The 133,607-nt window shown below is 35.3% G+C and overlaps 14 protein-coding genes and 1 pseudogene across 23 annotated transcripts; 4 read left to right on the top strand and 11 right to left on the bottom strand.

Annotated features, from left to right (window-relative positions):
- Positions 1 to 2,024: 2,024 nt before the first annotated feature.
- On the bottom strand, positions 2,025 to 3,695 carry LOC110266963 (uncharacterized). The gene is made up of 4 exons (XM_088499348.1): positions 3,540 to 3,695; positions 3,344 to 3,436; positions 3,114 to 3,215; positions 2,025 to 2,402 (listed from the first exon to the last, which is right to left on the bottom strand). Exons 1-4 carry the CDS (start codon positions 3,693 to 3,695, stop codon positions 2,025 to 2,027), a joined length of 729 nt encoding a protein of 242 aa, XP_088355474.1.
- Positions 3,696 to 25,068: 21,373 nt separating this feature from the next.
- On the top strand, positions 25,069 to 28,026 carry LOC107618923 (ubiquitin-conjugating enzyme E2-17 kDa). The gene is made up of 5 exons (XM_016321107.3): positions 25,069 to 25,317; positions 26,121 to 26,235; positions 26,748 to 26,875; positions 27,466 to 27,570; positions 27,689 to 28,026. Exons 2-5 carry the CDS (start codon positions 26,166 to 26,168, stop codon positions 27,830 to 27,832), a joined length of 447 nt encoding a protein of 148 aa, XP_016176593.1. The 5' UTR covers positions 25,069 to 25,317; positions 26,121 to 26,165; the 3' UTR covers positions 27,833 to 28,026.
- Positions 28,027 to 29,480: 1,454 nt separating this feature from the next.
- On the bottom strand, positions 29,481 to 30,294 carry LOC107616360 (putative long-chain-alcohol O-fatty-acyltransferase 5; annotated as a pseudogene).
- A 13,576-nt stretch (positions 30,295 to 43,870) lies between these two features.
- LOC148546772 (gibberellin-regulated protein 2-like) lies at positions 43,871 to 44,357 on the bottom strand. Of its 3 annotated transcripts, none has more exons than XM_088500141.1 (3): positions 44,295 to 44,357; positions 44,136 to 44,202; positions 43,871 to 44,052 (listed from the first exon to the last, which is right to left on the bottom strand). In XM_088500141.1, exons 1-3 carry the CDS (start codon positions 44,355 to 44,357, stop codon positions 43,871 to 43,873), a joined length of 312 nt encoding a protein of 103 aa, XP_088356267.1. The 3 variants fall into 3 exon arrangements, with proteins under 3 accessions (XP_088356267.1, XP_088356269.1, XP_088356268.1); XM_088500143.1 differs by having other exon boundaries at positions 43,871 to 44,073; positions 44,175 to 44,202; XM_088500142.1 differs by having other exon boundaries at positions 44,136 to 44,196.
- A 7,823-nt stretch (positions 44,358 to 52,180) lies between these two features.
- Positions 52,181 to 52,682, bottom strand: LOC110267268 (gibberellin-regulated protein 2-like). 2 transcript variants are annotated; one of them, XM_021112450.2, is made up of 3 exons: positions 52,620 to 52,682; positions 52,461 to 52,527; positions 52,181 to 52,362 (listed from the first exon to the last, which is right to left on the bottom strand). In XM_021112450.2, the coding sequence occupies exons 1-3, from the start codon at positions 52,680 to 52,682 to the stop codon at positions 52,181 to 52,183; spliced, it is 312 nt and encodes a 103-aa protein (XP_020968109.2). The 2 variants fall into 2 exon arrangements, with proteins under 2 accessions (XP_020968109.2, XP_088356061.1); XM_088499935.1 differs by having other exon boundaries at positions 52,461 to 52,521.
- A 5,730-nt stretch (positions 52,683 to 58,412) lies between these two features.
- LOC148546771 (protein DJ-1 homolog D-like) lies at positions 58,413 to 59,641 on the top strand. The gene is made up of 3 exons (XM_088499934.1): positions 58,413 to 58,596; positions 58,704 to 58,770; positions 59,398 to 59,641. The coding sequence occupies exons 1-3, from the start codon at positions 58,542 to 58,544 to the stop codon at positions 59,639 to 59,641; spliced, it is 366 nt and encodes a 121-aa protein (XP_088356060.1). The 5' UTR covers positions 58,413 to 58,541.
- Positions 59,642 to 80,809: 21,168 nt separating this feature from the next.
- On the bottom strand, positions 80,810 to 81,311 carry LOC107617071 (gibberellin-regulated protein 2-like). Of its 2 annotated transcripts, none has more exons than XM_016318891.3 (3): positions 81,249 to 81,311; positions 81,090 to 81,156; positions 80,810 to 80,991 (listed from the first exon to the last, which is right to left on the bottom strand). In XM_016318891.3, the coding sequence occupies exons 1-3, from the start codon at positions 81,309 to 81,311 to the stop codon at positions 80,810 to 80,812; spliced, it is 312 nt and encodes a 103-aa protein (XP_016174377.1). The 2 variants fall into 2 exon arrangements, with proteins under 2 accessions (XP_016174377.1, XP_088356270.1); XM_088500144.1 differs by having other exon boundaries at positions 81,090 to 81,150.
- A 13,775-nt stretch (positions 81,312 to 95,086) lies between these two features.
- On the bottom strand, positions 95,087 to 95,590 carry LOC107616363 (cypmaclein-like). 2 transcript variants are annotated; one of them, XM_016318327.3, is made up of 3 exons: positions 95,528 to 95,590; positions 95,370 to 95,436; positions 95,087 to 95,268 (listed from the first exon to the last, which is right to left on the bottom strand). In XM_016318327.3, the coding sequence occupies exons 1-3, from the start codon at positions 95,588 to 95,590 to the stop codon at positions 95,087 to 95,089; spliced, it is 312 nt and encodes a 103-aa protein (XP_016173813.1). The 2 variants fall into 2 exon arrangements, with proteins under 2 accessions (XP_016173813.1, XP_088356313.1); XM_088500187.1 differs by having other exon boundaries at positions 95,370 to 95,430.
- Positions 95,591 to 100,689: 5,099 nt separating this feature from the next.
- On the bottom strand, positions 100,690 to 101,550 carry LOC107616364 (gibberellin-regulated protein 2-like). The gene is made up of 3 exons (XM_016318328.3): positions 101,448 to 101,550; positions 101,289 to 101,355; positions 100,690 to 101,190 (listed from the first exon to the last, which is right to left on the bottom strand). The coding sequence occupies exons 1-3, from the start codon at positions 101,508 to 101,510 to the stop codon at positions 101,009 to 101,011; spliced, it is 312 nt and encodes a 103-aa protein (XP_016173814.1). The 5' UTR covers positions 101,511 to 101,550; the 3' UTR covers positions 100,690 to 101,008.
- A 3,642-nt stretch (positions 101,551 to 105,192) lies between these two features.
- LOC148546770 (gibberellin-regulated protein 2-like) lies at positions 105,193 to 105,954 on the bottom strand. The gene is made up of 3 exons (XM_088500078.1): positions 105,842 to 105,954; positions 105,682 to 105,751; positions 105,193 to 105,583 (listed from the first exon to the last, which is right to left on the bottom strand). The coding sequence occupies exons 1-3, from the start codon at positions 105,902 to 105,904 to the stop codon at positions 105,402 to 105,404; spliced, it is 315 nt and encodes a 104-aa protein (XP_088356204.1). The 5' UTR covers positions 105,905 to 105,954; the 3' UTR covers positions 105,193 to 105,401.
- A 1,924-nt stretch (positions 105,955 to 107,878) lies between these two features.
- On the bottom strand, positions 107,879 to 110,315 carry LOC107619032 (Mitochondrial transcription termination factor family protein). 2 transcript variants are annotated; one of them, XM_016321238.3, is made up of 3 exons: positions 110,158 to 110,315; positions 109,742 to 109,812; positions 107,879 to 108,644 (listed from the first exon to the last, which is right to left on the bottom strand). In XM_016321238.3, the coding sequence occupies exons 1-3, from the start codon at positions 110,303 to 110,305 to the stop codon at positions 108,099 to 108,101; spliced, it is 765 nt and encodes a 254-aa protein (XP_016176724.2). In that variant the 5' UTR covers positions 110,306 to 110,315; the 3' UTR covers positions 107,879 to 108,098. The 2 variants fall into 2 exon arrangements, with proteins under 2 accessions (XP_016176724.2, XP_016176725.1); XM_016321239.3 differs by having other exon boundaries at positions 109,742 to 109,817; positions 110,158 to 110,310.
- A 3,756-nt stretch (positions 110,316 to 114,071) lies between these two features.
- EMB2756 (transmembrane protein (DUF616)) lies at positions 114,072 to 119,507 on the top strand. Of its 4 annotated transcripts, none has more exons than XM_016320319.3 (8): positions 114,072 to 114,446; positions 114,558 to 114,807; positions 115,334 to 116,065; positions 116,637 to 116,989; positions 117,976 to 118,187; positions 118,301 to 118,557; positions 118,640 to 118,818; positions 118,928 to 119,507. In XM_016320319.3, the coding sequence occupies exons 2-8, from the start codon at positions 114,573 to 114,575 to the stop codon at positions 119,009 to 119,011; spliced, it is 2,052 nt and encodes a 683-aa protein (XP_016175805.1). In that variant the 5' UTR covers positions 114,072 to 114,446; positions 114,558 to 114,572; the 3' UTR covers positions 119,012 to 119,507. The 4 variants fall into 4 exon arrangements, with proteins under 4 accessions (XP_016175805.1, XP_088356576.1, XP_016175804.1 ...); XM_088500450.1 differs by having other exon boundaries at positions 114,248 to 114,446; positions 115,334 to 116,053; XM_016320318.3 differs by having other exon boundaries at positions 114,265 to 114,807; positions 115,334 to 116,053.
- Positions 119,508 to 120,084: 577 nt separating this feature from the next.
- LOC107617159 (uncharacterized) lies at positions 120,085 to 120,733 on the bottom strand. The gene has a single exon (XM_016318939.3). It carries the CDS (start codon positions 120,588 to 120,590, stop codon positions 120,147 to 120,149), a length of 444 nt encoding a protein of 147 aa, XP_016174425.1. The 5' UTR covers positions 120,591 to 120,733; the 3' UTR covers positions 120,085 to 120,146.
- A 553-nt stretch (positions 120,734 to 121,286) lies between these two features.
- Positions 121,287 to 124,908, bottom strand: EMB3003 (2-oxoacid dehydrogenases acyltransferase family protein). The gene is made up of 6 exons (XM_016320964.3): positions 123,806 to 124,908; positions 122,970 to 123,161; positions 122,786 to 122,873; positions 122,011 to 122,081; positions 121,837 to 121,920; positions 121,287 to 121,711 (listed from the first exon to the last, which is right to left on the bottom strand). The coding sequence occupies exons 1-6, from the start codon at positions 124,679 to 124,681 to the stop codon at positions 121,607 to 121,609; spliced, it is 1,416 nt and encodes a 471-aa protein (XP_016176450.3). The 5' UTR covers positions 124,682 to 124,908; the 3' UTR covers positions 121,287 to 121,606.
- Positions 124,909 to 124,978: 70 nt separating this feature from the next.
- On the top strand, positions 124,979 to 128,071 carry LOC107619124 (Tetratricopeptide repeat (TPR)-like superfamily protein). Its single transcript, XM_016321348.3, has 6 exons — positions 124,979 to 125,178; positions 125,438 to 125,528; positions 125,714 to 125,774; positions 126,678 to 126,961; positions 127,188 to 127,334; positions 127,499 to 128,071. Exons 1-6 carry the CDS (start codon positions 124,979 to 124,981, stop codon positions 127,778 to 127,780), a joined length of 1,065 nt encoding a protein of 354 aa, XP_016176834.2. The 3' UTR covers positions 127,781 to 128,071.
- Positions 128,072 to 133,607: the final 5,536 nt, after the last annotated feature.

The raw sequence follows: 133,607 nt of genomic DNA, 5'->3' as shown, positions 1-133,607 counted from the left end.
TTAGATAATTTTTAACAGAGTCAACTAAAATTTAGCATTCGATTAAATTTTCAGACGATACTCATTTTTTATAGATACAAAATTAGTTTTGTTCTTTTATGAATAATTTTAGGCCATAATTTTAACAGCGTATGCAACTTTTATGGTATAGATAGTTATTTTTTTTAATAAGTAACTTCAAGAGTAGGTAAGAATGAAGTAAGAAATTCAATTTTAAATTGTGGAAAATTAAAAAACAAACAAATTCAAATTGATCAAGTGCATCTTACTCTAAATTTAAAATTTAAAACAGTTCAACTAGGTATCCTTTATAAATGGTACACTATTCAGCCTTTTATTACAATAATTTAAAAAAAATAAAACAAACACATCTAAAAATTATGAAAATATTTAGTATCTTTTTTAAAATTAAATACTCATTAAAAATACAAACTAAATAAAACTGAAATTTAAAATTTAAATTTCTATTTCAGATTTAATATATTTAGTTATTAATATATTATAATTTAAATACACATCTAAAAATCAAATTATTCAAAATTCAAAATTTTATTTTAAAATTCTAAAATAAACTTTAAACCATCTAATTATTAACTAAACCCATACAAAACACTCATAGAAGTAGAGAAGTCACATTTTTCCCACATCCAAATCCCAGAGGCTCACATCGAAAACTCAGCGGCGCACATTGAAAACTCACATTTAACTTAATTATTGATTTTAATAATTTTAAAAACATTAATGTTCAAATAAGTAACGAATAAATCTAACTAATAATAAAATAATATTACAATCATAAAAGAGATTAATTGTATTTTTAGCGTTTATATTTAAATGCTAGAATTTATGATTTTGGATGTGTTTCAAAAATAATTTATATATAACACCATATTTTTAGATGTGTTATAATTAAAAAAAAATTAATGAACATACCATCTATATCTTCTTATTTAAACTTTTAAATTTTGGATGTGTTTCAAAAATAATTTATATATAACATCATATTTTTAGATGTGTTATAATTGGAAAAAAAAACAATTTTTATGAACATAGCATCTACATCTTCTTACTTAAACTTTTAATTTTTTGTGCATCTTTAATCAAACTAATTAAGTATGAATTACTTTTTTTGTACCAACTCTATTATTAAAATCAAATAAGATCAGCGTAGTTCTAATTAAATAAAATAGATTATTATGTTTATTTTTAAACATAATTAAACAATGGGACAAAGAATAAGAATAATCACAATAAAATATAAATTTAAATTAGTATATTTACTGAAAGAAATGGAGCCACTACAGCAGAGGCGGAGCTTAGCGGCGCTTTTTTCTCCTTTTAGCGGCAGTTTTAAACCGCCGCAAAATATGTTGCCGGCGGCTATGGTGACCGCCCTCGTTATGAGCGCTGGGAGTGAGTTCAGCGGCGGTTACCAGCAACCGCTGGTATAACCGCCACTAAATATGCATTTCGCGGAATAGGTTAAAAAAACCGCCGCAAAATTTAAATTCTACGATTGTCTTCTTGGTTACCAGCGGTTTTAAAACTGCCGCCAATCAATTAAGTTTTTGCAAGTTTGAATGAATTTTGCGGCTATGTTACAACCGCCGCAGTTAAGGACTGGTTTGTGTATATCTTTACAGGCAGTTTCGAACCGCCGCAATCCCCGATACAACTGTCCTATTTTTTTAGTCATTTTGGTGGTTTAGAACCGCCGCCAAGTTCAGAAAAAAATTAAAAAAAAAAGAGATGCAAAATTTGGGTTTTTATTTATGAAATCACATAAAATTTAAAAATAATATCATCAAGTTTTGTTCCTTGGATTTCTAATTATTTTAGGAGTGATTGTATTCATGGATAGAATCTAAACTTGTGACAAAACCAGAAAAATATCTGCAAACCACAATGTATTTATCAAAATATCAACAAAATAGATCTCTTGCTAAGAGTTGCATAGTCTACCTAAAAAAAAGTATGCATCAATCCAAAATAATTTCAATCCTAAAGTACTATTTTCTACTATATCATTCCATTGAAAGCATCCCTGCAGCAATCTCTGGTGGCAGCTCCTCACCCTGTCGTTGAAAAAGATAAATTAAAGCACTATCCATTACCTTTATCCTTTTCTTGTTTGTTGCTGCTTCATCTTCCATCGCCTTCCTTTTCAACTTCTTGGCTTCCAGTTCTGTCTGTAGTTCATTCAGCTTCCTTTGCGTCTCCTCTACTTGTACTCTGTTTACTGACGGTTGCAAATTTGTACCAAAGAGTTGACTAGGAGTCGGTCCAAAACCCACTCCACGCACTCTACCCGATTTCTCTCTTCCGAAAACCTGAGCAATGGAATCATTTTGGGACAATACTCTAGATGACTCATCCTGTTGCTCAATCTCCAGAAGTCTTTCCTACAGACATAAAATAACAATATGGATCCGATTCAAGAACATTCAACTTAATTAAAACTTAAACTGAGTTTATATTTGAGGCACACGATAAGCATAAGCATGCATAGGGATATACATCTGAAGTGAGAGTAGAGAATACTTTTGAATGGATTGGATTCCAGTTCTATCACAAAATCAATTTGAGCAACCACAAGACACCCAAGTACGCTATAGTTTTCATCATTCAGAATTCCCTGGATTCCAAGACTTATACTGTTCGTCCTCTATTACTAAACTTGGATTCCAAACTTCTATTGTTCTCGCTCTATTATTAAACTTAATACCTATTACAAGCTCTCTGAATATCGCTCATTTAAGTAAATGTATAAATACATAAATAAATAAATAAATAAAATGGGCAAAGAAATAATTCAATACTAGTATTATAGTAATTTTGACTAATTGCTCCTAATCATGTGTTACATATATATATTTTGAAACAAATAATTAGAGCTATTAAAACATCATTATTCATAAAGCAATTAACAAAATTTCTGCCCAAATAAAGAACCTTTTCGGTCATACAGATATTTTGTAGACATTGAATGAAAAGAAACCCACAACTTATTTTCAGCTCAGCACATAAGGAATGGGCAACTAAAAAGCAGCAATGAACTATGGATGCATTAGATATCATAATTTTGATGACTAATCATATTAAGTTGTACTTACACCAATTTCTCTTGCCTCATCATTAATATAAGAGCCATCCCTTCTTTTGTGAACCTTGATCCATAACTCCCCTCTACTGACTATCCTTCCTTCTTGTTCTGACTGAAATAACAAAGTTTAATCCATCACCGAAATCGACTAATCAGGGAGAATGTAGACACAGAGATAGTCCAAGGATTGAATTATGCAAAGCAGTACAAAAACGAAGAGTGAATAAAAAAGTACACTACCTCTTCTTCCCTCCGCCGAGCTAGGCTTTTCGAACCACCAGTGTGGGTATACAGCTGTTTTGATCGATTTATCGCGTTTTTCCTGCACTTCTCCTATTGGTCCATCAGAGATAAACGGGGATTAGAAACTGTTTTAAAAAAGACACAATGCAAAGGTGATTGTACTATATTATACCAATATAAATACTATTTTTACCTTCGTCTCAGGTTTGGCACGATAATCAAGGTACCATCTCCAGTGATCTCGATCAATTCCCGGCGGACGGTTCTCGATATTTTCTTCAGTCGACAATGTTGGCTCGTAGTAATCATCATACAACCTCAGCCTTGTATCTTTCCAGGACTTCCTCATACTTTTCAAAATATTTTTTTTATAATCCCGTCACTATCTTCATCAAACTCAAAGATTTGCTGCATAAATGACACGATTTGTTAAAAATATTTGCTGGAATACTCCCTGGTCAAGGAGCAGGTCAAAGGTAGCCATCCATTACAAAAACATCTTTTAGCAATAAATAATAAATCGAAGAAGCTGCACCAACCGACGTGAACCCAAAAAAATGGAGTAAAAGATGTCTATTGACTCAAATATAATACTGATTAAAAAAATGCACAAAGGATTGAAAATTGTATAATATCATTAACAGCAATCCATAAGCCAACAAATCAAAAAGAAAAAATGCCAACTCATATCTTAAGATACACAGAAGTTTGTGAATAAAATTGGTGCATTCATGAACACTTCATATACAAACACTTTGTGTTATATTTAAGTTATTTTTAATTTAAGAATAAATTACTATTCCTAAAATAATCAATTCTAATCATGAATAAGCAGATGTAACTTAGATCGGATATAAACTCTTACCTTGACACATTCGAAATAAACTTTGTCTTTAGTGGTAACGTGACGCCAACTTTCCTCACAGATAGAAAATTTTCCGTAGTCAGATCCAAGCATACCAAGAACGCCACTCAACAGGCCAGCTTCGTCTCCAACTGGCTGCTTTTCATTATTGAACCTAAGCATGATCCTTCTACCATTGGGCCGTTCCATAGCCTCCCTCACACTCAGTTTAGCCGGTTTGATTGTGCCATCGAAATCTACAAGCCAATTATAAACCTTTATATATGTCTCCGTTGTAGACCGTTTGCACGAAGAAAATTAAATAACACATACTCTAGCGTAAATTGAAGAGGGTAAATCTAATAGATAGTTACCGATGGTCTTAACCGTCCAATACCTTGTGGTCTTCCGTCCTTTGCGACTCTGAGCTCTAGAAGCAACAAAGCGGTCGTCAACTTCTTGATCAATAGAATCCACTTCATGAGCATTGGCGTCCAAGTGTACGTGTCCCAGCTCCGAGTTCTGACTGCTATAAGTGCGCGTCTGTAGAGAAGGCCTTGGTTCACTGCACGGTGGACGGAACGGGTGTACGGTTGTATGGACACTACCACAGCTTGCTTGGGGAATTTCAGAGTCATCTTGGTGGAGAGCCGAAGTTGGAGATGGAGCCGGAGCCGGTCCCTTTTGAGACTGCTGGCATGCTGGTCCTGATTTAGCCTTTTTTGTAAACCGGCCTTTCCTAGCCATCTTAAATTCATAATAACATGATGTAGGCAAAAAATCATCACATTAACTCCAACAACATATAATGCGGGTAAATTTTGTTTATATATACTAAAACCCAAAAAATTAACTTGTATACAATGCGAGGAGTTACTCAGCACAAGACATGGTTATGAGCATAAATACTCTACTTGTTCTTTATAAGCGAGATTCATCATTACAAAAGCAAATCATGAATCTTTAAGGCCAAAAACAAGTTATAACACCAACTGAAACCAAAATAAACAAATCGTAACGTGTTCACTTGGGGGAAGTTACAACACATAACACGCCTACTGTGCTAACTAAGTAACTATGTATATACCATGATATGAATATATCAAATGCACATGGAAGGATCACAGCCGTTGGTGCTTCGTGAGTGCTGTTTCTCTTTATGTAATAATGAAGAACCTTGTTTTAGCATTTTTCCTTATAAAGTTATGATAATTTTATTACTATAAGAAATTAAGTTTGGTTAGTTTAATAATTAGTTCATTAATTTATCTAAAAAAATGTTAGAATTTGATTTTTATTTTGTGTATATAATAATTGGTTAATAACAAAATTTCGAACTATAGCTGTGTGTTCTTAATCCCCCAAATCCCTACCCTTCATCCTTTCTTTCCAATTAGATTAAACTCCCAAGCATACCCTAAGAGAATATTGACACAGTAAGGAAAAGCCATCTCAATATCAACACATAGATGGAATAATGATATGAAGAACTCCTAAACTCTAGCACTACTCATGAAAACATCAGCAATATAAAAGGCTTTAAGATTTAAAATACACTCATGAGAATCAAATTCATTCAATGCCCTCCAGAACACCTACTGCAATCACATTAGAACATCACAAATGTTATTGAAAGAAATAGGGGTGGTTACCAGAATAGAGAGGGCGGGCCTAACAGCAATCCCAAACCCACGACTACCAAAATAATAGAGAGAGCGACGTGACCGGTGGGTTCTGGAAGCTGAAAATCAAGGATACAGATGAGCAGTTCTCCCCGGCAACAACAAAGATAGGCCAGATTAGTGAGCTAGGGCTGTGTGGGTTATAAAGTATTTAAGGAGTAAGGAGAAGAGGTAGAGCGCAGCAGCTGGAGATTTTGAAATTGGGTAGAAACAGATCCACTATTTGTTATAATGAGTAACTATTGCCGAAAAAAAAGAAATTGAGACGCGGGAAGGATTATAGTGGGAGGAAACTGAAATATTAAAAATTGAATAGAATATAAATTTATTACTGATTCTTTAATTTTGAAAAAACAACAACAACAACAACAACAACAATGATGATGATGATGATGATGATGATGATGATGATGATGATGATGAAATCTTATAAAGAGGGGACCGAAAATATAAAATTGAAAGTATCATATTAAAATTCAAATTAAAAAATAATATTGCTTTTTTTAATATTATTTTAAACTAAAATTAATTTTAAAAAAATCATTTGTATCAAAGTTTTTTTCATAAAATTCTAATTTTTATCCAAATTATAAAAGATATAAGTCATATAACGTAAATAATATAAATTTGTTTCTCTAATACTTTTAATATATGTATTTAAAATAAATTAATAAATATAATATATAAGATATATTTATATTAATAAATAATTCACTTAATATATTTTGATTTTAATATTATAAAAATAAATTTTAATCTGTACGGTAGGTCGGGTATCGGACGGTTCAGGTTGGTACTTCGGTTGATGAGAGGGGGAATCGCCTGGTTTCGGGTCGCTGGGTTGGAGGGGGTGCAGCCGACGTCCCGAGCTCTTCGTGTGGAGGGGGGTGTCACCTGCAAAGACACTCCGATGCTCTAGTCAGTCAAGTGTGCAGGCGAAAAGTGAGAGAATGGTATGTGACGTACCTTGGGGGAGGGGTAGGACCCTCCCCATATATACCGTGTAAGAGGCGGGTCCCACAAGGACAGAATCCACCTTCCTCGAAGCTTCCCCCTACAGCTGTAGTAGAGAGCTGTCTAGGACGCGTGTCCGAGTCGGTACTTAAACGCCTCGCACCTGACCGTTCGGGTCGGGCCGGCCCATGTGATGTTTGGGCCAGGCCGTAACAGTGCCCCCAACGCGCCAGCAATGATCGTGAGGGTCGTTGGTGGCGTGTTGTCTCTTCTTTCGTGCGTTGTCGCCAGGTCGGCCGCTCGTGGAGAGGACGTGCCTCTTGCGCGCGTGTCTGTTCATTGCTGGGGATAACCGTTCGTCGCCTCGTTCCTCGCACTAAGCATTAAATGCTCATAATGGGTTATTTCAAAATCCCGCTCGCAAAGACTATTTTGCCCCTTGGCCTTTCGCGCTTCTTGAGTCTGGCAGTTTTAACCAGTTTTGCCTTTTGTTTTCATCTCATTTTTTCACTCCTTCCATCTCCATCTTCTTCTCTCTCGAGTTTTCCAGAGCATTATTTCCGTATCCCTGTGCATTCGTTTCCTTTCATTCCCTTTCAAATCTTCGCAATTGATCCAGGTAAGCATTCGTTTCCTCACTCTCTGCTTCATGTTCATCTTTGCTTTGTTATCAGTGTTTCTATGTGCATGTTGCTTTTCTGGTTCGATTTGAACACTAGATGACCTTAGTAAGTGCGTAAGGGGGGTTACCATTCCAGGGCATTTAGCTTTTTAGGCTTTTACTTGGAATCTGCTTCAGCCATGCTTAATTTTAGTTATTGAGTAGGCTAAATGTAGTTTCTGGGCCTTTTTCGAGCTCCCGACCTCGTAGACTAACCGAGTGGTGCCCCACTGTAGGTATGCCTCGCATCGTCTCACGAGCTTCCACCTCCAACACGGGTTACGACCCGTACGCTTGGGTGACCTCCGACGTGAAAGAGTCCCTGAACCAGATGGGCGTGGAAGAGCTTACCAAGTTCCGCCAAGCCAAGTACTTGTGCGGCGGGACTGACGAGGAGGCCAACTACGACGTTTTCATTCCCGCCCCCAACAAACGGCTATACGAACTCAACTTCCATTCTCCCCGGGTTGCCGATTGGATTTGGTTGTACAAGTCAATGTTCACCCAAGTGGGGGTTTGTATTCCTTTTTCTTATTTTCAAATGGCGCTCCTTAACCGGATCTCCGTGGCGCCGTCGCAGCTGCATCCGAACAGTTGGGCTTCCATCCGCTGTTTCAAGATGGTATGTGAATATTTAGAGCTGCCGGTGTCCGTCGATGTTTTCCTTTATTTCTTCAACCTTACGAATCCTTCCAAGGAAGGGAAAGCGAGGAAAGGTTTCATGTCCTTCCGATCTGCCCAGGGTCGAAGGATTTTTGGCTTGTTCGAGGACTCTTACCATGGATATAAGGACAAGTATTTTAAGGTGCGTCCAGCCAAAGGTCGCCACCCCTTCTGGCTGTCGTTAGAAGGGGAACGCCTCATCCTGACGTATTGGAGTTTCAGGGCGGGGTCCAATACCTTTATTAAGGTGACTTACAAGGGGATGTCCGCCGTGGACAAAAAGATTGCCGACGTGTTGTTGGCCGTTTTTGGGAGAAACCATGTGAATTTCCACCTTCTTCAGGTCGCCAAAACTTATATTTGTGAGTAGCTTTGACTTGTATTTCTTGCATTATTGCTGCTTTGATTGGTTATGCGAATTTCACGACTAACTTGCTTATTTATTTGTTGCAGTGGGAATGTCTGCCGAAGTGACAGGCTTTGAGAGTTTATACAAGACCTTTCTGGAGGAAAGCGATGAGGAGAATGCTGACGGGAAACCGGAGGCCCCTCCTGAGAATAAGGAGGATCAGGCGGTGCCTTCGCCTCGTGATACCGAGATGTCGGACAAACATTCTGATGGGGTGTGCGTCTCTCCCCTTCACGAGGAGGCGGCCGGTACTGGGCATTCGACCTCCGCTCAACAAGTCGATGATGATGACTCGAAGGTTATCCCCACCCCAAGAGGCAGAGGTCATTCTCCAGCCCTGAAGGAGCCCTCACCGTGATGGAGAGGAACTTTGACGCCGGGACCTTCATAGACTCCCAACTGCTTTCCAGCACGGAGGAACACTTCCATGGCTCCGACCTTGTGGGGCAGGCGAGGTGGATGTATCGGTAGGTCGGTAGGTCGGGTACCGCGCCAAATGTACGGTAGGTCGGGTACCGGATGGTTCGGGTTGGTACTTCGGTTGATGAGAGGGGGAATCGCCTGGTTCCGGGTCGCTGGGTTGGAGGGGAATGCAACCGACGTCCCGAGCTCTTCGTGTGGAGAGGGGGGTGTCACCTGCAAAGACACTCTGACGCTCTAGTCAGTCAAGTGTGCAGGCGAAAAGTGAGAGAATGGTATGTGGCGTACCTTGGGGGAGGGATAGGACCCTCCCCATATATACCGTGTCAGAGGCGGGTCCCACAAGGGCAGAACACACCTTCCTCGAAGCTTCCCCCTACAGCTGTAATAGAGAGCTGTCTAGGATGCGTGTCCGGGTCGGTACTATTGAACGCCTCGCACCCGACCGTTCGGGTCGGGTGGTTTGTGGGTCGGGCCGGCCCATGTGATGTTTGGGCCAGGTCGTAACATAATCTAATATATTATGTATATATTTTCTTACATTCATTTAGAAATTATTATAAAAACTACAATATTTTTTTATAATAATAAATAGAAGAATTACAAAAAAGAAAAAAAATTGAAAGAACAAAAGCAAATAAATTTAAAATGCATGAAATGGGGTTTGAACATATACCTTATAGTATAAAATGTCTTCTTTTAACCATTGAATTAGAAAGTATAGTATAAAAATTCTAGACATTATATTGATAATATTTTAAGTTTTGAAAATTTATGGGGGCCATGGCCCATACTGGTCCCTTCCTAATTTCGCCTCTAATAATAATAATAATAGGGTAAAAGGAACAATAATAACAGTAAGCATATCAGACACTTTTCATTCAAAACTGAAACATATTATCATATTAAAGTTCATATATATCTTATATATATCATATTATAGTTAATCTATTATACAACGTTTGGCAATTGACCTCACAAATGAGAAGCTACATGTCCTAATATAAGATTACTTGATACTTTGGATTTCTGTTGGGGTTAAAAAACCAAAATTGCTTTCGATTTCAACAGGGCCTTTAAGAACTTCATCAAACATGGCAAACAAATAAATTCAAATTCGACTCTTGCCTTTCCTCTGTTGATAATTTATGTTAGAGGCTTGCAATTTTTATTATTAAGCGCAAATTCTGTTGATGCTTCAAAGCAACAGATTTTTGTAAAAGGTATGCAAATATTCTATATTTGTATATTCTATGCGGAACAGAGCAGGAATCATAGCAAAATAGGTCACTGATTGTCCCAAAAAATTTATATTAATCAGCATCTTGAAGTAGTCAAGATAAAAAACTGCAAAAATAGGTAAAACAGTAGACCAAGGGCATTCAATGCAGCATATTAACAATCCCTAAAAGCAATATGAAGAGTTATAAAGTCACGACAACTTCAACACACAAGTCTTGGGCATCCTATAAATCTAAAACCAAATTATTCAATTAAACTATTGCAATATCTTCAAGGGTTCAGGTATCGTGTCGCCTACATAGCTAGGTGCCATGCATTCTTCTTATCAGGAGACATTCCACTATATGGATATTCATTCTTGTCTGGCGTTTTATTGAGGTCATATGACAGCATCGAGGCCTTTTGTCTAGCAGAATCAACCTCTTCAGAGCTTTCGGAGGAGACAACGGCCTCTTTCTCCACTGAATCCGGTACCACCTCCCCCGTTTCTTCGGATGCCTCCTGAATCTGGGATCGAGATTACCTTGACAGGTACATCATAAACAAATATAGGCGTAGGATATTAGGAATTAGTGTATGAACATAATTATATTAATTCAACAACCAAAAAGTTGATAATCTTACGTTCCCATAGTCGTTCAAGTCCATGTTCTATGAGTTTGAATTCCTCTCGTGCTGCAATATCCAGTTCAACAACAAGAGTATTTTCATAGCGTACCTGCACAACACACCACCCAAATAATGTAGAAACACTTTTTGTAAAAACCTGGAACAATGTAATCCCGTACAATATATGATATATATAATTATTCACATCATTCCGAACCTAAAAATTAGAATACTGGTGACTCGTCAGTTTATTACTATACATTTTTTTATATAGCAAACAGATTAGATCGCAAAAAGGATATGGCATCAAAAAAAGAGTACATAAGTAACAGCAACAAAATAAGGAATCTTTGGGGTCGCTCCTACTCAAGTCAGAATTAAAAAATTTGCCTCAAGCACACAATTTAGTGTACGAAGTAAAATTAAAAGATATACCACCTTCAGCAATATCCGTTAATGATATATATAAAGAAGCAAAGGTTAATCGCATGCATTCGAGCCCTTCTAGAAGACTCAACCATTTGTACTTTATAAGAGAAATTACTATTAAATAGGATAAGGATAATAAGCCTAAGTAATCCCAGAATTTAGCTTCATAACAGGGTTGAGAATTTCCCATTATATATATATAACAGTTATCATCATGACTTTATCTTCAGGTAGTTTTAGAATTTCCTTTAATTTATTACACCCGCATATATTAGAAAAGGTTTTTGGGTGCAGTTTGACAATTTCTTAAAAAGAAAGACTTAAGAGAATGTAATATCATAACCATCTAGCTAAACATAGCTTCTCCTGTAACATGGCAAACTGAAACCACAAAAGGGTCAATATTATATGCTTGAGTACGACAAAAAGGTTTATACTATATGCTATTAAGTTTCTTCTAGTCCACATATCTCATCAAGTTTACCTTTCTATATAAATTACAATTAAACTCCCCAGCCTCAATAGTGATTCGGCTTAATGAACCAAATTTAATTATAATCTTAGAAAGCAAATAATATGGTTTAGATATCTAGATAGAGAACTATTATATACGTTAGATAAATAGCAAGGAAAAACACCACTATTTTACCTTCACCTCGTCAAGTATTTTCTGTGACTCCAACGTTTCTGTACTTGTTATAAACTCAAACCCAAATTGGGCCCGGTACTTTCGATCCTAATGAAGCAATTCCTAGCATTTAAACATAACCATGTGAATATGGGTTTCATTCAAAAATAAGAAAAGGATTTACAAAATTAAATTGGGCAGCAGCAAACAAACCCTCATCATTGAAGCTGGGGCATAACGAATGGCTCGATAGAGGTGACCGTGTCTAGAGAAGGCATCCAACCATGATTGTATACGGGACTCTTTGAACCACAACTGCCTTGCAAATGAGGTTGCGACCTTCAACAAAGAGAAAGGAGATGCATCTATCATCTTCTCTGCGAACCAACGGCTTCTGGAAATGAGAAAGAAGTCTCTGCTCTCTAATTTCCCTGAAAGTCAACGAAGATAGAAAGAATGTCCAAGGACAGTATAAAAATGTGATTATAGGATGACTTGAAGGAGAGGTTACAGCATTGTGAAGACCTAATTAAATAACAAAGGTTTTATATGAGAGGATAAGTTTTAAAAAATCTAAGAAGTCTCAATCAATTTGACCTATTGTCTAACGATATGACTAACATACAATCTACTAAATACAACCCAGTCTTTTAGGAATCGGCTGCCTCATCACAATCTTCAATCCTGTCAGTAATGGACTCCTCTAAATCGCCGTCTCTTGTCAACCGCAGGCCTTCGACATCAAATTCAGGCAAGCTAGTCATACAGGACTGTGGATGAAGGTCGACCTCGCAATGTTCATAGTCTTTGCCCATGTGAAACAAATCTCTTGGTTTCACATGGACTACTACACTCCACCCGCTCTCCACCTCATCCTCCACGTAGAACACAAGACGCGCCTCAGATGCCAAGATGTACGGCTCATCGTCTTCTCGATCACCGGTGTGAATTGGTGTGACAAAATTGACACAGGTGTGGCCGAAAACATCCTGTCGGATGCCTCTCCCCGACGTGGTATCTGCCCAAAGACACTTGAACAAGACTACATTGAATTGACCACTGTAATTTAGCTCGATGATGTCTACTAATCTCCCGTAATACGAGACATCGCCAACAGCAACATTGGCATCTCGTTTACTTGCATAACTTCTAGTATCCGAAGTGACATAAATCCCGCTATTCTGTGTTTTCATTCCTTCCTCCCTCGACATGGTCCTAAATTTAAATCCGTTAACGTTGTACGCTTGATAGCGTTTGGCCTGAGCAATCAGACCGCAGGCGAGCCACTGCAACTCGTTCGAATGATTAGTGCTTCCAAATGTGACCTGGCATTGAACCATTAGAGGTAAGAAAGCATCAAATGGTAGTAGGATCCTGGGATATTAAGATTACCGTATGTTTGAGCTAGTTCGAAAATTCTCTGTGCACAACATTATCTACGTGAGACTGGGACCTTGTTTTACTTCGCAATTTTCTCTTTGTGATGGCTCTGTACTCACTGTGCACATAAAAAGATACTTCATGTTCAGTACTATCAATAACAAATTGGCTCACGGTATAATTTTAGACTTCAGGCTCTGTACGTACTCCAATAATTTCTCTACAGCAATGCAATTGACCAGTACATGACGATGTGCTTCAAGCTTTTTGGTTGGTGTTAGTGTGAAAAATGAAGCTGCCCCAGCCGCCTTTCCAACCTCTGGGAACATGTTGGCAATCTCGCTCGGCGGAGCATCGCTCGGCCGGTTGTCAACGCACGTCGGTCGGTTGATCCTAGTCTCGACGTTATTTAGGTATCTTGAACAGAATGTGAGAATTTCCTCGGATAGGTAGCCCTCTGCTATCGATCCTTCCAGTTGTGCCCTGTTACGCACGTACTGCTTGAGATGACATAGGTACCTTCGAGAATGTAACATATAAATTACTAGGTGACAGCTATCCTAATAAAACAGGCCGAGAAAGCTTAAGTAGATCTTTACCTCTCGATTGGGTACATCCACCGGTAGTGCACTGGACCACCGAGACGTACCTCCTCGACCAAATGCACCGTTAGATGAACCATGACTGTGAAGAAGGAAGGTGGAAATATCATCTCCATGTGGCACAGAGTATGGACCACACGATCCTAAAGGAGAGGAAGTTGTTGAGGATCTATGGATTTACTACATATTAGTCGAAAAAATGTTGATAAATCAGCCAAGACGGTGGACACTGGGGTGGGCAATGCGTGTTTTGACACAATTGGCAATAGATGTTCCATTAGAACATGGCAGTCATGACTCTTCAAACCAAATAACTTGTGATGTTTTAAGTCAACACAGCGAGAGATGTTGCTAGAGTACCCGTCTGGAAAGACCACATTTTTGATGGTCCTAAGAAAGACATCCTTCTGTGAGTTCGACATGGTAAAGACTGCAGCGGGATACTTTCCACCTTCAAGTGGCCACATATCATGCGTGATTCCCATCAACTGGAGATCTTTACGAGCTTTCAGGTGGTCTTTGGATTTACCGCTCTCGTTCAACATGGTGAATACAATGTTATCGCACACATTCTTCTCTATGTGCATGACGTCAAGGTTGTGACGTAATTCGTTGTTCTTCCAGTATGGCAGATCAAAGAATACACTCCTCTTCTTCCAAGGTGACTCGTCTTGCACCATGGTCTCCTGGCCACGTCTTCTTTTACCGCTCACCGCTTGCACCTTGCCCTGTGAGACGGGCACACCCTCCAATTGTCTCAGGACATCTCTGCCAGTCAATATGGTAGGTAGGGATCTATCCTCTACTTTACCATTAAATCTAATCCGGTCTTGTCTATATCTGTGATCGCGATTCAAGAAGCACCGATGACCCATATAACACCATTTCTGACTGAAGGTGAGTCACATAGTCTCGGCGTCCAAATTACACGTGGGGCAGGCTCTCCCGCCGTACGTATTCCAACCAGATAAATTGCCCAAGCCAGGAAAATCGTTGATAGTCCACATCAACGCAGCACGCATCTTGAATGTTTTCTTCTCACTGGCGTCGTAGGTATCAACACCGGCCCACAACTGCTTCAACTCATCGATCAGGGGCTGTAGGTATATATCTATGTCATTGCCAGGCATTTTAGGACCGGGAATGATCATAGAGAGTATAAAGTTGGTTTGTTTCATGCAAATCCATGGGGGTAAGTTGTATGGAATAAGAATCACTGGCCATATTGAGTACTTTGAACTGAGGTTTCCATAAGGATTGAAGTCATCACTGGCCAAGGCTAAGCGAACACTGTGCGGATCGCCAGAAAAGTCAGTATATCTCATGTCAAATGCTTTCCAACCCTCGCCATCTCTGGGATGCCTCAAGAAACCATCAGAGTTGGTGCCTCTCTTGTGCCACAACATGTCCACAGCTGTCTTGCTGGACATGAATAACCGCTGCAACCGTGGAATCAAAGGAAAATAAAGAAGAACTTTCGCTGCCTGAGGTTTACCATTCTTCTTGACAACGGCGTTGATCCTTACTACAGAATTCTTCCTGGTCTTCTGCTTCCACCTGGATGCTCCACATCGTTTGCATCTAGACAGGTCGTGGTCAGAACCCTGGTATAGCATGCAGTCATTCGGACATGCATCTATCTTCTTGTACTCAATACCCAGCTTCCTTATGATCTTCTTGGCATCGTGCAAGGTCTTCGAAATCTGTGCATGTTCAAAGGCATCCCCCAATAGCTCTAGAATCAATCCAAAAGCCTTGTTGCTCACTCCGCACATGCACTTTATATGGTACAGCCTCACCAGGAAAGACAGCTTTGAGAATCTTGAACATCCCAGATATAATTCCTGCTCGCCATCCTTAAGCAAGTCTCAAAAGGCACGAGCCTCGTGACTAGGTTCATCAGATAAGTACGGCAACCCATCCGCAACGTCTCCAGCATGCCCATCCATGGGACCTTCATCCTCACTCTGCAGTCCCAGCAAATTGAATGCGTCATGGATCATGTCACGCATTTGATCTCCTGAATTTATAGTGGGATCTAGTTCTTCCCTACTGCTGGGCCTCTCGTCTACGATCCTCTCACCATGATGTAACCAAAAGGTATAGTTAGGGGGAAATGGTTTCATCAGAAGATGATCGTATGCATCTTCTCTAGTCTGGAAAAACCGGAACCCACACATAGGGCATGTACAATGTATCATCCCATCGGATGATGCATTGGCAAATGCGAAGTCTAGGAATATATTCAGTCCATTCCTATATTCTACACTACCTCGTGGCTTTGTAATTCAGCTCTTATCAATGTCTAAGTAAATGAAATAGCACATACAAATAGATAATTACTAAAAAAATACATAGAACTAAAAAAACCAAATAAAAAATGGGGTGTGTGTCAGGTGAACCAATAACAGTCTATCACAATTATGATATGGAAGAGTACCATACGTAATAAACTCGACAATATATTACAAGCAAAACCATGTAGGGAGCAACACAATAACTCAAAATAGAAACAGAAACAAAGTTAAGTGCATCCTAGATAACATGAAGAACATGAAAGGTATTGGGAAGGAGGCTTACTCATGTTTAAAATTCTGTGCTTTCTTAAAAGAATACTGGTAGAAAGAAGTGCTGGTTCCAAGTCCAAAAAATGAAAAGATAAATGGATGCAATATTAATAAATCAAATTTATCATTGTGGATTCAAATTTCCAAGCTTAGAGGCAGACCATAGATGCAGGATAGAATGCAAAGAGCATAATGGAGATCATTATGAAAACTGTAGCGTTTGTATGTCGCATAGTTCTGTACACACACCTAAAAGGAATGATGACAACCACTTTGCATCTATATATCAGGATTAGTCCAGAACCTTGTAACTAAATTAGTCTATTTTAATTTCACACTTTAAAAGCAACATACACAGGGAGGGGGTTCAGTGATGGTTCAAAGGCTAATGGGATTTTCTTTTCTCTGATCCAAAATATTGCTTGATTCAATCCAACTCACACGATTACCCTTCAAGTTCAACTAACTATAGCAGGTTTAAGAAGGCAATATAAATTTGATGATCCATCATAAGAAAAAGGGGAGGAAAAAAGTAACAATGAACAATCGATTGAGCATCAAAGAATCTGTAAAATTAAATCAATCCAATGGTATCAACATGCTTTTTTGTTCACTCAAACCACTCAACCTTGTTTCTCAGCTCCACACTCATCACACAAAGCTAAAAGTACTCTATCTGTCTACACAATAAGAGATTCACTCAAGGGTGAGAGATAGACGATATTAACGTGAACCAATCAAGTCTCAATACTGAATATAAAATTAACAGAGCAATTCATCCTTGATGATCATGGACAGATGTATTATACTCTAATTTTTGTGATCTTTTGGAAGATAAACTTGCAATCTGCTAATTAATCGTACTGAATGAAATCCCTAACTCAAAACAGCTTCAATTAACCACAATTTATAGAACATATAGACAAATACATGTTCAGAACTCTGAACCAATAATGAAAACCAGAAGAAAAGCTCAATGTGGAAGAACAAACCAGTGAAAGGGGGAGGCAGCGATAGCTAGGATTCACGCACGGTGGAGGACGGTGTCGCGGTTTCACGCACTACCGATGAGATGCTCAACTTCGTCGCTGGTGATAGAACCACGGTTGGCCGCTGCGCGATTCGACAGCCAAGATGGAAGCGCCGGGTGGAGCAGATGGTACGCGGCTCTGCTCCCGCTCGTGTTTGGCGCGCTACCAAAATCAAGTGACGGGTTTCTGCAAAATTGGGGGGAGGGGGGGTTTCAATTAATGGCAGTAAGGTAAAAGGGGGAAATGAATTAAGGAATTGAAACTCACCTAGCGGCGTTTCTGGGTGTACTCGCGGGTAGGTTGCGCCAGATTTAGGTTGGGTGCTCTTCGTGCCTCTGCTCGTGCTTTCGTTCGCGCCAAGAGGTTAGGTAAAATCAGGAGGGTTGAAGATATATACACCAAATTCGCAGCGGTTCGGACTGCACGGCCGCTATCCAGGGGCGTTTAGCGGTACCTGCCAGACCGCCGCTGACCTCTGCCGGGATCTTCTCAACTAGCGGCGTTTTTGGCTAGGGCAGCTGTTTCTCCGCCGCTAGGCTCCGCCTCTGCTGTAGTGAGCACCTTTGTCTTTGAATTGACTTGAAGAGACTTTCATCGCATCGACCTCATCTTTCTTATGCTAGAGAAGCTTGAGGAGGAGAAGAGCTCGAGAAGTGGACTACGAGTTTTAGGCTAACTAGATTGGCTAAGGGTAGCATGATGAATATCTAATTGTTGGTGATAATAGGAACGTAAAAGAATGAATTAATTCTGAAGTGGGTAGAAAGTTAGAGATTTAAAATTTAAATTAATCTTAATTATCAATGTATATCTAAAAAATAGGAATATGTTTTAATTAAAAAATAATTAAATATTGTTACTAAAGGCTGAGTTTTATTGTACAAGTAGTATTTTTTAATTTAAAACTATTTAATCACAAAAAAGCAAAATTATTCGGTTATTGAAGAAAATCCTTATATTTGTTGATGTATATATAAATAGGAGGAAATCAACTAAGAGTGAACTTATTCTATTAAATAATTATATTTCTTAATCTTTTTATTCTTTTACATAAAGAGATAGCAATGTCGTACTTGAATATAGATAGAAAGATTTTAAGAGAAAGGATTCTAACTTCAAAAATAAATCGTAAGAAACAACACTTCAAAATAAGGATTTTTTTATATCTTGTTTTATAAATGTGTCTTTTTTGATTTCTCATATTCTCATGTTTTAGAATTCTATGTACATGAAAAAATTCAGTGAATGATTCTTTAATAAAATAAAATGACTTCAAAAACAAAATAATCGAATTTTTCGGTAAAAAAAAAATGTGACTTACAAACTTTTGGAATAAAAGCTCTCAGTATAAAAATAAAATTTTCGTTAAATTTATTCTCTTCAGTTTGAGCTCAATACCAAAAGTTTGTAGGTCATATTCTCTTATCAAAAGAATAGGAGAGTCTCTCGATTTTCCTCCATAACTATATATGGAGTTCTAAAACATGACAATATGAGAAGTTAAGAGACACATTTATAAAATGGAGCACATATAGAACTCCTACTTAAAAGTGTTGCCTTCTATTATCCTATTTATTCTTTCTTTGAAAGTCTCTGGATGTTGTTGTCTATTGTCTGCTTGCACACAGAATTTTGTAAAAGAATAAAAAGATCAAGAAATTAGCTATGTGAGAGAATCTTTTGTTGACCTTCTTCTATTTATATACACATGTTAGCAAACAGCACATATCTATTTTCTTAATAATCAAGCAATTCTAGTTTTTTAGAGAGTTGGGTAGTTTTAAATTTGGATAAAGTTTAATTTTTGTCTTTAAAAATTGTTAAAAATTTTAAAAATATTCTTAAATTTTATTTTATTTTAATTTTATCTCAAAATTTTTTTATTTACATCAACTATACTCTTGACAGTTAATTATTTCTTAAAAAAGTTAGGACCAATTTAAAAACAGTTTTACAAAAATAATCATCAATACAAATAAATCAAAGATAGTTATCATACATTATTGCTGGATTAATTCTAAATATTTTGAAAATTTAATTGTTAAGGGTATATTTTATGCAAATAAAAAAAATTTGGGACAAAATTGAAACAAAAAACTTAGAGATATTTTTAAAATTTTTGACAAATTTCAAAAACAGAAAATATACTCTACTCTTTAAATGTTAAGTTTAAACAAGAGTGTTACTTAACTAATATGAGTTTATTTACTATTAGGTTTTCTCTCCATTTAAAATTTGATTCTTGTTTCTTTGTTAACCTATTTTTAAAGATACTTATTATTTGAAATAAAAATTTAAACCTTGATAAGGGGAGTAGATATTGCCTTAATTGTTAAATTATTGATATTAAAATATAAATTTAATTTTGATGTATTGTTAATGTAAATAATTTTATAAAATATTTATATTTTTATTAATTATGTGAATAGTCATTTAAAAGAACGAATATAATTAAAGGGACAAGTTACATAAATAAATTAAATTGGACTCAAATTACACAATTGCAACTTTTTGTAAAGGATTATGTATACGTGAATTCTCTATATATACAAGTGGAAGGCAATTATGAAAAAGTAAAATATCATTTTTACAAGTGTCATTTTCACAATGGATAATGAGGAGAGTTTCATAGTTTTAGTGTATTAGTCTGAAAAAATTTAAAAAAGCAAAAAGCATGATGTTAAGTTTACTGATAGAGAATCACTGAGTGTCTTTATTCGATCATTGAATACCTTGTCAAAGATAAAAATCAGTATATTACAAATGTTTGGGGTTGTGGGATCAAATGGGCGAAGAAGTTGTTTTATAAGATCCTTATTGCTATTGTGTCAACTGGTGTGAAGTGTGATACATTTGTGATAGAGTCCAATGAAGATATGTAGGTTTTGTTTCATTGTCGGCGAAATTTTCTAGAAGTGAGAATACACAAGTTGTATGCCAAGTTGAAAGATAGTGTCAACAGTTCTGGGGCATTAACTCTGAATCCTCAGTCGATCGTGTTGGGGGTGCTTCTACCTCGATGTCTGTGGTTGCACCTTCTAGTCCGTTGGTTGAACCTCCAGTTGGGTGGATAGCAGCATCATGATGTACGCAGTACGTATATGTGAACAATATCATCATTTGCATTGGCGGGTAGCACCCTAAACCTCGCATGGAAGTATGAAACCATATGAATTGGACTGTCATCTGCTTGACCTTAGTCGGCGGAGGTAGCTCGCTGAATAACTCCTGCAACCACTTCCAAGCTGGTCTGCCATCCTCCATAAAGTGTTTGAAGTCAATGAGACACCTACTAACAGTCTTTCCATCAACGGACAACCCCAACTGATATGCCACATTTTGCAGTGTGATGGTGCACTCTCCAAACGACATGTGAAACGTGTACATCTCAGTACGCCACCTCTCAATAAATGCGCTCACCATAGGCATCCAACCAAAACCAATGAGTGTTCAGTCTAGCCAAGTGATACAAACCAACTTTTTCCGAATAAGATATGATTTTCTCATGCAAAGGCATATTTTGTTGCCTCCGAACGCTATAAATACACCTACTTGGCTGCATCATGTGATAAAAATAACCACACCCTAATTAAATTCTAATATATACAAGGCTAAACCATAAATTATTATTAAAAATATCCTAATCCAGTGCAAAAATTACATAGCTATTATCTAACTAATCTTTTAGAAGTGAGAATAAAAAAACATAAAAATTTTAATATATTAAATCCTAATCAATAAATTACTAATAAAAAATTCTAATCAAAGTTCACATACATGAATGTGTGTTATCTGTCCAATCTTTTAGGCTTCGTTTGGTTATTGTCTTCAGAACATATAGACTCAGACACAACTATACCAAAAGACATAGACACAGATAGACATAAATTTTTTTAACGTGTTTGACATTAGTATACAAGACATAATAATTTAATTCAAATGTCCATTTTATCCTTATTAGTTCTCTACTATCATCTTCCACCAACATAAAGGCTGCCGCCACCATAGCTTTCTAGCACCACCCCTGCTATCTGCAATTTTTTAACTTCATCGCAAAATACTATCTTCAACTTTCATTTATTCATCAGTTCAGCAATTCAATTTTCTCATTAAAAAAAAAATTGAAACATGTTGAAATAAATAAATAAAAAAAAAAGAACGAAAATGAGAAGACAGATCTCAAGAATGGTCGACTACTATTTTAGGCTCTCTTGATTTTTTTTCGCCTTTCTTAATGAAATTGATTCAAGTAATAGTGGAGAGGAACAGATCTGAGCAACACCTAATGAATGTAGACGAATAAATCTTACCAAAGATGATGATATGTGCGACTATGTGAAGAGAGAAAGAGAGATGAGGAGGAAGAAAAAAGAAGGGCGTTAATGGTGGCGGCCCGTGGCAGCAGTATAGAGGGGCACAACCATGAAAGAAAAAGCAGAGTGATGGGTGTGGCGATGCGAAGAGAGAAAGAGAGAAGGAGATGAGAAAGAGAGGAGAGGCAATGGCTATGGCGGTGGTGTGAAGGAGGGACACAGCCATGGAAGAGGGAGGATGGAGGAAGGGACGTGGAGGTTGGGAGGATTTTGGGGTTAGAAACACATAATAGAAAAGATAATAAGAGAGAAAAAGGGGAATTAGGGTTAGATTAATTAGGGACATAGTTGGAATTTCAAAAAAAAGAAGGGATAAAAATGTAAAATTTTGTCTTATAAGTTGTGTCTCAATATCTCAACTTAATGGAGAGACACTAAAAACATGTATTTTGTGTATACTTATGTAACACCGTGTCTATCATAAATTTGTGTCTCAACTAGGGATGGCAACGGGTCTCCATGGGGGCGGGGACATGCCCCTGCCCCCCGCCCCGTCACCCATAACCCGTCCCCGTCCCCGCTCCATCTCCGCGACGGGTAACGGGGACCCCATATCTGCCGGGAATCGGGGTCTCCACGGATATCCGCGAATTTTTAAAAAATAAAAAAAATTGTAAACATAAACAATCCTCAATTAACATTACAATAATCTCCATCACTAACAACATTAACTCAAAAATTCACAATCCATACCTAAACCAAATCAATTCAAATCATAAAACACCCAAACCATAAAAACTTTCAGATGCATTCATCCAGTTTCAAATCTACTTCTGCCAAACACAACCACATATCAAATTAATCAACCAGATGCATCAAACACCAATTTACATTCATTCAGGCAGCCATCACTAACCTAAGAAAATTAAACCAAACATTAAATAGTAAAACTGTTTACCAAATATCACACTGCCTTGTACAGTTATACAAACCGCATCAACCATCAAAAACCATGAAATCTTTCTGCAAACCCACTTTAAACCTTCATAAAAAACAGAAGCAGGTTTAAAAAAATTAGAACTGTATTTGTTGAGAAAATAAATCAATTTAAAAAGAAGAAAAATAAAATAAAATAAAATAAATTCTGTTTTGAGGGAAAAAATAGAAATACCTTTACCAAAGACAAAGGCGGCAACACGATGGAGATCGGACTGCCTTGCCAAAGACGAAGACGGCGACGACAAAGAACACTTCTTCCGAAGACGACGACGCTTTTGGCTCTCGAAGAAGAAGACGACGACGTGAGCCCGAAGACGAAGACGCTTCAAGCTCCTCGCAACGCTGGCGACGATGGTTCTCCTCGGGGTGCGTCGATGTCAGGCGCGCGATGTCAACTCTACCTTCTGAAGTGACGTTGAGAGTGAGAGGTGGAAGCCGTGAGAGGAAACGAGGGTGGCGGTCTGGCAGATAGTGGTGAGATTAGAGGAGGGTGACGGAGAGAAGAAAAGGGAGAGGGAAAGGCAGAGAGTCTAAGAGGAGTGACGGCAGAGAAACTGAATAAGGGTTAGGAGAGTTAGGGTTTGTCAACAACATATATATATATATATATAAAGGGTATTTTTGACATTTATATATGCGGGTATTATATGGGTCCCAATGGGGCGGAGACCTTGCTCCCTGCCCCCGCTCGTTTATTTCGCGGGTCCCTATCCTCGCCCCCCGCGGGTTAAAAAAGCTCTCCAAATCTGTCCCCCGACGGATAAATTCCCGCGGATACCCTCCCTGTTGGGGAAAATTGCCATACCTAGTCTCAACAAACAAACGGTGGACATGTGCCACCGTGCGTGCCCATGTCTTTAGTGTCCAGGAACACCAACCAAACGCATGCTTAAATACACAAAAACTCCAAAAATGTTACATAACAAAAAATATTTAATTCAACTTACATATTTAAACAATTACAACTCTTATCGTTAAAAGAAAACAAACTAATCTCTTCATTGATACCTCCGACAACGTGAGCAACAATGTTGAGCTAGTATAAGTGATTTTCATCCGCCATGGTCCCACTTGAATATAGTCTCACCAAATTCTCAAAATTGTCTCCCAGCCTCCTCCTCCCTCTCTCAAGTCACAACTTTTTCTCTCAAACTAAATATTTTCTCTCTCTATCAAATGAAGAATCTGCTGCTGGCTATCACGGTTTTATAACCAAGCTACACGTACACCGCAGTACTTTCTAGTAGATTAGGATAGCTGCTGTTTCTTCATAAACCGGTGGACCCTATAGCGGTTTATGCATTGTGGAATTCCTTCAGAAATCGCGACATCCTCTGACAGTTTCTGTATGGCACGATTTCAATGTAATCCGCGCTACCCTTTAGTGGATTACATGCAATTATAAACCGCTATATACACTTTGTAACGATTTACATAGAATTAAAATAGGACAAAGATGTAACATGTTTCAAAAAGTTGTAATTGCGTAAATTTAAAACAAATTTGATTTATTTATGTAACTTGTCCTAATTAAAACATTGTGAAAAATATTTTATACTATCAATACATTAAATTTAAATTCTTAAAATATTTTAATAATAGAATTTCTACCTGATTATTTATTTTTTACTATGACATTATTGAATAGAGTAAACTACCAAAATGGTACTCGAAAGTTTGTAAAACGATTTAACAAAAAAAAAAAGTCTCAAAAGATGCTAACGACAAATAAGTTTCCAAAAGAGTTAAAAAGAGATAAAAAAAACTATATATTAAATATGTATTCTAAAAATAAACTTTAGAGATAAAATTTTAAAACAAATTTTTACGATTATCATTAAAAAAATAAGATATTTTTATCTTTTAAATTTGATAATTTTATGTCAAGTGAATTTTTTAATTTAATATAAAAATATAATATTTATTGATTACTTTTGTTGTATTTTTAAATCATTAAAAGAATATTTTGTCAGCAACATGTTTTAGAAACTTTTATGCCCGCGAATGAATCTTTCGAATTTTGAAATTGGTAGTTAATCCTAATGAATATTTATTATTTTAATCTTAATTAATTTAAAATTTTATAGATCAGTTTGTTTATTTTTATTATAAATTTAATTTTGATATATTACACAACTATTTAATTGAATTTATGCAGTTAGATATTTTTTAAAGTAATGTATTTAAAATTTAATTAAATTACATACATAATTTATTTAATTATATATGAAAAAATAGATTTAAAGCACGTAAGCAAGTAAATTAAAATTAATAGTGATACAGAAAATTGTTGTATGCGAGTGAATGGAATAGGAAGGGAAAGGTCACGTGGCTGCATGGGAAAGGAAGAAAGAATCGAATTGAGAAAAGAGAAGAAGCAGCAGCGAAACCAGAAACACGCTATTTAAGTGCGAATTATAACTTCTAAGCAAACCCACTCACTCAAACCTTCCCAAACGCAACGCAACGCAACGCAACGCAATCACTCCTTCACTCTAATTCTTTCAAACCCTACCCTAGCTACCTAGGGATTTCAAGGTTCTCTCTCTTTTAACTTTCCTTCAATTTTTTTTATCTCAAACTCGTGATTGCTCGGCTGAATTTCTCATATCGCCACCCAAGTTGACTCCTTTTCATCGTATCATCATCATCATCACCTGTTATTTTTGTTTAGATTTGTTTCTAGGGTTTGCTTGGTTTTTACTTGATCATCTTTCTTTCCTTGACTCTGTGTTTGTTTGTGATGTTTCATTTCACGTTATGTGTGTTAAAAGGAAATTCGTTTGCGTTTTTGCGTTGGAGAAATTCTTGGAAACCCTAAACCCTTATATAATTTTCTGAAATTGTAAGGGTTCACGAAACTCAAGTGTTGGCTATGATCGGATCAGAAGACCACTTATGTTTATTAACCAACGAGCAATTCGTACCTTTTTTTTTCCTTTGAATGATTAAATAATTGGTTTAGATTTTTATCCCCCGTAAACCTTGTATGAGCTGTTACTATAGAATTCATAGTTATTATTATTTTGGTTCCTGGCTATTTGTTGTGTTTTGTGCACTGTGTCCTGTTCGAAGTTCCTAATCGTTGCACTTGGAAGTTGGAAGATTCTGTGGAAATGATATAATTTAATATGAAATTGAGTTTGATGATAATCTTCTGTTGCAAATTCTTCTTGACAAAGGCTACTTACTAATTAATTTGGTAATTTGGTGGAAAAATCATAATTTTGTTAATAGATTCTTCATGCTATTTGTTTTATGTCCTGTTTTGGTAAATTGAATAGCAGGTCATGATAAAGGTGCCTTGTCTCTGACAATCATTTTTTTATGTGAAACTTTAGGAGTGATAAGCCTCGGATTGGCATCTTGAACTTTGCATAGTTTTAATGGCTTCCAAACGCATTACTAAGGAGTTGAAGGACCTACAGAAGGATCCTCCTGTTTCCTGCAGTGCTGGTTGGTTTACACACTGATTTCATGTTTCTCTTAATTTTCTCTTCTCATGCAGTATGCTTGTTGTTTTTGTAGCAATGCACATTGTATCTATGTATTATAATGGATATTAAAATTATGCTCTGGCATTTAGCAAAAGAAATTAAAATGCTCTGTTATTGAACTTGCATTGCCATTATTAAACTAATTCAAATTTGTTTGAATTTGAAGTCATGATGGGTGAGAAACAGAGGATTATTTAAGTTTGTCTGGCTTGTGCATGCATGGTTTTGATATACCAGTATAGTTTTGGAAAGTATAAGGGGGCTGTTGGGTGACAAGGACCAGCAGTGGACATGTGGTTGAAAGAGGGCAAGCACCTTGATTCATCATAGAAGAAGCTACTTACTATATATGGATTAGAAATGACTTTAACTTTTGACACATGATGAGATATGAGGATATTTGTGTGGCTGTACCTTTTGAGTTTATCATTGCCATTTCATGATTGGTCTATGTTATGTGTTTCTGTGCAGGCCCTGTTGGTGATGACATGTTTCATTGGCAAGCAACAATTATGGGTCCCGCAGACAGCCCTTATGCTGGTGGTGTATTCCTAGTGAACATTCACTTCCCACCAGACTATCCATTTAAGCCACCAAAGGTGATTATTGATTTGATGCTAAATTTGTTAAAGACAAAGGCCTAAATCAACAAAAACAGAGTACATATTTGCTAAGTTATTATGTATCTTGATTAGTTCTAAACTTCTATTGTAATAACGTGGTCTAAAATATTTCTCTTTTATTCTGCATTTCTTTTCAGTTCTAGTTTAGAGTTCTTATTTGTTTTGTCATGCCATGACACTTAGTCCAATCATTTGTGTTTTAGTTGTGAAGATGATAATTAGTCATAACCTCTTTGTATCCCTTTTCTTCCTTGCTAAATTAGAACTAAGTCCTTGACCCCAAATGTGCCTTACATACTTTTTCTCCGGTTCTTTATTATTCGGAAATTATTTTATTTTGAATTTAATTTTGATGCGCTGTTGGTGATAAATGTAAAGCAGGTTTACATGTGCATTCAATTATGTAATGCCATGTTAGCAAAAATAACTATCTTTTCTATTGACCGCGAGAATGGTCTTCCAAAGAACGGATGTGATTGTACAACTGTGTAAAATGTTTTACACTGTCAACGCATCAAAATTAAATTCTTTTACTTTATTATACCTTTTAAAAAAGTTTTGTGCAGGTTTCTTTTAAAACAAAGGTCTTTCACCCTAATATCAACAACAATGGAAGCATATGTCTTGACATTCTGAAAGAGCAGTGGAGCCCTGCTCTTACAGTATCCAAGGTATAAATGCTTTAGCTTTAATTTGGTTACTTTTTGGCCTTGGATTATGAATATTTTTTTACCTCCTCAATTTTGTGCTTTGGGTTCAGAGTTTGTTTGACACTAAAATCTGGTGCAGGTGTTGCTGTCAATTTGCTCACTGCTCACTGATCCCAATCCAGATGATCCTTTAATGCCCGAGATTGCTCATATGTACAAGTCCGACAGAGCCAAATACGAGAATACTGCCCGTTCTTGGACTCAGAAATATGCCATGAACTAAGGAGACTCATTATTTACATGATGATGGTTATGATACTAATTTGGGGGTAAGATGAAGTGCAAAGGATGTTGTGTGGGATTTACTAAGTCGTTGTTGGTCTTTGATTTTAAAATAATTCAAACTTGGAAACTTTTAGATGTAAAGATTCTGTCATGATGGTCAGTAGTTTTTATATTTGCTATTGTGGTTTCTTATTTCCTTTCTTTTTTTCTTATTCATTTATTCTATTTTCTTTTTTTTTTGGGGGGTCAAATCCTCTTTCCTTTAAATACCAGCTTCTCTATAACTTCAGAATAACACAGATCAAACGGCTTTTTTATTAATATAAATATAAAAAATATTTTAATTTTTTGAAAACGTACTATGCAAAAGTATTGTCAAAGCAGAAAGCACATATGGCTAATTCACATGAAGTCCCTGCGAAATGGAGACGCAGCGCCTGCAAAATGGACTTAGGCGTGTCCATTTTGCAAGGTGAAAGCCTATTTCACATAAAAAAACGTATGGACATTCACTTGTTATTTTCTTAGTAAATGAATAAAAAATAAAAAGTTTTTCTTAGCATTGTTCTTGGAGTTTTTTAAATAAATAATTTAATTATTTTATTTATTGATATATATAATTTGTAGTATATTTATTAATTTAAATCGTTTTATATTTCTCATTTATACCATAGCAAAGAATTTTTCATAACATTTGGACCATTTCATCCGGTAACAAAACATGTTTATTAATTTTTTTTAAATAATTATTAAATAGTTTTATTTAATTTTATTTACAAATTAATTTTTCATTTATTATTTAATTTAAAATTTATTTTTTATTTTATAAATTATTATTTTATTGTCATGTATCTTATTTTTAGAATTCTATCTTAATTTTTTTAATTTTATTTTGATTTAGATATTCTAATTTTATCTTTTTCAATATTAAAATTAATAATTGGTGCATAATCTATGGTTAATTTGTATTTCAATAATCTAATTCTATAATTGTAATCGTTCATCATTTTTGTTCATTGCTTTATTATCCATCTTGTTGATTTTCAATTTGTTCATCATTTATCGAAATTTTCAATTGCAGAAATCGCAATCTGCAGAAATCTAACCGATTTCTTTATTATGGTAATCGATTGATTCGTTCGGTTAGAAAATAATTGATTGTTTTTATTTGAAAATCGATTGATTAGCGAATATTTTTTAATCTAATCGATTCTCGATTGTTTTAAGAAAATAATTGATTTCATGAGTTATTCAATTGATTGGTTGAAAAAAAAATTATATATCCTCAGAAATTTTTTATTATATAAACAACAACCAATTATTTGAGAAGATTTATTTAAACCTTCGTTTCATTTTGTATGAGTTTTATTTGTTTTAGTGTTATATGATCTAGTTTATTGAATAATTTTTTGAGTAAAAGACAAATAGGTTCCTAATCTTTTAAAACGCGGATATTTTTGTCCTTCAAGATTGGAAAATACATTTTGATTCCTCACCATGTAAATTTCGTGACAATTAAGTCCTTTCATGGAATTGGTGCTCGAAACGGTAACTGAGATTGCTGAGGTAGAGGGGGTAGAGAGTGATGTGTCCGTTACCGTTGCTGAAGTGGATGGAGAACAAATTGTTGGAGAATAAATTGGTCTTTAATGGCCAAAACAACACCGTATACATCCCCCACTTTCATGCCCATCATCCCAGACCTCTTCTTCTTCTTCTTCCATGGCACTTTCATCGCACCCTTTCTTCCTCTCTCGTCTCACACACTTCTCACTCCACAACCCTTTCATCCCCATGGTTCTTGCCAGTGCAGCAAAAGTAGCTAACAAAAGCTCTAACATGAAGTAAATATGGAAACAGTACATGCCAAAAATGACTTTTGGATGGATCTGATCACTGTAATCATACAGTTTCACCAAAGAAGCCAAAAGAATAGCCTTTATTGCATATGGTAAAAGTGGCGTGTGACTTTTGCTGGGGTTGGTAGGAGATGTCTTTTCTTTGCTCTGGTTATTGGCTTTTGGTGTTTCTGAAGATGGATTGGTCACAAAATGTGAATTTTTGGAATATTTTGATGGATTTGGAGGTGGTGGGCTTTTGCCATCTTGAGAGGTTTTGGATCTGATGTGTGGTTGATTCTGTTGGATCTTGATAGGAAGGGAAGCAGAAGCTACAAAACGTCCTAAAGAAGTTGATGGATCAGAGAACAAGGAACCTTTATTGAAGGCAAAGAGAATGAGTTTGAAGGTTCCAAGCCATGCAAAGAAGAATCCAGTGTTGCCTCTCAAGTGCACACTTGAGAAGTTGAAAGGGATGAAGAGGAAGAAACATATGATAGGAGCTAAAAAAGAGAAGTCTTCTTGTTCCTGCAAAAATTGATCTACCAATCCAATAACAATAGCATAAAGATATCACAACTGAAATGTTCACCTTGATGACCATGATAATATCACCCTCCATAACCGCTTAAGAATCTAATTCGTGAGAACAATCCTTAAAGATTGGTTAAGACTCGACAATTAATGAGACTTTGGAATTATACCTCAAAATCAAAGGTGGACTTTGAGAAAGCCAATAGTGGCATGGAAGAAAGGGTTGTGGAGTGAGAGGTGTGTGAGACGAGAGAGGGAGAAAGGGCGTGATGAAACTGCCATGGAAGAAGAAGAAGAAGAGGTCTGGGATGATGGGCATGAAACTGGGGGATGCATACAGCGTCGTTTTGGCCATTAAGGACCAATTTGTCCTCCAATAATTTGTTCTCCATCCACTTCAACAACCGTAACGGACACATCACTCTCCATCCCTCCACTTCAGCAATCTCCATTACCGTTTCGAGCACCAATTCTACGGAAGGACTTAATTGTCACGGAATTTACATGGTGAGGGATCGAAATGTATTTTTCAATCTTGAGGGACAAAAATGTCTGCATTTTAAAAGGTCAGGAACCTATTTGTCTTTTTTATTGGATAGTTTTAAGATGTCAGATATATTTATGAATACTGAGATGGATGACTAATACCAGGAGGACGATGACATTAACCAATAAGAAGAACTAGTAAGTGATCAAGATATGATGGATGAACAGTATGAATTCGAACAAAATTTGAAAGATAATTTTATCGAGGGGAGTATTTTTCTGAAACTAATCTGTCAATGAATATCCTTGAAGTTGCATATGCGGTTGACTCTGTGCAAGACATTACAATTTTAAAATTTTAAATTTCACTGAAATTTATGTGAAAGAAATTGGTAGATATCACTTTGCTACTTTGCAACTTGCATTTACTTTTTATCCGAAGTACTCAAAATCTAATGGTTTTAGTGCAAGGAAGAATAATAAAACTTTCATGAATAGTATTGGTGAGATTTACAAACAAAAGTTTGTATGTCATCGGCAAAAATTAGGTAGGAAAAGTATTAAAGGAGCCTAGATTGAAAACAAGAATTGAGTATGAAGCTCAAGTGAATGTTAAATTTATACCTGAAATTCGAGAGTGGCATATTTTTTATTTCTTTGATGAACACAACCATAATCTATTGGATACATAATTCAATTCTATGTTACCTGCTCATAAAAAAAATACCAGAGACAAATATTATGTAAATGATGAGCATGCTGAAGTCTGAGAATTGAGATTAACACTTTACAGATATTTGATCTTCTAATTAGTCAAGTAGTGAATATAAATTTATTGGCTATGGTCCTAAAAATATACTTGTGATTATGATGTCTATCTAATTCTCAGAACGCTTAAAAAAAATTTAACTATATTTTTTAAATATTGTTTAAATTTTATAACCAATATAGTAATTATAATCATAGCGACCAATGTAATAATTTTTTTCTATAAAGGTGTAATATAACTAAACGTTGGAGTAATTTTAGCACCAACACTTTATACATATTTTTTTTCTTGTGGTCCTGAACACTTTATACATGTTCAAAACATCAATCAAGATTCTATATTTCCAAACGTATAAATAGAATGTAAACAAATAAAAAAATTACAATAATTTTTTTAAATAAATTAATTATTATAAATAAAATATAATTGACAATACATAATATTTGTAAGACATATTTGTTAAAATAATAAATGAAAATAACATTACTTCATAATAAAAATGAGTTAAACTAATATATTGCATAAAACTAGAAAAAAATTCTAGGACAAAAAAAGCAGAAAACATCTATTGTAAAAGTCATCCATGAATAATCGAAGTAAAATAATTGGAGAAGTACACCCATCAAACAAATAAATACTCAATAACTAAAGTTTTTTATTATTTTAGATTACTAATATTATTTTTACATCTCATGATTTGTGTGCATATTTCAAAATTTATTGGCCGACACTATAATTTGTGATTTTTTCTAGTTGCAACAACTCCTGAGTAATTGCACAGCAATTATCATGTGAATATCATGATCCTCAAACTACAATTTATGAATAATATATTAGTATCACAAAATAGAGTATAAAAATTAGAGATTTATTTTAGGTGCTCACCTCATTGTTACTCTTTTGTTTAAACTCAAACATCATATATATCCACTTCATTATCCAAGTTGTAGAGTTCCAACTTGAACTACATTAAAATATAGAGGTAATGACCAAATCAGTACCCGAAAGATTCAAACGCTGACATTTTGGTACTTCACTATTGTTATTGACAAAATGGTCCTTAAAAGGTTTTAAAATTTGACAAGCGTACCCACGAGTTCACCGAAGCACATTTCCGGCAAGCACAGTGCTGATGTGGCCACCGTGTTTTGGTGACTTGGCAAACCACCCCCAAAGTTTCCTCCCTAACGCACACTCCCTCCCCTTCCCTCTCCCTCCTTGTCGCAGCCCTCATCCCCAACGCACACTTCTCCCAAATCACAGTCCCCGCCGCATCACAAGCCCCTCCCCAACGTACACTTTCTCTTCCTCCCTCAACACCACCATTCACAACAACAACAACTTTGACATCAACAGCAACAATAACCTCCACCACTCTCTCTCCACCACTCCCCCTTCCCCAACGCACACTTCCCTCTCCCTCCCTCAACACCACCATTCACAGCAACAACAACCTCAACATCAACAGAGTTGTCCCAAATCATAAATTATCCCAAATTTTTAGGTTAAATTATCATTCAAAAAGATTAATCACAATAAAACTCAGAAACAAATTTATATACAATAATCAAAATAAAATAAAATAAAATAAAACTTAATACAAACACCACCAAAGCAAGAATAGAAGAAGAACACCAGACACAGAGGGGGCAGGACACGATAGAGCCAAGATGGAACCCAGACAGAGGAGGCATGGCAACGACTGGGGGCTAGCAGCAAGCAAATACAAGCAGTGAAGGCGACAGCGGTGAAGGCGTGCAGACAACGCAATGCTACGAAGGAGACATTGGCGGATGCAGAAGACCCGACGACGAGATGGCGACAGTGCAGTGTCGATGGGGATTAGAATTCAAAGAGGCAAGGGAAGGGGATTAGGGTTTAGAAAGGGGATTTTGGACTGAGGAGGGGGGAAGTGCATTGGAGATGGGGAATTAGGGTTAGAGAGGGGAGGGAAGAATTAGGGTTGGGGAGGGGGGAGAATGCATTCAGGAAGGGGAAGGGGGGAGTGCGTTGGGGAGGGAGAAGGAGAAGGAGAAGAATTAGGGTTAGAGAGGGGGAGGGAAGGATTAGGGTTGGGGAGGGGGGAGAATGCATTCAGGAAGGGGAAAGGGGGAGTGCGTTGGGGAGGGGGAAAGAGAAGGAGAAGAATTAGGGTGGGGGGGAGGTATTTGCCATGTCATCAAAACACAGTGGCCATGTCAGCATTGTGCTTGCCGGAAATGTGCTCCGGTGAACTCGTGGACGCTTGTCAAATTTTAAAATCTTTTAAGGACTATTTTGTCAATAACAATAGTGAGGTACCAAAATGTCAGCGTTTGAATCTTTCGGGTACTAATTTGGTCATTACCTCTTAAAATATATCTTGTGTCTTTTGATTTTATAGTCATAAAACTGTTTATTATATACTTGAATGCTATCATCTTTATAAAAACTTGATTTGGTAATTTGCTCAAATGATTTTGTCTATTTTCAATTAAATAGTTAAAGATTAAAAACAAAATATTAGCAAATGCAATGGTAAAAAAAATATGTTGTTAGTCTTATTAGTGTATTAATAACATATTTACGATGAAAAAAATTTTCATCATCAAAATGAGTGTCTAAGTAATAGATTATGCGTTCGTCAATGAAAATTACCATCAGGTATCCATAGTCACCTTCTTAATGGAAACATATATCTAAACCATAAAATTTTGACATGAGTGTTATGCATGTTGCTAAGGAAAAACTATATATCCTAAATAGACAAAAAAAAACTTACAAACTTCAAATTAGCAATAAGTTGCATAAATTTATAAGAGAAAGTATGGGGGAGCTAATAGTTTTAGTGTACAATGTGTACAATGGGTTTAAAAATGAAGGTATTTTAAAAATTAAAAATTAGATTTTTAATTAATTATTTAAATTCAGATTTTGAAATTTAAAAAATTAGGATTAGTAGTTAAATTCATTCACATTACATATAGTCCCTACACCCAAACTCTAGTAGAGCCGTCACCCTCCATCTGCTACCTACACTCATTCTGTGCCTCATAGTCCCCTCTCTCCTCATAGTCGGCGGCAACCATCCGGTGACCAGGTAACCCAAACCTCAGCATGGCCGTCCCCATCCCGAAGCAGCTTCATCCCCTTCCGGAGCAGCTCTGTGCCGCCTCCTCTGCTGTTGGAGCCTCACCGCGAATATAACCCCTTCCATCCCCTCACGTAACCGTGCCATCGACGCTGTCACAGACTCCAGCCTATGTCGCCACGAGTTCCCGCATATACCACCAAAAGCTCAACGACGCCGCTGTTCATAGCAATAAAAATCCATAGATCTACGGACAAACAATCACTACCTGTTGATAATGGCATCAACGATGACTTGGATAGGGTTTTGGTCAGTAAGCAAGTGAATGATTTTCATGGCGTGTTTGATGATCCTAACAGCCATAAGCTTCTTACTGTTGTTTCTTCCATGCATCATGAGGGAGTTAGTGAGCCTCTCAACAATCAGGCACTGTGCCTTCCTGAAACGCTTCACCGAGTACCTACCAGCGGTGTGGGGAATGTACGTCGCATGCTTCGACGGCATCACGCATGCTTGAAGATAATATCAAATCAAACACTCAATTGCTTATTTTTTATTCTCACTCGTGTCTCCTCATCTGTTCAAACTTTTTTTTCTATTTTTTGTTTTTTCAGTTTTATGGTTACATCAAATCATAAGAATATGTGTCAAATTATGCATTTTTCTTTTTTTTAATAAAAATTAAATTGTTGGATGATCATAGTTATTTTTTCTGTTTATTCTTCTTCTTCTTCTTCTATTTTAATGGTTAATTTAGGATGGTCATTTTAGTATGTATGTGGATGGTTATTTTAATTTTTATGTAGATGATTATTTTGATTGGATTGGGTTTAGTTATATATAATTAAAATATGTTAGATGTTTAATTCATTAGGTATGCAGATGATTATTTTTATCCTTAAATAGATGGTTATTTTTACTAAGAGAGAGTGGCGTGTGGCAAGTCAAGTAGCAATAGTGAAATGGGATGATTATTGATGAAGGTGGGGTGGCCGCCGATTGAGAAAGAAAAGAGTATTGGACTAAAATATTTTACTAAATTAGGATTTCAGATGATGGATTTTTAAAAATTTGAAATTTAGGGAATTTTAAATTTGAAATTTGATGTGAAATAATTGAATGAGAGTTTTTGAATTTATTATTTATCTCTATTGGACTAAATAACCAATTTATTGTACATATTGTCAAGATTCTTCATTGGCTCCCTAATGAGATTCAACTTATAAACATACGGCTACATCTTCTTGTTTAAATCTACTTCGCTAATATATCTGCCTACAAACATCAATGAATTCATAGAACTGTTAGTATATAATAAAATATAGTACTTTATTAGCATTACATTTACAACTTATAATGAGTAAAATTATTTGGTTAAGTGTTATAGAGCATACCACAAATTTTAATAGAAGTTGCTATATTGTCTTAAAACTTATATTAGATTGCTCATCAATGCACTTTAATGCCACTAATAATTCAAGAATCTGAAACATAATCTAAATATAGTAATAGATTGTCCAAAAAATCAATTACAAGTTAATTAATACATGACTTGTTTACCTTATCAGTAATGGGACTGCCAAGCAATCTCAGTAATGGGTCTTGCACGAAATCAATGGCATACACAGCTTCAAAGATATTTTCTGACGGATCAGTTTTAGAAAAATACTCTCCTTAGTAAAATCATCTCCCAAATCTTGTTTGGATTCATACTGTTCATCCATCTATCATATCTTGATTACATACTAGTTCTTCTTGTTGGTTAATTTCATCGTCCACCTGATACTACTCAATACTTATCCATATAAGTATTCATAAATATATCTGACATCTTAAAACTGTCCAATAAAAAAATTATTCAGTATACTAGATCATATAACACTAAAAAAAAAATAAAACGAAGCTTTAAATAAATCTTTTTAAATAATTGGTTGTTGTTTGTATAACAAAAAAATTTTGAGTGTATATAATAATTTTCTTCAACCAATCAATGGGATAATTTAATCAATCAATTTTTTTCTCAACCAATCAATTGAATAACTCATGAAATCAATTGTTTTCTTAAAACAAACAATTGATTTAAAGAAAACACATATTTCTCCACTGATCAATCGATTGTTTTTAAAAAAAACACGTAATTCTTTACTGATCAATGGATTATTTTAGCAAAACAATTGATTATTTTCTGATCGACGTAAGATGAAAAAGGATTTTCATGAACCAATCGATTTAATAAAACTATAAAAAATAAGAAAAGAAAAGGTGGAAAAATTTTATTATTATGTTATTGTTGTTTCATATGTGAGAACAATGCTACTTATTTATACTAATTACTAAACTAATTTTAAAATAAGGTAAAACAACTAGAATCTCTAGATGATTCTGTTAGAGAAAGATAAGCATAATGATGCGTGAGCTTCTTCTCTATTTTTTCCTAGTGAATTTGCACTTGAATTGCTAAAGTTTGATCAAGATTTAACATATTTTAGCCACTATGGACGCTTCTTTGAGTTGTGTACAATTCTGTTTATTTCAGGTAGCGTTATGGACTAATTTGATAGAGTTGGAGTCAAGGACGGGCAAAGGAAAACTTGCTGCCACCTTCACGTCGAACTTGGAATTTCCAAGTTCAGCGTGGGCATAAAAAGTTCCAAGAATCAACGCTGACACCTCCACTTGGAAATTTCCAAGTTCAGCGTGGGCATAAAAAGTTCCAAGAATCAACGCTGCCTCCTCCACGCCGAACTTGAAGTTCTTCAAGTTTGGCGCCAACTCAAGGCCTCCAAAGAAAAATCGCACTACCATCTTCACGCCGAACTTGAGTTTTCTCAAGTTCGGCGTCAACTCAAGGAAAGCAAGGGGAGTTACGCGCATCAATCCACGCTAAACTTGGATTTTTCCAAGTTCGGCGTCAACTCTTCTAACTCAAGTGATCCCCAATTCATTCCAAAGGCTGCACTAATTGATTAAATTAATTTTGATTTAAAATTTTATTAGTTTTAGAATTAGGAAAAGATATTATTTTAGTTTTAGGAAATATATTCTACATTTATTAGGATTAGATATAAAAAGAAAAAGAATCAGCCCTTCGGGTTTTATCTCTTCTCCTCTACCTCATTCCGCACTTTACATTTTACCTTAATCCTAGTTTTTCTCTCTGAACCATAAGAAACTAAACCTCCACTATTAAGGTTAGGAGCTTTGTCTATTGTATGGATTGATACTATTATTTTTCTATTTTAATTCATGTACTGATTTATATTCCTAGAATTATTTTCGTTCTTTATCTTATGAATTTGGGTGGAACAGAAGTATAACCCTTGTTCTAATTGAGTTCTTGTATAACTTGGAAAATCTCTTTACTTGAACAACAGCTTGAAAACATATTCTCCTAAATCACTAATTATCTGGACTTAATGGGATACGTGACATATAATCCTCTTATATTTGGGTAGTCAGGGTTTTTTGTGGCATATAAACTAGAATTAAACTTCACCCTCTAATTAGAATTAAGTGACCAAGGAATTAACGGTTGATGAATGTTAGAGGAGACTAAAAAGGTTTAAGGAATTAGAGTTTAGTCACATATAGTTTGCCATGAATTAAATCTTGCATGATTGAAATAGTTAGTAAGAAAAGTCAATCTGAAAAATAGATATCTCTGAAGCCTTAACTGTTTCTCCATATAGATTTTACAACTTGTTTACTGCTTGTTTTTCTGATATTTAATTTTGAGTTTACTATTAATGCTTTTGAACCTTCAAACACCACTAATAATAATAGCAGAGGCAGAGGCGGAGCTTATGACACAGACCTCTGTATACCACTGGTCAATTGAAGGTGAGATAACAGTAATATGTTTAACCTTAATACTTTGGCCCTTCTATACTTCCCATGTATGTATATTCTCAGTCAATGTACTTGTAGCTTGTTTGAAAGTTATTGACTAGCATGTTTTTTGGGATAGAATTAGACGCCTAGTATCTAGTTGGTATAATTAATACTGATAACATTGCTGCAAATGTTAGTGTGCCATTTGAGTATCTATCTAGATTCTTAGTTAGTGTGCCATTAATACTGTAATGCAATTCATGAAAAAAGAAAGCACCTTCATCACTCACTCAACAAAATCTCTTCTAACCAAGAGATTTGTTCAAGCCAAAAGAAAATTGACTAATTTATTGATTCATTATATCATAATAATAAAATTGTATAAAGCAAGCAAGTTACTGACCACTAATTAAGGAAAGTTACAAAGACAGTAAATTTATAGGAATCCCTAGCTTAAGGTAAAAGGGGAGGTTGGGTGAGATGATGTTATATATAAAGGTACACAGCAGCCAGCTCTTTTAACTAATTAAGAGCATATATTAACAATTATCAATATATATAATATTATATAGTTGAGGGTAAAGTTACATGGTTAATAGTAGCTTTGTTTACTTTTTACTTCTCTCTCTATTTTGACAGTTAAGGGATGATTTAATGACAATACTTATTGCTAGTCATGAGACAACAGCTACAGTCTTTACTTGGGCAACTTTCCTTCTATCTCAAGAGTGTTAATCTCAAAGTTGATATAATTGCTTGTTCTTGAAAGACTATTCTAGATCTCTGGTTATCGTAGCTTCTCTTCAGATTCTTCTCTTTGGCCAATACCATCTTACTAATTATTGAACTCACTGCAGAACCCGAATAAAATGAGGAAGGCTCAAGTAGAGGTAGATTCAGTGCTGGGTACAGGAACACCAACTTACAAATCACTTAAAAAACTGCAGTAAGTGCTCATTTCATGTCAGATTTTTACTTGCTTCCACCTGTTTGATAGACAATATTTTATTAGGAAATACAAGGTATATAAATTTATCACAAACGGTCAATAATCTTATTTTCTAGGAAAAAAGGGAAAGGAAGAGAGGGGGAGTCGCCATGTGAAGATGAAAAACAGGCTCAAGTACCTTGCGGATCAGAAGGCTGAAGGGATTAACCCATACCCGCACAAGTTCTCTGTGACCATGTCAATTAGTCAATACATTAACAAATATGAATCATTGGAATGCTGTTTTCGTAGTCAATACATTGAAAAATATGCTTGGTTTGTAATCTAATTATTTACATCTTTTAGGCCGTCAATATGGCTATTTTTGCAGAAGGGGCCAAAGCAGAAGAAGCTAGAAATGCTAGAGCTAATATAGTTGGTTGCAAAAAACTTATTGAGGAGATTGCTAGTAATAAACTGATCTCTCTCCCTCTCTCTCTCTCTTTTGTGTGTGTGTGTGTAATGTTCATCATATGAATTGGTATTATAGCTTTTTTCGTTTTTTCCCTTAAGATTCAGATTTTCATAGTTTTTTTTGTGCTTATGTTATTCATATCTAATAGAATTTGTATTTGTATCAATTACTACAGGTGGTAATAATAAATTTAAAGTTGACAAGTGCTTCTCAACTCCTGGAATGGCACCTCATCTTGGAAAGGTATTTTGAATTTGTCATCTGAATGATTGGTTGGTTTTTCTTCTTTTTCAAATTTCAGTCCTTTTAAATTTTGGAATTTGAAAAGTGAGGTAAGCATGAGATTTGATATGATTGCATTGAACATGAACAGGTATTGTTGTTTGGAGTAATGGCTATAGAGATTAAAAGAAAGGCTCCTCATTGTAATAGAAAATTTTAAATACTCTTGTTTTAGCTTTAACAGCTATTACAACAGTTAGTGTAATCATTAGGACTTGTTAACTGCATTGTTAGTTTGTCATTACTTCTGAATGACAAGAAGTAATTATTCAGGATCTATTTATAAGTCTGTATTTTATCATGTTATTTTTAATATTTTGTAGTTGTAATTAATGTGATTGAAAAATGATGGTAGTATACTATATTTTGTTTTAAAGTATTTTTTTATTTTAATTTTCTTCTAATTTTTAATGTCTTGCTTAAATATTTCTTTTTAATAATAAATGATTAGTAGTGTAATAATAATGTATATTAATTTTTAAAAATTCTGTTGACAGGTTTGAAACCTCCACAGAATAGCTATTTTTTTAAAATGAAAAAAAGTCTTTTTGTGGGGGTTTCAAACCATCACAAACATTGACCAAGAACTGCCCCTAAAGTCTAATATAAAACCCCCATTAAACACACACAAAACCTCCACAAAAGACCTCGTGGCACCTCAAATTTTAGGGGTTTTAGAAACCCCCACAAACCATTTGGTTGGGGGGGGGTTGTAAACCTCCACAAATAAGAGAAAAAACTGGCACAAATAAACAAAAACCTTGTAGTGACAGTTTACTTGAATCCTAGTTTTTCTCTCTGAACCATGAGCAACTAAACCTCTACTGTTAAGGTTAGGAGCTCCGTCTATTGTATGGATTGATACTTCTATTTTAATTCATGTACTGATTTATATTCCAAGAATTGTTTTTGTTCTTTATCTTATGAATTTGGGTGGAACGAAAGTATGACCCTTGTTCTAATTGAGTTCTTGTATAACTTGGAAAAGCTCTTTACTTGAACAACAGTTTGAAAATATATTCTCCTAAATCACTAATTATCTGGACTTAACGGGATACGTGACATATAATCCTCTTATATTTGGGTAATTAATTAGGGTTTTTGTGGCATATAAACTAGAATTGAACTTCACCCTCTAATTGGAATTAAGTGACCAAGGAATTGGCGGTTGATGAATGTTAGAGGAGACTAAAATGGTCTAAGGAATTAGGGTTTAGTCACATATAGTTTGCCATGAATTAAATCTTGCATGATTGAAATAGTTAGTAAGAAAAGTTAATCCGAAAAATATATATCTCTGAAGCCTTAACTATTTCTCCATATAGATTTCACAACTTGTTTACTGCTTGCTTTTCTGATATTCTAAGTTTACTGTTAATGCTTTTGAACCTTCAAACACCATTTTCTGTTTGTCTGACTAAGAAAATCACTTGACAATTGTTGCTTGATCCATCAATTCTCGTGGGATCAACCCTCACTCACCTGAGGTATTACTTGGTACGACCCGGTGCACTTGCCGGTTAGTTTGTGGACTTTAAATTCCGCACCAAGTTTTTGGCGCCGTTGCCGGAGATTGACTGTGATTGACAACTACTGGTTGTTTGATCTCTTAGATTAGGCGTTTTTGCTTTAATTTCATTTAACTTATTTCTTTAAATTTAAAAAAAATATTTTGATTTATTTTATTTAAATTTTTTTCTCTTAATTTCTGAAATTATATTTGGTGTCCCCTTAGTTGTTTTTATTCATCCTAGTTATTTTACTCATCGAATTTGAATTTTATACTCTTTTTGCTTATTAGTTATTTTACTTTACGATTATCATAACAAAGAAATTGATAATCAACGAGATGGATAAAAGCGATGAACAAAAACGATGAACAAATTGATAATCAAGGAGATTTGATGGACGATTAGAATTATAAAATTGGGTAATTAAAATACAAATTGATAATAGGTTACGCATCAATTATTAATTTTAGTATTGGAAAAGATAAGATTAGAGTATCTAAATTAAAATAAAATTGAGAAAAAAATTAAGATAAAATTCTAAAGATAAGATAGATGAATAATAAAATAATAATTTATAAAATAAAAAATAAATTTTAAATTAAATAATAGATGAAAGATTAATTTGTAAATAAAATTAAAATAAGAACTATTTAGCAATTATTAGAAAGAGTTAAAAAATATATTTTGTTATTGGACCATTTAATGATTCAAACGTTTTGAGACCATCGAATCCTTTATCAATTGACTTGATTTTTAAAAGCTTGGCTTGTAGCTTATTATAGACTTTTTTTTAAGTATTAAATTAGCTTTTATTTAAGTATTAAATTGGCCAGTTATTCAGATTGGCTTGACTTGAAGTTTGTTAAAAGGTCTAACAATTTTTTTTACGAAAAAAAAATATTTAAAAATATTATTTAAAAAACCCTTTTTAATAAAAATATTTATATATAATGTCATATTTAATTTTTATAAAAAAATTTAAATTTTTAAAATATTTAAAATATACAAAAGTATTTATAATAAAATATAATAAAATTAAAATATCTCATAATTTTGTTAATAAAAAAATTATTTATATATTTAATTATGTTTTAACTTTTAACAGGTTTAGACAGGTCTAACAGGCCAATAAAACTAATTAGTAAGGCTAAACCTAGTCTATTAATATATTAAGGCTTTTACAAAAATATGAGTTTGTGCCTATCTTATAACAGACACCAATCAAATACATGCTAGATTGTAAGCTTCTAACAAACCGCCTGACCTATTTTCATCCCTACTTATTGAGCTATGATTCTCCCATAGACACCAAACATCAAATACACATATTTAGAAAATACGAAATCGAAATACTCAATTTTTCATGGGTACTAACAACTTATAACCAACTTTTTCAACTTGAAAGACATGGCTTTAATATTTATCTGTGTTAATTATGGCAAAAAGCAACACATATATGCAAGCTGTCAAGAAATTAATCCAAATGAAATAGCAACAAGAAATTAATATGTGATCAAGAATGTTCCTGACACAAAGCCAAGCATGGACAAGAATGGTCAGATAATTGCAAGTAATTAACCTCCAAGTTCTTAAATTCTCCTATATATATAGTTAAGTTTTAAATGACAGGATTGAACTTTATATATGTAATTGAAAATGTGATTACAGTCGTAGTTTAAAGCAATGCAACACGACAATACAAGAAAAAACAATACCTGAATACTCTGAGTTGTGATGTTCTGATGGATCAGAAAGAATTATAAAAGTAATAGGTGGTGGTTATTGTGCTGATCAATTAGATAGTTCTGCGTCACTACTATTCATAAGAAGCAAAGACTCATGATGAAAGTTGGTATTCTGCTATTATAGAAGTGGGGTTTTAACGACAAAAGAAGAAAGCAAATTACAAAACAAGGGGGAGAATAATTACGATTATCATTATCAAAAAAGAAGCTTGGCTTCTCATCTCATTACATGGATCCTTCAGGCTTCAATTGTCCCCGTAACCATTCCTCACTCTCATTAATTTTATGATAAAAATCACAAGTCTAAGGTATTTGTTTTTATGATGAATGCAATCACATTATGCGGATCAATCAACATAAAATAAAACTGTAACTTGGGACCAATGTCCTCCTCAATTTCTCACCATATTCTCATACATTTACTTGCCCTGTCATGATTAAGACGATTAACCCACTTAATTTTTCATCAGATCTTAAGAGTAAACTCTGCATTATATTATTGTCTTGATAGCTGCATGCTTGCACTTGCACATGGAAGAATATTGAACTCATGAATGATGATTCACATTAAGGGCACTTCAGTTTTCCTCCATGGGTGGTGAGAGAGGCGTAACAAGGACAGGCGTTTTGGTTGCCAGCGGTGCCAGGTGGCACGCAATTACACCTCTGGCAGCACGTCTTGCATGCCCTCATGCATATTTTTGGCCTTCCTGCCTTACTGCATCTGTACCCACATTTTCCACCACAATCTGCACCAATCATATAATTCACTCTTAATCACTTTTCATACATAGCCATGCATTCATGACACAAGTTTTGCTTAATTACTTACCTATATGTTGGTGAGCTGCTGCCATGTCCTGATTTTCACCATGAATCTCCAACCCATGGATCTCCAACTGATCACACGATGAAAATCAATTCATGTAATGAACAACATAGTGTGAAAGTTAAAGAAATTAAAATTAAAATTGGAACTTAATTAATTCACCTCTTGTATAAAGATCAAGCAGATAATGAACAACACCAGTGTGGTAGTTCTGGTGGATGCCATTGCTTGCCTACTTAGCTTTCTTAGATGACAAGAAAGACAAAGAAGATTAGAGGGAGGTGACACGCAAAATTGCGGGATGAAAAAAGATCGAATCCATGATGAGTTATTTATATGGAGAAGAAGGGTGATTTATTTTAGGATATATGGTTAGCAACATCGTTCAAACAAAGAGCCCTATTCATATGCATCATGTTGTGTTTGTGTGTCTACTCTGAAACTTTTTTAACTGTGATTTTTTTTTTGGTGACATTTTTTTAACTGTGATTGAAATCATTGAGAAGAAGGAGTCAAATATTTGTGAAAACTAATGCTTTCAGATCCTGTTACAGCTGTTTAAAATTTAATAACAAAATAAATGTACGGATATCTCATTTACACCGAGCGTGTAAACAAAATATGTATAGTGCGGCAGCTCTAATGTATTACATGTGCAAACATAATAGGTGCAACCTAAAATATGTTTTATCTTATTTATACCGTAAACTAAATATGTTCAAACTTTATATATGTAATGTAATTTAAATTGATAAATATACTACAAATCACATAAATCGGTAAATAAAATAATTAAAACTTATTTAAAAAATTATACTGTTTTTTAGTTTTCTTAAAATAATAATTTTATATTATAAATAAAATTTATTATTTTTAATTAATATTTGACTAATTTTAAATTTTAAATATTAAAGTATAAATTTTAAATCATAAATTTTAATAAAATATATATTAAAATATAAAATACATATTAAAATTAATTAAATTGCTACACATTCAAATATTTTTTTATTTAAGTTTATTTAAGTAGGTCCAACACCAATAAAAATCATTCTCATTAAAAGAGCGTCATTACTTGCGATTTTTCTTCTTTTTCTTTTTTCAAATACACGTGTTGCATACGTCCTCTTCTTCTTCATGTATACCTCCTCCTCCCCCTTCTTTTTTCAAAAATACACGGATGCATACCTCCTCCTCTTCCTTTTTGGTTATCGTCATCACCAACAACACCAATATTTTGCTAATGGATTATTTTTTCAATCGAATTGAATGAATGCAATTGCTGAATTGAATTGAATTGAATGGACGCAGGTGTTCCGAATTGAATTGAATTAAATTAAATTGAATTGATCATTGTTGTCAAACTCTTGAGTTAACTCGTAAACTCATACGAGTTTACGAGTTTAGATATGGAATCGAGTTGACTCAAACATAGACTCTATCCTGAGTAAACTCGACTAGACTCGGCTAGACTCGGTCAAACTCGGACAAACTCGTGAGTTTAGGACCGAGTTAGCGAGTTTATGTTTTTCTTTATTTTTGCTCAAAAAAGCGTCATTTTGAAACCAAAAAAATACTTTTTTTTATTAGGGTTACGATACCACTCCCAAAGAATGAGAAAAAACTCACTCACAACTCACTCATCTGTGTCGTTTCTCTCAAGTCTCACTTTTTCCATATTCTGCCGCAGTCGCTGTTCCCCATCGAGCTGCCGCTGTTTGCCTGCATCTGCTACCTCTGCTCTGATTTGCGCCATTGTCTTTGTGAATTTTACCTATGTTGCCTTCTGCTTTATATTTCTTCACATCTCCACTATCTACAACTCCATCGTGCTATCACCGTTTACGAGTTCGACTACTTCTCCTACAGTCCTATCTCTACTCTAGTTTGCGCCGTCGTGAAATCCACGACTCTTTGTCACCGTCGTGAAATCCATGAATCTTTGTCGTCGTCGTTTCGTGCTGCTGCTACACCCTCACCACCGCTGCCTGCTGCACCCTTGTCTTCGATCTGCTGTTGCTGGGACTTTGTCCCTTCTTTTCTTCTATATCCTCTATTTTTTGTATGCATTTTGCCCTTTTTTTGAGCCTTTGCTTCTTGATTTAGTTTTTTTCTGCTTTTTAAATTTTGTTGCTTCTAATTTTAGCCTATTGCTTATCGTTTATGTTAGATGGCCAGATGGTTCATCCATTCATGGCTGATTAGTAATTAATTATTTTGATTAGAGTTAATTTGATTATTTGATATTGTTCAATGTTCAATTAAAGATTTAGTATTACAGATTTAGAATTTTTAATTTTGTGTGTTCTATGTTTGTATTTGTGTAAGAATAATTATAGAGGATTTGAATGTGTATTTTAAAATATTTGTTATAATGTATGCTACTATTTTAATTTATTATGTTCTTTAAGATTGATATTATTAATTTTGAAGGGTTAGAATTGAGTATATATATATATATATATATATATATATATATATATAAACTTCATAACAGGTGAACTCGTACGAATCTACGAGTTAACTCGCAAGTCGAGTCTAGGTCAGCGCCACGAGTTTACTTAGATTCGCGAGTTTGACAACCTTGGAATTGATAATCTCTAAATTGTAGACACAAGTGTTTTGAATTTGATTTTATATAATGGATAATATTCCGTTCATTTAGTATTATACAATTGTTTCACCCTAATAACGTGTTCAGTTCATTATGCAGAAAGCTGTTTTGAATTTGATTTTATATAATGGATAATGTTCCGTTCATTTAGTACTATACAATTGTTTCACCTTAATAACGTGTTCGGTTCATTATGCAAAAAGCTGTTCTGAATTTGATTTTATAAAATGGATAATGTTCGTTCATTTATTACTATACAATTGTTTCACCTTATTAATAACATGTTCGGTTCATTATGAATTAAATTGAATTGAATTGAAGTAGGTATTTTAAATTGAATTGAATTAAATTGAATTGATAATCTCTAAATTGTAGATACAGGTGTTTTGAATTTGATTTTATATAATGGATAATATTTCGTTCATTTGGTATAGTATTATACAATTGTTTCACCTTAATAACATGTTCAGTTCATTATGCAGAAAATTGTTTTGAATTTGATTTTACATAATAGATAATATTTCGTTCATTTAGTACTATACAATTGTTTCACATTAATAACATGTTCGGTTCATTATGAATTGAATTGAATGGACACAAGTATTCTGAATTGAATTAATTAAATTGATAATCTCTAAGAGGAGGAGAAGAAAGAGAAAGAAAAGAAGAAGAAAAGAAGAAAAACATCCGTATGCAAATTTGGAAGAAGGAGAAGAAGAAGGAGGAAAAGAAGAAGGGAAAGAAGAAGAACTTGCGCAAATTTAAAAGAAGAAGAAGAAATACGAGAATGAGGAGAAAGAGAAAGAAACGGAGAAAGAGCGCATGATTTGAAAAGTTGTTACAATAATTTGGATGAACTTGGATAAGGATTTTGCTTAAATGTAAAGTTTTTTTCTAAAATTAATTTACACCATATTTTTAGTTTAATAATTTTTTTAGTCTAGCATTTTTAGATACCAGAATGTGTTTGAAAAAATTTTTTAAGAGAAAAGAATTCTAATTTTATTAAAAAAAAATTCAATTCTATTTTTAGTTGAAATCCATAATTTGAAAGGATACATAATTTTGATAGAATTTAATTCTTATTGATTTTAATTTTAATTTTTACTAATTTATCTTAATTAAAAATATTGAATACTTTTGTAAAGATGTTTTGGATTTTTTAAAACTATAACTAGGGGTGGCAAAACGGGTCGAGCCCGTCGGGCCGATTCGCTAAATCCGCTAAAAAAGGCAGGTCGGGCTAGGATTTGGAGCCCGCCAAATTAAAAAAATCCGCCAAATCCGCACCGCCAAATTGGCGGGGCGGGGCGGGACGGTCCACCGGGTTGAAGATTTTTATTTTTCTTTTTTTTTATTAAATAAAAGAGTGATTACTATTATAAAATTAATAATTATAGAATTTTTAAACATTTTTTTTTCATTTTTTGTTTTTATTCTTCTTTTAGTTATTAACTTTATTTATTTTATTTTACAATTTCGTATATATGCTCAAATTATGTGACTTATTTTTTAAAATAAAGATGATTCTATTGACAAATATTATTTTGAACAATTTTATTGAAGTTAAAAATTTTTTAAAAAAATAGTAAAAAAATTATATTATAATTTGACTATTTTTTATTTGTATTTAATTTTTTAATTATTATTTTTTGGTTAATTTTAACGAATTTTATTTAAAAAAAAAAAAGAGTCAAGCGGGCTAACCCGCCAACCCGCCAATCCGCCATAAAGCGGGACAGACTAGTATTTTAAACCTATTTTAGTTGGCGGAACAGGCCTAAGCGGAGCGGAGCGGGAGAGAGCCGACCCGCTTTGCCATCCCTAACTATAACTATGAGAATGGAATTAAAAATGAGACCAAAAGTGATCTAATTGATAAATAGAATAAATGTGAGAATTCTCATTAGAATTGTAATTATTAATTTTTGTTTGTTCCGAAACATGAAAAAAACTCTATTCTTGAACATTGTTAACTAATTGCGAATCAAAAACAATAATTTCTGTTGGTCTTTCCTAATATTTTTTTATTATAAATTATAGTATGATGATTGTATAGTCTATCTTTTATACTTGTTGTAATCCAAAAAAGATGGACATACATATAAGTTACAAGCTCGACTTAAGACTTCTCATTTCGTGGATGACGCATGCATCTAAAATGATAATAAAATTTATTTTAGAAGGGTTTCCTGTGAATTGTCTCTGTATATTTTAGTAATACTTTTATATGATGCGTATTTAAAGAATTAAAATATTTTTTATATTTATATTAATAAAAAACCCAGATGAAGGGGCACATAGTATTTGAAAATTAACAGAACATACACTAAAGATAAATAAAGACAATAGAAAGTACCATTAAGGACCGAAAAGAAAAGAGAAGAAGCTAGCACTTATTGTTCTCAGTTGTTAGAAAAGGTTTGTTTTAGCATTCTTGGCTAATTCTCCCGTTTTGATGAAAAAGAGTGATGAGTAATGGAAAGAAACAGAAAAGAATGGAATGGTCCCATTATTTTGGGATTGAGCATTTAATAAGTGTACAAGAGTAATTAAAAATAAGATAAAAGTCACAAGTCTATGGAATGGAATGGTCCAATGAATGTCTGTAAAGTGAACTGCGATACAAGCATTTTTGAAAATGAGCAATTAGCTGGTTTTGGATGTATTATTAGAGATAACATGGGAATTTGGATAAAAGGTTGTTCTGCCAGTATACTTCTTTTTAGTGTTCTCTGTTGTGAACTTCATGCTATTTGGAGAGGGCTTGTTATGGCTTGGGATTGCGAGTGCAAAGAGGTCATATGTGAAACTGATAATCTTGATGCGTTTTTTCTTATTTCGCGAGGCACAACCAGCATGATTAGGAATGACTCTGATCTGCTTGACAAAATCAAAGAGATGCTCCAACGCAATTGGACAGCTACTTTAGTGTTCATCCAGCGAACAGCAAACAGAGCGGCTGATTTAATGGCTAAGACTGCTGTTTTAAACAAGCAGGTGTATTTTTTGGTGACTGAACATAACACAAAGAAAAAAGACCTAAGAAAAAGAGTAGTACTCCTCTCTAATAATAATGTCTAAATTATTAGGAGGCAGTAACCACTCTAGATACACCTGCTTGTTTAAAACAGCAGTCTTAGCCATTAAATCAGCCGCTCTGTTTGCTGTTCACTGGATGAGCACTAAAGTAGCTGTCCAATTGCGCTGGAGCATCTCTTTGATTTTGTCAAGCAGATCAGAGTCATTCCTAATCATGCTGGTTGTGCCTCGCGAAACAAGAAGAAACGCATCAAGATTATCAGTTTCACATATGACCTCTTTGCACTCGCAATCCCAAGCCATAACAAGCCCTCTCCAAATAGCATGAAGCTCACAACAGAGAACACTAGAAAGAGGTATACTGGCAGAACAACCTTTTATCCAAATTCCCATGCTGTCTCTAATAATACATCCAAAGCCAGCTAATTGCTCATTTTCAAAAACGCTTGCATCGCAGTTCACTTTACAGACATTCATTGGAGGTGGTTCCCAGTTATATTTCAAAGAAGAAGGAATAATATGCTTTTGGTTGATAACAACATTAGAGAAATCTCGAACAGCATATTTAACTAAGTGAACAATTTTCTCCTTACTCTATGGATCATCTTGGTGGAAGATGTCATTGTTTCTATCCCTCCAAATCCACCAAAAGGCCGCTGCAAAGAGAAACTCATTTTTGTTGAGGTTAGAACGAATCCAAGATACAAAATCCAAATTAGAGTCCTCAGCGGTCATTCCCAAATTTAAACAAGCAGGTGTATCTAGAGTGGTTACTGCCTCCTAATAATTTAGACATTATTATTAGAGAGGAGTACTACTCTTTTTCTTAGGTCTTTTTTCTTTGTGTTATGTTCAGTCACCAAAAATTTGTATTTATTTAGGAAAAGTATATGGAACCAAGAGGTTATCAGCCAAAAACTAAATAAAACCACATTATTTTATATTAATAATTAATTAATTTTAAATTTTTTAAATTCAAAATTTAAAAAATTTAAAAGATTAAGTAGACCTAATTAAAACCTATAAAAACGTTCCTCTTTTCTCTCACATTAACCTACCCACCTCCAACAATCACACACACAGACTCCTTTCTCTCACCGTCAGGTCCTCTCCGCCTCCCCACCGCGATCCACTCCTTTTCTATCAGCGAGTCGCTGGAACCAACTCGGTGTCTGCCAGCCTCCGCACTCTCCATCATCGCCGCCACAACCTGCTTGTAACCAAAGAAGAATCTCTTCATCGCCGCCTCTATTCCCCTGCATCGCTTGCAACACCTCCACTGCACTCTCCTTCTCTTCCGCATAAACTCTCATCGCGGCCTCCACTATCCCCGGCCCTCCCTTTGGATCAACCGCCACCTCCAATATCTCCGGCACCATCCTCTTCATCTCCCTACACAACTTCGTCACCTCCACTAGCTCCTTCGACCAGGACTCCACAATCTGGTGCGTCACGCGGAGATTCAAGTTCTCGAAGTTACCCACGTGATCACGATGTTGTTCTCTGCGTTTTGGGATATTAGGTGCCGTTTTGATGATTAAAGAAACTGCAAACTACGATCTTAGTCAAAAAGAGTCTTTGAACAATTACAGAAATATAAAAAAAACATTCATTTAATATGAAAAAAATATCCTAATACTTAACAAAAGAAATATCCAGTTATATTTTAGCAAAAATAATTAAATATCTATAAAATTAAAAAAAAATTATGAAATTCTTAAAGAAATAGAGACATTCACATTTCTAGTACAAAAAAATTCAAAAAATATATAAAAGAACATTCATTTAGTATGAAAAAAAAATATTCTAATACTTAGCAGAAGAAACATCCATATATATTAACTCGTAGAGATTTTAATTTCACCCAAAAGTATTTAGTTGGTTTTTGGCTAATACCCTTTTGGTTCCCTAGCATTGCTCTTGTATTTATGATGAATGCAATCACACTATGCGGATCAATTAACATAAAATAAAGGAAAAATAATTTAGGGGCAGCAACTTTATTAAATTCTAGCCAGCATGTAACTAGCAAAAGAAAAAGTGAATAATCTCATACTATTGAATGAAATTTCACACTATTAATGACTATTTAATTGTTACAAATAACAAAAATTACTTGCTCTTAGCACTCCTCTGAAATAAAACCGTAACTTGGGACCAATGTCCTCCTCAATTTCTCACCATATTCTCATACATTTACTTGCCCTGTGATGATTAACACGATTAACCCACTTAATTTTTCATCAGATCTTAAGAATAATCCACGAGCTATGTGCTTAACTAGTCTTATTTGTTTTTCCCTCCGTAAACTTTGCATTATATTATTGTCTTGATAGCTGCATGCTTGCACTTGCACATGGAAGAATATTGAACTCATGAATGATGATTCACATTAAGGGCACTTCAGTTTTCCTCCATGGGTGGTGAGAGAGGCGTAACAAGCACAGGCGTTTTGGTTGCCGGCGGTGCCAGGTGGCACGCAATTACACCTCTGGCAGCACGTCTTGCATGCCCTCATGCATATTTTTGGCCTTCCTGCCTTACTACATCTGTACCCGCACTTTCCACCACAATCTGCACCAATCATATTACTAATTAATCATTAATTCACTCTTAATCACTTTTCATACATAGCCATGCATTCATGACACAAGTTTTGCTTAATTACTTACCTATATGTTGGTGAGCTGCTGCCATGTCCTGATTTTCACCATGGATCTCCAACCCATGGATCTCCAACTGATCACAAGATGAAAATCAATTCATGTAATGAACAACATAGTGTGAAAGTTAAAGAAATTAAAATTAAAATTGGAACTTAATTAATTCACCTCTTGTATAAAGATCAAGCAGATAATGAACAACACCAGTGTGGTAGTTCTGGTGGATGCCATTGCTTGCCTACTTAGCTTTCTTAGGTGGCAAGAAAGAGAAAGAAGATTAGAGAGATAGGTGACACAGACAATTGTGGGATGAGAAAAGATTGAATCCATGATGAGTTATTTATATGGAAAAGAAGGGTGATTTATTTTAGGATATATGGTTAGCAACATCGTTCAAACAAAGAGCCCTATTCATATGCATCATGTTGTGTTTGTGTGTCTACTTTGAAACTTTTCCAACTGTGATGGAAATCATTGAAAAGAAGGAGTCAAATATTTGTGAAGACTAATGATTTCAGTTCTGTTATAGATGTTTGAAATTTGTCGTACTTTATGCTGTTCATAATAAATTTATACATATCTTATTTATACTATAAACAAATTGAATTCAAAGTTTGTCGTACTTTATGCTGTTCGTAATAAATTTTTACATATCTTATTTATACTATAAACAAATTGAATTCAAAGTGTGGAAATAAGATATGTGTAGTGCGTCAATTTTTATGTATTATTTGTGCAAACATAATACGTATATTAGAAAACGTGTTTTATATCATTTACACGATAAAAGTGATAAGCTTAAACTCAACAAGATATAAAGCGATATAAATTAGTAAATATACTATAAAATACATAGATTGATAAATAAAATAAATTAAAATTTATTGAGAAAATTTTATTCTCCTATCTTGAGAGATGCTAAGATGACACTTCGCTCTCCTCTATTTATAAAATGTACATTTGACTTTCTTATAATTTTTAAAAAATCTTTTCTTTAATCCATTTTAAATTTTGTGTATTAACTAATGTTAACTTTATCCATTTCAAAAAAAAATATTTTTTACAAAAATATCCTTTAGCAAAAATTTTATTTTTTTGTCATTAAATTTTGTTTACAAAAATATCTTTTAAAAAAATCTTACCACGGTTAATATGTATAACAATTAATATATTGATATCGAAAAATAAACTTACCAATATTTTTTTATTTAATGTTAAAATAATATATATTGATATCGAAAAATTAATAGTAAAATATAAAAATAATTGTTAATAAAAATTTTGATAAAATAACAATTTAATAATTAAAAAATTATTGAAAGATATCTTAAAAAAATAATTTAATTATTAATTTTTTAAAAAATATTTTGATAAAAATATAATTTAATTAATAAAAAATATTTTATTAAAGGATATTTTGGTAAGTAAAATTTAGTGACAAAAGATTTTTTTACTAAAGAGTATTTTTGTAAAAAATAATTTATTTTTTCTTGAAAAATGAATAAAATTAACATTAGTTTTAACACAAAAAATTTAAAATAGATTATGTGCTGGTTTGGCCACCGTTATTATGAAAAAAGATATTTTTTATTTTTTAGCGTGTTTGGCATATTTCTAGTAGTAAAAGTAAAAGTACTAGAAAAATAAAAAAAAAACATCTTTTTTGAGAAGCTGTAATTTACATCTTTTTTTTTTAAAAGATATTTTTCCTTAAAAAAAGATTTTTTTTATGTTATAAATAAACAAAAAATACTTTTATACTGTTATATCCAAACATAATTGATAAATAAAAAGATCTTTTTACATGAAATACCCAAACATAAAATTACTTTTACTTTTTCATAAGATGTTTTAAAAAAAATAACTCAAAAAAAGATCTTTTTTTAAAAGCTCACCCAAATAACTCCTAAAGAGGAGATTTTTTTTTAAGTGATAAGGAAAAAAAATGTATATTTTATAAATAGAAGTAAAGAAAGTATCATTGTAGCATCTCTTGAAAGAAGGAAAGAAAATTTTCTCAAACTTATTTAAAAAATCACATTGTTCCATAGTTTTCTTAAAATAACAATTTTATATTATCAATAAAATTTATTATTTTTAATTAATATTTGACTAATTTTAAATTATAAATACTAAATTATAAATTTTAAATTATAAATTTTAATAATATAAAAATAAAAATTTTAAAAAAATATATTAAAATATAAAATACAATTTACAACATATTTTTAGTCTAGTAATTTCTTTAGTGTAGCATTTTTAGCTATTAGAATGTGTTTGAAAAGGTTTTTTTAAGAAAAAAGAATTCTAATTTTATTAAGAAAAAAATTCAATTCTATTTTTAATTCAAATCCATAATTTGAAATTATACATAATTTTGATAGAATTTAATTCTTATTAATTTTATTTTTACTAATTTATCTTTATTAAAAAGAATTGAATACTTTTGTAATAATATTTTGGATTTTTTTTATTTTTAAAACTATAACTATGAGAATGAAATTGAAAATTAGACCGAAAATGATCTAATTTATAAATAGAGTAAATGTGAGAATTAGAATTCCCATTGGAATTGCAATTATTTATTTTTGTTTGCTCTGAAACATGAAAAGAAAATTCAATTCTTGAATATTGATAGCTAATTGCAGATCAAAAACAATAATTTTAACTGATTTTTTAGTATAAATTATACTCTAATGATGGTACAATCTATCTTTTATATATACTCGCCGTAATTCGAAAAAAAATGGACAAACATGTAATTTTTTTCAATTGTTCAAGTTACAACACTCATTTAGTGGATGATGCATGCATCTAAAATAATAATAAAATTTAGGTGTTTGTTACGGTACAATGATAAATTTATATGTACCGATATATTTAAAATATAGACAAGTAATAATAAGGTACGTGGAATTTATTTTCCACATCAGCATTTAATTTTTTTTTAAATATATATTATATCACCACTTTTATTAATATACCCTTTTAATTAAATAAAAATAAAAAAAAATACTTTTTTATTTAATTTTATAAAAAATCTTAAACCTCTTTACTTTATTTGATTAGACAAAAATACCCTTTTAAATTAATCAAATTTTAGAATTCAATTAATCATAATTTTATAGTTTCAAATAATTTAAACAACAAAACAAAAACATAAAAAAAAAAAAACTAAAAATCAATCGTTTTTTATCTTCTCTAATTTCCCTAATCATTCGTCCCCTCCCTCTTAAGCAAAGCAAAACATATCAAAAAAATAAAAAATCAATCGTTCTTTATCTTCTCCAATTCTCCTAATCATTAGTGCCCCCCTTCTGAAGCAAAGCATTGAAAGTCCCAAACCAAAACGGCAAAACCCCAGCCCTAGGTTCTTTGTCGCTGTCCTCCCCAGGTTCTCAGCACTTTCGCTTCTTTCTATTCCCCCTTTCCGGAACCCAGGTAGCTCGGCACGTCGTCCCCATCCTCGCTGGCTTCTCTGTCGGTGGCTTGGACCAGTTCGTCTTCGGGTCACTACTTGCCATCGTCTTTGCTCTTGCCGTCGTATCGCCGGTTGCGGTCGTATCTCCGTCGAAGGTTAGCAGTCCTGCTCCGACAAAAAAATGCATGTTTCAAAGAAACGATCACTACAAGAAAAATACCCATTCAGCCACACTTTTTTTAAGCTACATTTGAAAAGCGTAGCCTATTCATAGAATAGGCTACGCTTTTCTCCGTGTTGCCTTTTTATAAGAGAAAAGGATACACAAATGCGGCATCATTTAAAAAGCGTAACCTTAGGTATTATAGAAATCACTTATAAAGCGTAGCCTTATGTTGATATCTATAAATACAATTTTCATACCAAAGAAAACGCTTTTAAAGAGTAGCATATTTGTTAAGTTTTGGGTGCGCTTTAAAAGCGCTGCCTAATGTAAAAAATGCCAAATACACATGTATAGGACACTTGGTGAATTTTTTTTGTTTCTTTTTATGTCTTCTCATCATCGAAGAAGCCCTGCACTCTATCTTCGTCATTCCTTCTTTCCTACCAGAGCACCAAATAACAAAACCCTAGCCGCTTCTTCAATCTCCCCGTCATTGTGCCCTCCTTCATCGTGCGCCACTGTCACCGTCTCACTCGTCTGCTCATCGTTCTTAGTCGTGCTCTGCCGCCGTTCATCCATCTCGCAGCTCTTCCTTGTAAGGTTGTGAAAACCCTAGCCTCCATCGCGCCGCCATCAATCTCACCGTCGCCGCTCGTCGCGCTCAAGATCGCCACTAGGTTCGTCGTTCTCAAGGTCCCTCGATCCGTCGTCCGCCAATGTTTGCTTTCCAGTCCTGTTTCGCAGTTCTTCGCCGTCGTCCTTCGTCGTGTTTGTCGCCAGCTCGCCGTCTTCGAAGGTCCATGCTCTGTTCCTAAGGGTTATTGATCTTTGAATTATTCTTGAATGATTTATGTTTTCAATTTTTCATTCATTGATTAATTGATTGTTGATTAGCTCTTACTGCTGTTTGTGATTATTAATTGTAAATATGCTGCTGTGCTGCTGTTCTTTGTGCTTTTGTGACTTAATTGTGATTATATTGTGCTGTTTGTGATTATTTCATCCTATATTATTGTTAGTTAACTGGTTTTAATTTTGTTCCTGGGGTTTGAGTTTCTTCTCTAAACTCCCCGGTTGCCTTTGCTCCCTCTGTCTTGGTCCAGAGATTCCGTCTCCACAGGTCGTTTTATTACTATTTTATTTTAATTAACAAGATTGAAGTGGATGTACTATAATTGCTTGAGGTGTGTGATATATTTGATTAATGTGAATGAAGAACACTAGGTTGAGTTGAATTGAAGTGAATCATGGATAAGAGCATGTTAACTGGTTTGGAATCACTTCCAGAAGCTGATCAGCAAAGAATGCCGTCTATGATGTAACATGTTCAAATCTATGATAGGTACTTCCTCTTCACTCTATCTGTTAACTAATTCCATGTGTTTTGATTTGATTTGTGTGTAAATTAATTTAATTTGTTTTGGATTATGATTGGATGAGAAGCTAAAGGATGGTGCATGGTCTTATGTAGAGCTTGCTAGAGAGTGAGTGATATGAGGACATATGTTTTAATAGTTTCAATTATTCAATGGTCTTATATCTATACATATATTTTCTTGCCTTTTAATAGTCATACATAAAAAAATTAAACTAAAGTAATAAAAAGTAATAAGTGTATGCTTTTTTAATAGTTTGGCATACAAATGCACTTAATTCTCTTCTATTTTATAACTAGTAATTAAATATGTCATATAAGAAACTGAGTTAAGTGTATTTAGAATATTATTTGTGCACTTCTTTAGCTGTACATTCGTTCCAAATATGGATGCCAGTAGTTCTATCATTCTCAATTCTTCTTGGCAAATTTTGTGCACATAGATATCCAAATCAGTTAGATATATCTATGTTAATGAGTTACAAAATATAAATCTGATTAACTTGTTTCTAAATTATTGTTAACAAGTATAGACTTTTCTGATCTGTCCTTCTCTTGTGGTTTTTCTGCTGATATATAATTCAGATTCAGATTTTATCTCAGTTGAAGTAAGTAACCAAACAAGAAATTAGCCTTATTAGCCTTATTCTATTTAGTTGCAGGTAGTTCCTTCATTCTTGTTAATGCTTTGTTTTCCCCTTTCTGCAATCAAGAAGTGCTCTCATTAAGCGATTCCTGTGTAGGTTCGGATATATATCAGGAGACTCTTGCCAAGGCACTTGCAAAGCATTTTGGTGCAAGGCTACTAATTGTGGATTCCCTTTCACTACCTGGTGTACATTTTCTCAGATATTCTTTTGCTACTTCTTATTATCTGTTTGTATTGTTGAGATGATTTCTTCCTAAATCGCTGTTAATATAAGCAGAATAATAATAGTTTTTGTTATGTGATTGATATTTCAGGGAACTCCATCAAAGGAAGTTGATTCTACTAAAGAAAGTTCAAAGCCTGAACGACCATCTGTGTTGGCCAAGAGAAGTACACATGCTGCTTCTTTAAAACATAGTAAACCAGCTTCTAGTGTTGATGCTGAAATTGTGGGTGGATCCACAATAAGTTCTCAGGCTATGCTGAAGCAGGAGGTTTCTACTGCTTCATCAAAAGGCACTACTATTAAAACAGGTGTGCTGTTTTGTTGTTAAAAATTGAGCAACTATCTCCAAATTTACTTCCTATTGTACATATTGCATAGCACCTAAAGGTTAACATGAGGCTTAAATAGTTTGCAGGTGATCGAGTAAAATTTGTTGGTAACTTCCCTTCTGCTGTCTCATCAATACAAAATTATCCTTCAAGGTACTTTGTCTGATGGAAGAATTATTCTGAATACAATTCAGTCAATCTGCATTTGATCTGAACTTGTGGAGAAGAGAGATCTTTTTTATCCTTTTTGTTGAGGAGGCTATAACCATTGAAAATCATTCAAAAGAAGATTAAAGGAAGAATATTGAATTTCTGATTGACAGCAATTTGTTTTGAGTGGCATGAGTGTACTTTTCTCTTTTGTGAATATTATTGCTTCTGAATTTGAAATCACTTTGAAGTGGTATCTCTCAATTCAGTTGCAGCTTTGATATATATGCAGATTTTTATTGTGATCTTTATGAATATTCCTACCTGCTGATATATATGCAGACTTTTATTCTATTTCTTCTGAACTTCCAGCTTTGGTTAATAAGGCTAATTTCTTGTTATTAACTTATATTTTTCTGGGCTTGATCAGAACTGTACCTTTAGTTTATGGCTTGTTCATTATTTCAGATATGGCACTTATTTAATTGATCTGCATTGATTTATTTAATTGCTTTATAGAGATAACCAATGTGCATTGACACTTTTGCTTTAGTTTTTCTACCTTATTCCTAATTTTTCTATGTGCATATCTTCCCACCAGACTTCAATTGATGCTGCAAACTATGACAGGGTAATGTTACTGGGTGGAAGAGCGCCAGAGTATCTTGCTCATGATCCTCTTGTGGCACTGGTGATCAAGCTTTTCAGTTCTGGAAAAGCACTTGCTTCCATTTGCCTCGGACAATTGATTCTGGCGGCTGCAGGTGTAGCTAAAGATCACAAATTTACCGTTTTTCCTCCTGTTAAACCAGCACCGGTTGCCTCTGGTGCTCATTGGGTTGAACCAGACACTAGCAACAGTGGTGGATGGTAATCTCATTACTGCCGCCACTTATGAAGGGCACTCTGAATTTATTCAGCACTTTGTAAAGGCACTAGCAGGCAACATAAGTGGCTCCAACAAAAAAATCCTCTTTCTTTGTGGGGTATGTTCAAATGATTTTCAGGCACACACAACTTATAGGAACTTAGTACTCAGGGCACTAAAGTCTTTGTTTATTCTCTTTTCTTTTATTTATTTTAATTTTAGACTTAATTTGTAATCCTCTTTATATTCATTGATACATGGAAATTAGTAGTTTAGACTTTAGACATGTTTCATTTTTTTTTTCTATTGTTGAATGATTGTTCAATTGGATAGTTGGATCTATTGTTTTGTGTACTAATATACTATATCATTATAATGCTTGTGAATCTTTAGAATGTATTTACTATGCTTTGCTAGAATATTTTTTAATTTAGTATAATTGTGTATTTATTTTTATTTTATAAGATTTAACTCATTTAATTAAAAATACAGAATTATATATGTAATCATATTATTAAATATTATATTGTACAAAAAATTATTAGAATATTATATATATATATATATATATATATATATATATATATATATATATATGAAAAATTAAAAAAAAAACAATGAGGGACCTAAGGCTACACTTATAAAAAGTAGCCATGGTATATAATGTGGCTACGCTTTACAAGTGATGCAGTAGCGTTGAAAAGCGTAGCCTATTCTGGCAAAAATGGAAGCTGAAAAGCGTAGCCCACTCTTGGACAGCATCACTTAAAAAGCGTACCCTATTTCCAAATGCCAAAAGCGTAGCCCTTGGTGCAGAAAAGCGTAGCCTTTGAGAATAGGCAACGGCCGAATAGGAATCACCATAAAAAGCGTAGCCGTAGCCCAGAAAGCGTAGCCGTAGTCTAAGGCATCATTTTTTTTACTTTTGGCTACACTTTTTAAGTGTACCTGAATGGGTATTTTTCTTGTAGTGGATTGGTAAAAGGCGTTTTGGTTATGGAGATTGCGATGCTTTTCATGATGCAGGTATATATATCTTGGGCTATTCGACAGCGAAGTAGAAGCTGCAAGGTCCTAGTGATACGTGAATTACATTCTACCTGCACTGAATTTATTACCCTAAATTTTCAAGCTCACTAGGGCTCCAATCCAACACGTGTATCCCTTTTGATTTTCTGGAATTCAGGGCTTATGACAAGGCTGCTGCTATCAAATGCAATGGAAGGGAAGTAGTGACTAACTTTGAGGCAAGTACATATGAAGGAGAGATGAAATCTCCAGCCATCAATGAAGGTATAACAATGATCTATTTTGCTCCTCTTAATGTACAAGTGACTAATGTCACTGTAAAATTGAATGTGTTTGTTTTCTACAGGTGGCATTCCTAATCTTGAACTTAATTTGGGCATAGCAACTCCAGGACATGGTCTGAAAGAAAATAGGGGGCAACTCCAGTTCTCCTGGGTCCCTTACAGCATGCATGCTGGAAGAACAATGGTATAGTTGAACATCAAATCTACATTTTTTTAAGGTTCCTTTAAAATTATGCTTTCACAAGCCTTCATTCAAATATGGCTTTCTCTTTTTGAAGGTTTGTTGTATAGTTCTATTAATTCTTCACGTCTTTGTCCTACCTAGTGATCATAACATGTCGGGCTCTTTTCGTTTGCAGGTGAAAACCAATGTTAAGAAACAGTGACACATCTTCTGAAGAGACCATATCTGATGATAACCGTTCCAGCTTATAACAAACACCAATAAATATGTGTTTGATGTGGATAACCTTATTTAATTTATGCTCTTAGCTGTAGAAAAAGGTTGTAGAGGAATGTTCCAAATTATAGATCAGTAATTTGTAAAAATGTAGGAGATCATGTGGACCTTATGCTAAGTGAATGTTGTTTTTCTTATTTTAATTGAAATTCTCAGGGCTTCCTAAGCTTCAAATGCTTAAAATTTATCAATGGGAGGAAAGCTTCACAGCCAGAGAATTTATCAGAATATTCCAAAACTATTTACCACATGTGATAGGAGCAGTTCTAATATTTTAACAACATATGTGATAAGCCGAGTCTCTAGCCTTGCTAAAAAATTTGAAAAAAAATTCTCTGTCATAACCAAATACATATACCACTGAAGGGTTTCCTCTATAATGTAGCCAACATTTTCATGAACAAATATCTGGGGGTGTCAATCAGGCATCTTAGAAGGACGTGGACTCCATTTGTAGGGATAGTAAAATGCTTTCCTCGCCAGATTCTTGAATTGGTCCCCTGATGGTGTGGTTAGGTGATCCACCATCTTCCGGTGAGATGCGGTCAAGGTCGATAAGTACGGAACTCTGTGCTGTTCTCAATGCTTCTAGTTCTGCTGAAACTTCTTTCATGGTTGATCTTTTCTTCCCACTGAGTCTCAAGCATCTCATTGCAAGATTTGCAATGGCAAAAATGTGACCTTCCCTTGCTTCCTTAAGCACTTTGGCATCCAGAATTTCAGAAAGCTGGTTCTCCTTCATCAGAGAAATGAATTCTGCTATCAGATTCTGACCCTTATCTTCTAATCATATGTCTCATTGTTATGTTAATGCATGGGTATATATATACATTACCAATGTTTCTTTTCCTTTTGTTCTCCTAATGTCTTCGGCCTAGTATTCTTTTTCTTTTTTTTTTTTAAACTTTATTAATAATAATAATAATAATAATAATAATAATAATAATAATCAATTTAAATTTTTGTTTATCGAAATAGTTCCTAATAAATAATTCAAACTAATAAAATAAGTCATAATTAAATTAAACTTTAATAATTATAAAATTTTATTTAATTATTTTTGGTAAAATAATTTTTTTAAAAACAAAATTTCAATAAATATAATGATTCATAAATAATTAATTATTTAATTTTTAAAAATCTGGGTGTTACACAACTTGACTATTACAGCTTTTCGTGAAGAGCTAATTCTTAAATGCTTAAATTTACCTCTGCTCTTCATTACATACATTAACAATCTTCCAATGAACCTCATTCTACATGACTTTCAATGTTTAGTACAAAGCATAAATATTAGAAACAGAACGTGGTTAAGAACTTGTTTGTGAGAAACTAAACTTCATATGTTACACTTACAGTAGTTATATATACAAAAACAATAGCAGGAAGGTATAATATCATTTACTATAAATGAAATTGTAATTCTCTGCGAAAGCTATTTCCTAGGATTTTACTTTCCAATTCCATGTATAATCATGCTTTAGTCAAACATAAAACTACTCTAACAACTGTATGCAACCTAGATTGTCATGACTACCATTCTTGTTTAGTTATGCAGGCTTGCTTGAGCTAGGCTTGTGTATACTCTTCAATTAAGTTCATAAGTGCCTGTTTAGTTGAAACTGCAGGCTGTTATATATTTAAAAATTTTGAAGGTGTTTTGTGGAATTAGCAAATCAATAGTTATATCCATTGATAAAATGGTCTCTTGTTTTCATTCTCCTATTGCACTAGCAGCATAGTTGTTTCTACTTGCCATTATTAGTTGCAAACTTGTTTGTTATAGTTTGGATCTTTCTCATTCATTTTGGTATATGCATAGGGTAAAAAAAAGGGTCACGAGCCAACTTCATAACAAATCACTACTTTCTATGATTTGTTGCCAATCTTATCTCTATAATTTTAAATTGTTTAATATAAATTATACTTTCTATTTTTTTCTCAGCTTGTTTTCACATTATTTCTGCATTTGTTTCTTTCTTTCATATGTGATGGTTTTCAGTGGTTAAAAGAAGGAGGGATTGAATCTTAGCCCCTTTTTTTCACTTCAAAACACGTGCTGGTCTTTGAGACAACTTCTGGAGACTTTTTTTATTTTTGTCTCGTACCCAGCCACGAGACTTTTCTTTTTATCTCGTCACTCGGCACGAGATATTTTTCGGTTTTATCTCCTGGGCAGCAGAATCAGAAATGGAGTAGAAGAGAGAGAGAATTATACCAAGATATATCCTGGTTCAGCTGCTAAGTGCAAGGCAGCCTACATCTAGTCTCCATCACAACAATGATGGAATTTCACTATAATCATTCTTGATTACAAACACCAATTCTCCCTAGGAACTGCCCTTCCTATCCGGGACAAGTCCAGAATCTAAACCCCAATCCTGAACTTGACTTGGTCACTGCCAAACTTTCCAACTGCTAAGTGCTAACCCAACTTGCAAGGGGATTCCCACAGAATCATGAAACACAACAAAGATGTACAAAGGACCTCTAAGGACATCTATGGATTTTTCTTTTAATTTTGCACTCTCTGCCTTTTTCCGCTCTATGGCTTTTTCTTACAAACCTCACTGTTTGCCTTTTTCCATGAGACTCAAGACAGACAAAATTAAACAGAAAAATTACAAAACAGAAAATATTGAAGGAGAAGAACTTTTGTTAGCTTAGGTAGCTATGAGAACTCTATGCCTTGCACTCTCACTCCTTGCTTCAAGCCCTGGCTGTTCACCCTTACTTATAGGGAGAAGCCTCCACGGTTGAAACCAAACAAACCAAGCTAATCTTCTTCTTCTTCAAACCAGAACTGGTTTGGCCAGAGAGAGAGAAGAGATAACCAATGCAAAACCCAACATGCAATTACCTCTAGTCCTTCCTTGGTCACCAAACTTCATCAATCCGAGCCCTCCATCTTGCCTTGCTCTCCAAGATGGACTCCTGGCCCTTGATGCGTCATGATGATGACAGCTTCATCCGCTTCAACTTCTGCCTCCTCCATCACGTAGCCATTGTAGCTACCTCCTATGGTGGTTGAGCAAAATCAGAGACAAGCCATCCCTCCAAGGATCTTCCTCTACTGATCGAAATCTTCTTCTTCCATTTTTGGTATGGAGAAGCTAAGATCTATTCACCAAATCTTACCATAAGTGATGAGAATCTCAGCCACAACATACTTTTTTGTTTTCTTTTTCTTGCCATCATTGTGATGGTCTTGTAGCGTGCTTCTTCTTCTTTTCGGTAGCTAGCCATAGCTTCCATAGTTTCTTCTCTGATATGACCGAAGAAGAAGAAAGATGAGAGAGTAGAAAGAGAAACTTGGACAATAATTAATGAATGTGATAAAATAAATTAAATTTTCCACTTTCCTTGCTTTAGGTAGCGTGTAGCTTGATGATGTCCATCAAATCAAAAGCTAACTCTCTCTCATGTTTCCAATGCATGTATTAACTTCACTTTAATAAAATTTGAATTCCACCACATGATAGAAATGGATTCCATTGGAAGCAAGAAGCAATACATTTGCTTTCTCTCAAAATTGGTTTTAGACCAAGCAAGCAAAATAATTTGGGCTCTTAGTAATGATTGAGTTCTGGCCCAAATAACAAAGTAATTTAGCTAATATAAAGTAGTTTTGCACAAGGCTGATTTTACTGGGCTTTGTTGATCAAGATATCGGCCCAATTAGCAAAACTTTGTTTTAGCCAACATAGTCACATTAATTTAACATCAAGGCTGAATGCATATGGACTTGCACCAATTTTTCTTTTCTTTTTAGCCCAGTTGCAAAATCTGCACCAACAAAATTATTAATTAAGCAAGTATGAATTAAGATCAAATTAATAATTTTATAATTAATTGCTTTAATAATGTTTGTTCATCATCAAATTAAATATAGATTTTTCCAAACTCATCAATCTCCCCCTTGATGACAAACATTATTAAAAATTGAAATGAAAAGAAATAAAAAAATTAGAGTACTCTCATTGTGAATACTTGGATTCCTTCCTTTCCAATTGTGACATGACTCCCCCTTAATATATGTTATTTTACCAACGGAAGCTTTGTACCTGTAACTTTTGAAATCAAGCTTAAGGCAACAATGTTATTCAACATATTAATTTTTTGAAATGCTGAATGCTTGATTTATGAGCAGAATTGGTTTGATAAGCAAAATTCATTTGTTATCATAAATTAATTTTCTGCTCAAACACACAAAGAAATAAAAATTTGATGTTTCAAGAAGCTATTGTTCAAGCTATTTTAAAAGTATTTTCCAATTAACAACTCAGAGCAAAATAATCATAGCAAGAAAAATATTTCTAATCAAGGATGATCATTTCAAACCATAGCAACTATCAAAATTTTCATATCACAGCTTAAAGGAACTGCCAAAAATAAAGTATTCAGCAAACATATTCACCAATTGTAATCAAATGTATATTCCTAATCCGAAGCAACAAACATATTCATCAATTGCATCCTCAAAATAAATCAAATGCATAAATCAAATGCATATTTCTGATCAAAATCCAGCAGGCATATCTATGAAACAAATGCATCACAAGCATTTATCATACCAACAAAACAGCAAATGATTAATAACAAGGGTGATCATAAATCCACAAGGATTTCATCCCCTGTTTTCTCTCAATTTCAATTTTCAGCCATTGCTCCCTCTTTTGGCATCAAGGGGCACCTGCAAAAGATGTCATGGAAAACAAAATATCTAAAATATACCCAAAATATCAAGAGTGTATCACAGGTCATAGGTCTAGAGTATCAAAGCAAACTACTACAGTATCAGATTGAGCCGAAACAAGCCAAACATCAACAAAAGAAAAAAGGTGATCAATCATCAGATAAGTGGAACTCAAATTCATCTGCCTCTTCTTCACTAGCAGCACCCAACTCCTCCTCAAAACTCTGCAACATCAGACTCACCCTATCCTTGCACCTCGTCCAAGCCCTCTCGTGTTCAAAGGCTTGCTTGCGGGCTGCCTTATAAGATTATACCATTAGCTTCGACATGTTGGTGAATTCGGTGAGAATTTCTTTGATTGATTCTATTGTCTTGAAAAACTCAGGCCGACTCTCAAACTCACTCTCCGAGGCTGCTGACTTCTTCCCCTTGGTTCCCTTCATAGCTCCTCCTCCTTTAATCATTGAAACCTTATTTTCTACAGCTTCATTGGTTAGATCAATTTTAAAATATTCAAAAATACTTGTGAGAAACATGCCATAAGGCAGATTCGCCTTTTTTGTACTCTTAACTGATTCTCACATGTGCCGTATCATAAGGTAACCAAATGAGATAGGAGTAGAAGTAACAAGAGTAAAAAGTATGAGAGAGTCAGAAACAGTTACTCTGTTATGTGAACCATTTTGAGGGGTGAGGACTGAGGATATGAGTGATGATCCTGTGGAGCAAGGAGTTTGTAGGGCCGAGTGCCTTGTGGGTCGGAATGGTGCCATCCAAGCCAGATAAATTTTCACAAATATGTTGCAGGGCAATCTTGTATGTGACTCTAACCTGGGAGTCCCACTTCTCAGTCATGTAAGCCCTTGGCCCCTCATCTGTATAGCCTAGGGCAGTCCCAATTGTCTTAGAGTTTAGAGTCATGTATACCCTCTTGACATAGGAGTGAATGGTGCCATCGATCAGCCGCATGTTTGCATAAAACTCACGTACCAATCCGTGGTAGACAGGTTTCTAAATATGGAGCAATGGTGTCCATTGTAGAAGTTCAAACAGAGGAGAAACGTTGATCCCTTTATTTGTGAGTGATTCGAGATTTACTAAGTATGTGGCGCATAAGTGGTGTTTCTCTTACACTTCCTTGTGAAATTCAAAGGATGCACATGAATTAAACCTGGCCGAATCAAAGTGTGAATGTGATTTGTTGAACTTGTTTTTGAAATCCAATGACTCTAAGTTTGCTGGCTCCTTGGTGTTGTGCAACACGAAGCTTTTTGTCTTCTGGGAACTGCGTCCGGGGGTGGTCTTCTTTGGTGGTGATGGCGGCGGTGATAGAAGAGGTGAGGTGTGGGATTCTTCTTCTTCAGCCACGGGTACCTTCTCCTTCTTTTTCCTTGAAGACGTCTTCGTGGCTATTACTTTTCTCCTCATGGTGTCCGTGTGTTTGGATGGTGGTGAGGGAGAAGATGAAGAGGTAGAATGAATGTGTATGTGGGTGTGGGTTTGAGATGTGGAAGGTTTTGGGAGAAGAGGATTTTTTCACTTTTTCTTGGGGCGGTTTTCTTTTTCATGATAAAGAAAATAGAGGAGTGGAAGGGGAAAAGATGAAGAGAACCGAATTGAGTGGAGAGAAGAGGGAGGTTAGGGACGCATTAAATGTGGAGTGGAGAGAGAATTGGAGGGAGTTAATACTCATAAATGGGCGGTTATTAACCAGTGGAGTTTCCTTTTATTTGAAATGAAAACTGAAAAGTGGTTTCCTAGAATCAAGGGATGAGAAGAGGGAAAATATTTGATTTGACAATAACCTCTTCCAACAAGATTTGATAAGACAACAAAAAGTGATTGTGATTTACACAAAGAGAAACTAACAAAACGGTCAGAGTGGATTCAAAGAAGTTTGGTGGGTGGTGCAGAATTTATAACCTACAAACTAACCGGCAAGTGCACCGGGTCGTACCAAGTAATACCTTACGTGAGTAAGGGTCGATCCCACGAGGATTGATGGATTAAGCAACAATAGTATTTGATAGGCTTAGTTAGACAAATAGAAAATGGTATTGAGATGCAATATAAAAGACATTAAACAATATAAAGAATATTGAAGAAAGGCAAGTAAATACTTTAGGAAAAATATGGAGAAGATAGTTAAGGCTTCAGAGTTATCTATTTTCCGGATTGACTTTTCTTATTAACTATTTTAATCATGCAAGATTTAATTCATGGCAAACTACATGTGACTAGACCCTAATTCCTTAGACCTTCCTAGTCTCCTCTAAAATTCATCAACAGCCAATTCCTTAGTCAATTAATTCCAATTAGAGGGTGATGATCAAATTCCAGTTTATATGCCACAAAAACTCTAATTACCCAAAAATAAAAGAATTATATGTCACGTATCCCGTTAAATCCAGATAATTAAATTTTAGGAGAATTTGTTTTCAAGCTGTTGTTCAAGTAAAGAGCTTTTCCAAGTTATACAAGAACTCAAATAGAAAGAGGGTCATACTTCCGTTCCACCCAAATTCATAAAATAAAGAACGAAAACAATTCTAAATATAAATCAAGACATGAATTAAAATAGAGAAACAATAAAATCAATCCATACAATAGATAGAGCTCCTAACCTTAACAATGGAGGTTTAGTTGCTCATGGAAAAGAGAAAATAAGGATTCAGGTAAAATATACTGAGTTCCAATCTGATGGATCTGAATCCCCTAGGGAAGGAAAGTTTCCCCCTTTTATAACTAATCCTAATAAATTTAAAGTCTATCTTTAAAACTAAAATAATATCTTTTCTTATTTTTAAAATTTGAATTTAAATAAGAATTAATATAGCAATCAGCAAATCTTCAATTGATGGATGGGGACCACTTGGCTTCACTAGGATCTACGCCTAACTTGGGCTTGGCAGCATGAATTGGAGTGAAGCTGCGCCTAACTTGGGCTTTAGTGCGCCTAACTTGAAGTGGGCAAGACTAATCTCGCGTATTGTTGTTGTGTCTTGCGCCTAACTTGAGAAATCTCAAGTTAGGCGCAGCCTTGGCAGCGAGTTCAAAAAAGAAGTATGGACTATTATATATCGTTGGAAATCTCTGAAAGTTAGCTTTCCAAAGCCACTGAAATCACGTCCATTGGACCTTTGTAGCTCGAGTTATCTAGGTTTGAGTGCAGAGAGGTCAGAGTTGACAGCATCATTCACCTTCATCTCTTCTTCTACAGAAACTCCATCAAATCCAGCTGAATGCTACCTAAAATAAATAGAATTGCACAAGACTCAAAGTAGCATCCATAGTGGCTAAAAGATAATTAATTCTTGATTAAACTCAACAATTTAAATACAAATTCACTAGGAAAAGATAGGAAAGATGCTCACGCATCAGTGGGGCCCAAAAAAATTAATGTCTGCGTAGTCTCCCCCTTGATCATAGCCCTCTTCAACACATCCTGATTTTTATCTCCTGCTTTTCTATGAGATAAAACTGAATAGAATCAAAAATTTTACAAGTTATCAATAGAGCTTAAATCTATCATTCCCAAACTTTTTCTCAAAGTGTAAAATCTGTCTTCACAGAGGGGTTTTGTAAAAATGTCAGCAAGTTGGTCTTCAAATTTTACAAATTGAATATCAATAGTACCCTTTTGCACATGTTCTCTAATAAAATGATATTTAATTTCAATGTGCTTGGTTCTTGAGTGCAGAATAGAATTTTTTGAAATGTTTATAGCAATCATATTATCACAAAATAAGAGTATACTATTGATCTTTAATTTGTAATCTTCCAACTGCGTTTTTAACCAAATTAGTTGTGAACAACATGCAGATACAGAAATATATTCAGCTTCAGCTGTGGATAGAGCCATTGTGGCTTGTTTTTTGCTTGATCACATGTTGAGTGAGCTTCCAAGGAAGCAACACATGCCGGATGTGCTCCGTCTATCCACCCTATCTCCCGCATAATCTGCATCACAAAAATTTACTGCACAAAAATCATCAGATTTTGGATACCACAAGCCATAATCACTAGTTCCCTTAATGTATCTAATGATGCGCTTAACGACTAAAAGATGGGATTCTTTTAGGTGAGATTGAAACCTTGAGCATACACCCACACTTTGAACAATATCCGGTCTAGAGGAGGTAAGGTACATGAGTGAACCTGTCATTCCTCTATACCTTGTTTCATCCACATATTTGCCATCATCATCCTTTTCAAGTTTTGTGTTTGGGTGCAATGGTGTTCCCATTGGTTTGGAACTTTCTAAGCCAAATTTTTTGATAAGTTCTTTTGCATACTTTCCTTAGTGAATAAAGGTACCACTAGGAGTTTGTTTAATTTGGAGGCCAAGAAAAAAAGTTAGCTCTCCCATTAAACTCATCTCAAACTCACTAGTCATGAGTTTTCCAAACTCTTCACACAAGGACTCATTGGCCGATCCAAACATAATGTCATCCACATAAACTTGAACTAGGAGGATATCATCATTAGATGCCTTAATGAATAAAGTAGTGTCGGTGGTACCCCTTTGAAATTTATTTTCCAACAAGAAGGCACTAAGTCTTTCATACCAAGCTCTTGGAGCTTGTCTAAGGCCATAAAGAGCCTTTGAGAGTTTGAAAACATGGTTTGGAAATTCTTTATCTTCAAAATCGGGGGGTTGTGCCACAAACACTTCTCTATCGATAAAGCTATTAAGAAAAGCACATTTCACATCCATTTGAAACATTTTAAAACCCTTATGGGCAGCATAGGCAAGAAGCAACCTAATTGCTTCCATTCTAGCTACCAGAGCAAAAGACTCATCAAAATCTATACCCTCTTCTTGATCGTAACCTTGGGCCACTAATCTAGCCTTGTTACGAATAACTTTTCCATCCTCACCTAATTTATTTTTGAACACCCACTTAGTACCCGTAACTTTCTTACCATCCGGATGAGGTACTAGTGTCCAAACCTCATTCTTGTCGAATTGAGCAAGCTCTTCTTGCATTTCTTTGACCCATGATGGATCTTCAAGAGCTTGTTTTACATTGTTGGGCTCCATTTGTGACAAGAGGGAAAAATTGCTTGGTTCGGATTGTCTTTTGGTTGAGGATCTTGTTGTTACACCTTGAGAGGGATCACCAATGATAAAGTCATGAGGATAACCCCTCATGGACTTCCATTCTCTAGGCTTCCGGAGTGGTGTTGAGCTTTGATGAGCTTCTGTGGGTCTCACTGTTTCAGTTTCTCTTGCTGGCTCAGGAGACAAAATGGAAATGTCTCCTCCAATCTGATGAGACAAAATTGGACTCGCAGATTCTTTATTTTGAGTAGACTTGGGATTTTCTTCACTGGTTTCTTTATTGACAACATCCTCACAATCTGTATCATCTTCAATCACAGCACTGGAAATTGAATTAGAATCACAAAAAGAGACATGTATGGATTCCTCTATAGTCCTATGTTCTTTGAGATAAATCCTATAGGCCTTGCTAGTGGTGGAGTATCCAACAAACATCCTTTCATAGGATTTTGGATCAAATTTGCCAAGGTTTTCTTTATTGTTAAGTACAAAGCATTTACATCCAAAAACATGGAAATACTTAAGATTTGGAGGGGTTCCTTTCCATAGCTCATAGGGAGTTTTTTTTCAACCTTTTTCTAATAATGGTCCTATTCAAAATGTAACAAGCTGTATTTACAGCTTCAGCCCAAAGAAATTTTAGAATCTCATTCTCACAAAGCATGGCCCTAGTCATCTCTTGAAGGCCTCTATTCCTTCTCTCAACCACCCCATTTTGTTGAGGGGTTCTAGGGCATGAAAAGTTATGAACAATTCCAAAGTCATCACAGAATTTTTCAAAGTCTTGGTTTTCAAATTCTCTTCCGTGATCACTTCTCAAATGGGCAATTTTTAAATCTTTTTCATTCTGAATTTTCTTACAAAGGGTTGAGAAAGCATGAAAAGCATCATTTTTATGAGCAAGAAAAAGTACCCAACCAAATCTAGAGTAATCATCTACCACCACAAGACCATAGTGTTTACCTCCTAAACTTTGAGTTCTTGTTGGACCAAAAAGATTAATGTGTAACATCTCTAATGGCCTTTTATTTGAGATTCCATCTTTTGATTTAAAAGAGGATTTTACTTGTTTGCCCAATTGGTAAGCATCACAAGTAAGATCCTTATCAAATTTGATATTTGGAATTCCTCTAACCAAATTTTTCTTGACTAGCTTAAATTTGGTACATGCTAGCATGACCTAACTTTCTATGCCATAGTCATTTTTCAGATTCAAGAGAAGTAAAACATGTTACATTTTGTTCTTTCAAGTCCTCAAGAGTCAATCCATACAATTATTGCACCTTTTAGCCTCAAATAAAATATCCCCAATTTTTTCACAAATAACCAAACACATAAACTTTCTAAAAACAACTTCAAATCCTAGATCACACAATTGGCTTACACTAACTAAATTATGTTTCAAACTATTTACAAGAAGAATATCATTTATACAAGATGAAAAGCTTTTACCAACTTTCCCAACGGCCACTATCTTTCCTTTACCATCATCACCGAAAGTGACAAGTCCTCCATCATACTCATCAAGCTTTATGAAGAAGGTTGTCTTTCCGGTCATGTGCCTAGAGCATCCGCTGTCCATGTACCACATATTCTCCTTCCGTTTGGATGCTAGGCATACCTACAAAACAAGCTCAAGTGACCTTAGGTATCCAAATCTTCTTGGATCCTTTCACGTTAAACCATCTCTTATGTCCTAGTCCATTATAATCAAAAACAACTTTGTAAATTTTATCACCAATCATTCTTTCACCAAAAAAGCATTGAATGGGAAAGTGTCCATTTCGGTTACATAGTCTACAAAATCTTGGAGTTGCTGTTTTGTTAAAGCTTGTTGGGTTTTGAAACCTTGTATCATTAGAAGATGAGGCAATGTTTTCAAAATAAGGTTTCTCAACAGATTTATAGAACCCCAAGCCAGCTTTATCATAAAGAGGTTTTTGACTAGACAAGATTTAATTTAAATTTTAAGAACTTTGAGTGAACTTGGCTAAGTCTTCCTTAAGCCTTTTGACCTCTTTAAGCAACTCTTCATTTTCCTTAAAACAGTTTACATATGCAACAACAGAATGATCACTTTCACAGCTCCTAAGTTGGGCTTTTAGCTACTTGTTTTCTTCAACAAGATCAATAGCAGTTTCGGCCTCCTTTAGTTTTTCTTTAAGAAAACCATTTTCTGCTTTAAGAATGGTGATTTGTTGTTCAAGTTCTTGATTATCCAGCAAGAAGCATCTAATTTTTTCAGAAAGGTGGTCTATCATAAGATGAAGTGCTTCAGTGTCAGGGTTATAAGTGACTACCTGTTCAATGTGGTCTGCCATAAGGCATGGTTGAGACTTGGTTTCGGATTCTTCATCATCTTCAGAATCATATTTCAAGTCCTCCCAAGAAGCCATCAGACCTTTCTTCTTTCCCTTCTTTGGCTTCTCTTCTTTCTTCATCTTAGGGCAATCAGACTTGAAATGCCCAGTTTCTTTGTAGTTGTAACATATCACCTTGCTGAGATCTTTCCTTTATTTCCTAGAGCTGCTTCCCTTGCTTCTCTCCTTGAACTTCACCATTTTTCTGAATTTTTTTGCAAACAACACAAATTCATTTTCAGAGGAATTATCACTGGATTCATCATCCAGGGGGTTAGTAACAGATGTAAAAGCAATTCCTTTCTTTTTTGAATCTTTTTTCAAGTAAGTGTTTTCAAAAGCAAGTAGGTTTCCTCTCAAGTCATCATATGTCATGGAATCTAGACCACTACTCTCAGATATGATTAAAGCTTTTGTTTCCCACTCTTTAGTAAGACATCTTAGAACTCTCCTCACAAGCACAGAATCAGGATACGTAATTCCCATAGCATCCAAGCCAACAATGATGATGTTGAATCTTTCAAATATTTCATCTATTGATTCTCCTTCCTTCATTGAGAACATTTCATATTCTCTGTTCAACATGTCTATCCTTGTCTTCTTTACTATGGTGGTTCCTTCATGAGTGATTTGAAGTTTGTCCCAGATTTCCTTTACCGTTGTGCATCGTGATACCCGTCGGTACTCCTCAAAGCTGATAGCACAGTTGAGCAAGTTGATAGCCTTGGCATTGAGCTCCACCTTCTTTCTGTCTTCTTCGGTCCAGCTTGCTTCTGGTTTGAGTGAGATTACTCATTCAGCACTTGTAGTGGTTGGAAACTGAGGACCTTCCAAGATAATTTTCCAGAGTCGGTAATCCACTGCTTGCACAAAGATCTTCATCCTCTCCTTCCAATAGGTGTAATTTTTCCCATTGAAAAGAGGAGGTCTGTTGCTTGACTGTCCTTTTGTCAGATTGTAGGATACCAGAGTTGAGCCACTGTTTTCTGCCATCTGGATCTTTTCTCCAAGCTACAAAGCTTGATCTCTTGAGACCAAGCTCTGATACCAATTGATGGTTTTCAATGGCTAAGAGAAGGGAGGTTGAATCTTAGCCCCTTTTTTCACTTCAAACACGTGCTGGTCTTTGAGACAATTTCTGGAGACTTTTTTTTATTTTTGTCTCGTACCCAACCACAAGACTTTTCTTTTTATCTCGTCACCCGGCACGAGATATTTTTCGGTTTTATCTCCTGGGCAGCAGAATCAGAAATTGAGTAGAAGAGAGAGAGAATTACACCAAGATATATCCTAGTTCAGCTGCTAAGTGTAAGGCAGCCTGCATCAAGTCTCCATCACAACAATGATGGAATTTCACTATAATCATTCTTGATTACAAACACCAATTCTCCCTAGGACTACCCTTCCTATCCGGGACAAGTCCAGAATCTAAACCCCAATCCTGAACTTGGCTTGGTCACTGCCAAGCTTTCCAACTGCTAAGTGCTAACCCAACTTGCAAGGGGATTCCTACAGAATCATGAAACACAACAAAGATGTACAAAGGACCTCTAAGGACATCTATGGCTTTTTCTTTTAATTTTACACGCTCTGTCTTTTTTCGCTCTATGGCTTTTTCTTATAAACCTCACTGTTTGCCTTTTTCCATGAGACTCAAGACAGACAAAATTAAACAGAAAAATTACAAAACAGAAAATATTGAAGGAGAAGAACTTCTGTTAGCTTAGGTAGCTATGAGAACTCTGTGCCTTGCACTCTCACTCCTTGCTTCAAGCCCTGGCTGTTCACCCTTACTTATAGGGAGAAGCCTCCACGGTTGAAACCAAACAAACCAAGCTAATCTTCTTCTTCTTCAAACCAGAACCGGTTCGGCCAGAGAGAGAGAAGAGATAACCAATGCAAAACCCAACATGCAATTACCTCTAGTCCTTCCTTGGTCACCAAACTTTATCAATCCGAACCCTCCATCTTGCCTTGCTCTCCAAGATGGACTCCTAGCCCTTGATGCTTCATGATGATGACAGCTTCATCTGCTCCAACTTCTGCCTCCTCCATCACGTAGCCACTGTAGCTACATCCTGTGGTGGTTGAACAAAATCAGAGACAAGCTATCCCTCCAAGGATCTTTCTCTACTGACCAAAATCTTCTTCTTCCATTTTTGGTATGGAGAAGCTCAGATCTCTTCACCAAATCTTACCATAAGTGATGAGAATCTCAGCCACAACATACTTTTTATTTTCTTTTTCTTGCCATAATTGTGATGGTCTTGTAGCGTGCTTCTTCTTCTTTTCGGTAGCTAGCCATAGCTTCCATGGTTTATTCTGTGATATGACCGAAGAAGAAGAAAGATGAGAGAGCAGAAAGAGAAACTTTGACAATAATTAATGAATGTGATAAAATAAATTAAAATTTCCACTTCCCTTGCTTTAGGTAGCGTGTAGCTTGATGATGTCCATCAAATCAAAAGCTAACTCTCTCTCATGTTTCCAATGCATGTATTAACTTCTCTTTAATAAAAGAGTAAAGTATCGATTTTATCCCCAACGTTTGGGGTAAGTCCCAAAGTTGTCCCTAACGTTTTAATCGTCCTATTTAAGTCCCTAACGTTTCAAAATTGACTCAATGTTGTCCTGCCATTAGGAATCCGTTAACAGAATTGACGGCGGGACAAAATTGAGACGATTTTGAAACGTTAGGGACCTAAATAGGACAAAAATATTAGGAACAAAAATGATACATAAAAATAAATTTTAATTTAATTTTATCTTTCAATAATATTAATTTTTTACTGTACATAGTATTCAATTATTTTTTAATTACATCTAAATAAATTACACTTAATCACATTACTTTCATTTTAAATAAATTTATTTTTTTATAATTTTAAAGAATTTTGATACATTAGAGGCAAAAGGTATAATTTATATTTTATTGTATATATATTATATTTTTCTTTTCTGCAAGTTTATATACTAGTCATTCTACAAATATTTCATGATAACTAAAAATCTTTAAGAATAAAATTATAAAAAAAATTAATTTATTTAAAATCAAAGTAATATGATTAAGTGTAATTTACTTAGATTTGATTAAAAAATAATTGAATACTATGTATAGTAAAAAATTGATATTATTGAAGGATAAAATTAAAATTTATTTCTATGTATCATTTTTGTCCCCAATGTTTTCGTCCTATTTAAGTCCCTAACGTTTCAAAATCGTCTCAATTTTGTCCCGCCATCAATTTTGTTAATGGATCCCTAACTGCAGGACAACATTGAGTCAGTTTTGAAACGTTAGGAACTTAAATAGGACGATTGAAACCTTAAGGACAACTTTGGGACTTACTCCAAACGTTGGGGAAAAAAATGATACTTTACTCTTAATAAAATTTGAATTCCACCACATGATAGAAATGGATTCCGTTGGAAGCAAGAAGCAATACATTTACTTTCTCTCGAAATTGGTTTCGGACCAAGCAAGCAAAATAATTTGGGCTCTTAGTAATGATTGAGTTCTGGCCCAAATAACAAAGAAATTTAGCCAATATAAAGTAGTTTTGCACAAGGCTGATTTTACTGGGTTTTGTTGATCAAGATATCAGCCTAATTAGCAAAACTTTGTTTCAGCCAACATAGTCACATCAATTTAACATCAAGGCTGAATGTATATGGGCTTGCACCAATTTTTTTTTCTTTTTGGCCCAGTTGCAAAATCTGCACCAACAAAATTATTAATTAAGCAAGTATGAATTAAGATCAAATTAATAATTTTGTAATTAATTGTTTTAATAATGTTTGTTCATCATCAAATTAAATATAGAGTTTTCCAAACTCATCAATATGAATTAAACATTAAAATTGAACAAAGCTACATTAAGTATGGACATGCAGCTTAAGTGTGATTGGATTTGAAAAGAAAAAAGAAATCAAAATTATTTGTAAATCTTAAGTTCAATGAAATGATGAATCTTGCATTGACATTGCAAATGCATGGTAGAAGTTCTGGCCAACTGATTCATGGGTCACAATGACTATACCTATTGAATTTGTTATCAAATTCTAGGCTCTAAAGGCTGTAACAAGAAGTTTATTTGAATCATTAGTAGAAGAATATGATAAAGTCAAACAGCACTGATTGACTTGATTAAATAAGAGAAGTCAGAGGCCTTTGGTTTACATCAAACTTGAAACACAATTCTGCATCTTAAGTCCACAACACTGCATATGGCACAAGCTATTTAGAAATCTGAACATTGCATTGCTTGAGGTGTGCCATTTGAAATGGCTATGATAACTTTGATGTAGCTAATATTATGTTATGCAGCCAAAAATGTAAGATGGTTTGAATTCGTCTTTTCAAGCTTTTGAAATGGCTATTTAAAGGAGAGATCATTAGAGCTTTAATTAAACAATGTATGCGGCTAGTGAACAACTTAAAGAAGTGACATAGCTGAAGGTTGTTTCCTTTTATGTAATCCCATATTCTTTTTATAACCTCAGCTCTTGATAACTCACTTTCTCCAGTACCAAGAAAATTTACAAGGGCATCAGATAGTTGAAGAGGTGCAAGAAAACCTGATTTCTCCCCTTCTGACGTTTTTACTTTTTCTTTGGTTCCTCTGATTCTGTCAGAATAGGTAAAGGATGCAGTGAACATGCTATTTTCATATAAACTTGTATCAACAAGTATAGTAACACGAAAACCACTACTACATACCATGAGTTACCCCAAGTTGGAGATATTAATAAGACAATTTTACGGATGATATATATGAACTTCAAATAGCATAGAGAATCCAGTTTTTTTTTTCACCAAATAATTATGTCATTTTCTGACCCCCTAAATTAAATGTTTATGTGACCTAATAATAGTTCAAGAACAACACTATGATATCAGGAAAACAAAGAAAAATATATATTCCCCATAATAGATGATCTCATGAAATTTTGGATCAACTTCCACGGTCCACTATAAATACAAGTCATAAAAAAAATTGTCATTTGAGCACAAACTAAAGTTTACAATTAACTTAGAACAAACTGTGAATAGATTTGGCAAACAACTTTGCACTTATTAGCAATTACACCAGCAAAAGAATAATTATGAGACTGTTATCAAGTTTCACTAGGACCTTGCAGCTTCTACTTCGCTGTCGAATAGCCCAAGATATATATACCTGCATCATGAAAAGCATCGCAATCTCTGTAACCGAAACGCTTTTTACCAATCGTTTCTTTGAAACATGCATTTTTTGTCAGAGCAGGGCCACTAACCTTCAACGGAGACACGACGGCAACTGACAAGACGACGGCGAGAGCAGAGACGATGCCAACCGGTGTGACCCGAAGGCGAGCTGGTCCAAGCCACGGACAGAGAAGCCAGCGAGGATGGAGACGACGTGCCGAGCTACCTGGGTTCTGGAAAGGGGGAAGAGGAAGAAGCGGAAGCGCTGAGAACCTGGAGACGGCCGCGGCAAAGAACCTAGGGCTAGGGTTTTGCTGTTTTGGTTTGGGGCTTTCAATGCTTTGCTTCAGAAGGGGTAAGAATGATTAGGGGAATTTGAGAAGATGAAGAACGATTAATTTTTTATTTTTTTGATATGTTTTGCTTTGCTTCAGAAGGAGGGGACGAATGATTAGGGAAATTGGAGAAGATAAAGAACAATTGATTTTTAGTTTTTTTTTTTTTATGTTTTTATTTTGTTGTTTAAATTATTTGAAACTATAAAATTAGAATTAATTGAATTCTAAAATTTGATTAATTTAAAAGGGTATTTTTGTCTAATCAAATAAAATAAGGATGTTTAAGACTTTTTATAAAATTAAACAAAAAATATTTTTTATTTTTATTTAATTAAAAAGGTGTATTAGTAAAAGTGGTGATATAATATATATTTTAAAAAGAAAAAATTAAATACTGATGAGGAAAATAAATTTCACGTACCTTATTATTACTTATCTATATTTTAAATGTATCGATATGTATAAATTTATCATCGTATCGTAGTAAGCACCTAAAATTTATTTCAGAAGCACTTCATATAAGGTGTCTCTATATACTTTAGTAATATTTTTATATGGTGCGTATTTATGAAATTAAAATATTTTTTATATTTATATTAATAAAAAAATAAGATCAAAGGAGCGTATAGTATTTGAAAATTAGCATAATATACACTAAAGATAAATAAAGACAATAAAAAGTACCATTAAGGACTGAAAAGAGAGGAAGCACTTATTTTCTGAGTTGCTAGAAAAGGTTTTTTTGGTTAGCTTTTGATTTTTTGGTTAGCGAGTTGCTAGAAAAGGTTTGTTTTGGCATTCCTGGCTACTTCTCCCGTTTTAATGAAAAAGAGTGATGAGTAATTGAAAGAAACAGAAAAGAATAGAATGGTCCGGTTATTTTGGGATTAAACATTTAGATTTAGTTTGGTAAAGTTTTTTGAAGAGGTGTTTGTGTTTTTTAAAAGTTCAAGTACTTTTTTGGGTTTGGTAAATAAAAAAGACCATATGCTTGTGCTTGCAGCTTTTAAAAGATCGGAATACTTTTAAAAGCACATAAGATAGAGCTTTTTAAAGTTGGTTTATGCTTTTTAAAATTTAAAAGTCTAATATAACCTAATATATTAACTAATTTTTAAATTTAATGCTTGCATTTATGTCTATTATAATATTTTTAAATTTTAAAAACTACTTTACTAAATACAATTGTTGTTACTTGTGTTTATTAAAAGTAATTTTTAATTTGATTTATCAAACATAAATACTACAACTTTTAAAAAGTAAAAACTTTACCAAATTAAACTTTAATAAGTGTATAAGAGTAGTTAAAAATAAGATAAAAATCACCATTCTAAGATATTTGTATTTATGATAAATAGGAAATAGATTCTCTCCAATTTTTTCAACACTTAAAGAAATGCAGTGTGATCTCCGTATAAGAGTAGTTAAAAACCATCCAATTTTTTCTTTACCTGGACCACTCCCTGTTAAATGCAATAACATTATGCGTATCAATCGACATAAAATAAAACCGTAACTTGGGACCAATGTCCTTCTCAACTTATCACCATATTCTCATACATTTACTTGCCCTGTGATGATTAAGACGATTAACCCACTTAATTTTTCATCAGATCTTAAGAGTAATCCACGAGCTATGTGCTTAACTAGTCTTGTTTGTTTTTCCCTTCCATAAACTTTGCATTATATTATTGTCTTGATAGCTGCATGCTTGCACATAGAAGAATATTGAACTCATGAATGATGATTCGCATTTAAGGGCACTTCAGTTTTCCTCCATGGGTGGTGAGAGAGGCGTAACAAGGACAGGCGTTTTGGTTGCCGGCGGTGCCAGGTGGCACGCAATTACACCTCTGGCAGCACGTCTTGCATGCCCTCATGCATATTTTTGGCCTTCCTGCCTTACTGCATCTGTGCCCGCACTTTCCACCACAATCTGCACCAATCATATTACTAATTAGTCATTAATTCACTCTTAATCACTTTTCATACCTAACCATACATTCATGACACAAGTTTTGCTTAATTACTTACCTATATGTTGGTGAGCTGCTGCCATGTCCTGATTTTCACCATGGATCTCCAACCCATGGATCTCCAACTGATCACAAGATGAAAATCAATTCATGTAATGAATAACATAGTGTGAAAATTAAAGAAATTAAAATTAAAATTGGAACTTAATTAATTTACCTCTTGTATAAAGATCAAGCAGATAATGAACAACACTAGTGTGGTAGTTCTGGTGGATGCCATTGCTTGCCTACTTAGCTTTCTTAGGTGACACAGACAATTGTGGGATGAGAAAAGATTGAATCCATGATGAGTTATTTATATGGAGAAGAAGGGTGATTTATTTTAGGATATATGGTTAGCAACATCGTTCAAACAAAGAGCCCTATTCATATGCATCATGTTGTGTTTGTGTGTCTACTTTGAAACTTTTCCAACTGTGATGGAAATCATTGAGAAGAAGGAGTCAAATATTTGTGAAGACTAATGCTTTTCAGATCCACTTATAGCTGTTTAAATTTGTCTACTAAATAAATTTATGCGTATCTCGTTTATATTATAAACGACTTGAATTTGAAGCGTGTAAATAAGATAAGTAATGCGTCAATTCTCAAGTATCACATATATAAATAATACTATAATATGCCGCAATACAAAATGTACTTTATCTCGTTTAAAAAAGATAAACTCAAACTCAACAATATATAAAACAATATAAATTAATAAATATACTACAAATTACATAAATCGATAAATAAAATAATTAAAATTTATTTAAAAAATCACATTCTTCTTTAGTTTTCTTAAAATAACAAGTTTTATATTATCAATAAAATTTATTATTTTTAATTATTATTTAACTAGTTCTAAATTTTAATTACTAAATTATAAATTTTAATAATATAAAAATAAAATTTAATAAAATATATATTAAAATATAAAATATAATTTATAACATATTTTTAGTCTAGCAATTTTTTTGGTCTAGCATTTTTAGCCATCAAAACGTGTTTGAAAAGTTTTTTTTAAGAGAAAAGAATTCTAATTTTATTAAAAAAAATTTAATTTTATTTTTAATTTAAATTCATAATTTAAAATGATGCATAATTTTGATAGAATTTAATTCTTGTTTTTATTTTTACTAATTTATCTTTAATTAAAAAAGACTGAATACTTTTGTAAGAATATTTTGGATTTTTTAATTTTTAAAACTATAACCATGAGAATGAAATTGGAAATTGTTCGGTAGGTCGGCTACCGGACGGTTCGGGTCAGGACCCTGAGGTCAACGTTTGGGATGGTGGAGAGGCTCGTCTGGTCGTGGTCTCCCGGTCCAGGGTGTGCGAGGTCCCGAGCACTTCGCATGGAGAGGGGGGTGCCACCTGCAAAGACACTCCGACGCTCTTGTCAGAATATGTGCAGGCAGAAGGGAGGTGGTGTAAGAATGTGACGTACCTCGGGGGGAGAGCCAGTCTCCCCCTTATATACATGTCAGTAGTGGGCCCCTCAAATGGACAGGCCCATACCCTCCAGGACGCTGTCCCACAGCTGTATGCAAGCCGTACGGGGCGCGTGTCCGGGTCGGGTGGAGGGCGCATTGCTGGGCCGGATGGAACTTGGGTCGGGTTGACCCGCGTGAATTTGGGTCAGGCCGTAACAGTGCCCCCGACGCGTTAGCGATGGCCATGAGGGCCATTGGTGGCGCGTGATGTCTTCGTTCGTGCGTTGTCGTCGGGTCGGCTGACCGTGGGAGAGACGCGTCTCTTGTGCGCGTGTCTCTTGGTCTGCTGTGGCATCCGTTTGCCGTTTCGTTCTTCGCGCTGGGCATTTAATGCTCATAATGATTCGAAAAAACCTGCGCGCAAAGACTATCTTGCCCCTGCTTCCTTTCGCGCTTCTGGCGGTGGTTTTTAAACAGTTTTCTCCCTATTCACCTCCCACTCTTGCTATTTCCAACTCCTTCTCTCCCTAACATCCAAAGCTTCTATTGCGAACTCCCTCCTGTTTCAACTTTCAGCCCAAGTTTCTTTCATCATCCCAGGTAATTTTTTGGTCTCTATCCTTTGGTATCTGTGCTATGTCCTGCTGCTGTGCGATTGCTGCTTGTGTTTGTTGCATGGCTAGTTTATTTTTGCCGAAAGGCTTTTCAATGTTGGGGTAGGTGAGTTAGGGGAGGGGTACCATTCTAGGATAGGTTTTTGGGTGGTTTATGTGGTAGGCGTAGTTTTTTAAGGTGTAGTTTCTGAGTTTTTTCGGGCTCCCGACCTCATAGACTAACGGAGTGGTACCCCGCTGTAGGTATGCCTCGCGTTGTCTCCCGGTCTTCTGGATCTGGTGCGGCTTACGACCCATATGCTTGGGTGACTGACGATATAAAGGAGTCGCCCAACCAAATGAGTTTGGAAGAGTTGACCGAGTTCCGGCAAGCCGGCCACTTGTGCGGTGGGACGGACGAGGAAGCCAACTATGAGGTCTCCGTTCCTGCCCCCCGCGAGCGTATTTATGAGCTCAACTTCCATTCTCCTCGGGTCCCCGATTGGATTTGGTTTTATAAATCCATGTTCACACAAGTCGGCGTACGGATACCGTTCTCGGATTTCCAAATGGCGCTCCTCAACCGGATATCCGTTTCCCCTTCTCAGCTCCATCCGAACAGTTGGGCTTCGATCCGCTGTTTCGAGATGGTTTGCGAGTACCTGGAGTTGCCGGTATCAGTAGACGTCTTTCTCTTCTTCTTTACCCTTACCAACCCTTCCAAGCAGGGAAAGGCGAGGAAGGGGTTTCTCTCTTTCCGTTCTGCCCAGGGTAGGAAGATATTTGGCCTCTTTGAGGACTCCTACCATGGCTTCAAAGACAAGTATTTCAAAGTTCGCCCCGTCAAAGGTCGTCACCCCTTTTGGTTGTCGTTAGAGGGGGAGCGCCTTATCCCGACGTACTGGAGTTTCGGGGCGGGGTCGAACTCCTTCATCAAGGTGACGTACAAAAGATTGTCGCCTGTAGATAAACAAATAGCTGACGTTCTTTTTGCTATTTTTGAAAAGAACCCCGTGAACCCTCATCTTCTTATGGGTGAACGGGAGGCCGGCAGGAGCTATATCCGTGAGTTGTCTTGTTTGCTTGTCTTTGCGTTTACTGTTGTTTCGTTTATCCGTTTTGACGACTAACGCGTTTGTTGTTTGTTGTAGTGGAAATGTCTGCCACTGTGGTCGGACTTGAAAACTTGATGAAGACCTTTTTTGAGGATAGTGACGACGAGAAAACGGAGAAGGATGCTGGGGAGGCGGAGGATCAGATCGGGAAGTCAGAGGGTCCGGCCGTGGAGGTTGAAGGTCAGGGTGAGGCTTCTTCTCGAGAGGCCGTTAAGGCGGGGAAAAGGCCTATCGGGGATTAGGGTTCCCCTATTCCCGAGGAGGCAACTGGCGGGCACTCAACCGCTTCTCACCAAGAAGATGATGACGTGGAGCTTATTCACACCCCCAAGAGGCGGAGGTCGTCAGCCAGCCCGGAGGGGGCCCTTAGTATCATGGAGAGGAATTTTGATGCAACAAGGTTTATAGATTCCCAATTGATTCCCGGGACGGAGGAACATTTCCTTGGCACTGAACTGGCTGGGCAGGCTAGATGGATATATCGGACTTTGCTCCGGGGAGCCGTAATAGCCCGAAAGGCTGAGTTCGAGTTGTCGGGGATGCAAGCTCTCCGGAGGAAGCTCGAGTCCTCCATTAAAGCCAATAATGATTTCAAAGTCCAAGTTGAGCAGCTCCAAGGTCAGTTGTCCGAAATGACGGAGAAGCTCAAGGTTTCGGAGGAGAAGGCGGCGTCTGCTGTCGAGAAGTTGAAAGTTTCGGACGAGTCGGTGGCCCGCCTAATCGAGCGGGAGATGACCTTGGAGGGCCAGCTGAACTCTGCCCATGGTCGTGTGGCGACCTTGGAGAAAGAGCGTGACGAAGCTGTCTCGTTGGCCGAGGTCGCTAGGTCGGAAGTTGAGGGGCTCAAAAAGAAGCTGAAGGCGACCAAGGATCAGGGAAAGAATGCAATTACTATGACTGAGGATGCCTTGAAGGCTCAAATGAAGATTGTGGCTCCCGACTTCGACACCCCTACTATTGGGGTCTTCAAAATGATTCAAGATGGCAAGGTTGTAGATATGCCGAGGAAGTGATTCCTTGTAACTTTGTGTATTTGTCGTTTGTTTGTTTTGAACAATTTGCTTGTTCGTCCCATATTTTGACGCTTTATAAGTTATCTTCATTTGGTTGCTTTATGATTTACGCTCGTTTCGTTGTCTGGTCGTGTTGCCGTTATTGTCTTACCGTTTATTCTGGGCGGGCTTATTTCTTGTGCCCGTCTCGCCGTTTTCACGTTTGGCAACGGTTCGGACCGATTTGGTCGCGTCGTCGTCGAATTGGTTAGGGCTTATGACCCGTCTGGCTCCCGGGGTGATCAATCCCGGGGTGCCATTTTAGGTATCAGTCGTGTGAAACAGATGTGAAGTAAGAAAATTTTAACAAGTAAAAAAAAAAATTTGAACAAGTGAAAATTAATCGTCAGCTGGGCAAGTATTTGTCAAAGTAAGTAGACAAGATGAATTAACATGTGGATAGGGCAAATATCAACTATCTGGTTAGGCTCCCTGGTCGGTGAGCCGGTGGATCATGAGTAGAACCTCTTTAGGTTACCTGCGTTCCATGTTCTGGGTATTTCCTTGCCGTCGAGCCTTTCGAGTTTGTAAGCGCCTTTGCCGAGTACCTCCCTTACCCTGTAGGGACCTTCCCAATTTACCGCCAGCTTACCTTCCCCTGGGGTCGGGACGCCGATGTCGTTGCGTCGCAGGACGAGGTCCCTTTCCTCGAAATCTCGTTTGAGGACTTTTGCGTTGTAACGCAGGGCTATTCTTTGTTTCAGCGCCGTTTCTGTTAGGTGAGCCATCTCCCTTGTTTCCTCTATCAGGTCTTTCTCGATCGCTTCGCTCATGCCCGCGAGTAGTAGTCGGGGGCTCGGTTCGCCGATTTCGACTGGTATCACCGCATCGACCCCGTATGTTAGGCGAAAGGGAGTTTCCCCCGTAGCGCTTTGCTCGGTTGTCCGGTAAGACCATAAGACGGAGGAGAGTTCGTCAGCCCAGCTTCCTTTCTTATTGTCTAGGCGCTTCTTTAGACCAAGAAGGACGACTTTGTTTGCGGCCTCTACCTGCCCGTTTGTTTGGGGATGTTCTATTGAGGAGAACTTTTGCTTTATCCCTAGGCCAGAGAGGAATTCCATGAACTTCTTGTCTGTGAACTGGGTCCCGTTGTCTGAGATAACGACCTCCGGGATACCGAAACGGGTTATCACCTGCCTCCACATGAACTTTCGGCAGTTGGAGGACGATATCGTGGCTAGTGGTTCAGCCTCCACCCATTTGGTATAGTAGTCAATGGCGACAATGAGGTATTTGACTTGTCCTGGGCCGACCGGGAAAGGTCCCAGGAGGTCGATTCCCCATTGTGCAAAAGGTCGTGTAGTCGTTAGCGAGCTTAGCTCGGAGGCCGGCGCCCTGTGGAAGTTGGCGTTTTGTTGACACTTTGTGCATTTTCTGACAAATTCCTTTGAGTCCTTCATCATTGTCGGCCAGTAGTATCCTGCTCGGATGAGCTTCCTTGCTAGGGCTTTGCCCCCGATGTGGTGTCCGCAACACCCCTCATGGACTTCTCTAAGCACGTAGTCCATTTGGTCGGGGTGCAAACACTTCAATAGGGGCTGGCTGAGTCCCTTTTTGAATAGTTGTCCCTGTATGATTGCATATCTGGCCGCCTCCCTTCTTAAAGCTTTGGCTGCTTTCTCATCTTCGGGCAACTTGCCGAGTTCCAGGAAGTTGGTGATGGGGTCCAGCCATGAGGGGCTCGACTTCGTCAAGTGGAGGGCGACCGTTGGTTCCTTCACCATGCCTTGGATGAGCGACCGGTTACCCGATCCTGGCTTTGTGCTCGCCAGCTTCGACAGGGGGTCTGCCCGTGTGTTCCTTTCTCTTGGAACGTGCTGGACGATGACCTCCTGGAACTGGCTTGTCATTTCCTTAACCTTTTCCAGGTATTTTTGGAGGAGGGGGTCCCGTGCTTGGTAGCTTCCGTTTACCTGCGAGGTGACGACTTGGGAGTCGCTGCATACTTCGACCCTCGTCGCCCCGACTTCCCGAGCTAGCATTAGTCCGCCCAGGAGAGCCTCATATTCTGCTTGGTTGTTCGACACTAGGAACTCGAACTTGGTCGATTGCTCATAGATGACCCCTGCTGGGCTTTCTAAGATGACCCCTGCTCCTCCGGACGTTTGGTTGGAGGCTCCATCCACATGAAGCCTCCACCGTGTGCCCGTTTCTTCGGGAGGGTCCCCTGTTACCTCCACCAAAAAGTCTGCCATTGCCTGGGCCTTGATTGCATGTCGGGGCTCATACTGTAGGTCATATTGTGAGAGCTCGATGGCCCAGGTCATCATCCTACCAGCCAAGTCAGGTTTTTGCAGTATTTGTCGAATCGCCTGATCCGTCCTCACGACTATACGGTGACTCTGGAAGTATTGTCTTAACCTTCGGGAGGACACTAGGAGCGCCAGCGCCAGTCTTTCCAGTTTGCTGTACCTCAGCTCTGGTCCCTGGAGTGCCCTGCTCACGAAGTAAACGGGCTGTTGGGTCTTTGCTTCTTCTGTAACGAGGACTGCGGCAAGCGCTTCCTCGGTTACTGACAGGTAGAGGTAGAGCGGTTCTCCGGCCCTGGGTTTCCCGAGAACTGGTGGTGCCGCCAAGATTTTCTTGAAGTGGTTGAATGCCTCTTCGCACGCTGGGGTCCATTCGAATGTCATTCCCTTTCTCATTAGATTGAAGAAGGGTAGGGCTCTTGCTGCCGATGCGCCGAGGAAACGGGATAAAGCTGTCAATCTTCCGGCAAGTCTCTGGACGTCTTTGATGCAACCCGGACTCTTCATCTGAAGGATCGCTTGGCACTTCTCAGGATTGGCTTTCACTCCTCTTTGGGTGATCATGAAACCCAGGAACTTTCCGGCCTCCATGGCGAACGCACATTTGAGCGGATTAAGCCTCATGCCGTGTTGCCGGAGGGACGAGAAAACGCCGTTAAGGTCGCTCAGGAGATCGTCGGGTCGTGCGGTCTTTGCGAGTATGTCATCCACGTAGACTTCTACTGTTTTGCCCATGAGTTCGCTGAATATCTTATTCATCAGCCTTTGGTATGTGGCCCCAGCATTTTTTAAACCAAAGGGCATTACCTTGTAACAATAGATGCCCCCTGGCGTTATGAACGCCGTTTTTTCCTCGTCGGGTCGGTGCATCGGTATCTGATTGTACCCTGAGTAGGCATCCATGAAGCTTAGATACCTGTACCCCGCCGCTGCGTCGACGAGTGCATCAATATTAGGCAAGGGGTAGCAGTCCTTGGGACAAGCCTTGTTGAGGTCAGAGTAGTCCACACACATTTTCCATTTCCCATTGTGTTTTTTAACCAGAACTACATTCGACAACCAAGTCGAGTAGTCCAGTTCCCGGATGAATCCCACTTCTAGGAGGCTGGCTGTTTGCTTGGCCACCTCTTCCGCCCTTTCCTGCGACATTTTTCTCCTTCTCTGGGCCACTGGTTTGGCTCCTGCCTTAACGGCCAGGTGATGCGACATGAGCTGGGGATCTATCCCGGGCATGTCAGCAGGTGTCCAGGCAAAGAGGTCGGCATTGGCCCTGATCATTTCCATCAAAGGCTCCTTTATCTCATGGGGGAGGTTTCTGTTTATGAATGTGAATTTATCGTTCTCCTCGCCGACTCTGAACTTTTCCAAGTCTCCTTTTGGCTCTGGTCTGGGTTTGTCGTCTACCCTGGCATCCAGGTCGGCCAGGAAGACCCCTGACGCTTCTTTGGATTTTTTCCTGAGAGAAAGGCTGGCGTGGTCACAAGCGACCGCCGTTTCCAAGTCGCCCCTGAAGGATCCCACGGATCCGTCATCGGTGATGAACTTCATCACCAGTAGTTTCGTACTGATAGCTGCCCCCAGGTCGTTAATGGTCTTTCTCCCTAGGATGATGTTATAAGCCGTGGAATCTCGTAATATTACAAAGTCTGCCATGACTGTTCTCTGTCTCTGCCCTTGTCCCACAGAGGTCGGGAGCGTGATGATTCCGTCCGGCTTGATGAAGTGGTCCCCTAACCCTACCACACCGTGCTGGTGGGTCGTCAGATCGGAATCTCTCAACCCCAGGGCATCGAAAACGTTTCGAAACATGATATTTGAGTCTGCCCCCGTGTCTACCAGGATTCGTTTGACGAGGCTAGTTCCGACCCTAGCCGTGATGACCATGGGCGGACTTTCCGGCACCTCGTCAAACCATTGGTCCTCCGGGCCGAAAGAGATAGGTGGGAGACCCTTGAGACTTCTAACAGATGAGGTGGAGACCGCTAGGACCTTGGCATCTTTTTTTTGCGCCGATTTTGACCTCGGGGCGGTATTCCTGGCCGTCACCACGTTTACCACCGTGAGACCGTGGTCGTCACCCTCTGGTTCTTGTCGTCGCCTTGTTGGTCGGGATCTGTCTTCGCCATCGTGGTCCCGGTTGCGTCTCCTTGGTTCCCTTATAAGGTGGGAGAAGTCGGCGAGTTTGCCGTCCCTGATAGCTTGCTCGAGGGCGTCCTTTAGGTCGAAGCAGTCTTGGGTCTTGTGCCCGTAACCCTTGTGATACTCGCAGTAGAGGTTCTTGTTTCCTCCCGTCCTGTCCTTCAGTGGTCGGGGCTTCGACAGTATCCCCTTTTCTGCTATCCGTTGGTAAACTTCAGTGATTGATGCCGTGAGGGGGGTATAGTTGGTGAACTTCCCAACTCGGGGGAACGGTTTGGGTGGTTTACTCGGACCGCCGTCCCTGGCGTGCTCCTTTGGTCTTTCTCTGCCTTCGAAGTGCCGGGCTTGGTTGTAGGTGGGCTGCCGTTTATTGGCAGCCACAACCCGGCTGACTTCCTCGTCATTGATGTATTCTTTGGCCACGCACTGGATCTCTTGCATTGTCCAGACGGGCTTTGTGGTGAGGTGTTTCCTGAAGTCCTCATTCGAGAGCCCGTTCGTCAAGCACAAACTTGCCACCGAGTCCGTCAGACCGTCAATTTCCAAGCACTCGTCATTAAAACGGTCCAGGTACTTCCTGGTCGGCTCCCCGAGTCTCTGTGTCACCCCTAGCAAATTGATTGGGTGTTTGGCTTTGACAATCCTAGTTGTGAATTGAGCCAAGAAGGCGTGGCTGATGTCGGAGAATTGGGTCACCGAGCCTTGCGGGAGGTTGTTGAACCACCGTATTGCCGGGCCCGCTAAGGTGACCGGGAAAACGCGACATCTGACCTCGTCTCCCACTCCTTCTAGGTTCATCATGGCCTCAAAGGCCGTCAAGTGTTCCAGGGGGTCTTGCGTTCCGTCATACTTCATGTCTGTCGGCTTGTCGAAGTGTTTCGGTAGCCGGACCTCGAGTACGGAACGGTGGAAAGGAGTCGCTCCTATTATGATGGGTCCTCGGACAGTTCTTCTCGACTCGTCGTTCTCGCGGCGCACCTCCTCGTCGCCCCTGTTCGACGCACGCCGCCTTTCGTGTCGGGCGTAGATGATGGGGTCTCGACTTCTTCTTCTGGGGTGTACCCGTCCCCCAGTGCTCTCCGACTCGTATTGGGGGCTGGGCGTGCGCCTCGAGCGGCTCCTTGAACGGGAACGGGTGGGGCTCCGCTCTGGGGAGCGTTGGTCGCGCTCTCTCTCTGCTAGCCTGCACTCTAAGTCCTGCATTCTGTGGCGTAGCTCTTGCATTATCCTGGCGTGGTTGTCACCTGTCCCCCCGAAGGGGCGTCTCTCGTAAGTTTGCGTCGCATCCCTTGGGGGCGACCTCTGTTGTTGCCGGGTTTCCGTCGCAACGGCGCCTCCCCCGAGCACGGGAGGCGCTACCTCGGAGCTTGTCCCAGTTTGGACCAGCACGAAATCCATGGACGATTTCCCCACAGACGGCGCCAATGTTCGGTAGGTCGGCTACCGGACGGTTCGGGTCAGGACCCTGAGGTCAACGCTTGGGATGGTGGAGAGGCTCGTCTGGTCGTGGTCTCCCGGTCCAGGGTGTGCGAGGTCCCGAGCACTTCGCATGGAGAGGGGGTGCCACCTGCAAAGACACTCCGACGCTCTTGTCAGAATATGTGCAGGCGGAAGGGAGGTGGTGTAAGAATGTGACGTACCTCGGGGGGAGAGCCAGTCTCCCCCTTATATACATGTCAGTAGTGGGCCCCTCAAATGGACAGACCCATACCCTCCAGGACGCTGTCCCACAGCTGTATGCAAGCCGTACGGGGCGCGTGTCCGGATCGGGTGGAGGGCGCATTGCTTGGCCGGATGAAACTTGGGTCGGGTTGACCCGCGTGAATTTGGATAGAATTTAATTCTTGTTTTTATTTTTACTAATTTATCTTTAATTAAAAAAGACTGAATACTTTTGTAAGAATATTTTGGATTTTTTAATTTTTAAAACTATAACCATGAGAATGAAATTGGAAATTAAACCAAAAGTGATTTAATTTATAAATAAAGTAAATGTAAGAATTAGAATTCTCATTGGAATTGTAATTATTAATTTTTGTTTTTTCAAAAACATGAAAAAAAAAAAATTCAATTCTTGAATATTATTAGTTAATTGCAAGCCAAAAACAATAATTTTTTCAAATTGTCTAGTATTTTTTTTTTACTATAAATTATATTCTAACGATTGTATAGTCTATCTTTTATATTTACTCACTGTACTCCGAAAAAAATAAACATACATGTAACTTTTTTTAATTGTTTAAGTTATAAGCTCGCCAGAAAAGTCCTTTCATTTCGTAGATGATGCATGCATTTAAAATGGTAGTAAAATCCATTTCGGAAGAGTTTTATGTGAATTATTTCTAACATTTTTATATGGTGCGTATTTAAGGAATTAAAATATTTTTATATTGAGTAAATTACTATTTCTATCCACAAAAGTTGAACACACTGACATATCTACCTATAAAAAAAAGAAATTATCATTTGTACTCATGAAATATGAATTTTGCACAACAAAATTATATAAACACTAAAAAATTATCTAAAATTCCTAAATTACCCTTATCTTTACCACCACTTTTCTAATCTCAAATCCCACTACCACCCCCTTTACCCAACCACATTTCTAACCCTAACCTTCTTCACCCAACCACCACTCCCTTTCTCTTTCTAATCTCAAATTCCATCACTATCCCCTTCACCCAACCACCTTTCTAACCCTAACTCTCTTCACTCCAGCCACCACCTCTTTTCCCTCCAAAACTCACACACGGAGACATTACACACACACCCCCACTCGAATATGAAGAAGAGAAGAGAAAGGGGAGGGAGACCGCACTGGCAACGTGGGGACTTGCCGCCGCTATCGCATCATCGTCACCGTTGTTGAGAGAGTTCGAAGAGGAGATGCGAGTTAGAACCAAGGAAAAGAGGAGTTGTCGCTGCCGTCGCGCTTTGCTGCTGCCGGCTCCGTCGCGTCTGTCGCCGCCATTGATTGAGTCCGTCGCTGTCGTTGTCGCTGGTCTGGAAGGAAGAGAGCGCGCAAGAAATCGGAGAAGGAGGAGAGGGCGATGGCACCGGTGGGTATGACTGCCACCATCGTCGTCGATACTGTTCAGTGAGGGAGGAAGAACCATTTTTTCTCTTTGCTTTTTCTATTGTTGTTGTTGTTGTTGTTGTTATTGCTTTATGTGAAGAAGATGATGATAGAGGTATAGTGGTGGTGGTGATGATGGTAGTGATGAAGGAAATGAGGTGGTGGTGCCTTTGAACTCCGAGTTTGACTCAGGCGAGGGCGAGACAAGGAAGGAGAGAATGAGGGGTGGATGATGCGAATGATGGTAAGGGTAATTTGAAAATTTTACGTGATTTTTTAGTGTTTGGATAATTTTATTATATGGAACTCATGTTTTATGGGTACAAATGGTAATTTTCTTCTTTTATGGGTAGATGTATCAGCGTGTTCAACTTTCGTGGGTAAAAATAGTAGTTTACTCTTTTATATTTATATTAATAAAAAAATCATATCAAAGAGGCGTATAGTATTTGAAAATTAATAAAACATGCACTAAAGATAAATAAAGACAGTAGAAAGTACTATTAGGTAGTGTTATATTAGAGAGATAGATACGAAAAAATTGAGACAGAGAGACAGAGATTGAAATAAGAATGAAACTCTAATTTAATTTGCACAAAGTTAGAATTAATTAATTGAAGTAGGGGTATTTTAAGTATAAAATATTATTAAAGTTTCAGTCTCCGTTTCCAAAATTTGCAGTCCTCTATGTTCTCACATTTTAGAGGTACTGAAATATTGAAATTTTGATAACAGAGACTGAAATTTTAGTATCAGTCTCTAAACCAACAAACATGATACTGAGTCCCAATTTTTCAGTCTCCATTCCAATACCTCAAAACAAACCGTCAAACTAGGGGTGCACATGGACTGGCCCGACCCGAAGACTCGACCCGGTCTCGTACATTTTATGGACTAATTTGGTGTGATTTTATTGGGTCTGTGGTCGGATAAGGGTCTCAAAGATAGACCCGGTCATTATTTCGGGTCGAGGCTGGGTCTAGGCGAATCCGGTTTCACTCGACTCATGTGCACCCTAAGAGAACTAAAAAAGATATATATGTTTTAAATTAATTTTAATATTATGTTATATTAATTATAAGCTTATTGTTTTATTTTTAATCATACTTGTTGAATTAGAAAATAGATCAAAGAAGCATTAAATTATAATTTATAAACAAATTCAATTTCAAATATGGACATCAACTTTTCGATAACAAATTTTTTCTTTATAAATAAATGTATCATAAATAAATTTTTTTATAAATAATTTTTTTATAAATTATTGTTAAAAGTTTAAAGATCCGATTTTGATCCAATTTGGTATCGGTATAGTTGTGACTCAAAAATGTTTAAATTTTGTCGAATTTTAAACTAAATTAGGATCTAAAATATAGATTAAATCCGAGTGAAGACAAATTCAATTTCACCCGAACCATGAACGCTCCTAAATTAAACGCTACCTTAAGAACTGAAAGAGAGGAAGCACTTATTGTTCTCAGTCGTTGGAAAAGATTTGTTTTGGCATTCTTAGCTAATTCTCTCGTTTTGATGAAAAAGAGTGATGAGTAATGAAAAGAAACAGAAAAGAATGGAATGATCTCGTTATTTTGGGATTGAGCATTTAATAAGTGTATAATAGTAATTAAAAATAAGAAAAAAATTGCAACTCTAAGGCATTTGTATTTAGGGGAGTGTTAGGTAAACAATAATTATTTTGAATAATATGAATAATTATTAATCAAATAAAAATATATTATACTCTAATTTAATGTTACTAATTAAATTTAAGACTAATTTACTCTTTTAATCCTATTAATTTATATTGTTCATACATTGTTTAAAAATGTTAGTTATCTATACTTTTTCTTGTATTTATGATAAAATTAATGTTAGGTAATCAATGATTTTTTTAATAACATAAATAACTACCAATAAAATAAAAACACATTACACCTTCAAATTATCCATCTAAATTTAAATAATAGAATAACCATCTGTACACTTAGTAAAATAAACATCCAATATATCTATTGTTCACATTGTTGATTAATGTTGTTGGTTACTTACACTTTTCTTTATGCCGAATACAATAACATTATGCTGATCAATCGACATAAAATAAAACTGTAACTTGGGACCAATGTCCTCCTCAACTTCTCACCATATTCTCATACATCTACTTGCCCTGTCATGATTAAGACGATTAACCCACTTAATTTTTCATCAGATCTTAAGAGTAATCCACGAGCTATGTGCTTAACTAGCCTTATTTGTTTTTTCCTTCGGTAAACTTTGCATTATATTATTGTCTTGATAACTGCATGCTTGCACATAGAAGAATATTGAACTCATGAATGATGATTCGCATTCAAGGGCACTTCAGTTTTCCTCCATGGGTGGTGAGAGAGGCGTAACAAGGACAGGCGTTTTGGTTGCCGGCGGTGCCAGGTGGCACGCAATTACACCTCTGGCAGCACGTCTTGCATGCCCTCATGCATATTTTTGGCCTTCCTGCCTTACTGCATCTGTACCCGCACTTTCTCCCACAATCTGCACCAATCATATTACTTATTAATCATTAATTCACTCTTAATCACTTCTCATACATAGCCATTCATTCATCACACAAGTTTTGCTTAATTCACTCTTACCTATATGTTGGTGAGCTGCTGCCATGTCCTGAGTTCCACCATGGATCTCCAACCCATGGATCTCCAACTGATCACAAAGATGAAAATCAATTCATGTAATGAACAACATAGTGTGAAAATTAAAGAAATTAAAATTAAAATTAACTTAATTAATTCACCTCTTGTATAAAGATCAAGCAAATAATGAACAACACTAGTGTGGTAGTTCTGGTGGATGCCATTGCTTGCCTACTTAGCTTTCTTAGGTGACACAGACAATTGTGGGATGAGAAAAGATTGAATCCATGATGAGTTATTTATATGGAGAAGAAGGGTGATTTATTTAGGATATATGGTTGGGAACATCGTTCAAACAAAGAGCCCTATTCATATGCATCATGTTGTGTTTGTGTGTCTACTTTGAAACTTTTCCAACTGTGACGAAGGAGTCAAATATTTGTGAAGACTAATGCTTTCAGATACTGTTATAACTGTTTAAATTTGTCGTACCAAATCAATTTATGCATGTCATTTATACGCTGAATTTGAAGCGTGTAAATGAGATACGTGGTGTTCAGCTCTTAAGTATCAGTGTGCAAATATGATACCTGCAACGCGAAATGTGTTTTTTTTTTTTGTCGTTTAAAGGAGATAGGTTCAAACTCAACAATATATAAAACGATATAAATTGATAAATATACTATAAATTACATAAATTGTTAAATAAAATAATTAAAACTTATTTAAAAAATTACATTGTTACGTTCTTTAGTTTTCTTAAAATAACAATTTTATATTATCAATAAAATTTATTATTTTTAATTAATATTTAAATAATTTTAAATTTTAAATATTAAACTATAAATTTTAAATTATAAATTTTAGTAATATAAAAATAAAATTTTAATAAAATATATATTAAAATATAAAATTTAATTTACAACATATTTTTAGTCTAGCAATTTTTTTCGGTTTAGTATTTTTAGCCATCAAAACGTATTTGAAAAATTTTTTTTTAAGAGAAAAGAATTCTAATTTTATTAAGAAAAAAATTTAGTTTTATTTTTAATTCAAATTCATAATTTAAAATGATAGCATAATTTTAATAGAATTTAATTCTTATTAATTTTATTTTTACTAATTTATCTTTAAGTAAAAAGGATTGAATATTTTGTAAGAATATTTTGGATTTTTTAATTTTTAAAATTATAACCATCAAAATAAAATTAGAAATTAGACGAAAAGTGATCTAATTTATAAATAGAGTAAATGTGAGAATTAGAATTCTCATTAGAATTATAATTATTAATTTTTGTTTTGTCTGAAACATAAAAAAAAATTCAATTCTTGAACATTATTAACTAATTGCGAGCCAAAAAACAATAATTTTTGCAGATCTTTTTGTATGTTTTTATTGTAAATTATACTCTAATGATTGTATAATCTATTTTTTATATTTACTCACTGTACTCGAAAAAAAGATGAATATACATGTAATTTTTTTTAATTGTTTAAGTTACAAGTTGAGATAATACTCAATTTGGTCCCTAAACTTACACGCGAATCTCAATTTAGTTCCTGAAGTTTCAATTGTCTCTATTTAGTCCCTGAAGTTTATAAACGTGCCTCATATTAGTCCCTGAGACCATTTTTAGTATAAAAACGTTAATAGAGCGCTGTTGTAGACTATCACATGTCACGTTAAAACTTGTAAAATGATATAATTTTGGTTTTGACATTTAAATAGCTCAAAAACGGCATCGTATTACTTATTTTGTTAGGTAAAATTTTAATAAACACCATTTAAGATGTTGTTTTTAGGTTATTTGAGTGTCAAAACCAAAACGACATCATTTTATAAAGTTTAGTGTGGCATCCGGCTGTCACGACAGTGTTCTGTTAACGTTTGTACGTTGAAAATTGTTTCAAGGACTAATATGAGTTATGTTCAAAGTTTGGGGACTAAATAGAGGCAATTGAAATTTCAGAGACTAAATTGAGACTCGCATGTAAGTTCAGGGATCAAATTGAGTATTATCTCTTACAAGTTGGACACAAGTCCTCTTATTTCGGGCTAATTTTTTTTTATATTGTTTAAATATATGTGTAATACATTGTTATTGGAAGATTTGGTATTTTTTTTATATGGTGTTTTATTCAAATTGGACGGTCCGATTTGTTTGAAGAAAAAAATAAACTACAAATCGAAGGGTCCGATTTATTTGAAGAAAAAAATATATTACAAATCGGAGGGTCCGTTTTGTATTTTTTATTTTTTAAAATAAAAATCGGACGGTCCGATTTTAACATTAAAAATTTTTTTATTTTCGAAATCACAAATCAGACCGTCCAATTTCTGATTGTTGGTTTAAAAAATGAAACAAATCGGAGGGTCCGAATTGTTTAAACCATACCAGAGTAAAACTCATCTCTTCTCACATCATTGTGAGATACACTCCTCTCTCTCTCACATGAAAAAGAAAAAGTGTCTTATTTCGTGAATGACGCATTGATAAAGAAATAAAAGATAAACAAGAAGATAAGGATTCAAACTGAATAAAAAGATAAATTGTAATTGAAATAAAAATAAAAAGAATAAATTGAAATTGAGTACAAAGAGAATCACTCTACTTTCTACCCAATTTCCTGACGCAACAAGAAAGGGACTCCTCAACCTAACTTGTCAAAGCCATAGTTTGGGAATTGAATCGAAGGGACTCCTCAACCTTCTACCCAATTCCCCGATACAACAAGAGAGAGACTCCTCAACCTCAATTGTCCACACCATGGTTTCATTACGAAACCAAAAAGGAGTTTTTAAACCTCTAAATCATTCTATACTACAACTACAATAGCTAAGGAGGTATTTATAACCTCTTATTAGGTTAAAACAAAGAAAAACCCTAAATTCCATAAACATAAGGCCCAATTTAGTAATTAAATAAACAAAATCAAAATACATTAAATTAAAATATTCTAAAAATGTAAACTAATATCTTCTAAATAATACTTGAACTCTTCATATCACGAATATTTGAAGCACGTATCATTCTCCTCCTCTTCAAAAAAGATTCGTCCTCGAATCTTGTAAGTGGAAAAAAAATAATATATGAAAAGGACAATAATTACAAGGAAGATAATTTCTTTTTTTTTTTGGTTTTTTTTCATCTTTTTTTATTTTTTTTCACTTTATGCTTTTTTTTTAAGCATAATGAAGCGCAAACAAAGACAAGAACACAAAGAAAGACGCGAGAGACACTGGACTCTTTTTTTTATGATAAAAGAAGAACAAATATAGATTAATAAGAATTAATCTAATACCTGAGCTCTGATACCAAATGATAAAGAAATAAAAGATAAACAAGAAGATAAGGATTCAAACTGAATAAAAAGATAAATTGTAATTGAAATAAAAATAAAAAGGATAAATTAAAATTGAGTACAAAGAAAATCACTCTACTTTCTACCAAATTTCCTGACGCAACAAGAAAAAGACTCCTTAACCTAACTTGTCAACGCCATAGTTTGGGAATTGAATCGAAGGGACTCCTCAACCTTTTACCCAATTTCCCGATGCAAGAGAGGGACTCCTCAACCTCAATTGTCCACACCATGATTTCATCATGAAACCAAAAAAAGGTTTTTAAACATCTAAATTATTCTATACTACAACTATAATAGTTAAGGAGGTATTTATAACCTCTTATTAGGTTAAAACAAAGAAAAATCCTAAAGCCCATAAACATAAGGCCCAATCTAGTAATTAAATAAACAAAATTAAAATACATTAAATTAAAATATTCTAAAAATGTAAACTAATATCTTCTAAATAACACTTGAACTCTTCATATCACGAACATTTGAAGCACCTATTACGGATGCATCTAAAATAGTAGTAAAATTCATTTTAGAGGGACTTCATGTGAATTGTGTCTGTATACTTTATATTTTAGTAATACTTTTACATGGTGCGTATTTAATGAATTAAAATATTTTTTATATTTATAATAATAAAAAAATCATATCAAAGGGGCATATAGTATTTGAAAATTAACAAAACATGCACTAAAGATAAATAAAAACAATAGAAAGTATCATTAGGTAGTGTTAGAGAGATAGAACAAAAAGACTGAAATTAAAAGATAGAGACTAAAATAAGTCTCAATATTATATTTGGTGTAAAGTGAAAAATAGAGATTGAAATAAAAATAAAACTCTAATTTAATTTGTATAAAGGATAAAGTTATAATTAATTAATTAAAATAGGAGTATTTTAAATATAAAATGTTATTAAAATTTTAGTCTCTGTTTTTAAAATTTTTTGTTCCCACTTTTTAGAGACTGAAAGTTTAATATCAGAATCAATAAACATGATATTGAGTTCTAGTTTCTCAATCTCCATTCCAATACCTCAAAATAAAAAGTCAAACTAGGGGGTGTACATGGCCCAATCCGGCCCGAAGACCCGCCCGACCCATACATTTTAGGAGCTAATTTGGTGTGATTTCATTGAGTTTAGAGTTGGGTAAGACTCTCAAAAATAGATTCGATCATTATTTCGGGTCGAGGCCAGATCAAGGCGAACATGGTTTTACTCGACTCATGTACTCCCTAAGGGAACTAAAAATGATATATATGTTTTAAATTAATTTCAATATTATGTGATATTAATTATAAGATTATTGTTTTATTTTTAGTCACACTTGTTGAATAAGAAAATGAGCAATGCTAGGGGGCCAACAACTTTGGTATTTTGTAACCATCAATTGGCCATCAATAGTGTTTTTAATGGTGTGAGATTACATCCAATGGTGAGAAATCACTCACTTTTCTTTTGATGGTTAAGTGCTGGCCAGAAAACACAAAAGTCGCTGGCCCCTAGACTTTTCTTAAGAGAATATATCAAAGAAGCATCAAATTAGAATTTGTGGACAAATTCAAGTTCAAATATACATATCAACTACTTTTCGGTAACAAATTTTTTCTTTATAAATAAATGCATCATAAATAAATTTTTTTATAATTTTTTTTTATAAATTATTGTTAAAGATTTAAAGATTCAATTTTTATCCAATTTAGACTCAGTATAGTTGTGCCCCAAAAATATTTACGTTTCATTGGGTCTAAGACCATATTAAAATCTAAAAAATAGACCCAATCGCGAGGAAGCACTTTTGTTCTCAGTGGTTGGAAAAGATTTGTTTTGGTATTCTTGGCTAATTCTCCCGTTTTGATGAAAAAGAGTGATGAGTAATGAAAAGAAACAGAAAAGAATGGAATGGTCTGGTTATTTTGGGATTGAGCATTTAATAAGTGTATAACAGTAATAAAAAATAAGATAAAAATCACAAGTCTAAGGTATTCGTATTTATATAAATACAATAACATTATGCGGATCAATCGGCATAAAATAAAACTGTAACTTGGAACCAATGTCCTCCTCAACTTCTCACCATATTCTCATACATTTACTTGCCCTGTCATGATTAAGACGATTAACCCACTTAATTTTTCATCAGATCTTAAGAGTAATCCACGAGCTATGTGCTTAATTAGCCTTATTTGTTTTTCCCTCCCATAAACTTTGCATTATATCATTGTCTTGATAACTGCGTGCTTGCACATAGAAGAATATTAAACTCATGAATGATGATTCACATTCAAGGGCACTTCAGTTTTCCTCCATGGGTGGTGAGAGAGGCGTAACAAGGACAGGCGTTTTGGTTGCCGGCGGTGCCAGGTGGCACGCAATTACACCTCTGGCAGCACGTCTTGCATGCCCTCATGCATATTTTTGGCCTTCCTGCCTTACTACATCTGTACCCGCACTTTCCACCACAATCTGCACCAATCATATTACTTATTAATCATTAATTCACTCTTAATCACTTCTCATACATAGCCATTCATTCATCACACAAGTTTTGCTTAATTACTTACCTATATGTTGGTGAGCTGCTGCCGTGTCCTGAGTTCCACCATGGATCTCCAACCCATGGATCTCCAACTGATCACAAATTGAAAATCAATTCATGTAATGAACAATATAGTGTGAAAAGTAAACAAATTAAAATTAAAATTGGAACTTAATTAATTCACCTCTTGTATAAAGATCAAACAGATAATGAACAACACTAGTGTGGTAGTTCTGGTGGATGCCATTGCTTGCCTACTTAGCTTTCTTAGGTGACACAGACAATTGTGGGATGAGAAAAGATTGAATCCATGATGAGTTATTTATATGGAGAAGAAGGGTGATTTATTTAGGATATATGGTTGGGAACATCGTTCAAACAAAGAGCCCTATTCATATGCATCATGTTGTGTTTGTGTGTCTACTTTGAAACTTTTCCAACTGTGATGGAAATCATTGAGAAGAAGGAGTCAAATATTTGTGAAGACTAATGCTTTTCAGATCCAGTTATAGCTGTCTGAAATTTGTCGTGTTTATGTAACGTGAATGTGCTTTATCTTGTTTACACATAAAAGAAATAGGCTCAAACTCAACGATATATAAAGCGATATAAATTAATAAATATAGTACAAATTATAAATTACATAAATCGATAAATAAAATAATTAAAACTTATTTAAAAAATCACGTTGTTCTTTAATTTTTCTAAAATAATAATTTTATATTATTAATAAAATTTATTATTTTTAATTAATATTTAACTAATTTTAATTTTTAAATACTAAATTATAAATTTAATAATATAAAAATAAAATTTTAATAAAATATATATTAAAATATAAAATACAATTTAGTCTAACAGTTTTTTTAGCGTAGCATTTTTAATTAGAATGTATTTGAAAAGTTTTTTTTTAAGAGAAAAGAATTCTAAGTTTATTAAGAAAAAAATTCAATTCTATTTTTATTCAAATTCATAATTTGAAATGATGCATAATTTTGATAGAATTTTATTTTTATTAGATTTTATTTTTACTAATATATCTTTAATTAAAAAAGATTGAATACTTTTATAGGAATATTTTAGATTTTTTAATTTTTAAAATTGTAACCATGAAAATGGAATTGAAAATTAAACTAAAAGTGATTTAATTTATAAATAGAGTAAATATAAGAATTAGAATTCTTATTAGAATTGCAATTATTAATTTTAGTTTCCTCCGAAACATGAAAAAAAAATTTTGAATTCTTGAACATTGTTAGTTAATTGTGGACCAATAATAATAATTTTTGCAGATCTAGTATTTTTTTTTACTATAAATTATACTATGATGATTGTATAGTTTATAGATACTCGTTGTACTCTAAAAAAAGATGAACATACATGTAATTTTTTTAATTGTTTAAATTAGAAGTTCGACACAAGTCTTCTCATTTCGTAGATGATACATGCATCTAAAATGATAGTAAAATCTATTTTAGAGAGACTTCATATAAATTGTCTCTGTATATTTTAGTAACACTTTTATATGGTGCGTATTTAAGGAATTAAAATTTTTTTTATATTTATATTAATAAAAGAACTAGATCAAAGGAAAATATAGTATTTGAAAATTAACAGAATATACACTACAAGCTAAATAAAGACAATAGAAAATACTATTAGGTAGTGTTAGAGAGATTGAGATTGAAAGACAAAAACTGAAATAAGTTTTATGTTTGGTGTAAAGTGAAAGATAGAGACTGAAATATGTTGAATTAAGAAATTAACTAACATAATTAATGATGACACATATTATGTTATTGGACTAATTACTCAATTAGTTTTAATAATTTTGTTTAAAGTGTTGCAGGCCAAAATTCACACTTGTAGCAACCCAAAGAAATTGAAATAAAAATCAAAAGTCTCACAGTGTGCAACACTTACAAACAAGTCTAAATTAATTTAGAACAAAGAAATCAAATGGGTTGAATGGACAAAGCCAATCCAAGCCGAAATTGATCCCTCATGTCAATCCCTCCAAACAACTTCCTCCAAAAGCAACGTTCACTTTTTTACTTTGGTCAGAACTTAGAAAAAAGAGAGAGAAAGTTTCATTCTTCAACTATTCACCAAAGAAGAAAGAAAGAGAAGGGTTAAGCAAAAAAGATTAAGGTCTAATCACCCAAATCAAACCACATCAAGTTAAGTCAAAGACTAAAGGTGATTCATTTCCTTTTACAGGCATTTTACTTTCTTCTCTCATTCTCCAACTCTCTGCTACTTCATTTTGAGATATGGAAAGAGTGATTTTTGAGATACACTGTTGTGAATCAAAAGCCAAGATCGTTTCTTGGGGACCAAGTAGTATTTCAAGGGTTTAGATGTGGGATTGCCATTGAAAACTTTTCTTCTTTGCTTCCTTGAAGCTTTCGGTTAAATAAGAGAAAATCAGATTCAAAATTCTAATTTGGGGATTAACTGAAAAAAAATGATATGGTAAGTTGGTAGTACATAACTCGAAGAGTTAACTTGGAAGAGAGCATCTCAACAATATGCAAGGAGATACGAAAGAAAATTATTCATGCTTCTGAAAGCAAGGAGAGAGAACCAGCGTTTGAGGTTTATGTTCTGAGAAAAGCTCTCTGAAGAAGTTTATCAACTTGGACAGTGTTTCCTAATCAAAGGAGCATCCCACCAGAATGAGGAACTAAATCAGAGGCAAGCAAATTTGGTTCATCACATAGCAAAGAGGCTGTTAAAGTATTAATCTCCTTCATGTTTTACAGATTGTAATTTCATTTTAATGTATATCTTTCTATAATTTCTTGAGTGGTAAAAGGCTAAAAGAGAGAGCTTAAGAAAAAGTCAAAGAGTGAAAAAGGCTGAGTGATACACTTGAGTGAAAAGCTTAAAGTGATTTCAGATTTCTTTAGGTTGGTTTTGTGTCTTGTATCTTGTACCAGTGAGGTACTCCTTTCTTAGTTGGGTAAGCACTAAGAGTGAAGAGTTAGGTATTAGCATAACCAAGTCAAGTTAGGTTAGAACTTAAGAGTGAAAGGATTGTGTCAATCCTGTGGAATTGGTGTATGTAATACTTTAACTATAATAGAAATTTCACCACTGTTGTGGTGAAGACTGGATGTAGGTTACATTGCACAAAACAACTGAACTAAGATACATGATGGTGTCAACTTCTCTCTTCCATTCTCTGTTCTGTTTTCTGATATTCATGAGACAAAATGAAATTGTCTCATAAATTTTTCGCTATTGAGTTTAAACAGATTCAAACTGAAAGTTTGTTTTAAAAGGGTTATTTCATTAAAGTAAAAAAATGTCATAGATTCAACCCCCTTATCTAAGCCTTCTACAACCTTCAAAATAAGAATGAAATTCTAATTTAATTTGCAAAGTTAAAATTAATTAATTGAAGTGAAAGTATTTTAAGTATAAAATATTATTAAAATTTCAGTCATTATTTTCAAAAATTTCAGTCTTCTGTGTTTTCACTTTTTAAAGATATTGAAATACTTAAATTTTGAGAATAAATACTAAAATTTTAATATCAATTTCTAAACCAACAAATATAATACGATATTTTATTCTTTTAATCTCTATCTCAATCCCTCAAAACAAACGGTCAAACGCTGCCTTGACTGAAAAGAGAGGAAGCACTTATTCTCAGTGGTTGGAAAAGATTTGTTTTGGTATTCTTGGCTAATTCTCCCGTTTTGATGAAAAAAAGTGATGAGTAATGAAAAGAAACAGAAAAGAATGGAATGGTCTGGTTATTTTGGGGTTGAGCATTTAATAAGTGTATAACAGTAATTAAAAATAAGATAAAAATCACAAGTCTAGGGTATTTGTATTTATGATAAATACAATAACATTATGCTGATCAATCGACATAAAATAAAACTGTAACTTAGGACCAATGTCCTCCTCAACTTCTCACCACATTCTCATACATTTACTTGCCCTGTCATGATTAAGACGATTAACCCCCTTAATTTTTCATCAGATCTTTAGAGTAATCGACGAGCTATGTGCTTAACTAGTCTTATTTGTTTTTCCCTCCGGTAAACTTTGCATTATATTATTGTCTTGATAACTGCATGCTTGCACATAGAAGAATATTGAACTCATGAATGATGATTCGCATTCAAGGGCACTTCAATTTTCCTCCATGGGTGGTGAGAGAGGCGTAACAAGCACAGGCGTTTTGGTTGCCGGCGGTGCCAGGTGGCACGCAATTACACCTCTGGCAGCACGTCTTGCATGCCCTCATGCACATTTTTGGCCTACCTGCCTTACTACATCTGTACCCGCACTTTCCACCACAATCTGCACCAATCATATTACTAATTAGTCATTAATTCACTCTTAATAACTTTTCATACATAGCCATGCATTCATCGCACAAGTTTTGCTTAATTACTTACCTATATGATGGTGGGCTGCTGTCATGTCCTGATTTCCACCCTGGATCTCCTCCAACCCATGGATCTCCAACTAATCACAAGATGAAAATCAATTCATGTAATGAATAACATAATGTGTAAGTTAAAAATCAAAATTAAAATTGAAACTTAATTAGTTCACCTCTTGTATAAAGATCAAACAGATAATGAACAACACTAGTGTGGTAGTTCTGGTGGATGCCATTGCTTGCCTACTTAGCTTTCTTAGGTGACAAGAAAGAGACAGAAGATGAGATAGAGGTGACACAGAAAATTGTGGGATGAGAAATGATTGAATCCATGATGAGTTATTTATATGGAGAAGAAGGGTGATGTATTTTAGGATATATGGTAAGCAACATCGTTCAAACAAAGAGCCCTATTCATATGCATGATGTTGTGTTTATGTGTCTACTTTGAAACTTTTCTAACTGTGATTGAAATTATTGAATTGACTAAGTACACTTTTTGATGTGATTATTACGTAAACTTTTTTGTTTACCTTAGTCCTAAGGAAATAAAGAAACCATATTAAACTTATGGACCAAGATACCATTTCATTTCTTGAATACATTTTAATAATTATTTATTACTATTGACTCTTATATTTGCTGTAAATCACATATAATCATATATTCTTTTGATAGAGGCAATTTCTTTTTAATAGGGAATAGTTATGTTATGGATAAAATTTATCCTTTTTTCCTTTCTTAAGACTTTATGGTTGTTGTTAAATATTTATTATTTTAACTAACTTTTGTTGATATGCATTTATTTATTTAACAAAAGTTTTTTCTTTTGAATAAAAAGGAAAAATTCAGAATAAGAAACTTAATTTTTAAGTGAAATTCTATCATTAGTATTGGTGGGTCAAATAATAGACAAATTTGTTTCTATTCTAATGGACATAAATTGTGTTAAAAGAAATAATCATATTTACTCAAACTAAAATCAGTTAGATTTCTTGTATTGAAGTTGAGATGTGGGTTGCAAATAAAAAATAAAATAAAAAATGGAATGCCTACCATGCTAGGCAGCAACATATAGCAAAATGACATTAAACTATGACACAGAATGCAGTTCTAACTTCTACCTTGTCATTTGTCTTAAAATATAATAATCCTAAATAATTTAGGAGTGTCTGATATATTGGATCTTCATAATTTGCCATCTATATGGCTTTTGTTTCTTTGCTATGCTTTCATTTAAATGGTTAAAGTCTTAACATAAAGGTCATTGTGGTTCAAACGACTAGTCATGAAATACTTTATGTCCAAAGTGAAATTCAAATATCCCATAATGATGAATCATCAGCTTACACCCATGTAGTTACTAGTAGTAGTCTTATTAATATACCTAAAGAAAGTATCAAATAGTAATTAATAAAACAATGATGCTAGGTGTATATCAAAATAAACCACCAAAATCAGTCACTAGTATAAAATACATGTGCGTGAGTGTGTTGTGTTGTAAAGAGGCGTGTGTATGTGTGTTAGGGTCCGGACCAAAAAAAAAGAAAAACCTCCCAGCATGTACACTTAATTGATACAAATGGTTGTCTTGGAGTGAAATAAACCCATGGGGTTTACTTAGCTTGATATAAGTTAAAACAATTAAATTTACAGGCAAAATTATACGACGATACCATTTTTTTCATAAAGTAGGATCAACTACATGAATCAAATAATAGCTTAATTCCGCATTCTATTATACAGAAGTGTACATAAGAAACAAAACAAAATCAGAATAGACAACAAACACTATCAAAATCAGATGTGCTATTTGGACATGTTCCACCACCACCAACATACAGTGTGGCTCACAAATATGGAACCTTTTTTTGTATTCTCAATACAAGACAATCAACTCCTGCCGAATACATTATGGAATCTTCCCACTTTTATGAAAGAGAAAAAGTTCTCAAACACAATTCATGTTCTTAAAAGTAGTTCAAGATTGATTGACAATAATCATCACTTTATAACCTTCCATCAAACTCCATCCATAACAAAGAATTATATGTATGCAATTAAAAGTTAAAACTACAAAATCCAAGAAAAGCTTAAGCCACATCTTGATAGTTTCTAAGACATGGAATTTAGCAAATCTTATTTGACATAGTGAATGGATTGAGGAAGGGGAGATTTCATTATAGGTGTGCTTATGTTAACATCCTAAGTTTTTAACAAATGTAACCATAAAAACAGATTATGAAAACAAGATATTCTTTACAATAGTGTCTGAATAAAAATCATAATTTCTGAGTCTACCTCTTCAACTTCGAAATCAATTACTTCTTTTGAAAAGGTAACCAGGAAAAAAAAAGTGAGAACCTTTCTTTACATATGACTCTATGCCTTCTATTTAATCATAAAGACTGATACAGCTTGTCGAATTGCCTAGAAACGAACCCAGCATCTAGTGCATTGTGCCATGCAGTCTCCTTTACAATCAACATTATAACCCAAAACCTTCGGATTTCGAAGGAGGAGGTTCCTGAGAGATTTTCCTTTAATACCCCACTGTTCGTCCAGGATCTTTATATTAGCTTTCAATTCTTCCTCCAACTTGCATCCAAGAACCTCCGGAAACTTTTTGAGCAACTTGAACATGTCATCCTCAGAAAGATTTAAGCTCCTCAGGTAGTCTAATACAGCATTTACTGTCTCATATTTGGGAACTTCAGTCTTACGTTCCTCTCCCCAATAAGGCGAATGAACAAGGCCAAATGCTTTTCCAAGTATCTTGTCCTTCTCTTCATCGCTGAAGTTAAATGCAGAAAGAGCTTGTCTAGATGCTTCCCACATACTCTGATCTTCATCACTAGTGATTATATTTTCTATCTGTGCAGTTGAATGTAAAATCCGATGTTTCATGGAAACATTTGAGGCCCATGTTGCTTTTGGAAAACTTGGAATACTTGATGAAGCAGCAGAAAGATCAGCCTGCATAGTTATATAGAGTTTTCACACTCCATTGACCATTACAACCTCTAGTATGAAATTCTTTTTAGATTCAGGTTTATGATTGATGGTTTGCATGGGGTTCAAATAACAGAAGTAAGTAGAAGACATTTTCGTGTATGATAATACCGTCTATAAAACATTGATAATTCTTCAAGATAGAATGATAAACCTATGATTAAATTCAAACCTGGAAAGGAGAAAGTGAAAGCAATACTTTGGTATGAATTATGAAAAGGAAGAGACATTTTAGTTATGCAGAATAGAAGTTTGGCAAGCTTGTTACTTAGGGTACAAATCACCCTCCATCCTTTAGCATATTTCATCCATAGTTTATTGGCATGCTCGCTTTGAATCAAGCACTATGTAGGGAAGTACAGGTTATGCAGCCAGTTCTGATTCCAGTACAAAAAGTTTACTTCTCATCTTCTAATTTCTATGGCAGAATGGGGAAACTCGACCCTTTTGAAGAAACTGCTCATATAACTATATAAGGAGCTGCAGCAAAAGAAAGGAGGCAAGAGAACATCTAATCTTTGTTTTATAAAACATAAGGTAGGACACATTCTCTGCCGAAATTACCTCCAGGAACATTGCAATGCCATCATTCAGTTAGCTTACGAATTATGCACAATGAAAAGGCCAACATAAGGAACAAAAGATGGCAAAAATTTACGAGGTTGAAGCTTGACTGACGGACGACAATCACCGGCACTTAGCAAAAAAGCATGGAATAGCAAATGCAAAAGCAAAAGCAAAAGCAAGTTATCTGTTGAGCTTCACCTATATTGTTAGTGATTGCATTTTCACTGCTTATAAAAAAGGCCCCAAAATCCCTATTTTATCTTCCTCATAGTTCCTATCAAAACCCACTTTTAACTGATTTAACATTTAACATCAATTCTCAAGGTTCTTACAAACCTACTTCAAATCTTCCCCTAGACAAACCTGCAAGCTGTAGGAGTTCAATTTCTATACACTATAAATACAAAACTCTTTTACACTTACATCCAATATGCTCCTTCCACATAAAAAGAAACCACTTTTACCAAAGCATAAAAATTTAATTCTAAATTTACCTTGTAATGGCAGAACAGTGTTGCAGAATCTGTAGTAAGTAGAGGGGAATTCAACTGTTTTCCCAGCATCCCTGAACTACCATAGAAACACATAAGTATCTATATGCAATCATAAACAATAGAAATCGTGATTAACGGTATAGAAGAAAGTTAAATAGATTATAAAACCACTACTCCTAAGTCCTACCTACACTGCTTCACTACTAAACACTATACCAAAGCAAAGTCAACGCTATAACTCTGAAAGCACAAAAGAGGGAAGCAAAAGAAGAAAAAAAAAAACGAATTGCTGGTGTTGAAAGTTGAAATTTTGAATTTCATAATCGAACAAGAACTTGCCCAGGTTGAAAAAGAAGCTTCTTCCGAATTTGGGAATAAGGGGGAAAAAAGAGAGAAAGGGGGCATTCAGCACTCACCGGAGGGACCAGAAAGTGCGAAAGATGCGAAATTGAAGGTATCCATGTTTGTATCTACGCACTTGCGTTGTGGTTCGAATCCCCAATCACCATTAAAATGGAACACACTATTTTGTGGTGAAGAGAACAGCAGAGAAAATAATTGCATTACCTGATTTTTTTTTTCTCTTTGAAATTATTTCAATGATTAATTAATTAATTATTCCTAGAATTCTTTAATGTGATTAATAATAGTGTAATAATTGAGTAAATTGTTAAATTAATTTCTAAAACATTACTTGTTTTTTAAATTGATTTTCGATTATTTTTGTTAAATTTATTTTTTAAAAATTTTAAGATAATTCAATTAATTCTATTTTTAATCACGTCAAAATTTATTAATATAACATATTAAGTGATATTATAATATACACTTAATATTCTTAATTAGTGACTAAGTTTATAAAATGAAATTAAATTAAGACATTGAAATTTCTTAATTTAAAATTAATTTGACTCTTAAAAATATATATATATATATATATATATATATATATATATATATGAATATGTGTTATAGTGTTACTTATGTGTCACATTAACAAATTTGTCTCTTTAACATGCATGTTTACTAAATTTTTTTTTTCCATAAATAAATTTCACTATAAAAATAAAAATATTAAATTTTAATATAATATTTATATAGTAAATGCTATAGTATCTATCACATTATACCTAAGTTACTAAAAAAGATAAATAAATAATATTTAATAAATTTTATATGATTTATTTTTTATTTTAAATATTTTATTTTTTATTTTAAAAAGAAAGTTAGACAATTTAGACATCATAACAAAGACACCATTGAACTCACTTATTTATATATCAATCAGCATAGTTGTTAATAAGACTCTTCAAATAATTGAATTAGAATGGATTAAGTACTAAAATCGTCCCTAAAATAAGGGACGAAAATCAAAATCGTCCTCGATCCTTTTTCCTTATTAAAATCATCTTCAATGTTCAAAAACGCTTTAAAATCATCTTTTTTACCAATTTTATTTTTTTATTACCAAACTACCCCTCATTAAAAAAATTATAAAATAAAAGAAATATAATTATAAAATAAAATAAATAAAAAAGAAAGGAAAGAGAGAAACAAAAAGAAAGAAAGAAACGGTGAGGGCTTGAGGGAGAGAGTGACGAAGAGCTGAGAAGGGAAGAGAGGGAGGCCGTGTCCAGTGCCGCCGCCGCCATGCCTAGCTGCCTTGCTTGTCATCGTCGTCATCAAAGGGAAGAGGGAGAGAGAGTGCCGTCGCGAATCAGAGTTGAGCCGAGAAGAGAGACAGCGTGAGAGAGGGAGTGAGCCACCGAGGGGAGCGTCACCACCGCCAGGGCCGCCGTTGAGGGGGGTGGGGGTGGGGGTGGGGGAGAGGGGGAGGGAAGGGAAGGGAAGGAAAGCCGCACCGCCGCCCCGTCGCACTGCCGCACTGCCGTTCTGCCGCCTGTGATCCGCCACTGTTCCTCCTTCTTCTTCTTGTGATCCGCCACTGTTCCTTCTTTTTTGAACTGGATTTTTGTTGTAGAATTTCTGAATTTTTAGTGAAATTTGTTATGAAATATTTATAATTTAATTTTCTGTGATTTGTCTTAAATTTGGAATATTGTTGTTGCTGAATTTGTTGATTATTGTTCAAAGTGAATTTGTTGATTATTCTGAGTTATGATTTTCTGAGGTGGGGGTGGTGGTGGGTTCTGGTGTTGATGATGATAGTGGGGTGGTGGTGGGGTGAGGAAGGTGAAGAGGAGAATGATGAGACTTCTGTTATATATGAATAGTGATGGCGTCTGTTCTTGATGTTGCGTTGTTTGGTAGCAACTTGAATTCTGATTTGATCACCAAGACTACGTTACTTGATCTTTCTGAAGTGAAAAAGCTCAAGGCTATTTCTGAAGTGAAGAAGCTCAAGGCTATTTTTGAGTTCTTGTTCTCAGTTTCTTCGTATTGTTCTCTTTCTCTCTTCTTCTTTTTTTTTTTGTGAAGAACATATGAGTTTTTCTTTTTTAAATTTTTTAATTTATGTTGTTGCTAATTTTGGATCTGAAATTATAGTTGATGATTACTGAATTGTTTAATTTAAAATTTTTGTTGATTTATTTTTTATTGTTGTTGTTGGTGTTGCTGGATTGTTGGTGGTTATGGTGTAGCGATGGTGATGGTGGTTATGGTGTAGCGATAGTGATGGTGATGATAATGCAGAGGGTAGTGGTGAAGGTGGAGAGACTTTTTAATTTTTGTTTAAGGGCAAAATTGTCCGAAAAATTTTATTTATGGACAAAAGGACGATTTTATAACATTTTGTAACGTTGATGATGATTTTAATAACAAAAAAAGATCGGAGACGATTTTGATTTTCACCCCAAATCTTAAGGACGATTTTAGTACTTAACTCAATTAGAATCTTTCTAAAATCATAGTGAGTTTTTACATTAGGAACATAGAATCTAACAAAAAGGTTTCTAAGAACATTGGGTAAAAAGATAAAAAATTAAAAATATTTTATTTTTTATTTTTTTTCAAAACAATTAATACATAACAAATTTTAAAAACTTACATTTGATTTACATTTTCTAATAAAATTGTAAAAACCCTAAACTCCATGAAATATACTGTTGAAGTAGGTGCCTCACTCAAATAGGTTGAATTGAGCTTAAAATTGTCATTCAACGAAATGGGTTAACTGTTGTGTTTGAATCTTACCCAAAGTTAATCCAACCCAAGTAATTGATCTGAGTTTGTTAATATAAGTTTCTTTTTCAAATTTCACAAATTAAATTAGATATGAATTCAAATCTTGTCTTATATACACAATAATTTATTGGCTAATGACAAAAATTTATTAATTTTTGGTCTGAAAATTAAAAAATATCGTACCAAAAAAAAATAGATATAAATTTAATTTGGATAAATATAAAATATATATATATATATATATATATATATATATATTCAATAATCAATTATCTAACATTACATTAATAAAATAATTATATATTATATAATTACATGAATAATTATTTACAAAAATAAATATAATTAAATGAATACGTAAATTTTTTTACACTATATATCAAAATTAAATTTATTAGATATTTTTTATAAAAAAATAAAATTACTTCCTACAAATTACTCATCCAACTGCACGTTGATATTTTAACCATCACTATTACCCTCAAGGTCACCATCACCATCACCATGTAATTCTCAAAACTTACCATCACCGTTTTAAGATTTAGATTTACCTCAGCTTCCCAAATATGAAGAAAACTTGAGCATAATAATTTCTCTCAAAAGAGAAAGGCATAATGGGAATTGGGGAGCTTCAGGCAATAATTAATGACTTCACGTACTGTGCATAACTGCATGTATATCTTGGGAAAAATGATGCTTTTCCCAACTTGTTTTATTTATTGTCAAAGTTCTGTCCTTTTCCCAACTAATGCCACATTTCTTGAGAGCTCAGCTTAGTAATTAGTAAATCCATCTCCATTCCCCAAACCTAATCTAATCTTTCTTTAAAGTTTACACAAAAACAAACCTAATCACGATTTCGAATATTCTTAAACTGGGATCAGACCATGATTCATTTAATGAACCCCAACAAACAATACCAACCAAATCTTACAGTAAAAAAGATTTTTTTAATTAATTTAAAAATTTAATTTTAATATACTGTTAGTTATAATACAACTGTTAATAACAACAACAACAACAAAGTATTATCTCACTAAATATACTTAGTGATAATATAACTGTTAATAAAAATAAATATTTTTTTATATTAATCACTTAAATATTCATCTAAAAGAAGGGGTATAATTAACCGCAATGTAAATTTTACATTATAAATGCATTGAAAATACTCTCTTGATTCAATGAATTAACAATGTTTTAGTAAGTTTTTATTTTAATTTTTTTATTAAAACATCTAATTTCCTCCGTCTACATCACCGGCCGACGCCGTCGTCACCGACTCACTGTCACCGGCAAGCCCTCTCTCTCTCTGTCACACACTGACACACATGCATTGCTTTTAATTAATGACGAATTAATTAATAATTAATTGAAAACTCTTCTTACCAATTTTTTTCCCAAAAAAAAAAGAAAAAGGAAAAAAACACTGAACCATCTTCATCTATCGCTTGCTTCACACTCTTCAGCACTCAACCACCAAGAATCAGCAGCACCCTCACCTCTCACCGCTAAACCAAACCAAAAGTTTGAATCTTTGAACAAAACGAGCTCCTGGGTAGGTCTTACTTTTTTAGAGAGAGAAGGTTCTAGAGAGAGAAAAAAACACTGCAATTTTTTTCTCTTTTTTCTTCTACGCTTTTTCATTTTTTGTGATGTCATGGCACAGCAAAGGCAATCGGGGATGGAGAGGTTTGGGGTGAGAGGGGATCCACTCTACCCCAACGGTGGTTCCCCCGATCACGTTGCCGTCGGGATTCGTGGCGGAGCCGTTGGCGTCGCCACTCACAAGCAGAATCGGCACCGGCGATCGGCGCGATCCGAAAGGGGCTGGCGGGTTCCGGTTCCGGCGATCCTCCTCTTCCTGTTCCTCGTACTCGTCCTCACTGTCGTCACGTTTTCTTACATTTCTAGAGAAGGTGAAGCTTCTTCTTGTTGCTCTTGAACCAGTGTTTTTTACTCTTTTTTCATTTTTTTTTTTTGAAGTGTGATCGCAATGACAGCTTTTCTTTTTTGTGCTTTGTTGAGTGAGATTGTAAATCTGCATGGTGTGTTTTTGCATGTGTTTTGAGTTTGATTTATTGTTTGGTTGCTGGTTGAAGTTTGAATCTGAAGGTTTTGATGTGTGATATTTTTTTTTTTGGGAAAAAAAAGGGGGGGGGGGGTTCAACTTGTTGCATTGGGGTTTCTGGGAAGCTAATAGATCTTCTGGTTTCATCAACTTTTTTATTTTTTTTGCCAGTGACCGGAATAATAATGTGTCGACCCAAGTATTTGCTTGATCATCAATCATTATTATTCTTATGCTTCAAGTCTTGAAGGGGAATTCGAAATTGTTTGTCGAATGAACTTTTGAGCTGAGGTTGTTTTATGTTTTAGCTTTTGTTCTTCTTTATGCAATGGATTGGTTTCTGTCATTTTAAGATTGCCAATCTTTGGTTGCAGAAATAAGTAATGGTGGTGATATTGCCGATGATTCAAAGGCCGAGTCTGATTTTCTTACAAATATACCACGGATAGAGAAGAAAGTTCTTGAGTTTGGCCAGGGTTCTGGGGGACATGGTCGAGATTCGAGATATTGGGATAGGGATGATAGGAGAAGGGATGATGATTACAATGAGGATATGATGAAGCAGACTGGTGGGGATACTGGCGATGAAAAAGCAGAAGTTGTTTTACTTAAGAAGAAGAAGAATGATGTTAAGTCTTCTCAGGGTTATTCTGACACAGGTGTAAAGCGAAAAGGCACTGGCTTATATAATGAAGCTGGACGCCATGAATTGAGAAGGTATGAAGAGGAATATGAGGCCTCTTTGAAGAATGCAGGACGCTCAGGAGAAGGTGATGGCAAAATGTCACATGATTCTGACCTAAACAAGAAGAATGCAATGGATGATATTGATGATGACTATGATGACTTTTTCGATTTCCATGAATCTGAAGTCGATGACTCTGACAACAGTAAACATGTTAGAGGGAAGGTTTCTAGTTCCAATGTAGTAGCATTGGACAATGGATTCCAACAAGAATCCCATGATTCCTTTGATGCTGGAACTAATGACGATGATATTTCTGAGGGTGATGGAGGAGCATCTTTCTCAAACAAAAGAAAAGCAAGCTCAAGCAAAAAGTCTCAACCGGAAACAAAAAGGAAATCCAGGCACCGTAAGTTTTCAGGTGACCTTCATATTTATTTTATGGGGGTTTCAGTTGAACTCCTAAAATATCTGTGGTTGAATGGCTTCCTTTGGAAAGTTATTTCTGATGCTTCCCTGAATGTTGTTTACTGAGAGACATTGAGATGATTTTCTAACCAATCACATCGACAAACCCTGTTTATATAAGATTAGTTTTTACTCTTGTGCTATTCCCACTCGTCACATACTGCTATCTCAATTTGCCTTAGGTTGACATCGATTTTCGTTGATTTTAAAGTTTATTCAAAACCAGTTTTCACACAAATTGGTCTATTTTACAAACACTTCCAATTTTTATTTATCTATTTATTTATCTTTTTGGTATGTTATGGGGCCTTTATGGCTATAGTGGAAACTTAAACCACTATATCTAACTGGTTTTATTTTGAACTTTTCCATAGCTTCTCTAGATTCATAAAACATCCTTAGAACCACTGTCTAGCTTTCAAATATTTGTGGATGGGAATGTTTCTTCTTCTCTTATCCAGAAAATATCTATAAAGAGAAGTATGCAAAACTCTTTAACCTGCCTGCACATGACCTATTTTCAGGATCCTGTGAGATGAAGCTGTTAAACTCAACTACACAACTTGTAGAGCCACTAGAAAGCCGAAAATTTGCACGATTTAACTTACACTACACAGAGACAGAAGAGAAGCCTGAGGGCGTGGAAGAGTGGGTGCCCAGATTTGGTGGCCATCAGAGCTTGGAAGAGAGGGAAAATTCATTTTTTGCACGTGATCAGAATATAAACTGTGGTTTTGTTCGAGGTCCTCAGGGTTACCCTAGCACTGGATTTGACTTGGCAGAAGATGATGCAAGTTACATTAGCAGATGCCATATTGCTGTGATTTCGTGCATATTTGGCAATTCTGATCGGTTGAGGGTTCCAGCCTACAAAACGGTAATGGTTCTAAAGAATCTGATATTTCTTTTTGTGGGACTTCAAAAGGATTCGGAGGTTAACATTCACATGATGTGATTTTTATAGTAAACTAATAATCCATATTTTTAGTTCCATTTAATTTTAAAATGGTAGTATGTGAAGTTATTATAGTCTAAGTGGATATTTTGTGTTTAGGGTTGGCTGTCAGCATAAACCTACATGTTTGTCTGGTCCTCTCTAAGTGGTGCATTGTGTAATTTGTCGCCTGCATCCTTAGTATCGTATACCCTGTTTGGGAGATGGACTTCTAAAGATACCAATAACCTGCTTATGTTTGTGTTCACATAATTCTAGTGTAGAAAGCTTAGACACAATGAATTTTGGACAATGAAATAATAAGGAGATCTTGAGAAATTAATTGGAATGTCACCATCAACTGTAGCAACTCACAATATGAACATACATGAGCCCATTGATTTGTGTTCTCAATTTCTTGTGCTTCCTATTTTGAAGATCTTGTGAAGGAAATATCTAATGGCATTGGAAACATAAGACTCTTACAACATAGCTAGTTATCAATTATCACATAGTTATTTCACTCATGCTTCTCTTCTCAGTCCATAAGATGTTTGGCCACGTAGCTAGGGAAAAATAAATATCTCATTACTGTTCTAACGTCCAACTTTGTATTCCTTTAATTTGGTAAATTGCATTGGGAAAGGTGGGGAAAAATGTTTTTGCAAGCCTACTCAAGGGTAAAAGGTTGAGCATTAACAACAGATTTGATCATTACTTACTATTCTCAACATATATCTCTCTAGTGCTGAATATGTGCTGTTGCTACTATTAAAATGTCTTTGAACTGAGTTCTTGTTGTAAACTTGCAAATATTAAAATGTTGTCTTGTTGAGGTCAGTGGTTCCTATGTGTGATCAATCATCAACTGTTGATATGATTGTCACAGAGCATACTTTGTTACATTCACATAGTCATTGTGATTTCAGATCACTCGTTTGTCAAGGAAGAATGTGTGCTTTGTGATGTTTACCGATGAGATTACGGTACGAACCCTTACTGCCGAAGGCCATGTGCCTGATAGGATGGGTTTCATTGGCTTTTGGAAGTTAGTGGTAGTGAAGAACCTGCCTTATGACGATATGCGGAGAGTGGGTAAAATACCTAAGTTATTGCCACATCGGCTTTTCCCTTTTGCTAGGTGAGGCCGAGCCTGATGTCCAATGTGTTGTTCTTTTGATTTCAACAGTACTGGTTTGAATTCTATTTAAATTGTGGTTTTTGCTCTTGGTTTTCTTTCAAATTTTGTTTCAGGTATTCGATTTGGTTGGACAGCAAATTACGTCTTCAGCTTGATCCATATCTGATCTTAGAGTACTTCTTGTGGCGAAAGGGTTATGAATTTGCGATATCCAATCACTATGATCGGCATTGTGTGTGGGAAGAGGTAGCACAAAACAAGAAACTAAACAAGTATAACCATACAGTTATAGATGAACAATTCGCATTTTACAAGGCCGATGGACTGCAAAGATTTAATGCATCAGATCCAAACAAGCTTCTCCCAAGCAGTATGTTGTTGTTTTGAGGGTTTGCTCTCTTCCAGTTCTCCAAAATTGTTGATTAATGTACTTATTTTCTTCTTGCTGGCAGATGTACCTGAAGGTTCCTTTATTATAAGGGCACACACCCCAATGTCAAATTTGTTCTCATGTCTTTGGTTCAACGAAGTCGACCGGTTTACTCCTCGTGATCAGCTAAGTTTTGCATACACTTATCAGAAGCTGAGAAGGATGAATCCAGACAAACCCTTTCATCTTAACATGTTCAAGGTCAGAAAAGAAAAAAAAAAAAAAAAAAAAAGAAAAGAAAGAACAAATAAATAAACACATCTTACCTATGAATGTGGATTTCATGGTTTATGTTCTTTTCCATGACCAGGATTGTGAAAGAAGACACATAGCCAAGTTGTTCCGACATAGGATGGACGAGAAGAGGCGCGTGGCACAAAAAGCAACAGAATAAGACAAGATTATATTAACAGTTTCATTGCTAGTGAGCTTGATATGATGATGTACTTGGCCAAGTGTGTTCTATATCTGTTGAAGTTGTGATTTTTATGGAGGCCATCTACTTCAGAATTTGTGTCACAGTTCAGTGACTTGATGATTCTTCTACCTACCACAGGTGTTTCCAAAAGAAGCAAAAGGTTTCTGAAAAAATATGATCTACAATACAAATGATTCATCATCCATGGAATATAATTTTTGTGGTATTTTTTAGTCATACCTCTTTGTAATCCATCCCAATTCATTTATACCTTGGGAGATGAGCAAAAGCGTTAAATGACCTCATTGACCATCCTTAGTCTGAATTCTAAATTGGGGATTGTTTTGTTGTATGTAGAAAATTTTGATAGGTCATTCATAGTCACTCATGTTAGATATTTGACTTGTGATTCATGCCATTGATTTCATTACTTGAATATTTCATTATAAATTTCATGTATTATTTCCTCTCATCCCTAACCTTCTCAGACTCAATTTATGTGGAGCCCTACCCTATGATTGTCATTGTAGAATCGAAGTTAGATCTTCGATGTTAAAGAAAAGAATGACTTAGAAACTAAAACTTGAAATATTCAACACTAAAACTAATATCATTCATCATTGAACGTACCTTGGGTCTAAATGATGCGTTTTTGGATGGTTGGTCCAAAAGTTTTTGTGAAAAGCCATGCCATTCTAATAAAAAATCATAAATAGTTGACCAAAAAAAATTAAATCAGAAGAACTCGTGGTTGATGACAATTAGGTAGCAATGAAAGTCGATAAATAATAAGAAAACAATTTCGCAGTTACTTCAATGGACTCAGAGATTGACATTTTTCCCCACTGATCTTGAGATTGAATAAATTCATAAAAGAAAGGAGAAAGCATAGCATTTTAAAACTACTCTTAGTAGTACTTAATCAATATGCACATGTATTTTATGTCATGTTATGGGAATTGTGGCCAACCATAAATCAAACCAACATCATATTTACTGAAGTTTACATATACATTTCATGGAAGAGGAAGAATTAGACTACTGCTAAGGGAAGGAAGAAGAAAAGAAGAAGAATGGTATAAAGAAAAGAAAGGAAATCACATGATATTCATTAGAGTACTCTCCTGGTGGATTTTCCATGAGAGTTGTTGAAGAAGAGCTTCTTTAAGACCTTCACGATCAACACCATGCCATGCCTATTCTTACTACTATGAACAAGAGCACCATTCGACTTCTTGGCAAGTGTAAAAGCCGTGGCGCACCTGAATTCAACCAACTCTGTTGAGAAAGAGACAGCAGAAGCAGAACCTATTGTTGTCGAAGTCAACTCCTCATTGAAATCTTCCCACAACAAATCCATTTGATCCTCTTCACTCCTCTCTCCCTTATTTGATGTCACTACCTTTGTTTCAAAGCAGGGTTCTTTATCATAATTTCCTTTGTAGGGGTTAGGAGAGGCTGTTGCTGGTGATAGATTCCATAAAGGAGGTGAATCAATGCCATGATATGAACAATTCTCAGAAATTCTAGGGAAGCTGAAGTCTTCTGTATCCATGAATGGATATAGGATGATTATTATTAGGCCTCTTATGTGAATATTAGAGAGATCAGGAATAATTGGAATGGTGTGTGAGTTCTTTGGGTTAGGTTTTTGGTGAGGACTTGGACCAAGTAGTTGTTGTAATGGAATGGTTTTAGTTCAACTGCTGCAAAAGCAACCTACAGTCTTTGTTCCCCACAATTAATTATGCACTTTCATATGCTTCAACTAACATTTTCAAGCAAGATCTTCAACACTAAATAAGTCAACTCATCTTCTTAGTTTCCTATGAAAAACTATTAGTAGCAGCTCTATACCTTTGGTTGCTAGATTAACAGTTGTATAATAATTGAGCTATGAATAACATAAGGCAGCAAAACATACTATATACATGATCAACCAAATCATGACATCTTGTTTGCATGATTGACCTTGAAATTAGACACAAAAGTTTCCACAGGATATAATTCATAATTATAAAGGAATAATAATAAAAAGGGATGAAATCAGGATCCAGATTGTGCTCACTGAATATCTATTTAGGCAAGTTTACCCTCTATATATTACTAGTATTGGACGAAATCATCATGTAAAATAACTATTTCTTTATATTTTGGTCTCACATGGAATAGACATTTGTTTCAGAACTTCTTACTTAGCCTCCAAGACATTTGTTCATTCACACAATGAAGTTTCAATATCTAGTCTCACTTTATCTGGAAATTCAAAATTAATTTTCAACTTTCAAGTGTACACAACAGATGGCCATTATTTGACAGTAATAAACAGGAAAGAAAAATCTATAATCAGATGGCATTTAACCGAAAATAAAAATTGGTACATTAGACTGAAAAATCTCAATTAAACAAACTACAACTCAACTTCCCTATTCAAAACTCTGCTCCTGTTGCAAAATCCCGAGGATAGTAATTGACTTCTCAATTTCTTCTTGTCAACGATTGATAATATAGCAGGAAAGGAAATTTTCTTGTTACTATGAAAATGCACCATTTGGAAAGAGGAAAATGGGACTAGAAAGTAAGATCCTTAGGGTCCTCAATAATTTGTGACAGGGTTTGCAAGAATTGAGCCAGATCAGCACCATATATCACGCGATGATCTGCTGTCACATTGACCTGAAATTTCGCATTTCCTTCAATTATAAGAAAATAGAAATCTAGAACAGGATTTGTGTTTCTTAGACAAAAAGTAAGTCATACTCCAAGTCCTAGTGTTGTAGACCATGTCTGGATTATCATACCTGCATTTGGTTCTTCATGCCAATGCGACCATCCTTGGTAGCCACAACAGTTGGCTGTGATGATCCAACAGCCATTATGGCTCCCTACACAAATAATCAAGAATATGATCAAATTCATGCAGTGTCTCATTAATTTAATTCGAACAAAATGTCACCAAGAGTACGAATACTCACAGTTCCAGGTGGAAGAATAGCATCAAAGCGATCAACACCAAACATTCCAAGGTTGGACAGAGTGAAGGTACCTAGCACATATGAAGGTCAGATTCTAAGCACATATTTAACCCTAATGAAGGTCAGCATTGACCATACAAGGGGCATACTATATACTGTTCTTAAGACAAATAACATAATGTTTCCATGCAAGACCACAGACTATCAGGCAGAACTGTACAAATCAGCAGTTTAGTCCATATCAGAAAGGACACATGAACAACACCGTAAGGTTGTTGTAAAGAAAATCAAAGAATAGTGAAAAGAAATTTCTATGATATGCAATAGCGAAATGAGAAGTTAAATCCAACATCAGGTGATTGGTGAAATCTTAAAATTGAATTTGATATTTTGAAGCCCAGAAAAAGTGATAGTAGGTGTAATATTCAATTTTAAATTCATCAACCTGGTTTGTATTTAATGAAGAATTAGCACCCAAAGTCTATAAATGTGTATCTTGCACTCAGAGCAAAGTTAGACCTAAGATTTTGAGATTAATTGGACAGAGAAGTCAATCTTTGCTGAAGTTCAACAGCCTTGATTGATCTAGCATACTAACTTATTTGGATAAGCTTTGGTTCAATATCTATTTTCTAGGGTTGTACATTTAAAATCCAAAATGTGTTTAACCGGTTAAAAATCCCTAAATAGTATTTTCAGTTGCAAGCTGTTTTCAATCTTCTCCAACTTGGATTGAAGAAAATCCCAAATAATTATAAATATTTGAGTCTTGTACCTGTGCTGTACTCATGAGGTTGGAGCTGCTTGGCCCGGGCCTTATCAACCAACTCCTTCCACTTTCTTGACAATGTATAGACGTCAACCTACAACATACATCAAATACAACCCTTGACAATCAAAGCTCCATCATATATTAAAAGGGAAAACTTCAAGAAGCTCAAAATTAGCGTATCAAAAACCTTATCAGCATCCTGAAGCACTGGAGTAATCAGTCCGCCTTCAGTAGCAACAGCAACTGCGATGTTGATGCTGCTATTATACGTAAAGCTATTACCATCTCTACAACTAGAGTTAACAACAGGGTGTTTAACCAGAGCAAGTGCTGTAGCCTTGGCAAGCAATGCTGTCATAGTAACTCCCTTTGACTTGATCTGAATTTTATAAAATTGAATCAGCACTGATATTCAGATGTTAACAGTATACAATGCAATGTGTTCCATACCATAAGTCTAGACAATCAGACTAACAGTTAAATTGACACAGTGGCATTATATTATGTATTTGACCAGAATAAAATTCCAAAAGAATCTATGTGATATTCATGTAGCATCAAGCATTACCACAATATGGACTTCAGTAAAATAGATACATAAATCATGTATCTACTCAAACAGATTAATAATGCATTAGCAAACTAAGCCAACAAAGAAAAGATATACATATTTTAATTATAACAGAGCAACTTTTTGTCTAATATCATCATTGCAAGCATTTCCACAAATATTAACAATATATGCTAAGTGCTGCAATATTTAGATTTAGACATACCACCAAGTAATTGAATGCCTAATCTTTTCCCCCCTCTTTTGCAGTATCTAAAGGTAAGCCAAGCTTCCAATAAATTTCAGAGAAAGACTAAAAATGATGGAAAACAGTGCATTAAACATGTCATATTCATGTCAACATTGCAGAGCACATAGCAACTCAAAACAAACAATGCAAACCAAAAAAAAAAGTATACTAAAGAAAACCATGTTCGTCAAATGCAATTTCTGGAAAGGATATCGAATTTCACCTTCTTGTAGAGAGCATCGAGTGCATCAGTGGTGATAGTATACCCAACTCTAAAAGTAGGAACACCCAAACTCTCCACCATGTTCCTACTCACAGCACTCTGCATTGTCGTAAAAGGCACCACACTCCCCAATTCAACCCCACCACCACTCTTCGCAGCCACCGGTGCAGCAGGAGCCGCAGCAGCCGCAGCAGCAGCAGCACCAGAAGCTGCAAAAGCCTCAACATCCTTAGCTACAATCCTGCCCAAAGGTCCAGTCCCCACAATCCTCCCAAGCTCCACCTTCAGCTCCTTTGCCAGCTTCTTCGCATACGGAGACGCCACCACTCTCTTCCCTCCCTCCGACGCCGGATGCGTGGATGCCACCGCCGGAGCAGCAGCAGCAGCAGCCTTAACGGGAGCCTTATCAGATTGAGCCTCCACTGCTGGCGCAGGTGCAGGTGCAGGAGAAGACGAAGCAGAAGAAGAAGCCGATGAAGGTGACTGTGCTTTGGACTTTGCTTGTTCGATCTCGTCCTCGTTTTCGGCGAGGAGGGCGATTGGAGCTCCGACGGCGGCAACACCGCCCTCGTCAACCATGATGGCGGCGAGGTAACCATCGTAGAAGGTCTCTACGTCCATGTCAGCCTTGTCGGACTCCACGACGACGACGCTCTCACCCTTGGAGAGCTTGTCGCCCTCGGATTTCACCCAGGACACGATCTTTCCCTCCGTCATGGTTGAGCTCAGTGCCGGCATGAAGATCTCCCGGATCTTGGCGCGGACCACGCAGGGAGACGCTGGAGGCCTACGAGTGCCCGAGGAGGCCGGGCTGCGGCGGAGGGCGGCGGAGGAGGAAGAAGAAGGAAGGAAAGGAGTGTGGAGAAGGTGAGCCATTTGGAAAATCGAACAATGCAGAGAGAGAGAGAGAGAGAGAGAGAGAGAGAGCGATGTGAATGAATGTTGTTATTATCGTTAAAAAAGCGTTGTGGTGGTTCAGTTATTCCTCGAAGTCATCGAAAGAAGACGGAGGTTTCAACCACCTTACCGGTGAAGGTTATGTGCCCTGTTTTTGGTACTACACTAAACAGTAAACACAAGTAGCAGCTATTGCTTCCTTTGTTGGGCTTTTAACACTGGACTTGGACCTTTTAAATATTTACATAGGCCCAATGATTGGCCCATTAAATAATCATGACGTGGCAGAATGGTATAGCCTTGTTGGATAACCCCTGCGAACTTCGAAGCTCCAAGGAGAAGAAGAAGATGGTTGGTTCAAGTTTCGGTCACTTCCTTCTTCTCTCTTACACTCCTCCTTCGTCTCTTTCCACTCTCTTTCCCACTAAAACCTTAACCCTCAGCTCAAGCCCCTTCCGCTGCAAATGCTTCTTCAAGTAACTAACTCCCTTTCTCTTATCTCTTTCTGATTTTACCGTTAATTTTGCATAGGACAATGTCTTGTAATTTGTACTGCCACTAGTTTCAATTTCTTCTGTAGCTTGTTAAAATTAGATGCTTTCTGTGTGCCTATTCATTATCTTGATATTCAGTTCGTTAACCTCTTTACTGTTAGTATTAGATTTGAATATTTGATGCCATTGTTTGTTTAGCTCTTCTGCATAGATGATTATTAACCTGAGGAATTATTTGCAGAAACATGAAAGCCTCGGGGATTCGGCAGGTAGGATTGACTACTCTGCACGGACACAGGGTTGATGCGATGAAGAGCAGCATTGTCCTTAAGGTTGTTTTCGTTTACATGTTGTAATGCATGAAACTGCTAAGCATTTTCGTGTTTTCTGAAAAAATCAGCTAGAATTTGTCTAATTTGAGTTTAATCTTGTAGTTTTCTCATTGTTGTTCATTCTTTATGTTCACAACTTTAAGTTCTGGATACTAATTTTTTGCTTCCATTGTGGATGAAGACAGATGTTTCAAAGAGAAATGACAATCGAATCCCATAATACCCTTGTCACAAAGCAATCTGAGAGTAATTCCTAGTTCCCTTTTCTCTCCTTTTAATATTCTTATTTATGATTGTTTTTGCATATCAGGAATTAGTTTGTGCCGTTTCTAGTTTATACAAAAACAGGAATTATTCTTTGAGTTGTTTATTTATTTTGAAGTTATGCATTGTTGGGTTTGTGTTAGTTACTTGGGTATTATGAGGTGCCCAAAGTCTCACATCGAATAGTATAGAATGTTTGATCTTGTATTTAAGGAGAGTTCTTCCTCCTTTATAGCTAGCTTTAAGGTGTGGTTACCCACTTTTTTTAGATACTTAACAGTTCGATATTCTAATAGATATCATCTGAGCATTGAAATGGGTCAACCCATGATTCATCATTGGTCTTAACATGGATGTGTGAGTTAACCCAATAGCAGTTATTTGGATTGATGAATTAAATAGGTCAATCTATCTGGAAAAACAAATAGCGACTAGCTGATTAATATTTAACTGATGTGCTTAGCTTAGTTAACAGTCACTGGAAAATTGCCAGTTATGAGATCCAACTCATCTGGAGCCACCTAATTCTGTAAATCATGGGTGGGCTTGTGTTTAAGTTGGGTAAAAAGGGAAAAACAATTTCCATGTATTAAATAATTTGTTATTGTTCATAACAAACCTAATACCATAGCTCTAGGTGACTCGAGGAATTTCAATTTGGCCATTAAATCTAATTGTATTCATTCTTCTGAATGTTCAAATTTATAATTAGAATTAGGTGACACCAATGAAAAATGATCTTTTTTGAGAGTTTTATGTATTGTGGCAAATTTCGTTTCAACATTTGTGCAAATGCCAGCTAATTCAAAATTTTCAATGTTGTTGTTGAATTGCACAGTCACTTGAGACATTACCCTGCTTAATCTTTTCTTGGTTGATTTTCAGTGAATGACTTAACAACAGAGGATCTTGAAGATGGGGGATTGTTATCTAAATTGGTTTATACATTCTTGTTTGGGCAGACTTTATCAGTGGTTTCTCCTGGTCTTTCATATGCAAGTGACTCAATGAAGATGAATCAGATATATGAAGTTGGAGAGTTATTTGATTTAAGCATCCAACTATTATACTTGGTATCATTATTGGGTTTGCTAGGGGTTGGGACTTACTTTGTGATTCGCCAAGTTCTTGTTCGCAGAGAACTTGACCTTTCTGCCAAAGAGTTGCAGGTTTGAACCTGTGCTTATTTCTTCTGGAAGTACTTAATATTGGTTTTCTCTTGAACTAAACATATAGTATTAACCTCCTTGAAATATAGTATTAACCCTGGTTTTTACACGTTCAACTGGTTTTCTGATTTTGTCTTTTGCGCCATAATCAAAGGTTATGCACAAGTTACTTGGAACTATTTGTTGTGATAATTGTTTCCTTTATCATTTTCTCCCATTGCCCCAGGAGCAAGTACGAAGTGGTGATGCCAGTGCAACTGAGCTTTTTGAACTTGGTGCAGTGATGCTGCGGAGGAAGTTTTATCCAGCTGCCACCAAGTTTCTGCTTCAAGCAATTGAGAAATGGGATGGGGATAAGCAAGATCTTGCGCAGGTTGGATGAATTTTATATATACTTGTTTGATTGCTAACAAGGTTAAAACATAATCGGCAAATTTTAAATTTAATTCGAAAATAGCAGAATGATGGTATTCTATATATTGTTCTGGTATAAACAACAATTATATGACTTGTTTGGCAACTCATCCACAAATGTAGGTGTACAATGCTCTTGGTGTCAGCTACGTCCGTGATGGGAAGGTTGACAAAGGAATTGCTCAGTTTGAGATGGCTGTAAAGCTTCAACCAGGCTATGTCACAGCATGGAACAATCTTGGGGATGCCTTTGAGAATAAAAAAGAATATAAGGCTGCTCTTAAGGCATTTGAAGAAGTCCTGCTATTTGATCCTAACAACAAGATTGCTCGGCCCAGAAGAGACGCTTTGAAGGACCGTGTTGAAATGTACAAAGGCGTTCCTGTCAAGTCCAAAGAGAAATAAAGAATGCTATTGTTGATACTCAACACTACATATATGGAAGACTTTTTAACACAGCTTTCAGTAACTTACTTGAGGTTTGATGAGGGAGCTTATCACACCTTGAAATATAAATAAATTGTTTATTATATGTTTTATTAATTTGGTGTGTTGGGAGAAATTTTTGGTTATTTCCCTCAGAACAGATGGTTGCTGTGTTGTGCCTTTCTCTATTTGTGTGTGGATTAGAGAGAGCCAGATAGATGGTGATGTAACTATTGTTCAATGTTTAAAGATAGAGTTGATTTTTCTTTCCTTCTTAGAATTCATCTGCTTTCATGTTCTGGAAATAAAAGCTTCAATTTATTAGTCAAATTTTTGGTAATAAGATTATGCGAGTGACAAGGATAAAAAATCCACTATTAAATTGGTTTGCCACTTAACAGGAGTTAATTCTGATACTCAGAATGACCTCGAAATTTGACCATCGATTCAATTTGATCCTCCAATTTTTAATTGACTCAATTTATACCCTGAAATTTTAAGACGTGGTTCAGATTGGCCTTTCCGTCCAACTCCGTTATCAGAGTGATGACGTGGCACCAAAATTTTATCACATGCCTCTCTTTTTTCCTCTTAGCATAGTCATCACCACCTCCCCTCTAAGAACACCCTCCCTCCCCCCAACAAACAACAACATTCACAATCTACCAACACCCACACATTTCCACCGCTACTTATGAAGGGTTTTTCTATTATTTGATCCTTCCCTTTCTCACCGTCACCATTACTATCTTTCCTCTCTAACAAACAACATTAACAATTACTAATATTAACAAATTGAAGAGAAATAAAAAAAAAAAAAGAAACACATCACCACACTTTAAATTCCTCTTAATAGGAACACGAAGATGGTTGCAATGAGTAAGAGTGCTTCGAATTTGGGACAATGGGTGGTGTGACCTTGTGATTGATGGTAACATTGGGAATGTATTGCTCAACCTGTATGCTAAGTGTGGTTACATGAAAATGGGGTTCAAGATTTTCAACATTATTGTGCATAAGGATGTTATTTCTTGGGGTGCTGTTATTTGCGGCATAGCGATGAATGGTCACGGTAAGCAAGCATTGCAGTTTTTTTTCGCAAATGGTGGTTCATGGTGTTGCCCCTAACAATGTCACATACATTGGTTTGTTATCTGCTTGCAGTCATGAAGGAATGGTGAGTGTAGGCGTTATGCTCTTCGAAGCTATAGCGGTGGAAATGTGTGGGTGTTGGTGGACTGTGAATGTTGTTGTTTGTTGGGGGAGAGAGAGTGTTGGTAGAGGAGAGGTGGTGATGGCTATGGTAAGAGGAAAAAGGAGAGGCATATGGTGAGGTTTGGGTGCCACGTCATCATTCCGGTGACGGAGTTGAACGAAATGGTCAATCGTCTTAAAATTTCAGGGTATAAATTGGGTCAATTGAAAATTAAAGGATCAAATTGAGTTGGTAGTCAAATTTCGAGGATCATTTGGGTATTAACTCCACTTAACACCACTTAACAGGTTTCTGTTTTCAGTTTACTGCCACATCTTTAAGCTTGGAGCTACTTTCAATGCGTTCATGGCACCATTCCCCTTTCTTGCAAGGGAGTGGTCCCCGTCAGTGATTCTGAACCTTCAACAGTCCAAACATGGTCTTCACATGGCAGAATCTTAATATAAATGGTAGATGCTTTGGTTGTTTAAGTATCATGTTCTGAATTTAATGGGTGACATATATGCAACAAGTTTTATGTTTTTTGGTCAATTCCTTATGCATCTAAAGGTAAATTCTGACGGTATTAAGAATTAGTCACGGTTGAGTTGTCTCTATATGTGATTTCAAGGTTACGATTGCAAATCATAAAAACAATTATTAGGTTAAGTTGCATACATTATACTTTTTAGATGCGATCCTTTTCTAGACCTTGAGTTTAATCATGAAACCAATCATTGATGTAATTATTAGGTTAGGTTGCATACATTATACTTTTTGGATGCGACCCTTCTCTGGACCTTGAGTTGAGCAGAATGTATTATTTCACCATTTTAAAAATTTGAATAATTCTGATGGGACTCATAAACTACTACTAAACCATTTTGTCAAGCAGCCATCGGAATTCAGCAGCCAGCCATTATTAATGGAGTGCTTAAAGGGCCAATAATTTTGGCCAAAATCCCTTCATTATGTTTGTTGGGACGTAGAGGATAGCGGATTTGGGTTGAGGCTTGAGACTAACTTGCCTACTCCTCTCTCTTTACTACTCCCACCTCACACCCAACCAAAAAAGTTTAAAAAAGGAAGAAGAAAAATATGATGTAGCCAATGTAGAGTTAATGTTTTTAAGAAAGTTTTTATCGCCATTGCATACTTTTGAAATATGCATGAACACGACAAAAAGTTAAATAAAATTATGTTACCTAAACCAACTTGGGTTGATCGAATTGTCAGCTCACTCGTCCGCTTAAGTAAGTGTCGAGAGTTCGAACTTCGCTTTGTGCATGTAGCAACTCATTGGCCAGCGGCAAACCATTAAATGGAGCTCAAATTCGCGACGGATTAATCCTTAACCTGTCGGATTGGGGGATACCGTTTGGATAAACCAAAAAAAAAAATTATGTTACCTAAACACAAAATAAGTCACTCGAATATATATTGGAATAAGTAGTATATATTAAAACAATAAAGCTCTACATCCAAACAAAATACTTAATCAAGTCTAACCAAGTTATTATAACAACTTTTCAAATTACGCGTCTCCTTTTCCTTCTCCGTTTCCTTCTCCCTCTTCTTCTTCTTCCAAATTCGCGTACGTAGGCTTCTAATTCTTCTTCCCTAATGTTGCGTCTTCTTTTTCTTTTCCTTTTTCGTTATCGTTATCACCAATAACACCAACATTTTGCAAACATCTTTATTAGTTTTGATTTTCTCTGTTTCGATTTATTTCTTAATTTATTTCAGTTCATTTGTATACTAATTGAGGTTCACTTGATACTGTTGATAAGTATTGACCAAATTTTTTATTCTTTGTAATTTCGGTTCATTTCTTAATTTAATTGAGATTCATTTGGATCCAGAAATGAATTCGATAAATAAACTCAATCATCAACAAAAACACATCGAATTCATTTATCAAATTCATTTCTGGATCTAAATAAACCTCAATTAAAAAGAGAAAAAGAAAAAAACACAGCAACAACAGCAGCAATAAAAGAATGACGATTGAAAGAAAACACACGAATAAGAAGAAGGAATGCTAAGAATAAGAATAAGAAAGAATGCAAAGACAAAGAAGAAGGAAAGCGAAAAAGAAGAAAGAACACAAGGAAAAATGATATGTTTTACATTATTAAAACTTGCATGTGTACACGCTGGTATGATAAAGTGATTTTTGTTGAATTTAGGCCAACTTAATTTAATTTAGTTAAAAACACTTCAATGTGTAGCTGGACTGATATTAAAAATGTATTAAATAATATATATATAACTGTATATAAACTTAATGATTTTTTTTGTGCGCACTTGAGAATTTTGAAAAAAAAATCACAATCTTCTACTTTATTGATAAGGAGAATTAGAGGGGATTCGTAGTGCGATTTGGATCGATTTTGAATCAAAAACTCATTTAATCTGAATATTAATTTTGATCCGTCACCTTATAAGTCGGTCTTTATTGTGCATTATGAGTTATAATCCGGCGTTAATTATCATTTATTCTTTGCTTGTAACCGACACCTTCATTATCGACTTAATGACCATCATTTCAATCTTAATGACCAAACGGTTATAACATGAATATCATTCATCAATTCTATGCCTATGAAAGGAACCTTCTATATCTAATCTCAGGGGGTAACATGATAAGTTCTATAAGTTCCATATCATGTCTTACATTATATATTCATAGAATTATTCTTATATCTCTAAAACACTTACTAACTTGAGCGTCGGAGTGTCTTTTGCAGGTATCCATCCCCTTGTTCTCTCCTTACCGACGTATAACTCATCTCGACGAGAAGCTTGAAGACATTCATCGACGGACGAGCTATACACCGGCCAAACTCAGCAAGAACAATTGGCGCCGTCTGTGGGAACGAGTAAAATAATTCCTACTCCCCTTAGGTTCATAAAACTTGATTTACATTCAAATTTTTGAACCAATCTCAACAATCTTGTTTAAGATTTTATTTAATACCTCTTATCAAATTTTAATCTATCGTAACTTTTTATAAGGTTTGTATTTTATACCTTCAAATTGCTTCACTTTTATGTATCATAATATTTCACATCTTATAATCGATCAATTAACCAATCCGAGAATAAACTCGGCTTTCAATCAATTCGAGAACAAACTCGGTTTTCAATCAAACCAAGCACAAACTCACTTATCAATTTTGCTTTCTTTTTCAAAGTTCTCTACTTACACAAGTAAAATTATATATTTTATTCAACATATTTTTGCATTTATTTTTTATGTAACTAATATTTATTGATTTATTAGTTATGTTCAAACCTCAATATATGTCCTATACAATAATGATATATAACAACCATGTCAATTGCGTTTTTATTTCATTATGTACTATATTCTTATTGCTTAGTGATTTCATTTATACAATTAAATGATAGTAATGATGAGTTCAAATTTTAAAATTGGATTCCATCCAAAATTAATTGTATATCAATTATATATAACTGTCATACTATTTACTTTATGCTATTAAATTTTATGTTACTAGCTATATGATTAGTGCAAAAAGTTAAGTAAAAAATAATACTTGAACAATTGGCGCCGTCTATGGGGAGAGTAAAATAATTTCTACTCCCCTCAAGTTCATAATACTTGAATTACATTCAAATTTTTGAACCAATTTCAACAATCTTGTTTAAGATTTTATTTAATACTTCTTATCAAATTTTAATCTATCGTAATTTTTTATAAAGTATGTACTTTATACATTCAAATTGCTTCATTTTTACGTATTATAATATTTCACATCTCATAATTGATCAATGAACCAATCCGAGAACAAACTCGGCTTTCAATCAATCCGAGAACAAATTCGACTTTCAATCAATCCGAGCATAAGTTGGCATGTCAATTTTGATAATTTTTCCAAAGTTCTCTATTTACACAAGTAAAATTATATATTTTATTCAACATACTTTTGCATTTATATTTTGTGTAACTAATATTTACTAATTTATTAGTTATATTCAAACATCAATATATATTCTATACTTTATGCTATTAAATTTTATGTTACTATTTGTTTAATACAAAAAGTTAAGCAAAAAATAGTTACAAACATGCAAATTTACTATTATTGCACGAGAAATATCCTTCGTCATACTGTAACTGCTAGAAATATTATACTAAATGTATAATTCAATAATTGTTATCTTATTACTTTATTATCAAATTAAAGCATGTCCTACAAAACAAAATTCAGATATTCACATTTGGCATGTATGATATTCATATATGTCGTATTCTTCTCTACAATTATCAACTTTCAAGGTATATTTTTCTACTTTGAACTCTTTTACTTTTACAATATATATTATTCAATATATGTTGCGACTTTAGACATATTCATTTTCTCAATTTATCTTATTCATGTCATATAACGTTCGCTATAAATTGTAAATATTCAATAACTAATTGCTTTGAGCGAAAAATTCATCAATAAGCTGTTGTGGGCCGGAAAAATTCCCAAGACAATTAACCATTATATCCTCGGATCATACAATCGATTCCGTCAATGGATATTACATACAATCAAATGCTAAAATTGTTTTTAAACGGAAAAGTATCCCCCACAC

The sequence above is a fragment of the Arachis ipaensis genome, chromosome B9 (genome assembly GCF_059453495.1).
Source record: "Arachis ipaensis isolate K30076 ecotype BB chromosome B9, ASM5945349v1, whole genome shotgun sequence".
Classification (NCBI taxonomy): domain Eukaryota; kingdom Viridiplantae; phylum Streptophyta; class Magnoliopsida; order Fabales; family Fabaceae; genus Arachis; species Arachis ipaensis.
The sequence above is the reverse complement of the archived record's forward strand: the minus strand, read 5'-3'. Positions and strand labels throughout refer to the sequence as shown.

Bases quoted from the DNA above. Each gene is read 5' to 3' on its own strand.
- LOC110266963 (XM_088499348.1), bottom strand. From the start codon at position 3,695: ATGAGGAAGTCCTGGAAAGATACAAGGCTGAGGTTGTATGATGATTAC. The intron at 3,216-3,343 runs GTAGTGTACTTT...TTGTTATTTCAG, and splicing joins CTCGGCGGAGGGAAGAAGAG to TCAGAACAAGAAGGAAGGAT. The intron at 2,403-3,113 runs GTAAGTACAACT...TTATGTCTGTAG, and splicing joins ATGAGGCAAGAGAAATTGGT to GAAAGACTTCTGGAGATTGA.
- LOC107618923 (XM_016321107.3), top strand. From the start codon at position 26,166: ATGGCTTCCAAACGCATTACTAAGGAGTTGAAGGACCTACAGAAGGAT. The intron at 26,236-26,747 runs GTTGGTTTACAC...GTTTCTGTGCAG, and splicing joins TCCTGTTTCCTGCAGTGCTG to GCCCTGTTGGTGATGACATG. The intron at 26,876-27,465 runs GTGATTATTGAT...AGTTTTGTGCAG, and splicing joins ATCCATTTAAGCCACCAAAG to GTTTCTTTTAAAACAAAGGT.
- LOC148546772 (XM_088500141.1), bottom strand. From the start codon at position 44,357: ATGGCATCCACCAGAACTACCACACTGGTGTTGTTCATTATCTGCTTG. The intron at 44,203-44,294 runs GTGAATTAATTA...TCGTGTGATCAG, and splicing joins GCTTGATCTTTATACAAGAG to TTGGAGATCCATGGGTTGGA. The intron at 44,053-44,135 runs GTAAGTAATTAA...TGATTGGTGCAG, and splicing joins AGCAGCTCACCAACATATAG to ATTGTGGTGGAAAATGTGGG.
- LOC110267268 (XM_021112450.2), bottom strand. From the start codon at position 52,682: ATGGCATCCACCAGAACTACCACACTGGTGTTGTTCATTATCTGCTTG. The intron at 52,528-52,619 runs GTGAATTAATTA...TCTTGTGATCAG, and splicing joins GCTTGATCTTTATACAAGAG to TTGGAGATCCATGGGTTGGA. The intron at 52,363-52,460 runs GTAAGTAATTAA...TGATTGGTGCAG, and splicing joins AGCAGCTCACCAACATATAG to ATTGTGGTGGAAAGTGCGGG.
- LOC148546771 (XM_088499934.1), top strand. From the start codon at position 58,542: ATGCTGAAGCAGGAGGTTTCTACTGCTTCATCAAAAGGCACTACTATT. The intron at 58,597-58,703 runs GTGTGCTGTTTT...AATAGTTTGCAG, and splicing joins AGGCACTACTATTAAAACAG to GTGATCGAGTAAAATTTGTT. The intron at 58,771-59,397 runs GTACTTTGTCTG...AAACTATGACAG, and splicing joins ATACAAAATTATCCTTCAAG to GGTAATGTTACTGGGTGGAA.
- LOC107617071 (XM_016318891.3), bottom strand. From the start codon at position 81,311: ATGGCATCCACCAGAACTACCACACTAGTGTTGTTCATTATCTGCTTG. The intron at 81,157-81,248 runs GTAAATTAATTA...TCTTGTGATCAG, and splicing joins GCTTGATCTTTATACAAGAG to TTGGAGATCCATGGGTTGGA. The intron at 80,992-81,089 runs GTAAGTAATTAA...TGATTGGTGCAG, and splicing joins AGCAGCTCACCAACATATAG to ATTGTGGTGGAAAGTGCGGG.
- LOC107616363 (XM_016318327.3), bottom strand. From the start codon at position 95,590: ATGGCATCCACCAGAACTACCACACTAGTGTTGTTCATTATTTGCTTG. The intron at 95,437-95,527 runs GTGAATTAATTA...CTTTGTGATCAG, and splicing joins GCTTGATCTTTATACAAGAG to TTGGAGATCCATGGGTTGGA. The intron at 95,269-95,369 runs GTAAGAGTGAAT...TGATTGGTGCAG, and splicing joins AGCAGCTCACCAACATATAG to ATTGTGGGAGAAAGTGCGGG.
- LOC107616364 (XM_016318328.3), bottom strand. From the start codon at position 101,510: ATGGCATCCACCAGAACTACCACACTAGTGTTGTTCATTATCTGTTTG. The intron at 101,356-101,447 runs GTGAATTAATTA...ATTTGTGATCAG, and splicing joins GTTTGATCTTTATACAAGAG to TTGGAGATCCATGGGTTGGA. The intron at 101,191-101,288 runs GTAAGTAATTAA...TGATTGGTGCAG, and splicing joins AGCAGCTCACCAACATATAG to ATTGTGGTGGAAAGTGCGGG.
- LOC148546770 (XM_088500078.1), bottom strand. From the start codon at position 105,904: ATGGCATCCACCAGAACTACCACACTAGTGTTGTTCATTATCTGTTTG. The intron at 105,752-105,841 runs GTGAACTAATTA...TCTTGTGATTAG, and splicing joins GTTTGATCTTTATACAAGAG to TTGGAGATCCATGGGTTGGA. The intron at 105,584-105,681 runs GTAAGTAATTAA...TGATTGGTGCAG, and splicing joins AGCAGCCCACCATCATATAG to ATTGTGGTGGAAAGTGCGGG.
- LOC107619032 (XM_016321238.3), bottom strand. From the start codon at position 110,305: ATGCAATTATTTTCTCTGCTGTTCTCTTCACCACAAAATAGTGTGTTC. The intron at 109,813-110,157 runs GTGAGTGCTGAA...ATGGTAGTTCAG, and splicing joins CGCACTTTCTGGTCCCTCCG to GGATGCTGGGAAAACAGTTG. The intron at 108,645-109,741 runs GTAAATTTAGAA...ATAACTATGCAG, and splicing joins CACTGTTCTGCCATTACAAG to GCTGATCTTTCTGCTGCTTC.
- EMB2756 (XM_016320317.3), top strand. From the start codon at position 114,549: ATGGCACAGCAAAGGCAATCGGGGATGGAGAGGTTTGGGGTGAGAGGG. The intron at 116,990-117,975 runs GTAATGGTTCTA...TTGTGATTTCAG, and splicing joins GGGTTCCAGCCTACAAAACG to ATCACTCGTTTGTCAAGGAA. The intron at 118,188-118,300 runs GTGAGGCCGAGC...ATTTTGTTTCAG, and splicing joins CGGCTTTTCCCTTTTGCTAG to GTATTCGATTTGGTTGGACA.
- LOC107617159 (XM_016318939.3), bottom strand. From the start codon at position 120,590: ATGGATACAGAAGACTTCAGCTTCCCTAGAATTTCTGAGAATTGTTCA.
- EMB3003 (XM_016320964.3), bottom strand. From the start codon at position 124,681: ATGGCTCACCTTCTCCACACTCCTTTCCTTCCTTCTTCTTCCTCCTCC. The intron at 122,874-122,969 runs GTTTTTGATACG...TGTATGTTGTAG, and splicing joins TGCTTCAGGATGCTGATAAG to GTTGACGTCTATACATTGTC. The intron at 122,082-122,785 runs GTACAAGACTCA...CATATGTGCTAG, and splicing joins ACCTCATGAGTACAGCACAG to GTACCTTCACTCTGTCCAAC.
- LOC107619124 (XM_016321348.3), top strand. From the start codon at position 124,979: ATGACGTGGCAGAATGGTATAGCCTTGTTGGATAACCCCTGCGAACTT. The intron at 125,775-126,677 runs GTAATTCCTAGT...GTTGATTTTCAG, and splicing joins TGTCACAAAGCAATCTGAGA to TGAATGACTTAACAACAGAG. The intron at 126,962-127,187 runs GTTTGAACCTGT...CCATTGCCCCAG, and splicing joins TTTCTGCCAAAGAGTTGCAG to GAGCAAGTACGAAGTGGTGA.